Here is a 144,179-nt window from a genome sequence, read left to right as displayed (position 1 = left end):
TTTGTATATTGTGTGGGATTCTGTTATATATATACTCACCCCGCATTCCAGCAGCGCCAGATGACAGAACACGTTCGTGTCGGGCATCTCTATGGAGTGTTTTGTATATTATGTGGGACTCTGTTATAGATATACTCACCGCGTACTCCAGCAGCGCCAGATGACAGAACACGTACTTGTCGGGCATCTGTATGGAGTGTTTTGTATATTATGAGGGACCCTGTTATAGACATACTCACCGCGTACTCCAGCAGCGCCAGATGACACAAAACGTACTGGTCGGGCATCTGTATGGAGTGTTTTGTATATTATGTGGGACCCTGTTATAGATATACTCGCCTCGTACTCCAGCAGCGCCAAAAGACATAACACGAAATGGTCGAATATACTCACCGCGTACTCCAGCAGCGCCAGATGACAGAACACGTACTTGTCGGGCATCTGTATGGAGTGTTTTGTATATTATGTGGGACCCTGTTATAGATATACTCGCCTCGTACTCCAGCAGCGCCAGAAGACATAACACGTACTGGTCGGCCATCTGTATGGAGTGTTTTGTATATTATGTGGGACCCTGTTATAGATATACTCGCCTCGTACTCCAGCAGCGCCAGAAGACAGAACACGTACTGGTCGGGCATCTGTATGGAGTGTTTTGTATATTATGTGAGACCCTGTTATAGATATAGACACCGCGTACTCCAGCAGCGCCAGATGACAGAACACGTACTGGTCGGGCATCTGTATGGAGTGTTTTGTATATTATGTGGGACCCTGTTACAAATATACTCACCGGGTACTCAAGCAGCGCCAGATGACAGAACTCGTTCGTGTCGGGCATCGCTGCCCCTGCTATAGATATACTCACCGCGTACTCCAGCAGCGCCAGATGACAGATCACGTACTGGTCGGGCATCTGTATGGAGTGTTTTGTATATTATGAGGGACCCTGTTATATACATACTCACCGCGTACTCCAGCAGCGCCAGATGTCAGAACACGTACGTGTCGGGAATCTCTATGGAGTGTTTTGTATATTATTTGGGACCCTGTTTTAGATATACTCACCGCGTACCCCAGCAGCGCCAGATGACAGAACACGTACTGGTCAGGCATCTGTATGGAGTGTTTTGTATATTATGTGGGACCCTGTTATAGATATACTCGCCTCGTACTCCAGCAGCGCCAAAAGACATAACACGAACTGGTCGAATATACTCACCGCGTACTCCAGCAGCGCCAGATGACAGAACACGTACTGGTCGGGCATTTGTATGGAGTGTTTTGTATATTATGAGGGACTCTGTTATATACATACTCACCGCGTACTCCAGCAGTGCCAGATGACAGAACACGTTCGTGTCGGGCATCTCTATGGAGTGTTTTGTACATTATGTGGGACTCTGTTATAGATATACTCACCCCGTATTCCAGCAGCGCCAGATGACAGAACACGTACTGATCGGGCATCTGTATGGAGTGTTTTGTATATTATGTGGGACCCTGTTACAAATATACTCACCGCGTACTCCAGCAGCGCCAGATGACAGAACACGTTCGTGTCGGGCATCTCTATGGAGTGTTTTGTATATTATGTGGGACCCTGTTATACATATACTCACCGCGTACTCGCGCAGCGCCAGATGACAGAACACGTACTGTTCGGGCATCTGTATGGAGTGTTTTGTATATTATGTGGGACCCTGTTACAAATATACTCACCGCGTTCTCCAGCAGCGCCAGATGACAGAACACGTTCGTGTCGGGCATCTCTATGGAGTGTTTTGTATATTATGTGGGACTCTGTTATAGATATACTCACCTCGTACTCCAGCAGCGCCAGAAGACATAACACGTACTGGTCGGGCATCTGTATGGAGTGTTTTGTATATTATGTGGGACCCTGTTACAAATATACTCACCGGGTACTCAAGCAGCGCCAGATGACAGAACTCGTTCGTGTCGGGCATCGCTGCCCCTGCTATAGATATACTCACCGCGTACTCCAGCAGCGCCAGATGACAGATCACGTACTGGTCGGGCATCTGTATGGAGTGTTTTGTATATTATGAGGGACCCTGTTATATACATACTCACCGCGTACTCCAGCAGCGCCAGATGTCAGAACACGTACGTGTCGGGAATCTCTATGGAGTGTTTTGTATATTATTTGGGACCCTGTTTTAGATATACTCACCGCGTACCCCAGCAGCGCCAGATGACAGAACACGTACTGGTCAGGCATCTGTATGGAGTGTTTTGTATATTATGTGGGACCCTGTTATAGATATACTCGCCTCGTACTCTAGCAGCGCCAAAAGACATAACACGAACTGGTCGAATATACTCACCGCGTACTCCAGCAGCGCCAGATGACAGAACACGTACTGGTCGGGCATTTGTATGGAGTGTTTTGTATATTATGTGGGACCCTGTTATAGATATACTCGCCTCGTACTCCAGCAGCGCCAGAAGACATAACACGTACTGGTCGGCCATCTGTATGGAGTGTTTTGTATATTATGTGGGACCCTGTTATAGATATACTCGCCTCGTACTCCAGCAGCGCCAGAAGACAGAACACGTACTGGTCGGGCATCTGTATGGAGTGTTTTGTATATTATGTGAGACCCTGTTATAGATATAGACACCGCGTACTCCAGCAGCGCCAGATGACAGAACACGTACTGGTCAGGCATCGGTATGGAGTGTTTTGTATATTATGTGGGACCCTGTTATAGATATACTCGCCTCGTACTCCAGCAGCGCCAGATGACAGAACACGTTCGTGTCGGGCATCTCTATGGAGTGTTTTGTATATTGTGTGGGATTCTGTTATATATATACTCACCCCGCATTCCAGCAGCGCCAGATGACAGAACACGTTCGTGTCGGGCATCTCTATGGAGTGTTTTGTATATTATGTGGGACTCTGTTATAGATATACTCACCGCGTACTCCAGCAGCGCCAGATGACAGAACACGTACTTGTCGGGCATCTGTATGGAGTGTTTTGTATATTATGAGGGACCCTGTTATAGACATACTCACCGCGTACTCCAGCAGCGCCAGATGACACAAAACGTACTGGTCGGGCATCTGTATGGAGTGTTTTGTATATTATGTGGGACCCTGTTATAGATATACTCGCCTCGTACTCCAGCAGCGCCAAAAGACATAACACGAAATGGTCGAATATACTCACCGCGTACTCCAGCAGCGCCAGATGACAGAACACGTACTTGTCGGGCATCTGTATGGAGTGTTTTGTATATTATGTGGGACCCTGTTATAGATATACTCGCCTCGTACTCCAGCAGCGCCAGAAGACATAACACGTACTGGTCGGCCATCTGTATGGAGTGTTTTGTATATTATGTGGGACCCTGTTATAGATATACTCGCCTCGTACTCCAGCAGCGCCAGAAGACAGAACACGTACTGGTCGGGCATCTGTATGGAGTGTTTTGTATATTATGTGAGACCCTGTTATAGATATAGACACCGCGTACTCCAGCAGCGCCAGATGACAGAACACGTACTGGTCGGGCATCTGTATGGAGTGTTTTGTATATTATGTGGGACCCTGTTACAAATATACTCACCGGGTACTCAAGCAGCGCCAGATGACAGAACTCGTTCGTGTCGGGCATCGCTGCCCCTGCTATAGATATACTCACCGCGTACTCCAGCAGCGCCAGATGACAGATCACGTACTGGTCGGGCATCTGTATGGAGTGTTTTGTATATTATGAGGGACCCTGTTATATACATACTCACCGCGTACTCCAGCAGCGCCAGATGTCAGAACACGTACGTGTCGGGAATCTCTATGGAGTGTTTTGTATATTATGTGGGACTCTGTTATTTACATACTCACCGCGTACTCCAGCAGCGCCAGATTACAGAATACGTACGTGTCGGGCATCTCTATGGAGTGTTTTGTATATTATGTGGGACCCTGTTATAGATATACTCACCGCGTACTCCAGCAGCGCCAGAAGACAGAACACGTACTGGTCGGGCATCTGTATGGAGTGTTTTGTATATTATGTGGGACCCTGTTACAAATATACTCAGCGCCAGATGACAGAACACGTTCGTGTAGGGCATCTCTATGGAGTGTTTTGTATATTATGTGGGACTCTGTTATAGATATACTCGCCTCGTACTCCAGCAGCGCCAGAAGACATAACACGTACTGTTCGGGCATCTGTATGGAGTGTTTTGTATATTATGTGGGACCCTGTTACAAATATACTCACCGCGTACTCCAGCAGCGCCAGATGACAGAACTCGTTCGTGTCGGGCATCGCTGCCCCTGCTATAGATATACTCACCGCGTACTCCAGCAGCGCCAGAAGACAGAACACGTACTGGTCGGGCATCTGTATGGAGTGTTTTGTATATTATGTGGGACCCTGTTACAAATATACTCACCGCGTTCTCCAGCAGCGCCAGATGACAGAACACGTTCGTGTCGGGCATCTCTATGGAGTGTTTTGTATATTATGTGGGACTCTGTTATAGATATACTCGCCTCGTACTCCAGCAGCGCCAGAAGACATAACACGTACTGGTCGGGCATCTGTATGGAGTGTTTTGTATATTATGTGGGAACCTGTTACAAATATACTCACCGGGTACTCCAGCAGCGCCAGATGACAGAACTCGTTCGTGTCGGGCATCGCTGCCCCTGCTATAGATATACTCACCGCGTACTCCAGCAGCGCCAGAAGACAGAACACGTACTGGTCGGGCATTTGTATGGAGTGTTTTGTATATTATGAGGGACCCTGTTATATACATACTCACCGCGTACTCCAGCAACGCCAGATTACAGAACACGTACGTGTCGGGCATCTCTATTGAGTGTTTTGTATATTATATGGGACCCTGTTTTAGATATACTCGCCTCTTACTCCAGCAGCGCCAGATTACAGAACACGTACGTGTCGGGCATCTCTATGGAGTGTTTTGTATATTATGTGGGACCCTGTTACAAATATACTCACCGCGTTCTCCAGCAGCGACAGATGACAGAACACGTACTGGTCGGGCATCTGTATGGAGTGTTTTGTATATTATGTGAGACCCTGTTATAGATATACTCAACGCGTACTACAGCAGCGCCAGATGACAGAACACGTACTGGTCGGGCATCTGTATGGAGTGTTTTGTATATTATGTGAGACCCTGTTATAGATATAGTCACCGCGTACTCCAGCAGCGCCAGATGACAGAACACGTACTGGTCAGGCATCGGTATGGAGTGTTTTGTATATTATGTGGGACCCTGTTACAAATATACTCACCGCGTACTCCAGCAGCGCCAGATGACAGAACATGTTCTTGACGAGCATCTCTATGGAGTGTTTTGTATATTATGTGGGACTCTGTTATTTACATACTCACCGCGTACTCCAGCAGCGCCAGATTACAGAATACGTACGTGTCGGGCATCTCTATGGAGTGTTTTGTATATTATGTGGGACCCTGTTATAGATATACTCGCCTCGTACTCCAGCAGCGCCAGAAGACAGAACACGTACTGGTCGGGCATCTGTATGGAGTGTTTTGTATATTATGTGAGACCCTGTTCTAGATATAGACACCGCGTACTCCAGCAGCGCCAGATGACAGAACACGTACTGGTCAGGCATCGGTATGGAGTGTTTTGTATATTATGTGGGACCCTGTTATAGATATACTCACCGCGTACTACAGCAGCGCCAGATGACAGAACACGTACTGGTCAGGCATCGGTATGGAGTGTTTTGTATATTATGTGGGACTCTGTTATAGATATAGTCGCCGCGTACTACAGCAGCGCCAGAAGACAGAACACGTACTGGTCGGGCATCTGTATGGAGTGTTTTGTATATTATGTGGGACCCTGTTACAAATATACTCAGCGCCAGATGACAGAACATGTTCGTGTAGGGCATCTCTATGGAGTGTTTTGTATATTATGTGGGACTCTGTTATAGATATACTCGCCTCGTACTCCAGCAGCGCCAGAAGACATAACACGTACTGTTCGGGCATCTGTATGGAGTGTTTTGTATATTATGTGGGACCCTGTTACAAATATACTCACCGCGTACTCCAGCAGCGCCAGATGACAGAACTCGTTCGTGTCGGGCATCGCTGCCCCTGCTATAGATATACTCACCGCGTACTCCAGCAGCGCCAGAAGACAGAACACGTACTGGTCGGGCATCTGTATGGAGTGTTTTGTATATTATGTGGGACCCTGTTACAAATATACTCACCGCGTTCTCCAGCAGCGCCAGATGACAGAACACGTTCGTGTCGGGCATCTCTATGGAGTGTTTTGTATATTATGTGGGACTCTGTTATAGATATACTCGCCTCGTACTCCAGCAGCGCCAGAAGACATAACACGTACTGGTCGGGCATCTGTATGGAGTGTTTTGTATATTATGTGGGAACCTGTTACAAATATACTCACCGGGTACTCCAGCAGCGCCAGATGACAGAACTCGTTCGTGTCGGGCATCGCTGCCCCTGCTATAGATATACTCACCGCGTACTCCAGCAGCGCCAGAAGACAGAACACGTACTGGTCGGGCATCTGTATGGAGTGTTTTGTATATTATGTGGGACCCTTTTACAAATATACTCACCGCGTACTCCAGCAGCGCCAGATGACAGAACACGTTCGTGTCGGGCATCTCTATGGAGTGTTTTGTATATTATGTGGGACTCTGTTATAGATATACTCGCCTCGTACTCCAGCAGCGCCAGAAGACATAACACGTACTGGTCGGGCATCTGTATGGAGTGTTTTGTATATTATGTGGGAACCTGTTACAAATATACTCACCGCGTACTCCAGCAGCGCCAGATGACAGAACTCGTTCGTGTCGGGCATCGCTGCCCCTGCTATAGATATACTCACCGCGTACTCCAGCAGCGCCAGAAGACAGAACACGTACTGGTCGGGCATCTGTATGGAGTGTTTTGTATATTATGTGGGACCCTGTTACAAATATACTCACCGCGTACTCCAGCAGCGCCAGATTACAGAACACGTACGTGTCGGGCATCTCTATTGAGTGTTTTGTATATTATATGGGACCCTGTTTTAGATATACTCGCCTCGTACTCCAGCAGCGCCAGATTACAGAACACGTACGTGTCGGGCATCTCTATGGAGTGTTTTGTATATTATGTGGGACCCTGTTACAAATATACTCACCGCGTTCTCCAGCAGCGCCAGATGACAGAACACGTTCGTGTCGGGCATCTCTATGGAGTGTTTTGTATATTATGTGGGACTCTGTTATAGATATACTCGCCTCGTACTCCAGCAGCGCCAGATTACAGAACACGTACGTGTCGGGCATCTCTATGGAGTGTTTTGTATATTATGTGGGACCCTGTTACAAATATACTCACCGCGTTCTCCAGCAGCGTCAGATGACAGAACACGTACTGGTCGGGCATCTGTATGGAGTGTTTTGTATATTATGTGGGACTCTGTTATTTACATACTCACCGCGTACTCCAGCAGCGCCAGATTACAGAATACGTACGTGTCGGGCATCTCTATGGAGTGTTTTGTATATTATGTGGGACCCTGTTATAGATATACTCACCGCGTACTCCAGCAGCGCCAGAAGACAGAACACGTACTGGTCGGGCATCTGTATGGAGTGTTTTGTATATTATGTGGGACCCTGTTACAAATATACTCAGCGCCAGATGACAGAACACGTTCGTGTAGGGCATCTCTATGGAGTGTTTTGTATATTATGTGGGACTCTGTTATAGATATACTCGCCTCGTACTCCAGCAGCGCCAGAAGACATAACACGTACTGTTCGGGCATCTGTATGGAGTGTTTTGTATATTATGTGGGACCCTGTTACAAATATACTCACCGCGTACTCCAGCAGCGCCAGATGACAGAACTCGTTCGTGTCGGGCATCGCTGCCCCTGCTATAGATATACTCACCGCGTACTCCAGCAGCGCCAGAAGACAGAACACGTACTGGTCGGGCATCTGTATGGAGTGTTTTGTATATTATGTGGGACCCTGTTACAAATATACTCACCGCGTTCTCCAGCAGCGCCAGATGACAGAACACGTTCGTGTCGGGCATCTCTATGGAGTGTTTTGTATATTATGTGGGACTCTGTTATAGATATACTCGCCTCGTACTCCAGCAGCGCCAGAAGACATAACACGTACTGGTCGGGCATCTGTATGGAGTGTTTTGTATATTATGTGGGAACCTGTTACAAATATACTCACCGGGTACTCCAGCAGCGCCAGATGACAGAACTCGTTCGTGTCGGGCATCGCTGCCCCTGCTATAGATATACTCACCGCGTACTCCAGCAGCGCCAGAAGACAGAACACGTACTGGTCGGGCATTTGTATGGAGTGTTTTGTATATTATGAGGGACCCTGTTATATACATACTCACCGCGTACTCCAGCAGCGCCAGATTACAGAACACGTACGTGTCGGGCATCTCTATTGAGTGTTTTGTATATTATATGGGACCCTGTTTTAGATATACTCGCCTCGTACTCCAGCAGCGCCAGATTACAGAACACGTACGTGTCGGGCATCTCTATGGAGTGTTTTGTATATTATGTGGGACCCTGTTACAAATATACTCACCGCGTTCTCCAGCAGCGCCAGATGACAGAACACGTTCGTGTCGGGCATCTCTATGGAGTGTTTTGTATATTATGTGGGACTCTGTTATAGATATACTCGCCTCGTACTCCAGCAGCGCCAGATTACAGAACACGTACGTGTCGGGCATCTCTATGGAGTGTTTTGTATATTATGTGGGACCCTGTTACAAATATACTCACCGCGTTCTCCAGCAGCGACAGATGACAGAACACGTACTGGTCGGGCATCTGTATGGAGTGTTTTGTATATTATGTGAGACCCTGTTATAGATATTCTCAACGCGTACTACAGCAGCGCCAGATGACAGAACACGTACTGGTCGGGCATCTGTATGGAGTGTTTTGTATATTATGTGAGACCCTGTTATAGATATAGTCACCGCGTACTCCAGCAGCGCCAGATGACAGAACACGTACTGGTCAGGCATCGGTATGGAGTGTTTTGTATATTATGTGGGACCCTGTTACAAATATACTCACCGCGTACTCCAGCAGCGCCAGATGACAGAACATGTTCTTGACGGGCATCTCTATGGAGTGTTTTGTATATTATGTGGGACTCTGTTATTTACATACTCACTGCGTACTCCAGCAGCGCCAGATTACAGAATACGTACGTGTCGGGCATCTCTATGGAGTGTTTTGTATATTATGTGGGACCCTGTTATAGATATACTCACCGCGTACTCCAGCAGCGCCAGAAGACAGAACACGTACTGGTCGGGCATCTGTATGGAGTGTTTTGTATATTATGTGGGACCCTGTTACAAATATACTCAGCGCCAGATGACAGAACACGTTCGTGTAGGGCATCTCTATGGAGTGTTTTGTATATTATGTGGGACTCTGTTATAGATATACTCGCCTCGTACTCCAGCAGCGCCAGAAGACATAACACGTACTGTTCGGGCATCTGTATGGAGTGTTTTGTATATTATGTGGGACCCTGTTACAAATATACTCACCGCGTACTCCAGCAGCGCCAGATGACAGAACTCGTTCGTGTCGGGCATTGCTGCCCCTGCTATAGATATACTCACCGCGTACTCCAGCAGCGCCAGAAGACAGAACACGTACTGGTCGGGCATCTGTATGGAGTGTTTTGTATATTATGTGGGACCCTGTTACAAATATACTCACCGCGTTCTCCAGCAGCGCCAGATGACAGAACACGTTCGTGTCGGGCATCTCTATGGAGTGTTTTGTATATTATGTGGGACTCTGTTATAGATATACTCGCCTCGTACTCCAGCAGCGCCAGAAGACATAACACGTACTGGTCGGGCATCTGTATGGAGTGTTTTGTATATTATGTGGGAACCTGTTACAAATATACTCACCGGGTACTCCAGCAGCGCCAGATGACAGAACTCGTTCGTGTCGGGCATCGCTGCCCCTGCTATAGATATACTCACCGCGTACTCCAGCAGCGCCAGAAGACAGAACACGTACTGGTCGGGCATCTGTATGGAGTGTTTTGTATATTATGTGGGACCCTTTTACAAATATACTCACCGCATACTCCAGCAGCGCCAGATGTCAGAACACGTACTGGTCGGGCATTTGTATGGAGTGTTTTGTATATTATGAGGGACCCTGTTATATACATACTCACCGCGTACTCCAGCAGCGCCAGATTACAGAACACGTACGTGTCGGGCATCTGTATGGAGCGTTTTGTATATTATATCGGACCCTGTTATAGATATACTCGTCTCGTACTCCAGCAGCGCTAGAAGAAAGAACACGTACTGGTCTGGCATCTGTATGGAGTGTTTTGTATATTATGTGGGACCCTGTTACAAATATACTCATCGCGTACTCCAGCAGCGCCAGATGACAGAACACGTACTGATCGGGCATCTGTATGGAGCGTTTTGTATATTCTGTCGGACCCTGTTATAGATATACTCGTCTCGTACTCCAGCAGCGCCAGAAGACAGAACACGTACTGGTCTGGCATCTGTATGGAGTGTTTTGTATATTATGTGGGACCCTGTTACAAATATACTCATCGCGTACTCCAGCAGCGCCAGATGACAGAACACGTTCGTGTCGGGCATCTCTATGGAGTGTTTTGTATATTATGTGGGACCCTGTTATAGATATACTCACCGCGTACTCCAGCAGCGCCAGATGACACAACACGTACTGGTCGGGCATCTGTATGGAGTGTTTTGTATATTATGTGGGACCCTGTTATAGATATACTCGCCTCGTACTCCAGCAGCGCCAGAAGACATAACACGAACTGGTCGAATATACTCACCGCGTTCTCCAGGAGCGCCAGATGACAGAACACGTTCGTGTCGGGCATCTCTATGGAGTGTTTTGTATTTTATGTGGGACTCTGTTATAGATATACTCGCCTCGTACTCCAGCAGCGCCAGAAGACATAACACGTACTGGTCGGGCATCTGTATGGAGTGTTTTGTATATTATGTGGGACCCTGTTACAAATATACTCACCGCGTACTCCAGCAGCGCCAGATGACAGAACTCGTTCGTGTCGGGTATCGCTGCCCCTGCTATAGATATACTCACCGCGTACTCCAGCAGCGCCAGATGACAGAACACGTACTGGTCGGGCATCTGTATGGCGTGTTTTGTATATTATGTGGGACCCTGTTACAAATATACTCACCGCGTACTCCAGCAGCGCCAGATGACAGAACACGTACTGGTCGGTCATCTATGTGGAGTGTTTGAATATTATGTGGGACCCTGTTATAGATATACTCACCGCGTTCGCCAGCAGAGCCAGTTGACAGAACTCGTACTCTCGGGCATCTGTATGGAGTGTTTTATATATTATGAGGGACCCTATTACAAATATACTCACCGCGTACTCCAGCAGCGACAGATGTCAGAACACGTACTGGTCGGGCATTTGTATGGAGTGTTTTGTATATTATGAGGGACCCTGTTATATACATACTCACCGCGTACTCCAGCAGCGCCAGATTACAGAACACGTACGTGTCGGGCATCTCTATTGAGTGTTTTGTATATTATATGGGACCCTGTTTTAGATATACTCGCCTCGTACTCCAGCAGCGCCAGATTACAGAACACGTACGTGTTGGGCATCTCTATGGAGTATTTTGTATATTATGTGGGACCCTGTTACAAATATACTCACCGCGTACTCCAGCAGCGCCAGATGACAGAACACGTACTGATCGGGCATCTGTATGGAGTGTTATGTATATTATGTGGGACCCTGTTACAAATATACTCACCGCGTACACCAGCAGCGCCAGATGACAGAACACGTTCGTGTCGGGCATCTCTATGGAGTGTTTTGTATATTATGTGGGACTCTGTTATAGATATACTCGCCTCGTACTCCAGCAGCGCCAGAAGACAGAACACGTACTGGTCGGTCATCTGTATGGAGTGTTTTGTATATTATGTGGGACCCTGTTATAGATATACTCGCCTCGTACTCCAGCAGCGCCAGAAGACATACCACGTACTGGTCGGTCATCTGTATGGAGTGTTTTGTATATTATATGGGACCCTGTTATAGATATACTCGCCTCGTACTCCAGCAGCGCCAGAAGACAGAACACGTACTGGTCGGGCATCTGTATGGAGTGTTTTGTTTATTATGTGGAACCCTGTTACAAATATACTCACCGCGTACTCCAGCAGCGCCAGATAACAGAACACGTTCGTGTCGGGCATCTCTATGGAGTGTTTTGTATATTATGTGGGACCCTGTTATAGATATACTCACCGCGTACTCCAGCAGCGCCAGATGACACAACACGTACTGGTCGGGCATCTGTATGGAGTGTTTTGTATATTATGTCGGACCCTGTTCTAAATATACTCATCGCGTACTCCAGCAGCGCCAGATGACAGAACACGTACTGATCGGGCATCTGTATGGAGCGTTTTGTATATTATGTCGGACCCTGTTATAGAAATACTCGTCTCGTACTCCAGCAGCGCTAGAAGACAGAACACGTACTGGTCTGGCATCTGTATGGAGTGTTTTGTATATTATGTGGGACCCTGTTACAAATATACTCATCGCGTACTCCAGCAGCGCCAGATGACAGAACACGTACTGATCGGGCATCTGTATGGAGCGTTTTGTATATTATGTCGGACCCTGTTATAGATATACTCGTCTCGTACTCCAGCAGCGCCAGAAGACAGAACACGTACTGGTCTGGCATCTGTATGGAGTGTTTTGTATATTATGTGGGACCCTGTTACAAATATACTCGCCTCGTACTCCAGCAGCGCCAGAAGACATAACACGAACTGGTCGAATATACTCACCGCGTTCTCCAGGAGCGCCAGATGACAGAACACGTTCGTGTCGGGCATCTCTATGGAGTGTTTTGTATATTATGTGGGACCCTGTTATAGATATACTCACCGCGTACTCCAGCAGCGCCAGATGACACAACACGTACTGGTCGGGCATCTGTATGGAGTGTTTTGTATATTATGTGGGACCCTGTTATAGATATACTCGCCTCGTACTCCAGCAGCGCCAGAAGACATAACACGAACTGGTCGAATATACTCACCGCGTTCTCCAGCAGCGCCAGATGACAGAACACGTACGTGTCGGGCATCTCTATTGAGTGTTTTGTATATTATATGGGACCCTGTTTTAGATATACTCGCCTCGTACTCCAGCAGCGCCAGATTACAGAACACGTACGTGTTGGGCATCTCTATGGAGTATTTTGTATATTATGTGGGACCCTGTTACAAATATACTCACCGCGTACTCCAGCAGCGCCAGATGACAGAACTCGTTCGTGTCGGGCATCGCTGCCCCTGCTATAGATATACTCACCGCGTACTCCAGCAGCGCCAGATGACAGAACACGTACTGGTCGGGCATCTGTATGGAGTGTTTTGTATATTATGTGGGACCCTGTTACAAATATACTCACCGCGTACTCCAGCAGCGCCAGATGACAGAACACGTACTGATCGGGCATCTGTATGGAGTGTTATGTATATTATGTGGGACCCTGTTACAAATATACTCACCGCGTACACCAGCAGCGCCAGATGACAGAACACGTTCGTGTCGGGCATCTCTATGGAGTGTTTTGTATATTATGTGGGACTCTGTTATAGATATACTCGCCTCGTACTCCAGCAGCGCCAGAAGACAGAACACGTACTGGTCGGTCATCTGTATGGAGTGTTTTGTATATTATGTGGGACCCTGTTATAGATATACTCGCCTCGTACTCCAGCAGCGCCAGAAGACATAACACGTACTGGTCGGTCATCTGTATGGAGTGTTTTGTATATTATGTGGGACCCTGTTATAGATATACTCGCCTCGTACTCCAGCAGCGCCAGAAGACAGAACACGTACTGGTCTGGCATCTGTATGGAGTGTTTTGTATATTATGTGGGACCCTGTTTCAAATATACTCACCGCGTACTCCAGCAGCGCCAGATGACAGAACACGTTCGTGTCGGGCATCTCTATGGAGTGTTTTGTATATTATGTGGGACCCTGTTATAGATATACTCACCGCGTACTCCAGCAGCGCCAGATGACACAACACGTACTGGTCGGGCATCTGTATGGAGTGTTTTGTATATTATGTCGGACCCTGTTCTAAATATACTCATCGCGTACTCCAGCAGCGCCAGATGACAGAACACGTACTGATCGGGCATCTGTATGGAGCGTTTTGTATATTATGTCGGACCCTGTTATAGATATATTCGTCTCGTACTCCAGCAGCGCTAGAAGACAGAACACGTACTGGTCTGGCATCTCTATGGAGTGTTTTGTATATTATGTGGGATACTGTTACAAATATACTCATCGCGTACTCCAGCAGCGCCAGATGACAGAACACGTACTGATCGGGCATCTGTATGGAGCGTTTTGTATATTATGTCGGACCCTGTTATAGATATACTCGTCTCGTACTCCAGCAGCGCCAGAAGACAGAACACGTACTGGTCTGGCATCTGTATGGAGTGTTTTGTATATTATGTGGGACCCTGTTACAAATATACTCATCGCGTACTCCAGCAGCGCCAGATGACAGAACACGTTCGTGTCGGGCATCTCTATGGAGTGTTTTGTATATTATGTGGGACCCTGTTATAGATATACTCACCCCGTACTCCAGCAGCGCCAGATGACACAACACGTACTGGTCGGGCATCTGTATGGAGTGTTTTATATATTATGTGGGACCCTGTTATAGATATACTCGCCTCGTACTCCAGCAGCGCCAGAAGACATAACACGAACTGGTCGAATATACTCACCGCGTTCTCCAGCAGCGCCAGATGACAGAACACGTACTGGTCGGGCATCTCTATGGAGTGTTTTGTATTTTATGTGGGACTCTGTTATAGATATACTCGCCTCGTACTCCAGCAGCGCCAGAAGACATAACACGTACTGGTCGGGCATCTGTATGGAGTGTTTTGTATATTATGTGGGACCCTGTTACAAATATACTCACCGCGTACTCCAGCAGCGCCAGATGACAGAACTCGTTCGTGTCGGGTATCGCTGCCCCTGCTATAGATATACTGACCGCGTACTCCAGCAGCGCCAGATGACAGAACACGTACTGGTCGGGCATCTGTATGGAGTGTTTTGTATATTATGTGGGACCCTGTTACAAATATACTCACCGCGTACTCCAGCAGCGCCAGATGACAGAACACGTACTGGTCGGTCATCTATGTGGAGTGTTTGAATATTATGTGGGACCCTGTTATAGATATACTCACCGCGTTCGCCAGCAGAGCCAGTTGACAGAACTCGTACTCTCGGGCATCTGTATGGAGTGTTTTATATATTATGAGGGACCCTATTACAAATATACTCACCGCGTACTCCAGCAGCGCCAGATGTCAGAACACGTACTGGTCGGGCATTTGTATGGAGTGTTTTGTATATTATGAGGGACCCTGTTATATACATACTCACCGCGTACTCCAGCAGCGCCAGATTACAGAACACGTACGTGTCGGGCATCTCTATTGAGTGTTTTGTATATTATATGGGACCCTGTTTTAGATATACTCGCCTCGTACTCCAGCAGCGCCAGATTACAGAACACGTACGTGTCGGGCATCTCTATGGAGTATTTTGTATATTATGTGGGACCCTGTTACAAATATACTCACCGCGTACTCCAGCAGCGCCAGATGACAGAACTCGTTCGTGTCGGGCATCGCTGCCCCTGCTATAGATATACTCACCGCGTACTCCAGCAGCGCCAGATGACAGAACACGTACTGGTCGGGCATCTGTATGGAGTGTTTTGTATATTATGTGGGACCCTGTTACAAATATACTCACCGCGTACTCCAGCAGCGCCAGATGACAGAACACGTACTGGTCGGTCATCTATGTGGAGTGTTTGAATATTATGTGGGACCCTGTTATAGATATACTCACCGCGTTCGCCAGCAGAGCCAGTTGACAGAACTCGTAATCTCGGGCATCTGTATGGAGTGTTTTATATATTATGAGGGACCCTATTACAAATATACTCACCGCGTACTCCAGCAGCGCCAGATGTCAGAACACGTACTGGTCGGGCATTTGTATGGAGTGTTTTGTATATTATGAGGGACCCTGTTATATACATACTCACCGCGTACTCCAGCAGCGCCAGATTACAGAACACGTACGTGTCGGGCATCTCTATTGAGTGTTTTGTATATTATATGGGACCCTGTTTTAGATATACTCGCCTCGTACTCCAGCAGCGCCAGATTACAGAACACGTACGTGTCGGGCATCTCTATGGAGTATTTTGTATATTATGTGGGACCCTGTTACAAATATACTCACCGCGTACTCCAGCAGCGCCAGATGACAGAACTCGTTCGTGTCGGGCATCGCTGCCCCTGCTATAGATATACTCACCGCGTACTCCAGCAGCGCCAGATGACAGAACACGTACTGGTCGGGCATCTGTATGGAGTGTTTTGTATATTATGTGGGACCCTGTTACAAATATACTCACCGCGTACCCCAGCAGCGCCAGATGACAGAACACGTTCGTGTCGGGCATCTCTATGGAGTGTTTTGTATATTATGTGGGACCCTGTTATAGATATACTCACCCCGCATTCCAGCAGCGCCAGATGACAGAACACGTACTGGTCGGGCATCTGTATGGAGTGTTTTGTATATTATGTGAGACCCTGTTACAAATATACTCACCGCGTACTCCAGCAGCGCCAGATGACAGAACACGTTCGTGTCGGGCATCTCTATGGAGTGTTTTGTATATTATGTGGGACCCTGTTATAGATATACTCACCCCGCATTCCAGCAGCGCCAGATGACAGAACACGTTCGTGTCGGGCATCTCTATGGAGTGTTTTGTATATTATGTGGGACCCTGTTATAGATATACTCGCCTCGTTCTCCAGCAGCGCCAAAAGACATAACACGAACTGGTCGAATATACTCACCGCGTACTCAGGCAGCGCCAGATGACAGAACACGTACTGGTCGGGCATTTGTATGGAGTGTTTTGTATATTATGAGGGACTCTGTTATATACATACTCACCGCGTACTCCAGCAGCGCCAGATGACAGAACACGATCGTGTCGGGCATCTCTATGGATTGTTTTGTATATTATGTGGGACTCTGTTATAGATATACTAGCCTCGTACTCCAGCAGCGCCAGAAGACATAACACGTACTGGTCGGTCATCTGTATGGAGTGTTTTGTATATTATGTGGGACCCTGTTATAGATATACTCGCCTCGTACTCCAGCAGCGCCACAAGACAGAACACGTACTGGTCGGGCATCTGTATGGAGTGTGTTGTATATTATGAGGGACCCTGTTATACACATACTCACCGCGTACTCCAGCATCGCCAGATGACAGAACACGTACTGGTCGGTCATCTGTATGGAGTGTTGTGTATATTATGTGGGACCCTGTTATAGATATACTCGCCTCGTACTCTAGCAGCGCCAGAAGACAGAACACGTACTGGTCGGGCATCTGTATGGAGTGTTTTGTATATTATGTGGGACCCTGTTACAAATACACTCACCGCGTACTCCAGCAGCGCCAGATGACAGAACACGTTCGTTTCGGGCATCTCTATGGAGTATTTTGTATATAATGTGGGACCCTGTTATAGATATACTCACCCCGCATTCCAGCAGCGCCAGATGACAGAACACGTTCGCGTCGGGCATCTCTATGGAGTGTTTTGTATATTATGTGGGACTCTGTTATAGATATACTCACCGCGTACTCCAGCAGCGCTAGATGTCAGAACACGTACTGGTGGGGCATTTGTATGGAGTGTTTTGTATATTATGAGGGACCCTGTTATATACATACTCACCGCGTACTCCAGCAGCGCCAGATTACAGAACACGTACGTGTCGGGCATCTCTATTGAGTGTTTTGTATATTATATGGGACCATGTTTTAGATAATTCATTAACGCGCGCTCACACACGAAACATTGCGATCAACCAGTAAATTAAAAATAATTCAGTTAAAGTGATAACTACGAGTTTTTAGTGATAAAAACACAAGTGCAATCATTCACCTACAATTATTCTGTGAAATATCTATATATAAACAGTCTCTGTAAGTGTTTCTAATCATTTATTTTACTTTATAATTCGTATAAAGTGACAACACAAACAAAACGTATAAGCGACGACAAATCTTGCGTGGCGTTTTTATTTTAACTTACCCTCAAAGTTTATATTTGATATACTTGAACAATATTTCACGAAAAAGTATTTCGTGGCTTTTCTAAAAATAAGCAATCACCATAAATATTTGAACATGGATTGCTTTAAATGTTTAAAAAATCTTAACGACAAGGATACTATTAAATGCTCTTTATGTAGTATGAGTACACATTATTACTGCGTGGAACTTACTGAAACAGACTTCAAAAAGATATTACCCATGAACAAAATTAAATGGAAGTGTCCTACATGCAAGGGTAAAAAGAATACTAGTGCTGTAGGAACATCCATCTCACCTAAAGGAGGTATAATATCGTCATCGGTTTTGAATGTTGACACCGAGACCCTCACCCGATACATAGACACTAAATTGGCGAGCTTCAGGCAGCAACTGCGTGAAGACATCAGCTCGGCTGTTTTGGAAGTTTCTAAAGCACTTCGAGATGATATAAACAAGCTCGAGCAGCGTATGGACTCTTGGGATGAACGGTTATCGCAACTGGAGAGGGATCACTCATTTCATTCAAATGAAGCATTAGGTAGTGATATGAAGCAAGAAAATAACGCGCTTCGCACAGACCTACATTTACTGACGACAAAGTTTGATGAGCTCGACCAGGCTTCTCGTAGCTGTAATGTCGAGATACAAAACATACCAGAGCGGAAAGGCGAAAATCTAATACAATTGTCGTTAGAAATTAGTAAGCTCCTAGGCGTCGAGTTGAATCATAGTGATATTAGGAACGTGCACCGCGTGGCTCCAGGCCTACCCACGACCCGCCCCAAGAACATTATATTGCAACTGACAACTCGACGGCAACGTGACGACCTAATCGGTGCCGCGCGATCGCGAAGGTCACTTACGACGACTCAACTGTTTGGTACACCAACAAGTGCCGCCGCGGCCGTTTCCACCACCAATATCCGCTTCTTTATAAAGGAACACCTAACTCTTAAAAACAAAATTCTTTTTAGTAAGACTCGCACATTAGCTAAGGAAAAGGGTTATAAATATGTATGGGTAAGAAATAGTAATATATAAGTACGTAAGAAAGATGATTCAAGGATAATTCATGTGCGATGCGTTGATGATTTAGCCAAAATATCATGACTCCTACAAATTATTATCACATGTTTATTGGTAGACCTTTTATATCTCTTGTTTTTTGTCGTCACTGCAAACTATTACGTTTTGTTCTTTATATTACCTAAAATTATATACGTGCTATGGAAGGACTCAGGTGATGACGATACACGGTTACTTAAGCTTAAATATGATTTAATGTATTGCTTATGTACATCAGCTGAAAGAAAAATGTACAAATTTTATTTATTAGAATTCACTTTATGTCCCGGGATACTAATTTATGTACGCTTTTACAACTATACTTCCTTTTTTACGGTGTTTAATTTATGTTTTAATTTTATTATTATAAGGTTGTTATTGCCACAATATTTTAAAATCATCTACACATCATGTACTGTATTAGAAACACTTGATTCATATATTATAATAATTATTCACCACATGGAGGAACACGCACACTATCTACTGAAAAGAATTGTTAACGTATTATTATTAATTAAAAATATTTATGAAAATGATATACTTCTTAAAAAATGAACTCAAATAACCTTACTATATTTTACCAAAACTGTGGAGGGCTTAAAACCAAACTTTCTGAATTAAGACTCAATATGCTATCTTGCGACTATGACATAATTATACTGGTAGAAACCTGGTTAACTGGCTCAATTCGAGATGAGGAAATTCATAATGATAATAATTATGTACTATTTCGACGTGATAGAAATCTGGCACTATCTGGTAAAAAAGGGGGAGGGGGCGTATTAGTAATGGTAAGGAAATATCTAAAGGCTATCCGAATACCTGATATTGAAGCTGAGAACTTAGAAGAGATATATATATACTTTCCTTTACTCTCCGGACTGTTATTAAATGTGTTATATGTTCCACCGGCCGCTAGCAACAATTTATATAACCAATATTTTAATAAACTTCACGATGTATATTCTAGTGCACGTTACCAAAATTTTCTTATAATTGGAGACTTTAACTTACCTCATCTGAACTGGTCTTCCATTTGTCAAGACACTTTATTGTTCTCCACCGGGTGCGAGCCATCTAAACTACTAATAAACACTATGTCCTTTATGAATTTAAGACAAACCAATATTATTCAAAATGAAAATGGAAGACTCCTTGATTTAGTATTATCTACTTTAACAAACCGTATCGAGCGTTCGGATGATCCTTTGCTTAATACGGTACCTCATCACCCACCTTTGGACATATCGTGTAGTATAAATACTTTAAATAATAATATTATGCCCTGTATTGCTAACATTAAAAGGAATTATTATAAAGCAGACTATTATCTAATTAACAGCGCAATAGAAGAAGTGGACTGGATTTCTCTCCTATCTTCTCTTTCAGCCGAAGAAGCCGTGAATGTCTTTTACAAACAAATTCAAATAATCATCAACTCTCATGTTCCTTTTGCCAAAATTAGTTCATCTAAATTCCCCACCTGGTTCTCTAAACCTTTAATAAAATGTTTAAAACGCAAACTCAAAATATGGGCCCGTTGGAAATCTTACAAAAACCTGCGTGATTATCAGGAATTTTCACTATTACGTAAACGAGTTAAATTGCTTCTTACTACATGTCATAATAAGTACATTAACAACGTTGAAAACTCCTTGAAGAATAATATTAAATTTTTCTGGAAATATGCATCTTCTTTAAAAGAGTCTAACTCAGGTTATCCTCGCTTAATGTGGTATGACGGTGTCGAATCTGATGATCCTAAATTCATAGCTGATATGTTCTCTAAATATTTTCACTCAGTCTTTGAACCCGGTTTCGATGGAGCATATAGTATTGACCAATTTGAAAATATAAGTTGCGACGCCGATCATACTCCGCTAATTGACAATGTACTTCTCCACAGACCCAATATTTTAGCAGCACTCCAAAATATCGACCCCAATAAAGGCGCCGGTCCTGATAACATTCATCCGGTTTTTCTAAAGCGTACTTGCAAAACGCTATCTATTCCTTTGGAAATTATTTTTAATAAATGTTTATCCTCTGGTTACTTTCCTAGTATCTGGAAGATAGCTTATATTACGCCTATATTTAAAGCAGGAGCAAAAAATTAAGTCGCAAATTATCGTCCGATCTCTATACTGTCATGTATTCCAAAAATTTTTGAGAAATTGGTACACCAAGTCGTATACACTAAGCTAAAACACACAATCATAGAACAGCAACACGGTTTCGTGGCTGGCAGATCTACTTTGTCAAATCTTCTTGTTTTTACTGATTATTTATTTAAAGGCCTTGACAATAAAAACCAAATTGAAACAGTCTACACAGATTTCCAAAAGGCATTTGACAAGGTGGACCACCTACTGTTACTAAAAAAAATTATCATACAACGGTATAAAAGGTAACCTCTTGCGTTGGTTTGCTGCTTACCTAAGTGCCCGAGTACAATCGGTAGTTATTAATGGTTTCATCTCCCCTACAGTTAACGTAACGTCAGGCGTACCTCAAGGCTCTATACTTGGTCCATTGCTTTTCACACTTTTTATTAATGACATCTCTGATTGCTTTAAGTCTTGTAAGTTTTTATTATATGCAGATGATTTAAAATTGTATTCCCATATTGTTGACTTCAATGATGTCCTGCTTATGCAGGAAGACTTGAATAGGTTAGATGTCTATTGCAAAAGTAACAAACTATTTTTAAGTTACACTAAATGTAAGCATATCTCTTTTACGAAAAACAAAAATAAAATTGAAACGAGATTTACACTAGGCGATCAAGAACTTGAAACAGTTACCTGTATTCGTGATCTTGGGGTATACCTTGATGCCAAGTTGACACTTAATGACCACATTGATCACATAGCGAATAATGCATATCGTATGTTAGGCTTTATTACACGCGTCTCTAAGGCATTTAAAAATAAAGATACATATATGTGTCTTTTTCGAACACTTGTGCTGTCTCAGCTTGAATATGTCACCCCAATATGGAATCCGCTGTATAAGGTATATGACCATCAGGTCGAGATGATACAAAAGAAATTCTTGCGTATCCTAAACTTTCGCTTGGGTGGACGTCGAAACCACTACAAGAATCTCTTAAAACAATTTAATATTCTTTCATTAAGCCAGCGACGGAGTTTAATTGAATTAGTCACTCTGAGAAAAATATGTACGAGTGAAATCATATCCTCAGAATTGCTTCAGTTAATCGATTTTCATATACCAGCCCGTGCTACACGCTCTAATAATTTATTTCATCTCTCAAAAACCAGGACAAATACTGGTATACGTACGCCACTGCACAGAATGTTTGCTCTCCATAACTCTAGATTTAATGATGTAGATATGTTTTCGTGTTCCTCTAAAACTTACAAACTCAGAATAAAACAAATCCTGGCACAAACAGAGTAAGTTAGAAATCACGTAATTTCATCTAAATTGTAACAATGTCTACCATGCATTATGTTAGATTTATTTATCAACTGGTTGTCTGCAACTAAGTGTAATGTAAGTGTAAATTTAAATATTAAGTGTACTTAGTGAAACTGTTGAAGGAGACATCCTTGTGTCCATATTTCTATTTTTACTTTATCTACTTTATGTTTAAGGATGTATCTGTATTTGTTTCCAAATAAATAAATAAATATACTCGCCTCGTACTCCAGCAGCGCCAGATGACAGAACACGTACTGGTCGGGCATCTGGATGGAGTGTTTTGTATATTATGTGGGACCCTGTTACAAATATACTCACCGCGTACTCCAGCAGCGCCAGATGACAGAACACGTTCGTGTCGGGCATCTCTATGGAGTGTTTTGTATATTATGTGGGACCCTGTTATAGATATACTCACCCCGCATTCCAGCAGCGCCAGATGACAGAACACGTACTGGTCGGGCATCTGTATGGAGTGTTTTGTATATTATGTGGGACCCTGTTATAGATATACTCGCCTCGTACTCCAGCAGCGCCAGATGACAGAACACGTTTGTGTCGGGCATCTCTATGGAGTGTTTTGTATATTATGTGGGACCCTGTTATAGATATACTCACCCCGCATTCCAGCAGCGCCAGATGACACAAAACGTACTGGTCAGGCATCTGTATGGAGTGTTTTGTATATTATGTGGGACCCTGTTATAGATATACTCGCCTCGTACTCCAGCAGCGCCAAAAGACATAACACGAACTGGTCGAATATACTCACCGCGTACTCAGACAGCGCCAGATGACATAACACGTACTGGTCGGTCATCTGTATGGAGTGTTTTGTATATTATGTGAGACCCTGTTATAGATATAGTCGCCGCGTACTCCAGCAGCGCCAGATGACAGAACACGTACTGGTCGGGCATCTGTATGGAGTGTTTTGTATATTATGTGGGACTCTGTTAAAGATATACTAGCCTCGTACTCCAGCAGCGCCAGATGACAGAACACGTACTGGTCGGGCATCTGTATGGAGTGTTTTGTATATTATGTGGGACTCTGTTAAAGATATACTCGCCTCGTACTCCAGCAGCGCCAGAAGACAGAACACGTACTGGTCGGGCATCTGTATGGAGTGTGTTGTATATTATGAGGGACCCTGTTATACACATACTCACCGCGTACTCCAGCATCGCCAGATGACAGAACACGTACTGGTCGGTCATCTGTATGGAGTGTTGTGTATATTATGTGGGACCCTGTTATAGATATACTCGCCTCGTACTCCAGCAGCGCCAGAAGACAGAACACGTACTGATCAGGCATCTGTATGGAGCGTTTTGTATATTATGTCGGACCCTGTCATAGATATACTCACCGCGTACTCCAGCAGCGCCAGATGACACAAAACGTACTGGTCGGGCATCTGTATGGAGTGTTTTGTATATTATGTGGGACCCTGTCATAGATATACTCGCCTCGTACTCCAGCAGCGCCAAAAGACATAACACGAACTGGTCGAATATACTCACCGCGTACTCCAGCAGCGCCAGATGACAGAACACGTACTGGTCGGGAATCTGTATGGAGTGTTTTGTATATTATGTGGGACCCTGTTATAGATATACTCGCCTCGTACTCCAGCAGCGCCAGAAGACATAACACGTACTGGTCGGTCATCTGTATGGAGTGTTTTGTATATTATGTGGGACCCTGTTATAGATATACTCACCGCGTACTCCAGCAGCGCCAGATGACAGAACACGTACTGGTCGGGCATCTGTATGGAGTGTTTTGTATATTATGTGAGACCCTGTTATAGATATAGACACAGCGTACTCCAGCAGCGCCAGATGACAGAACACGTACTGGTCAGGCATCGGTATGGAGTGTTTTGTATATTATGTGGGACCCTGTTATAGATATACTCACCGCGTACTCCAGCAGCGCCAGATGACAGAACACGTACTGGTCGGGCATCTGTATGGAGTGTTTTGTATATTATGTGAGACCCTGTTATAGATATAGTCGCCGCGTACTCCAGCAGCGCCAGATGACAGAACACGTACTGGTCGGGCATCTGTATGGAGTGTTTTTTATATTATGTGAGACCCTGTTATAGATATACTCACCGCGTACTCCAGCAGCGCCAGATGACAGAACACGTACTGGTCGGGCATCTGTATGGAGTGTTTTGTATATTATGTGAGACCCTGTTATAGATATAGTCGCCGCGTACTCCAGCAGCGCCAGATGACAGAACACGTACTGGTCGGGCATCTGTATGGAGTGTTTTGTATATTATGTGAGACCCTGTTATAGATATACTCACCGCGTACTCCAGCAGCGCCAGATGACAGAACACGTACTGGTCGGGCATCTGTATGGAGTGTTTTGTATATTATGTGAGACCCTGTTATAGATATAGTCACCGCGTACTCCAGCAGCGCCAGATGACAGAACACGTACTGGTCAGGCATCGGTATGGAGTGTTTTGTATATTATGTGGGACCCTGTTATACATATACTCACCGCGTACTCGCGCAGCGCCAGATGACAGAACACGTACTGGTCGGGCATCTGTATGGAGTGTTTTGTATATTATGTGGGACCCTGTTACAATTATACTCACCGCGTACTCCAGCAGCGCCAGATGACAGAACACGTTCTTGACGGGCATCTCTATGGAGTGTTTTGTATATTATGTGGGACTCTGTTATTTACATACTCACCGCGTACTCCAGCAGCGCCAGATTACAGAACACGTACGTGTCGGGCATCTCTATGGAGTGTTTTGTATATTATGTGGGACCCTGTTATAGATATACTCACCGCGTACTCCAGCAGCGCCAGAAGACAGAACACGTACTGGTCGGGCATCTGTATGGAGTGTTTTGTATATTATGTGGGACCCTGTTACAAATATACTCACCGCGTTCTCCAGCAGCGCCAGATGACAGAACACGTTCGTGTCGGGCATCTCTATGGAGTGTTTTGTATATTATGTGGGACTCTGTTATAGATATACTCGCCTCGTACTCCAGCAGCGCCAGAAGACATAACACGTACTGGTCGGGCATCTGTATGGAGTGTTTTGTATATTATGTGGGACCCTGTTACAAATATACTCACCGCGTACTCCAGCAGCGCCAGATGACAGAACACGTTCGTGTCGGGCATCTCTATGGAGTGTTTTGTATATTATGTGGGACTCTGTTATAGATATACTCACCGCGTACTCCAGCAGCGCCAGATGACAGATCACGTACTGGTCGGGCATCTGTATGGAGTGTTTTGTATATTATGAGGGACCCTGTTATATACATACTCACCGCGTACTCCAGCAGCGCCAGATGACAGAACACGTATTTGTCGGACATCTCTATTGAGTGTTTTGTATATTATATGGGACCCTGTAATAGATATGCTCACCGCGTACTCCAGCAGCGCCAGATGACAGAACACGTACTGGTCGGGCATCTGTATGGAGTTTTTTGTATATTATGTGGGACCCTGTTATAGATATACTCACCGCGTACTACATCAGCGCCGGATGACAGAACACGTACTGGTCGGGCATCTGTTTGGAGTGTTTTGTATATTATGTGGGACCCTGTTATACATATACTCACCGCGTACTCGCGCAGCGCCAGATAACAGAACACGTACTGGTCGGGCATCTGTATGGATTGTTTTGTATATTATGTGGGACCCTGTTATAGATATACTCACCGCGTACTCCAGCAACGTCAGATGACAGAACAACGATATGTTGTGATCATTTACTAATTACGATAAGTTGTGATCATTTACTAATTAGGATATGTTGTGATCATTAACTATTTACGATAAGTTGTGATCATTTACTAATTACGATATGTTGTGATCATTAACTAATCGCGATAAGTTGTGATCATTAACTAATTACGATATGTTGTGATCATTAACTAATTACGATTAGTTGTGTTCATTAACTAATCACTATATTTTGTGATCATTACCTGCATAATTACGATATGTTGTGATCATTAACTAATAACGATAAGTTGTGATCATGAACTATTTACGATAAGTTGTGATCATTAACTTATTAGAATATGACGATTTTAACTCATGACGATATGTTGTGTTCATTAACTTATTAATTTATGTTGTGATCATTACCTGAATAATTACGATATGTTGTGATCATTAACTAATTACGATAAGTTCTGATCATTAACTTATTAGGATAAGTTGTGATTAATTAATTACTTTAGTATCTGTGGAGTCCCAAAAAAGATAAATAGCGACCCCGGCACCGAATTCAATAATAATCTAATTAAAGAATTACTAAACTTGTACAAAAATGAAATGCATGTAGGGACACCAAACAACCCCAATTCAATGGGTACTGTTGAACGTTTTCAATTTCAAAAAAGCGACCAAGATGCAGCATCAGTAATGACATATGCTATTATGGCATATAACAACACTATTCATAGCGTAACAAATTTCACACATTTTGAAATAGTATTTGGACAAACAGAATCAGAAAATGCGTTTGATATAGCTCGGTACGAAAAAGCCAAAGTTATAGGGAAAATTAATAGGAATATTGTACCGGTAAAATTAGAGAAAAGTAATACAAAAGTAGCAATAAAAAACGTTAAACGCCCTCCACAGGTGGAGGCAAGCAGTCTTGACGCTGCTGGTCCTAGTGGAATCAGCAAGCAGCGTAAACCTGCAAGATATGAATCAGAATCCGGGAATAGCGCCGTTACGGATAAGTGATTCAGAATAGCCAGTGGACTATTTTTAAGACGTTAGATTTAGAAACTTTAGCTCAATACTTAGAAACTAATATAAACCAGTATTTTATATTAAAAGATATGATTTACTCGCAAAATGAGTATCATAGGAATAATAATGAACTTGTAGGATTAGCTTCACAAATTGAATCTTTTATGCAACTTACAAAAGATAGATTGAAACAAATTATGCCTCGTAAAAGGCTAAAAAGAGGCTTAATAAGCCCGTTAGGTTCTATTGTTAAATTAATTTCAGAGAATGATCGAGTACTTTGTAAGGAAGATAACATCGTGCAATACGCCGACACTACGTGCATAGAACAAATAATGCTTCTTAAAAACTGTTCTTCATGCTAGAAGAATGTTGTACAAATAGAAGACCTTAGAAGTCACCTAGTAGCAAATAGAATATGGTTACTTTTCACAAAGAAAAACATAATTCTTACTGAGACCTACAAGGAAGAGGAAGCCAGGAAATGTAACCTAAAAGGAGCATTTTTGGTTATTTCCAATGGAAGCTATGAAACCCAAATCGGCGACAACATTATCAGTAAAGAAGCTGAAACAAGGACACCCGAGGTGAAATTGCTGCAACAAGAAATCAGAATAAAAGACAGCCAGGTCGACCTTCGCGGTGTAGACCTTAACGATATCAAAGATATTGATGCGTAGCAACCCTTCGAAGTATATGACGAGAGTTGTCAAACTTCAAGACATTATTAATTTCAACAGCTCCGTCAGCAATACTCGTAGCTCAGCGGAAAAGTGTTTACTTTAGACGCTGTAGACCCGGGTTCGATACACCTACCAGTGTATGGATTTTTTTGGGTTTTGTAAAGTTAAAGTAAATTTCTAGTAAGTTCAGGATCAAATCGAACAGAAAAAAAGGGATGGAAAATTTGTAAGCAGGATAAAAATTGTTAAAAGAATTTTCTAGTACAATTTAAATTTAAAGATGGAATGGGAGAATCATTTTGAAAATAGAACGGATCCGGGGGTATATAAGCCGACCTAAGCGTGGCCTACGGCAATTCTAGTTCTGACTCGAAAGTGAAAAGAAGAAGAAGAAGAAAAGAAGAAGTAGTGAAAAGTGGAAGTGTTCCAAGAAGAAGAAGATAGAAGAGACTTAGTGTTCGGTGCGGTGTGACGCGTTGAAGGTACCGCCGCCCACAAGAGGAACAGCGGCAGACCGGCAAGTTCAGAAAAAGTGAACGCAAATAAAGACTCGTTCCTATAAGCGGAGTATTATTTCCAATCCCTGACCTACTCCCGTGTCAATATTCTCAATAGTGCAAAATACAATAGTGAAAGTAGTGATAAAAATAAAGTTTCAGTGACCCAGGATATAAGTGTATGGACAATAAGTATCATAGTAATAATGTTTGTGTTTTTAATAGCTTTTGTAATTGTTAAATTAAAGTTGTTTAAGAAAATCCTTCGGATACGTCGAAATCACCTGGAACCAGAAGATTCGTCTCCAGCTGATTTCTCTCTTAAGGGGGGAGGAGTTAAGGGTGCGCACCCTATAGATTTATGCTTTGTCAGCCAAAGTAGAGCATAGCAACAAGTCGTAGGTACATTTACTTTACACGTGTAGAACCTTCTGGAAACAATATTGCTGATGTACCAAATTACTTTCCCACAGAAATATGACTCTCTTTGTTAGAATAAGCTATATAATGTAAGTTTCCGTAAAATTAAGTATTCTGTCTTTAGTCTTAGCTCCGTAAACATTGTAAATCAGGTTTATTGAATAAAGTTATTTTTTTTATATAGTAACAATTCAGTTATTCCTTGACTCACTCAACCTATATAAACAGCTTTCAACAGCAGCTAAAATTAGTTGGGTCCTAAAACCGGAGATAGTCAGGAAGATATACACGGCAGTAGTGGAGCCAGTAATAAGGTATGCTGCAAGAGCGTGGGCACCTGCAACAAACAAGTTAGGCATTCTAATACAATTAAATGCAGTACAACGCGGGTTTGCCCAAAAAATTGTTTAGGCATACAGGACCGTGTCACTTAACTCGGCCCTAGCACTTGCAGGGTTAGTAAGGTTAGTTAAGTGGACTGAAAAATGTAGAATTAAACTTAATAGAAGTAATCTGTTCATGTAAACTTTAGCAATAAGAAACCAGATTACGAGCCAGTTTACATTAAATTCAAATTCAAATTCAAATATTTTTATTCAAAATAGGATGTGAAATCACTTATTGAAAGTCAACTACCACCCATTCCAAAATGAATGCCTCAGGCCTGAGAAGAATGGGCGCAACAAACTCTGCAGGCTTTTTTTATCAAAAATATGTTTTACAATTAAAGTAACATTTACAAAGTAACATTGTACAATTAAACTTATTACTTAATAGCCTGAGGACGGTCGCTCTATTCCCAATCTGTGGTATCATTAAGAAAGTCATTAATGTTAAAGTAACCTTTACCACACAGACGTTTTTTAACATTTCTTTTGAATAACTTAAAACTTTTGCTTTGAACATTTTCATCGCCCCACAAAAGACTTGCTAACTCGACTAAGTCGAGTAGTAGGCATTATAAGCTTATGTCTGTTCCTGGTGTTAACATTATGGTTATGACAGTTTCTGGCAAATTCACTTATGTGCCTATGAACATACAATACATTATCAAGAATATATTGAGAAGCAACAGTCAAGATGTTAATTTCTTTGAATTTTGCTCTCAATGATTCCTTACGGCCTAGGTTATAAATAGCGCGAATAGACCTCTTCTGCAGCACAAATATTGTATTAATGTCGGCAGCGCTGCCCCACATTAATATACCATAGGACTCTATGGAAGTAACTAAAGTAAAGAAGTCGCGTCGTATCTATGTCAGTTAATTGTCTAATCTTTTTAACCGCGTATGCTGCAGAACTAAGTCTGTTCGGCAACCCTTGAATATGGGGGCCCCATTGCAATTTGGATTCCAGAGTAATGCCAAGAAATTTAGCAGATTCCACCATTTTATCACCTATCCGTTTAACAAAACACTTGCATCAACATTTTTTACATTTGGTACGGTAAATTTTATACATTTCGTTTTCTTGCTATTTAACAACAGGTTATTAGCGCTAAACCAGTACACGATGTCAGATAAAATATAGTTCACTTCGTCATACATAGCTTGGTTTCTTTTCACTTTGAAAATCAGTGAAGTGTCGTCCGCAAACAATACTACCTTATGTTTTTTCTCTATAAGATTAGGAAGATCATTTATAGGAGAGGAACGGTCCGAGAATAGACCCTTGTGGTACCCCCTTACTGAGAGGAGTACCAGGAGATCTCCTGCCATTCACGTCGACCTTCTGAATTCTATTTTTTAGGTATGAAATCAAAAGATCGAGCGCAGTTCCCTTTATGCCATAGTAACATAGCTTCCTGACCAGCGTTGAATGTTGAACACAATCAAAAGCCTTAGATAAATCACAGAAGATGCCAAGTGCATTCTGTGATTCCTCCAAGGCATCAAAAATATTCTTGATAAGCTCTACACCGGCATCCGTTGTTGAACGTCCCCTAGTAAAAACCAAATTGTTTCAAATGAAGTAACTTATGAGAGTTAAAGTAAATAAGCATTTGACTTACTTACATATTTTCAAAAATTTTACTAAGGGTCGGCAAAACCGACACAGGACGATAGTTATTCAGGTCAGAAGAGCATCCCGATTTAAATACTGGTGTAATTTTACTTTGTTTCAGAAGGTCAGGAAACACGCCATGATTAATATTAAAGACTATTGCAAGATATGGTGCTATGACATCAATTATTGATGCTATGCTTATTATTTTAACAGAAATGCCCCATATATCAGCAGTTTTTTTCATGTCTAGAGATTTAGGGCCGATTTTCAATCCTCAGATAAATCACCAGATAACTATCGAGAGAATAAAATTAACTTACTGTTTATCTAACGATTAAAAGTTTTGAATTTTTCAATCGCTTTTTATCCAAAGAATAGTTGTCTGTGGTATTGTCGAAGCAACTTCACACTTCATACGTGCAAGCGAGATGGACATATATATTATTTAACGCATAAGACAGAGAAAGGATGCTTGTTTGACATTAGACATTTATCACAACAATTAATAACAACAAACCTCTAATTCAGTCATTTATTTGTTCAGTTTATTTCAATTTAAATTTGGTTTCGTGGTACTTACTTTTATGATATTGAGGTATCATTAAAAAAATACTACAAACCTTTGCGTTTCCTATTTAATTTTATCCTCAATCAATGAGATTAAGTAGGTATCTTTTTTAGTCGAAATCTCCTCCATAACTCATTATCATTCCAGATAATGTTGTGATCTGGTCTCTCTCTCACAACACTGGTTTTTCTGTCCGGATAGTTCACAAAGTTGAGGAAATGAATTTCTTCTTCAATCACGAAGTCGTCAATTTTCTCAAAAATATCCATTATATTATAATTTCTACTATATTATATAGTAATAACATAAATCACGTCTGTAGTCGTCAAAAGATGATAGTTATTAGATCATTAGATCTTTTGACATGAGCATAGATAATACACTTATAACTAGAGAATGACGTATCTACAAATATTGCCTAAAAAACTTAAAAACACGTCCAAATTATCCCACCAATACTTAACCGACCGCTCTTAACCGGCTCCCAAAGGGGCCGATAAATATAATCACCCGATATAGTCTTAATTCGTTCGATAACTTCTATCTGCCTGTTGAAAAATTCGAGATTTGCGCTATTCGTCGAATTTCTCTTATCTAGTTGTTTAACTGAGGATTGAAAAATCGACCCTGAAAAGTTTTAATTATTTCTCCAGTTAGTGATATTCAAACGATTTTTGTGCTGCAGGAAAGAGCTGTTCGAGCAATCTACAATCTGTCCAGTAGACATTCGTTGAGAGATAAATTTAAGGAGATCAACATATTAAGAGTTCCATGTCAATTACATATTTGAAAACCTAATATTTGTGCATAAAAATATAGATCGTTTGAAAAAAAACCAGTGATATTCATAACTGCAACACTATAAATAAACATAATCTTGCTCTGATTCACACAAGGCTAACGAAAATAAACAAATCATCCAGGGGACAATGTGACCGTTTTTATAATAAAATTCCTGAATAAATTTGCAAACTACAACTAAAAAAGTTTAAAATATTTGTTAAACAGAAACTTTCAAAAAAAGCTTATTATACAATTAAAGGTTATATAACAGATAAAAGTGCATGGTACTAAAGCAATGTAAATAATTTTAAGGTCTGCATACTATTATAATTTATAAGCAGTAGGACTGTATTATTCTATTATTTGTACATTTTCGTGACTTCAAAAAGTGATGCGGTTATCCTATTTTGAGAAATAAACTATTTGAAAAAATTTAAATTTGATTTGAAGCCTGGGTCTCGTGATGCACTTGGCGTCTTTTGTGACTTATCCAAGGCGTTCGATTGTGTTGAACACGAAACATTGGTCAGAAAACTTCACCATTACGGTATTAAAAATAAAGCATTTGACTTAATGACGTCCTATTTAAATTGTAGACTTGAAAAGGTGGATGTCAATGGAAAGCGGTCCTCTGGATCAATAGTTAAAATGGGGGTTCCACAGGGCTCGAATTTAGGAAAATACGAGCCCTGTGGAACAGAAGAGGTCCTATATATATATAATATATAAATTAGGAATAGAAGAGGTCCTCCTCTTCTTTTCCTAATTTATATAAATGATCTTCCTTATATTGCAAATAATAAATATCAAATTGTGTTGTTTGCTGATGATACATCACTTATATTTAAAATACACCGTTGCATGCAAGTTGTACATTGGTTTGAAGCTAATAAGCTAGAAAACTTATCGAGTAGACTAAGTTCTGCTGCGTACGCAGTAAAAACGATTCGTTCCTTAACAGACATTGAAACTGCAAGATTGGTTTTTTTTAGTTACTTTCACGGGATTATGTCGTATAGTATATTATTATGGGGTAATGCTTCTGATATTGATTCTATATTTGTGCTGCAGAAAAGAGCTGTTTGGCCAATATGTTATGAGACCAACAGAGCCGCTTAGATTTAAATTTAAAGATTTTAAAATTATGACTGTTTCTAACCAATATATATATATATATATGAAAATTTTGTATATGTTCATAAAAATGGCAATAAATTTCAAAAGGTATATGAAAAACATAATATTAATACTAGTAAGTTAGTTAATGAACATAATGGAAATGTCCCTCAACAATTTCAAAGCCTATATTAAACATAAACTTATGGAAAAATCGTATTTTAAATTAAAGTATTATGAATAAGAAAAGTTCCCAAGACATATCCAAGCAATTCATACCCAAGAAAACTTGGGTATGAATTGCTCTAAAAGATTTGAGCTTTAATTACCCTTAATTAAATATAATAGTATTTATAATTATAATATAAGCATAATCGTCAAGTTGTAAGTAGAGGTGTTTAGTGAGTGTTGTTGAATATATTGTAGATGAAGATTCTTGGTTTTTGTTATTTGGTGGCCGCTTAACTGTCACTGCTTGTGGCGGCGACGTGGGACGGGTTGTTCCCTTCCCTAAAATATGGTCGAGGGAGGCGATGGCTGGCCCATGCGTCATGCTCGTGAACGGGCGCTACTTGCGGTGGCAGGATGATCCTGTTTCCGGAGACTCAGTTTCAGATTCTTATTATATATATAATCGCTTATAAAATGCTCACAGAATACCTTTATTTATTTAAGGTGTGTGTGGATGAGCTACTGTACTCAATAACTTTTGTATTAATTTACATTTACTTTTTTGACTTACTCGTGTAAGGCATTGACTATTTGACGTTTAAGTATGTTTGTTGCATCATTTTACATATTATATTGTAATTGAAATGATTTGTAAATTGATGGAAATGTAAATATTGATATAAAAGAGTGGCAATGAGTTTCGTGCTACTTCTCATTAGCTCAACCCTTTACGAAGTAGCGGTAGATTCAATAAGAAAAATATTTTTTGATATTCATAAGTGTCATTCCCGTGACCTACATGAATAAAGTTATTTTGATTTGATTTGGTCACCCGAAAGAAGAGAATCAGTCGTGCTGTACCGTGCCGCCGCACCAAGGTCATCGATGACTACCTAGAAATGAAAAAAGAATATGAGCTAGAAGTAAAAAAGGCGCAAATCAAAATCTGGAAGGAGTTCTGCGAAAAACAGGACAAGAAAAGGATGTGGGATGCCATTTATCGTGTACTTGGAAGAAGAAGAAAAAGAGAAGAAGACATACCATTCCAGTGGATGGGTAAAACTCTAGACGCCAAGGGATCAGCCCAACTGCTGGCGGAAACATTCTATCCTGAAGATAGAGTAGAGGAAGATATCCCAGATCACAGTAGGGTTAGAACTATGGCTAAAACAATAAACGAGACGATCCCCGATAGTGATGCCGTAGATACCCTGTTCACACTCACTGAACTGCGCTTTGCAACACACTCCTTCAGTGCAAAAAAGGCACCAGGATCTCATGGATTTACCGCTGACATCTGTAAAAGGGCCATTGTACATGATGCCCTGCTTTTCCTGGAGATCATGAACAAGTGCCTAGAGTTATATTACTTTTCGGAAATATGAAAAGAGGCAACTGTCATAATACTCCGAAAGCCCGGGAAGGAGTTACGATACTACCAAATCCTACAGACCAATCGGCCTCTTACCAATCCTGGGCAAAATATTAGATGTTAATGCCCGACCTCAAGTACCACCTACTTCCAAGGATAAGTACTCGCCAGTACGGGTTCATGCCACAAAGAAGCACCAAAGGCTCTCTCTATGACCTGATGCAAATTATTAATAACAACTTAAGCCAATAGAAAATAACACAAATGGTATCGTTAGACATAGAGAGAGCTTTCGATAGTGCGTGGTGGCCAAAAATAATAATTCGACTGGCTGAGGAAAAGTGTCCATGGAACCTGAGAAGGGTTATCGACAGCTACCTGACAAATCGGTACGTAAAGGTCAAATACGCAGGGGAGTAGTTCCGTAGGAAACCCGGAACAGGTTGTGTTCAGGGATCTATTAGTGGGCCTCTTCTCTGGAACCTTTTATTTGACCCTCTATTGAAGGGCCTCGAGGAGCGCCAACATTATGCACAGGCTTTCGCAGATGACGTGGTATTGGTATTCGTGGGCGATACGGCCTTCGAGATAGAGGCAATAGCCAACAAGACCCTCGAATTTGTTCGCGCGTGGGCACTGAAAATAAACTGAAATTCGCAAAATATAAGACTAATACTATGACAATTACAAACAAGTTGAAATTTAGCGTCCCCCGCCTCAACATGGGTGGAACGGAGATCACCATGACAAGTGAAATGAAGTTATTAGGCGTTACAATTGACAATAAGCTGACCTTCAATACACATGTAAAAAAAATGTGTGTCAGAGGACGATAGCCGCATACAAACAGTTGACAAGAGCTGCAAAAATCGACTGGGGCCTGCGCCCGAAGTAGTGCGCAAAATATATATTGCCACTATAGAGCCCATAATTTTGTATGCGGCTAGCGTCTGGGCACCAGCCACCAGAAAACAGTGTATCAGGCAGAAACTACAATCAATCCAGAGAGGTTTTCTCCAAAAAATGTGCCGCCGTCCGTGAAGCTGCCTCGCTTTGCGAGGCTAAGAGAGAGGTACCCCAGCAATTTCTTGGAGACAGAGAGGTCGAGCGGAGGGTTTTGCCAAGTGAGAGCCCACATCCATCGCAGTGCACCAGCCACGTGTTCCTCATCTTGGCTGACGAAGAACAACTAGAGGCAAATAGCAAATTTGACGTGCTATTCTTCACCGACGGCAGTAAGATTGAGGGACGGGTTGGAGCCTCACTATCAATTTGGAATTGAGATGCCGAAACCAAGTCCGTCAAGCTTACTTTGCCATCATACTGCACCGTCTACCAGGCGGAGCTCTTGGCTGCGCACAGAGCAACAGAAGAAATACTCAAACTGAAAGTCAAAGTCAAAGTTTTTATTTGCATAAACATGTTAGATTGATGTTACAGAAATATTATAAAGTACATGTTTGCCACATTTATGACGTGCAAATTTTATAAAATATATTTCTAAACAATAATATCAATTTAACAAAAGATTATTAGCAGTATTATTTTATAATATATAGTCAAGTTTTTAGTTGAAAATATTCGTCTAATGAATATAAGCAGTTTTTACTAAGGTATATTTTCAATTTAGATGAGAAATTCCTATTTGACGATACCTCTCTTATTATTTTTGGGATGTGATTATAGATTTTTATGCACATACAAAAACAGTTTCTCTGAAATAATGTAGTTCTACAGCAAGGTACTTGTAGTTTGGTGGGGTCCCTAGATGGGAAAAGAGAAGTGTTTTCCTGTTTACTGAATTCGCTAATTTTTTTTCGAACAAACATACAGCACTCAAATATGTATAATTCGACAATTGTTAATAAGTTATATTTTTTAAATACGGGTCTGCAGCTTTCAAGGGGTCCTTTTCCCGCTGCAATTCTCAAACATTTTTTTTGCGCTATTAAGACTCTATTTATTACTGTTGAGTTACCCCATATTATGATACCATACCTAATTAAAGATTCTACGTAAGCATGGTAAGCCGTTAAAGCCGCTTTTTCCGATATAGCTTTTTTTATTCTCCTTATTGCAAAAACAAACTTATTAAGAAATTGCATAATGATTCAACGTAAGCTTTCCAATTACAATTATTATCCATTATTATGCCTAAGAATTTGGTATTTTCAACCTCATCAATTTTAATTTCATTGTATGTTATGTTTCTAAGGGGTGGATAAATGGTATTATAATTTTTAAATTGTATAAGTTTTGTTTTTATTATATTAATATTTAAATTGTTATTTTCTAACCATTTGCCGATTTTCATGATTTCATCATTTATGACCGAGTCGTATGGTCTTTTTGAGTTTGTGTCAGGGATAATTATTGTAATGTCGTCAGCATATAACACACACTTTTTTCTGTAATATTTGGTAGGTCGTTGATATATAGTAGAAATAATAATGGTCCAAGTACACTGCCCTGAGGTACCCCGGCTTTAGTATGATTCCAATTTGATTCATATACTATATTTGATCTTCCGTCAATCTTTTCAATCTGGACACACTGTTGCCTATTTTTAATATAACTTTCCAGCCATTTTGAAGTGATACCTCTAAGCCCATATAAATTACATTTGTTTATTTATTGTATTTATTTCGAAGTCGACACAGTCGAAAACTTGGGTCATATCAAAGAATACTGCTGTTACTCTAATTTTTTGATCTATTTTTGTTATCAGATTTTTAACTAATGTATATGCGGCCATTGTGGTAGATTTATTTTGTTGAAATGCATATTGTTCCTCTGTAATGACGTTAAATTTCGTAAAAAAGTCGGTTAATCGTTTACACATTATTTTCTCAAAAACTTTTGATAGAATGGATATAAGAGTTATTGGTCTGTAATTAATAAGTCCGTATGAGTACCTTTTTTGTGAAGTGGTTTTATAATAGATGTCTTAAGAGTTGTGGGGAATTGTCCTTGTTCAAATGATAAATTGATTAAATATGTCAGTACTGCAACTATTACATTTTTGCATGTTTTTATAACATGGGTTGTTATGTTATCGTGACTAACAGCCTTGGTGTTATTTAAGTTGATTGCTATTATTACCTCGTTTTCCGTACAGGGCGCTAAGAATATGGAGGAATTTACCGTATTTATTAATTTGTAGTCTGGTTTTATTCCATTAACATTCTTACTCCTATTTATAAAATAATCATTAAATTCATTTGCAATATCATTTGGGTTTTGTATATTTTTGCCATTATGTATAATCTTGTCAAAATTTTTGGGTGTTATATTTACATCAACTTTATCTTTGATGAGATTCCAGACTGCTTTACCTTTATTTCTTGAATTCTTTATATATCGTTCGCTACTATTTGTTTTGGCATTGTATATGCATTTCTTAAGAATTTTACTATATTGCTTATAATTGTTTTTATATTTAATTTTTCTAGTATTGTTTTTGTTTATGTAATATTAATGTATAAGTTGACGTTTTGTGTTGCAGGATTTTCTTAATCCCTTAGTTATCCATTTTGGTTGTATATTGCTTATATTTACTTTTATAGTTTTGTAAGGAAAACACTGCTTAAAAAACAGAAGAAATGTGTTGTAAAAATATTAAATGCATCTTCGAAACTGTTCTGAACATATACCTCAGACCAAGATAAGCATGAGATATAATAATGAAATCTTTCCATATTTTCTTGAGAGAAATCTCTCCTAGTGAAATAGTAGTGTGATTGAGGTTTAAGGGAATATTTTAAGGGATATTTTAATATTTGGCATGTATTATGATCTGAGAGAAACGATGGTAATATTTTACCATATGCCTGTTTTATATTACCAATTATGTGGTCAATACATGATTTTTTTTTCGAGTAGGTTTATCAATGTATATTAATTGCAAGTTGAAGTTGTTTAGAATGTCAATATAAAGATTATTATTGTTAGATTTCTTCATAATGTCCATATTAAGGTCATATATCCATATATCCCATCTTGTGGATGGGCGATCCACAAGATGGGTCTGTGGCGCCACTCACCATTCAACCTGGCGTGCTGGAACACAGGACACGCCAGCCGTCTCGGGGGTCTCCTCCAACTGGGCGATGGTACCCCCCGTTTCCACTGCCTGGAGTCCCATATTAAGGGGGAGGCGAATTGGGTTCAACGGGGGATTGCTTGCCCTCACCCGCTCCGCCGCCTTTTTTTTGCGCCATGGTAATTTTTAGAGAAGTTTTCTTCCTCGCAGCCCCCACCGGAGTAGCGTCCCTCACCCCTGACGCCCACGGGTCAGGGAGCGAGTCGGCTGACGGTGGCCTAAGCCATGCTGCCTGTCTCGCGACGGAAAGCCCGTCGCACCCATCCTACATAACTCTTCCTTCCCACCCTAGTCCCACAGTGCCATCTGCTAAATCAGAGGGACACGCGGAAGACACCACCCCTGTGCCGCTCTTAGTCTGGCCCCTCTCTCCAAGCCTGCCCGTTATGGGTAACCCTGTACGGCATGAACACCCGGAATTATTTCTAGCCATACTAAATAAATGCTTAGAACTTACTCATTTCCCAAGCACTTGGAAGGACGCAGCGGTGGTGATTCTAAGGAAGCCTGGAAAACATAATTATAGAACACCAAAGTCTTACCGACCTATAGAACTGTTACCGGTGCTCGGAAAAATTTATGAGAAAATGCTTATGAAAAGGGTGAGACACCACACACTTTCTTATATGAGCAACCGTCAGTATGGGTTCATGCCCCAGAGGAGCACCGAGGACGCCCTTTATGATCTGATGAAACTCATACAAGAAGCTCCTAGAACAGAAGAAAATAAAAAACATCGTATCATTAGACATAGGGGTTACATAGCGCTTGGTGGCCAAAAATCAGAACCCGGCTAGCGGAGGAAAAATATCCCATAAATTTAAGGTGCATAATTGACAGCTATCTAAGTGATAGATATGTGTCAGTAAGATATGCAGATGAAGAGCACCGTAACCGGACACACAAAGGATGCGTCCAAGGCTCTATTGGAGGTCCATTACTATGGAACCTCCTGCTAGACCCGCTCCTTAAAGGCCTAGAGAGTAGAGGGGACTATGGTCAAGTTTTCGCAGACGATGTTGTTCTTGTTTTCTATGGAGACACAGCAAGCGATATCCAAAAGCAGGCCAATGCAACTCTAGAATACTTTCGAGCGTGGGGTGTTGCCAACTGGCCTTAATTCGCACCTCATAAAACCTACTCTATGGTAATAACCAGGAAGCTAAATACGATACTCCACGCTTGAGCATGGGAGGAACAACCATAGACGTTTTCAATGAAATAAAAATTCTCGGTGTCGTAAACAGCGCGTATAAGAAGGCTGTTGTTGTGTATAAACAGCTCACCAGGGCGGCAAAAATATCACGGGGGCTCCACCCCGATGTACTGAGAATAATTTACACGGCTACGGTGGAACCAATATTGTTATACGCCTCTAGTGCATCGGCAATGGCTGTGGCAAACAAGGGCTTTGTCCAAAAAAATTGCAAATCTTATCGTACTGTTTCCCTTAATTTCGCACTTGCTTTAACGGGAATCTTACCCCTGGATATAAGAATATGAGAAACAGCTGCCCTCTATGAGGCGATAAGGGGAATACCCGTGGAGGCAATTGGGGATAGGAAGGTAGAAATGAGAGTCTCAGCAACAAGTCACGCACCCTGTTCAACCAACAACAGGTAGACGCAAATAGCGACTACACAGTACGGATCTTCACAGATAGAAGCAAGATTGGTGGTAGGGTTGGAGCTTCCATATCCATATAGAACAGGGAGATTGAAATCAAAGCTATCAAACTCAGCTTGCCATTGTACTGTACAGTATACCAGGCGGAGCTCCTAGCCATGTGTAAAAAGTAAATAAAAATAGCCTTTACTTTTCTACTAAAACAATATCTTTTTACATCTTACTCCAGTTTGAACTATATATTATATAATTTTATTTTATTTAATATTTAATAATCTATAAAACACATATGTAATGTTTTCCTATATTCTTTTACTTTTTCTATTAGTTGTGTTATAGATTGTATGTGATCTATTGTAGAAAACCTTTTGCGGAAACCAGCTTGCTCGCGTGGTTGGTTTTCCTCTAAGCTGTTCGTAATTCTGTTCAATATTATTTTTGAAAATATTCTATATAAATTTGTCATAAGACTAATTGACCTATAATTACTTTGGTCGCTTCGATCTCCTTTTTTATGTAGCAGTATGATGGTGGACTTTGACCATTGTTCTGGGTTAACTTCTTCTGTAAGGATATTATTAAACAATTCTTGTAGAGGTTCTAAGAGCGGGGTAGATAGTGATCTTAGCACTTCATTAGTGATGTTGTCACTTCCGGGGGTCTTGTCGTTTTTTGGGATTTTATTACATGTTCGATTTCAGATTTAGGGTTATTTGGTCTCTGTTTATTAGTGTTATTGATATTGTAATTGTAATTAATTGGTATTAAACAACGACAAGAGCAGGCGTTACTTTCAATGCAATAAAGATTTTTGTAAAATTCTGTTGTTCATTTATGATCTCAGGACGTCTAGATTTCATGATTCCTTCTATATTTTTTAGCTCTCCCATGCATTCGGACTTAACTTTAAGTTCTTTATAAGCTTTCCGTATAGCCCCTGTTTTACTTATAAATTTTTCGAAAGTACTTTGTCGCTTTATTTTTTTTTTCTTGTGTAATATTTCTATTAATTTTTTTACTTATTCTTATTATTTCAGATTTTACTGTTCCTTTTTTGCATCCTACCCTTGGGGGAAGGTTTGTTTCCCTTCGGATAATCCTAGTGCCTGCGCCGTTGCAGTAGCCGATGTGATACTGCAGGGCATGGATATTTTTATACCAAGATCTGTAGTACCGATCGTTAGCAGATCACAGCCCTGGTTCGATGCGTCAGTTAAAGCAGCATCTGACTGCAAAAAACAGGCGTATCGAACTTGGGTTGCGGCGCTGGGCACAAAGGATCCGACCTGCAAAGTTCTTAAGAGGAAATATAACCGTGCCTCCAGATTCATTAAGCGGCAAATCGCCCGTGCGAAGTCTAAGCACGTCGTCAAAATCGGCGAGCAGCTTTCCAGTTACCCGACCGGAACACGCAAGTTCTGGTCGTTGTCGAAAGCTGCTCTTGAGAACGTCAACCAGCCGTCCATGCCGCCGTTGCACATGAGGAATGACACCCTGACCCATACGGCAAAAGAGAAAGCCGAGCTCCTGTGCGCTCTTTTCGCCTCCAACTCGACTCTTGACGACAACGGAAAAGCACCGCTGACCATCCCGCGGTGTCAGAGCTCTATGCCTGAAGTACAGTTCAGACAGAAAACTGTTAGGCGAGCTCTGTTTTCGTTGGACGTCAGGAAGTCGAACGGGCCTGATGGCATTTCTGCAATCGTGCTTAGAACGTGTGCCCCTGAGTTGACGCCGGTGCTAACGCGTTTATTCCGGCACTCTTATTCCAAAGGCGTAGTCCCTGACTTATGGATGTCAGCCTTTGTCCATCCGATCCAAAAAAAAAAGGAGATCTCCACAATCATGGAGAGCATAATTAGCCGCCAGCTTTTAGTATACCTAGAGGGTCACCAGTTGATCAACGACCGACAGTACGGCTTTCGCCATGGACGGTCGGCAGGTGATCTTCTGATATACCTAACACATAGGTGGGCGGCGGCTATTGAAAGCAAGGGGGAAGGCCTGGCAGTTAGCCTGAATATAGCGAAAGCCTTTGATCGTGTATGGCACAAGGCGCTCCTCTCAAAACTTCCATCATTTGGGCTTCCCGAGAGCTTGTGCAAGTGGACCTCCAGCTTCCTCACTGGGCGTAGCATACAGGTCGTTGTCGACGGATATTGCTCGAACCCGAAGCCCGTGAATGCTGGAGTGCCCCAAGGCTGTGTGCTATCTCCTACGCTGTTTCTTTTGCATATCAATGATGTGTGTGACACCTCAAACATGCATTACTATGCAGATGACAGCACTGGTGATGCCGTATATACGGGCCATGCAGGTCTCTCTCGGGAAATCGTCGACCAGTGCCGGGAGAGACTTGTGTCTTCTATCGAGTCCTCTCTTGAGAAGGTCGCGGAATGGGGTAAATTGAACCTTGTCCAATTTAACCCCCAGAAGACTCAAGTTTGCGCGTTTACCACTAAAAAAACCCCATTTATCGTACCACCGCTCTTCGAGGACACTTCTCTTAAAGCCGCGCCTATTATCGGAATACTGGGTCTCGAAATCTTGAGCGATTGCCAATTTCGTGGCCATCTGGAGGGCAAAGCCAAATTGGCTTCGAAGAAGCTGGGCGTCATCAATAGAGCACGGCAATACTTCAAGCCAGCCCACATACTAGCGCTCTACAAAGCGCAGGTCCGGCCACACATGGAGTATTGCTGTCATCTCTGGTCTGGCGTACCCCAGTATCTGCTCGATCCATTTGACCGCGTGCAACGTAGAGCAGCTGGAATTGTCGGGGACTCAGTGCTCTGTGAACGGCTGGATCACTTGGCGTTGCGTAGAGACGTCGCTTCATTGTGTGTCTTCTACCGCATTTATCACGGGGAGTGTTCCAAAGAGCTGTTTAACCTGATTCCTGCCGCCGAATTCCACCTTTGCACAACACGCCACAAGTTAGGATATCATCCCCACCATCTGGATGTGTGGCTGTCCTCCACAGTGCGGTTTTCAAGGAGCTTTCTCCCTCGTACTACAAAGCTGTAGAATGAGCTTCCTTGTGCGGTGTTTCTGGGACGATACGACATGGGTACCTTCAAAAAAAGCGCGTACACCTTCCTTAAAGGCCGGCAACGCTCTTGATGACAGATGACCCGTACGCTCGTTTGTCCTCCTATTTCATAAAAAAAAATGTCGTATTGGGTTTGTACTTCTGTAGATGTATGTACGGCTTCCATAAATTTCTTTTTCCAATAACTAGCAGCATCTTCTGAGAGATTCGTTAGTTGTCTAGTATAGTCAACGGATTTTATTTTTCTTCTTTTGGTTTTGACTCAAAGGATATTCGCATCGTATCATCCTGTGGTCAGTATTAAAGTTTAAGTTTTTAATTATATCAAATTTAGTAATACATGATGGTCGATTCGAAAGAATATAGTCTATCTCAGTACATTGTTGACCGTTTGGGGATCGCCATGTCCATTTTTTGTGTGGTTTGCATAGAAATATACTGTTTATAATATAATAATTGTTTTCGAGTGCAAATTCGATTAATCTCTGGCCGTGTGGACTTCTTTTTCCATGTGCGTATTTCCCTATGTTCTTTCCTTCATTGTTTTGAGCTTTTCCTATTCTTGCGTTAAAATCGCCGAGTAAAATGACATTTTTGTGGGGGTATAGTCTAGAGCAGATTGTACTGTTTGGTAGAATAGGTCAATGTCTACATTTGTATACATTTCTGTGGGAGCATATGCTTGGATAAATGACCAGGTACAATTGTCATCTGTTTGTATTTCTAGTTATGCGACACGATCTGAAAAGCTTTTTATAGTTAATATATTTTTCTTAAGATGTTTTTTTATTAAAAATCCCACTCCATTCCTTCCATTCGTTCCAGATGTATGATATAAGATAGAATCAGCAATATTCATCTATAGTTTCCTTTCCTCTTCTCGTTTCGCATAACCCATATAATGTCCCATTTTAATGTCTTTACAGCGTACTTTAGTTCCTCTATTCTACTATCTGCTAGTAAGGTTACTTGCAATATATAAATTTTGTTTCTGTTGTCGTTTGTTCTTGGTAATATTATTATTATTGATTTTTGTACCTTGATTTTGTTCCTGATTTAGGAGGTTTTGGTCTGACTCCTCCACGGTGACCGGCCGGCTTAGAGAAGGTAGAGAGATTGAAGAGGCACTTTTTAATTTTTTGGTATAGCTTCTAATTGTTCACTTAATGGCGTATGCTTGTTAAAAATTAATTTGTGACTGGCGAAAAAAACTAGTTATGTCTTGTGGTTTTTTTTTAGGTAGTTGATTCATCCCCCCATAGTTGCTTTGTTTTGTTGTTTCTTTCTCCGTCTACGCGGGTGAGATTGACAAAAATCGTTTGCTCGAGTTCCTTCCTGTGAGGGTACGGGATTCTGATTCTCGTGTTTTTAGCGTCACAATTTTATCATATCGTAGAACTACTCGCTTTCCTGATTCTCGTTCGCGCTTAAGTTCTTCCTGTAATTATTTCCGCTTTTGTAACACACTAGGTGAAAAATCCTCTTTCAAGTACATGTTTGAGTTAATAAGTGATTTTCTCTTTTTGCGTATATCCATTTTTCGGCTAGTTGTTGTAATATAAATAAATAAATATATATTTAGTATATTTTGACAAATTGTTAGTTGGTGTACTTCAGATTCACTAAAAATCATAAAATAAAAAAAAAAATAACAAAAAAAAGAACCGCCTTCAAAAACACTATTCCATAACAATAGATATAATGTGCACTAAATAGTATAAAAATAATTGCGTATTTTTATACAATCTAATTAATTAATCTAATTCTAGTTACGATTATTGTAATTTTTGGAGTCGGTATCATCCCAGATAGGTTTGTTACTACATACATAGTTATAGGTGAGATGTGCTTGAGCCGTGAGGAGGCGAAAGGCGAGAGCGGGTTGCGGCGCAAGGACACCGATTCCAAAAATAACAATAGTCGGAACTAGAATTAGATTAATTAATTAGATTGTATAAAAATACGCAATTATTTTTATACTTTTTAGTGCACATTATATCTATTGTTTTGGAATAGTGTTTTTGAAGGCGGTTGTTTTTTTGTTAATTTTTTTTTATAAACTTTAAATTGCTGTTTATTAAGACATAATCGTAAATCCAAGCTCTTAAGGCCAAGATTTATTGAAAACAGACAATCACAGTAGAAGTTACGTTCAAGGTAATTTTGATGCTGATTATTAGATGTTTGTTCTATATGTTTACATTAGCATCAATGTTATTTTAGATAACATTAAATCTGTGTTATATTCTGTCTTAATTAATCCCATTGCATCATCAAAAACCAACATTTCATCAAGCTGTGAGAAACACTGATAGAGGAATGAAAATTTTTTTGACACAAACTCTCAACGGTTTATGAAATGTACCAGTTTCAAGTAACGAACCTGGAAGAAGAATTTTGCCATTTCGCCAAAACTGGGAAATAGAAATTAACCCATACCGGGCTAGCAAAGCAATCAGAAACAGCAGTTTATTAGTACTTTATTAGTCCGGTATGGGTTCTTTGACTTAGCGAATGGATAAAATTAAATGTAATAGTCGTAAGTCTATCCCTATTTTCTGATCAAGATCTGTTCAGTTGGAGCTTTTTACGTTTTGATCAAAAATCACATTCGACTTATTCGGTTTGTATAATTCTTCACATCTCTCTCTTGCTGCCAACTGGGGCCAATTCTCTTTCATTATCTCGTGTACAGAAAAGCTGAAAAATATTAGCATTTACAGATTTGCGCTATAAATAAGTATCAATTATCACTAGGTAACGATACGTCTGTAATACCGTGTTACTAGCACTGGTTAGCTTGTAATTGTTCATGTTCTTGTAAGTCGTTCAAATTCATCGGCAATGACTTTCTGTGCACAAAATACAATATTGCTAATCATCGTTCTAAGGGGCTATAAAAAAAGCGACTCTAGCGGTCATGACTTTCCGTACACAAAATACAAACCTACTAATCATTGTCTACTGAGCCTTTAAAAAAAGAGCGACTCAATAGTTTTTATTTCTGACTATGTGCATGTCACCTCCTTTCATCTGTCTCATTCTGACAAGTGGAAGAGAAAGGGATGTGAATAATTGCCAATACTTGTACTATATTTAAGGAAAAAATACAGGAAAACATAATATTTTAAAAAACAAGAAGTACAGCCGTCCACCAGTAAAATTACAATTTTAGAACATAAAATAATCCGCTCGGCAGAAATAATGAATGGTGTAATGTTAATGAGGTTACTAAGAGCATTTATTCCTTAATAATCTACAAATTTATCAGAAGTAAAATATATTTGTAAATATGATGTTTTTAGTAATTAATAGTTTCTATTCATACATAATGATACAATTTCTATATACTTTTTGAGAATTAACCGACCTTACCCTACCCTGTATTGCCCTGAGCTACCTTTACAGGCAGTAAACTTTTTATTACAGAAAATACCGGAGCTATAAAAACCTATTGACACGTTCTTAAACGTGCACAGTGCTACCAAAAGCTAAGACTGACGTTGACTACCTCACAAGCAAAAATGAAAGTGAAGAAAATTAAAACAGTCTTAGTCAAGTGTAATCAGTCTCTTTGCATAACATGCTACAAAAAAAGGCACATATAATTGATTTTGTTTATACAGGATGTTGGTTCGATTAACAACGAGCGCTGCAAGGGTGACTTTATTACGCACGATACTGCTTCCAAAAAAAAAACATTTAAATTTATTTTTTCATATTTTTTTTAATAAGTATTAGGTCACCCCTGCAACGCTCGCTGTTCCTCAAATCCACAATCTGTATACATTTTTTTTTCATAACATTTAATTTTGTTTATTTTTTTATGTTTATATAATTTGTTTTACATAATTTTTTAACACATAACTGTACTTGTATTAAATAATGACTCGATATTTTCTTTTCTGTCACTATCACATCACTACAAAAATTACATTATAGTGCGGTATCGGTCCATATTGACCTGACATTTTCAATTGTTAATTACTCATTTTATGATTGGAGAATCCAGGGGCGGGGCCAGTGCAAACACAACTGATTCATGACAGTTTTAAAAAGTGTAAAAAAATTTATACAGTATTGTCTGTATACCTATGAAATAAATAAAAATATGAGTAATACTAGTCCACAGAACTATCGCAAAATTAATTATTTAATTAAAAACTTTAAATTGAAAAAGTGAAATTTTCAAACAAAATAAATATTCAAATAAATATACTAAGAATTAGCAGTACTGTACAGACGACGTACATTGACCTCTGGATTGTCGGCTTCACCTTTGAATTGTTTGATTATTTGCGGCGAAATAAAAATTCTCTAGGTTCATTCTTACGAACACTTTTTTATTTCGGTATAACTGAACTGAACTGTAAATTCAATATTGTGCATCTTGTTTTATATTCAAAATAACTAATCCGTGTTCGCAAACGTCAAAGAAAGACTAAATGTCAAATTTACCGCAAAAGCAATAACAATTAACAAACTTAAAAACACAATTTACACATATACACACATACACATACAGTAGTAGAAAGTGTCAATTTCAGCTTGATTCCTTCGAATGACAAACACATAATCTATTTGCCCAGAAGCCGCGCGATACACTGGTCACTGATTAGTGATGACTGAAGTGGTTAACATTAAAATAACGAAAAAAATAAGTCTTTAATAGGGAATACCTCACAATCGACTTTATCGATACTTTTTTACCATTAATTAGCATCCATTAAGAAATACCTACCCAAGGATAGGATACAATAGGATATAACTATTTTTGTGTTATTCGAACTTTTTTATAATTTTAACAAATTATAAATTTAATGAACTTCTAGCAAGTATTTTTTTACGATTTAACTTACGAAACTACTGTTTTGTGAGTTGTGGGTGACTAAAAGGGTTTTTTGATGTGACAAATTCATGCTATCGTCCTATGACTACAGTACGATCGGAACAGACTTGTTCGAATTAAGTTCCTCAATCGCACAGAATAATGAAAGAATAATAATATGTGTAGGTGTGTTTATTGGGGAGGATAACTGCTGTGAACGTTTCGGCAATTTCAAGGGTAGGGTGTACTCTCTGGCTGCGAGTAGATTATGAAGACCACGTCCGGTCATGTCTACAGGTCATCTGAAAGGTGTCAAGGAAGCCAAATTGGCTTCAATGAAGCTAGGAGTCATTAATAGATCACGATAATACTTCAAGCTGACCTAGATTCTAGCGCACTCCAAAAGCGCAGGAACAACAGATACTGCCTGTATTGTTATCACCTCTGGTCGGACGCATCCCCGTATCAGCTAGAACCTAATGCCCACGTGCAACGCATAGCTGCTCGAATTGACGGGGATCAGTGCTCTGTGAACATAACAGAACACAGACGTAGAATACATACTTTATAACATACTCCTTGACTAAGATATTGAGCTTTAAAACCACTCAGAGGTGTGGGGTCGAAAGGGCATGCCCCGCACAGTAAGAAAGTCAAGTGGGTGCATTTTGGACTGCCATCGCACCATCTGAAAGTCACTGATTTAGCTGTCGCAGTCAAGGTGTTAAATCATTTAAAATGTTAAAAACCAAAGTCGAAAATGGGTTATCATTACTACATTTATCTGTCTAGTAAATATTATCGTCAGTAATATCAATAATTCGTGTATACGTCATAATATCAATTATATTGTCAGCACGGCTTAGGGTGCCCAAAGTAATAAAACAACATTAGATTGAAAGACAAGATTAATAGATATTTGGACAGGTTGCAATGCAGTAGATTTTTTAAACTTTGAATTCATCAAATCCCAAATTATTTCCCACTAATGATTTTAAACAACAGGTCGTATGCGCTAAACAACTTGCTATTCGAGCATGTTCATGCACGATGGACTACCGGGCCCAGTTAGTAGGTACTTATTATTTGATTTAGAAATAAATAAAAACTCTTTGAAGAAAACGTGAACTCAACGGCCACGGCCAACTGTCAATATTTGTTATTGATTACAAATTCAAAATTATTAGTACGTGATATACATTTTTGGCAACAATAATTCCAAATTTCTGTTTATATAAATTCTAAATTTTAAGTTTTTAAGACAATTCATAATGCCGGACGAAAAAGAAAATAAGGGGGATGATAAGGATAAAAGGGTCAAGTTACAGGTAATTAACCTAATATAATAATAGGGTGGTGAAAAAGTCACTTCACATTAATTTATTTGAAAACTCAAGACCATTTTTTATCATTTAATTACAGTACCTAAATAGGTATGTGCCGTTTCTCCACAGGAACTCACTCCACGTACAACCAAGCTGTGGAATGAGCTTCATGGTGGGGTGTATCCAGGACGACACTTTTCTTTTCAAGGGCTGGCAACGCTCCTCTGGTATTGCATAAGAATATGGGAGGCGGTGATCACATAGCATCAGGTGACCAGTGCCCTCTATCTTCCATTTTGGGACTTTTGATTAAAACAAACACGACAGTTATTTTTGGTATAAAAGGCATAAAGGCATAAAAGGCATTTATTTTCTCAAAATTGATTCCTTTAGAATTCTTTTTGATGTCATTTCTAATAACTACTAGATACTACTACCACTTCGGAAACAAATGGCGCTCATGAGAGAGAAGAAGCGGCGCAAGAAACTCTCCCAGCATTCTTTATTTTGCGCTCTTTTCAATAAAAATATACAATATTGTACAATCATTTCTATCGCTATAAAATAATCACAATCTAGTCCCAGGCTGTCCGATAATTTAGATATTCAGCAGTGGATTTACGACAGAGCCATTTTTTTATAAAACATTCAAATTTATTTATAGATAATGCCTGAACAGTGTCTGGGATATTATTATAGAAGTGTATACATTTACTCTTAAAGCTATTATGTATCTTATGAAGCCTACTAGAATTAGTTACAAGCAATCCCTTATTTCTAGTGTTATAATAATGAAAATCACTATTAAAAGCAAAAAGGTGACGATTTTTGTGAACGTATATTAAATTTTCATAAATGTACTGACAATGAACAGTCATAATATTTATTTCTTTAAATTTTTCTTTGAAAGACTGTCTATAACCAAGCTGATATATAGCACGAACAGCTCTCTTTTGCAGAGCAAACACTATATCAATGTCAGCAGCATGACCCCATAGTAAAATACCGTACGTCATGATGCTGTGAAAATAACTGAAGTACACTAATCTAGCGGTCGCAACATTCGTGTACTCTCTAATCTTTCTAACTGCATATGCCGCAGAGCTGAGTCTATCTGGTAGAAGTTCAATATGTGGACCCCACTGAAGCTTTTTATCTAACGTGATACCCAAGAAGACCGTAGTGTCCACAAGTTCCAATCTCTGGTCATTTATAAGTACGTTGGTTTGTACCTCCGCTGTTTTTGGTGTAACGAACCGTAAACACTTTGTTTTCTTACTGTTTGAGTGCAGATTATTCGTCTCAAACCAACGCACTATCTTTGAGAGTGCATTGTTTACCTCGCCATCAATATCTAGCACGTCGCTTCACTTTAAAAATAAGTGAAGTATCATCAGCAAACAATACAATCTCATGGCTATCATCTACCACAAACGGCAGATCGTTATTATATATAAGTAACAAGAAAGGACCGAGAATAGAACCCTGTGGAACACCTATTCCCACAGGTTTACCCGAAGACCGTTTGCCATTTACATCGACTATCTGAACTCTTTCGCTTAAATATGATTTTAACAGATTTAGGGCTAGATTATATATATATAATTAAGATTTTTCACTCCATAATGCTTTAGATTTAGGAGTAAAGTTTCATGGTGGACGCAGTCAAATGCTTTGGACAAATCACAAAAAATGCCTAATGCATCCTGTGACTCTTTCCAGGCGTCAAAGATGTGCTCAATCAGTCTAGTACCCGCATTAATTGTTGATTAGCCCCTAGTGAAACCAAATTGATTTTTGTATCCATCTTTTTTGTATTGATCATAATTCAGAGAATAATATCTGCAAAAGGGCGATTAGGGTCATCTATATTCTGAATTCTAGAGAATCCCATAGAAAATGCTTGAAACCAATAGGTAATCTTACAAAAGCATGCCAATTTATACATCATAATATAGTTACTATGTATAGTTTATAATAGAAAGAATGAATACATTTAAAATAAAGATATACATGATATCAACACAAGAAATAAGAATTAAATAGTAATTTCAAATACGAGATTCGGTACAATACAAAACTCATTTTTGCAGCTCTTTAATAAAATTCCAAATAATATTACACTCGCCTTATTTAAAAAGCCTATTAGACGATTAAAGAATAGAGGATAAAGAAGTATGGAAAATAGATGCTCATGGTTCACCAAATAATAATTCTTCATAATAATGGTATTAAGATGTTTGTTGTTAAATATCATGAATGTAACATTATTACATAATACTAGTGCACCCGACAGACGTTGTCCTGTACACACGTCTTAAATTTGAAAAATCGGTCCAAACGTTAGGAGGAGTTCACTAACATACACATGAGCAGGAGACTGATATTATGTGGACGGAATTGAGAATTAGGTTCTGCCAATCTCAAATTCAGTGGAACACACAAAAATTTCATCAAAATCGGTCCAGCCGCTTAGGAGATATTATTTTTTTGGAAAAGTAGGACAAACGAGCGTACGGATCACCTGGTGTTAAGTGATCACCGCCGCCCACATTTCCTTGCAGCACCAGAGGAATCACAGGAGCGTTGCTGGCCTTTAAGGAAGTTGTACGCCCTTTTTTAAAGGTACCCATGTCGTATTGTCCCGCAAACACCGCACAAGTAAGTTCATTCCTCAGCTTTGTAGAACGTGGTAGGAAGCTCGTTGAAAACCGCACTGCGGAGGACAGCCACACATCTAGATGGTGGGGAACTTGTGACGTGTCGTGTGAAGGTGGAATTTGGCGGCAGGAATCAGGTGAAACAGCTCTTCGGAACACTCCCCATGATAAATGCGGTAAAGCACACACAATGAAGCGATGTCTCTACGCAACGCCAAGTGATCCAGCCGTTCACAGAGCACTGGGTCCCCGACAATTGGAGCTGCGTTGCACGCGGTCAAATAGATCGAGTTGATACTGGGGTGCGCCAGATCAGAGATGACAGCAATACTCCATGTGTGGCAGGACCTGCGCTTTGTAGAGCGCTAGAATGTGGGCTGGCTTGAAGTATTGCCGTGCTCTATTAATGACGTCCAGCTTCTTCGAAGCCAATTTGGCTTTGCTCTCCAGATGGCCGCGGAATTGGCAATCGCTCGAGATATCGAGACCCAGAATTCCGATACTAGGCGAGGTTGTAAGGGAAGTATTGTCGAAGAGCGGTGATACGACAAATGAGTTTTTTTTTGTGGTAAACGCGCAAACTTCAGTCTTCTGGGGGTTAAATTGGACAAGGTTCAATTTTCCCCATTCCGCGACCTTCTCAAGAGAGAACTCAATAGAAGAAGGAGAAAAGAAGACACAATTTTCTCCCGGCATTGGTCGACGATTTCCCTACAGAGACCTGCATGGCCCGTGTATACGGCATCGCCCGTGATGTCGTCTGCATAGCAATGTATGTTAGAGGTGCCTAACATATTATTAATATACAGAAGAAACAGTGTGTAATAACCGTCGACAACGACCTGTGTGCTGCGCCTGGAAGCTGGAGGTCCGCTTGCATAAACTCTCAGGAAGCCCAATTGATGGAAGTTTTGCGAGGAGCGTCTTGTCTTGTTGACGTCTTGTGCCATACACGATCAAAGGCCTTCGCTTTATCCAAGCTAACTGCCAGGCCTTCCCCCTTGCTTTCAATAGCTGCCGCCCATCTATGTGTTAGGTACACCAGAAGATCAGGTGCCGACCGACCATGGCGAAAGCCGTACTGCCGGTCGTTGATCAATTGGTGACCCTCTACGTATACCAAGAGCTGGCGGTTAATTATGCTTTCCATGATGATGAGATGATGAAAGCAGGGAGGTAATAGCTATAGGCCTGTAGTTTGCTGGATCCGAATTGTCTCCTTTTTTTTGGATCGGATGGACAAGGGCTGACTTCCATGAAACAGGGACTACGCTATTTGTACATGAGTGCCGGAATAGACGCGTTAGCACCGGCGTCAACTCAGGGACACACGTTCTAAGCAGGATTGGAGAAATGCCATCCGGCCCGCTCGACTTCCTGACGTCCAACGAAAACAGAGCTCGCCTAACAGTTTTCTGTCTGAACTTTACTTCAGACATAGAGCTCTGATACCGCGGGATGGTCGGCGGTGTTTTCCGTTGTCGTCAAGTGTCGAGTTGGAGGCAAAAAGAGCGCACAGGAGATCGGCTTTCTCTTTTGCCGTATGGGCCAGGGTGTCATTCCTCATATGCAACGGTGGGAGGGACGGCTGGTTGAAGTTACCAAGAGCAGCTTTCGACAACGACCAGAACTTGCGTGTTCCGGTCGAGTAACTGGAAAGATTTTGACGACGTGCTTCGATTTCGCACGGGCGATTTGCCGCTTAAAAAATCTGGAGGCACGGTTATATTTCCTCTTAAGAACTCTGCAGTTCGGATCCTTTGAGCCCAGCGCCGCAACCCAAGTTTGATACGCCTGTTTTTTGCAGTCAGATGCTGCTTTAACTGACGCATCGAACCAGGGCTGTGATCCACAAGCCACCGATCGGTACTACAGAGCTTGGTATAAAAATATCCATACCCTGTAGTATCACATAGGCTACTGCAACGGCGCAGGCACTAGGATCATCCGAAGGGAAACAAACCTTGTCCTAAGGACAGGATGCATCCTATCCCAATCTGCTGACTTGTAGTGCCAGAGATAGTTCAATTGTAAACCATTCTCGAATCCATTTGAAGACACACAGAAAGTTTCATTAAAATCGGTCCAGCCGTTTAGGAGGATTTCAGTTACAACAGACGCATAAAAGAAATATATATATTAAGATAATTATTGTATTCTTTTGGTTTATATAAAATCTACCGTTATTTGCATTTTATAGAATCACTTAGTAAGCTTGCTTTGTGAGCAGTATTATTTTTATAATTTTGTAGGTATCATGTGTATCCTTTAACTTGGTTGTTCATGGTCTCTAAAATGACGTTGGTTGTCGCGGCGTCGTGTGCCGGGTCGTCTCGTTCTCTCAAATATGTGCGAAGGGAACGATGGCTGGTTCATGCGTCAACTCGTGAATGGATACTGCTTGTAGAGCCCGGTCAACCTGTTATAGTTAAAAAAATCAGTGTATTTATGGGATGCGATTACTTATTATGACGGTAATCATTGACTTCCGCCCGAACCTCTTAACTGACAGTACATATACGGTATTTTATTTTGTTTGTTTTTCAAGAAAGTTGCAAATTAAGTATAATCTATTTAAATAACTAGCTATCTTCTTTAATATTCAGTTTGAAATTAGAAATAAGTTTTAATTGCCACCGATCAGTGAATAACCACTCACCAGTTACTCACAACTATAAAGACGACATTCACCGCAACGTTCTTCTACGACCAGCTTTGAAAAGTGTGGCACTAAACAGAAACACTTCAAAATATAGCACAAAACGTAGAATAACATTAAAGAATTACACAAATTGGAACTCAATACCGATATCAACAAACAACCAAGGTAAACTAAACCAAGTTTTTTCGTTGCAAATCAAATACTTCGTGCGACCACATAAACTTTGAACTCAAGTTACTTAGGTATATTGAAAAATGTCGAAATTAATCAGATCTCCTGTAAATCGAAATGTACAGCATACTTTGTCAGACTCTGACATAGCACAAACAAAAACTCATGAAACAGCGACACAGCGCAGCAGCAAGAGACGCAGAGGATCCCCTGATAAGTCATGCACAACGGAGGATATCAAGAATATACTGGCGGAATGGAAGAATAACGAAAATTATCTACTTAATAAACTGGTAAATGACGTAGCTGAAATCAAACATCAAAATACGCAAATAAAAGAATCTATCAAAGAAATTGAAAAAACATTAGAATTCTTGAATTGCCAGTTCATAGTGGCAATTCAAGATGGCATAATCAGCTTCATAGCTATGAGGAAGAAAATGGAATTATTAGAAAGTGAACGCAAAGAGCATATTTCACAAATCGAAATTCTTGAACAAAAAGTAGAAGAATTAAACCGTACACTGAAATCATCATCTATCGAAATAAGAAATATGCCTTCTATGAAAAACTATGAAAATAAGGATGAGCTATCCAGTATCGTAGTTAAAACCTGTAAGGCTCTAAATGTTGATATAGAGAAACGAGAACTAAAAGATTTATACGTAATACGTGGCAAAGGAGGTAACAATACCATTGTGGCTGAATTCACATCTAATATAGTAAAACATAATGTCATCAAAGGTGTAAAATTGTATAATAAACAACACCCTAACTCTCGCTTGAATACTTCTGTTATAGGACTAGACGGTGATAAAAAACCTATCTATATATCTGAGGCACTTACTTACAAAGCACGAAGACTATTCTATCTAGCGCGTGACTTAGCCAAGACAGAAGAATTTAAGTACTGTTGGGTAAGTAACGGTAAAATATTTTTGAGGAAAACCGATCAATCGCAACACATGGAAATCAAAAACGAATTTCAGTTAATCAGTCTCAGAAGCAAAAAGTGACTAGATTCGATTTTGTTGAATACAAATAATTTTCCATTATTTCTGTATAAGTTGTGCATATACTCATATTTATTGTATTTTTCTCAAAGTAAAAAACTGGTAGTAAAAACATCAAGTAATATAAACATAGAGCAGGAACTGGGTAACAATACACTTAGGGACATAATATATAATTTCAAACCCTTTCCGATAGGATTTCAAAAGTCATGTTTAATCAAATATAAAATTCAATGTCGCAAATAATATAACTCTAGCTAATGACCTGGATCAAATATCTGCCGGGGACGCATATGAATGTCGTCCTGAAACATGTAAAGAATTGCTAATATCCCCGAATGATACCTCAAACCTTAAAATCCTTACACAGAACATACGAAGTATCTCTCGTAATTTTTCAGAATTACTAGTATTACTAACAAGAGTTGACGTGAACTTTGATATTTACATATTAACAGAGTCCTGGAATTCTAAAACAATTTATTTTCCCTCTATGGTAGGATATAATACCTACTATACTGAGAACAATTCCAATCAAAACGATGGGATCGTTGTTTATGTTAAGCAAGGCTTAAATTATGTAGTAAAAGAACACATACTAAGTGATGCAACTTTCATATTAATTGAGGTCAATACAGATACAGTAGTTATTGGCCTCTACCGTTCTCCTTCTTTTAAAAACACAAGCAATTTTGTGAATTCACTTGACAAGTTACTTGATGCTATATTGGGAGATATAAACATTGATGTAAGAAATGACATTGATTCTAATTCTGCTGATTATCTAAACTTATTGGCAAGTCACGGGCTCATGGCTGGTCACAACTATCCTACCAGAGGAAAAAATTGTTTAGACCACGCTATGATAAAAGCGAAATTACCATCCACGACCCTTGTTATAACACCATCGATTACAGACCACTCAGCGGTCATTATTAAGATTAGTTTAAATTCTAAAAATACGCAAAATACCAAGATATTAAAAAACAAAATAAGATATGATTTGATCGCTAAAGAAATTGAGAAAATAGACTTTAAGCCTATCATCAACTCAAATGATCCCAATTGGTGTTCTAAAGAAATAGTTGATACTTTAACTAAAACAATCTCAAAATATACAACCACAACATTAATTCCCAAGAAGTATCACTGTATCAAGCCTTGGATTACTCCTGGTCTCATACGTTGTATCAAAACCCGTGACAAAATGCATACAAAGTCTGAAAAAGAACCTGACAATCAAATTCTCAGTATTACTTACAAGCGATACAAAAACCACTGTAACGATTTATTAAAAATATTAAAAAGAACATATGAACAAAATGAATTAAAAAAAACACGCTAAAAATCCTAAAAACACATGGACACTAATAAGAAAATTCACAAACACAACTAACAAAAAAGAATTACAACAGGATCTCCTGAGGATTGACACTAAGCCTGAAAACGCAGTTGAGAAAGTTAATAACTATTTTGCTGGTATTGGCAAGGACCTAGCAGACAAAATTCCTCACGTTCAATGTCCCGTAGATTTAAATTGTTCTAATAAAAAACCAATGACGCCATCAAACTCTATGGTGATGTTGAAAACAACAGAAAAAGAAATAGAAAACTTAATAACGAACCTTAAAAATGACTCAGCTGTTGGATGGGACAATATATCACCAAAAATAATAAAATTGAGCAGACACATCCTTGTTCCACTTTTAACACACATCTTTAATTTATGTATTGAAACGAGTACTTTTCCACAGGTTTTCAAACTCTCCATAATTCTACCCATATATAAATCAGGAGAAAAATCATGTGCGAATAGCTATCGCCCTATTTCAATTTTACCGACTATTTCCAAATTATTTGAAAAAATTATGAGTAAAAGACTTATGTCCTTTCTAGATAAAGAAAATATCTTATCTAAGCATCAGTATGGCTTTAGGGCAGAAAGATCAACAGGGGATGCAGTATCGGATCTATCAGAATTTGTGGCAGCCCGTCTAGATGCTAAAGAAAAATGCGTGGGCGTTTTTCTTGACCTTGCGAAAGCCTTTGACACCGTTTCTATACCACTTCTTTTAGACAAAATGGAGGCAATTGGAATAAGAGGAAAGGTGCATTCACTTTTTAAGGATTACCTGACAAACAGAAAGCAAAGTGTAAAAATAGGTGATTATGTAAGCTCTTTTCATCCAGTAACTCACGGTGTACCTCAGGGCAGTGTGCTCGGTCCTGCTTTGTTTCTGATTTATGTGAACGCCCTTTGTCATCTTAATCCAATTAACTGCAAAACATTTATGTATGCCGATGATACGGCCTTAATTTTTCATGCCGATTCTTGGGCAGATGTCAAAACCAAGGTTGAAATAGGACTTCGAAAAACTTTTCAATGGCTTCAACAGAATTTGTTAACTCTAAACATTCTTAAAACAAAATATATCACCTTTGGCATTACTACAAGACAAATTCCCTCAGACGAAAATTTTTCCGTACAAGTTCATAATTGTAAGAAAGTCTTGACTCAAAATAAAGGATGCTCTTGTGTTTACCTTAATAAAACGAAAATAATTAAATACCTAGGAGTTCTAATAGATGAGACCCTATCATGGAAACCGCAAATTGATCTACTGTCAGAAAAGACTAGAAAACTTATTTTCGTATTTAAAACCTTACGTCAGATTGCTGATTTCACTCTTTTGAGAAATGTTTACTTTGCATTAGCACAATCCTTATTAACTTATTAAATCGTGGGGTGGCGCTCGAAAATCATGTCTTTTGAAGCTTGAACGGGCCCAACGTGCTCTATTAAAGGTTATTATTTGCAAACCCTTTCGGTATCCTACTTGTGAACTATACACTAAATGCGATGTCTTGTCTGTAAGACAATTGTTTATTAGGGACACTATAATGGCACAGCACTCAAAACTTATATTTGTTCCAGAAGCAGTAACAAAACGACGTAAAGATAAAGTCTGTCCTACAAACACTTTTAAAACTTTTTTTATACGTAAATTTCAATGCTATCTTGGTCCCATGCTCTATAATAAATTAAACAAAATTATTAATATCTACTCTGAAAACAAATTTAACTGTAAAAAAAAGCTAACTGTTTGGTTAAAAAATAAAAAGCATGATGAAATTGAAAATTTGTTTATAGCTTTACGTTAAATTATTAATTATCCAGCCTTACTTACCTTACCGCTTATACGCACAACATACAGAAAAAAAAAACTTTAAATTTCATTGTTTATTTTATACCATTATCTTATAAAATTATAGTTTGCATAATAATAGCTTATATTTCACATCTACAATAAATTAAAATTTCTATTTATCTATATGTATACATGTACCCTTATATATTTATCTTTAAAATTTATTATCTTTAATACTTTATTATACATTATTACTTTAAAAGTTCAAAATAAACCCAATCAATAATACCTTACTATATTATTATATGAAAATAGCCCAAGTCAACAGTCTTTGTAGTCAACCCAAATGTTTTTAAGTATACCCTCAATTTTATTACTGACCGCTCAAGTACCAACCAGTAATATGTATGATAGACAAATGTTATTTATTTTCTCGTAGAACTGTTAAATTTTTTTTTCCATAAGTTAAATTCTTATATACGCTTTTATGTATTGAAGTTATCTGTAAAAAACAATGTATCTGGAAGTAACTAGTATTAAAATACAGGCCCGGCCTAGTTTAATGCTAGTGACAACTAAAATAATATAAAATATTTTAATTAACTATTAGAAACACTACTTATCCTACGGGATTAGTGGTGCGATTGTTTTCAAAAGCATTGTGAATATTTGAAAATTATTTTGATGTATTTGGTGTTGTTTGTCCAGAAAAATGTCGTGTATGTTCAAGATCTAAAGGTTGATGATTGGTCCAATATAGGATAATTTATATTTATACAGTTTACTATTTATTCCTTTTTATTAAATATTTGGTATTTAAAACTTTTTTAACAAACACAATTCATATATTGAATGCAACCTTACAAGCTTTTGAATATTAAAGCCATTGTCAAATATTCTATTGATTGAAACGAATGGTCGTTGAGTTTCTTGTAACTATGTTCTTCTCACGAAGTCCAAATTTTTCGAACATATTATGGTAGATTCAGTAATTTAAAAGAAATATTTAAACAGACGATTCAAAAGCGCTTAATTTATGCCTAATTGAATAAAGTTTAATTGACTCTCACTTTGACTTTGTGAATGTCATCCTGACACAACACTGGCTAAAGAATTCTCAAGGGACTGAAACAGGTTGAAATCTGAAAGTGCAACATGGTAGTTATATTAGGGATGACTTAACACTTTTCAGCCCAAACAGTAGAGATCCGAAACAAAGGTTCTGCCCGGCGATACAATCTCACCGAACACACTGCACAAAACTACTGCCAGTTAATCCGGGTGACATAAGCCTGACCGACCTTTGACAACTACTTGTTTCAGACGTTCTTGTCTTAAGCGGTCCACTGTTCATCACCAGTTATCAATGTCTTCAAAAACGATTCGGTTTTCAATATAGAATTGAGTAGAAAGTTCATGAGGTTCCTTCCAGTGAGCTCGCGTGCCACACAAATAGCAAGCTTTTTATTTATTTACTAGCTATGAATACCCGCTTCGCTGGGTCATTTTTAATTGTATACTTATTTGTTAATGTTAATAATCTATCACTACTTACTTCACAATTTTTTCACATAAAAGACACATTTTCTTTTTCTTATTAATTTATTGATCTTACTTATTTTTACATTAAAATCTTACGACTAAGTAGAAATTAATATCTTTTATCATCTAACATTAACTGATATCCTAAACATTTTTATTGAAATACATTCTTATATACTACATTTACAGTTTTGCATTCTGGTGCATAAACAAATAAATTTTCTTTCTGTCCTACGCGTGAAAAAGCTACATAGAGTTGACCATGTGAAAAACAGGATTCTTTTAAATTAACTCCACAAAATCGGAACGTCTGACCTTGCGCCTTATTGATAGTCATACTATAAGCTAATCGTACAGGAAATTGTAACCGTTTAAAATAGAATGGTAAATCATTCGAAATTATTGGAATTCTTGGTATAAAAACCAAGTTTCCTTTTTCTTTGCCAGTGAGAACTTCTGCCTCAATGATGTTGTTCAAAATTTGTTTTAAGCATAATCTTGTACCATTGCACAATTTTGGCGTATTAAGATTTCGCATTAATATGACTGGTGATCCAATTTTTAGCTTTAATTCATGAGAAGGCATACCAGGTGGGTTTAATGAATTTAAAAATTCCGTTGGAAAGTTTAAACTTTCATCTTGATTCATCATTGTATCTATTGATGTATAGATTTTTTCCTCTCCCGGTATCATTTCCTGTATTTTTTCATTTATTCGTTTTACTGCATCATTTTTTGTAACCAAAATTGTTCGCTCAGACAACCATGTTTTATTTAAATAATTTTGTTGTATGGATGGATAAATTTTGTCTATAAGGTGTTCTTCGGTGTCTACCACATGACATATCTCTTCAGTTAAAATTATTTTACCAGACTGTGGATCTAGTGGGTAGGTGCCATTCCCAATTTTCAAAAGATTGTCGGCAGACTCTTGTGCTTTTGGATCTCCAGTAATTAACGCTCGCATATTTTCTGTCAGTGATAACTTTTCAACATTGTTCCAAAAAATTGATCGCTTTAAACATGTATTTTTTTCGTCAGCTGGTGTTGATTTTGGAATAACTGGTAACGTTTGTCTAAAATCCCCTGATAGTAGCAATAAAGCATCTCCCATTAGTTTTGTATTTTTCCGAAGATCCTGTAATGTTCTATCCAGCGCTTCCAGTGATATTCGATGAGCCATCGTGCACTCATCCCATATTATAAGTTTGCATCTTATTAAAATTTGGCCACGTACAGAAAATTTTGTGATATTACAGACTGGGAATTCTTGTTCAGCTACATTTAATGGCAAATTTAGTGCAGAATGTGCCGTTTTTCCACCTTCCATTAATGTCGCGGCAATTCCAGAGGATGCCAATGCTAATGCTATTTCATTTTTCACCCGAATTGTAGCTAGGACCAAATTAATGAGGAAAGTTTTTCCAGTACCTCCGGGTGCATCTAAAAAGATTATTCCTCCTGCATTCGTCTCAATACGATTTATTATTGTGTTATATACTATTCGTTGTGTTCGTGTTAATTTTGGTTCATTTTCTTCAATGTAACGTTGCAATTCATCTTTGTTATAATTAAGTTCTTTTGATAATTCAGAATTAGTCACGCTTAATTCGTTTCTTTTAGGAGATTGCACTCCGAGAGTAACTAAAGTTTGATTACATATTGCGAAACATCGATCTTCTAAAATTATCAAAGCTTCATTATAAATATTATCGTTGAATGTAATATTCATATCTTGATTTTCTCTACGTAGTCTTGCTAGAATATCATCACTCATACTATCACGATATTTCAGCCATAGTCTATTCGGATTTGAAGGATTACACGATGTTAGAATTATAGCAAAGAGTTCTCGCAGTTGATTCGCTGTTGCTGTTTCTGCTGCCTCTTTCATTGCCTGCTCCCATTGATTATCATTTTCTAATAAACCACGACGCTGGCATGCTTCACGATACGTTTCGCAAATGTAACCATCTACTGTTCGAAGATCTTCAAAAGAAGTTGGTCCACGTACTTCATGAAGTAGTAGACGTAAATAGAAACATTCAGCATTCTTTGGATGTACCGTATATACTCGACCAATAGCTTTATCTTTAAAGACACCTTTAAATCCTTCAACCGAAACTCCTTTCTTTCGTCGATTAAATACTTTTCGCGATGAGTAATAATTGGGAACATCTCCATAAAGAAGAGTTCTAGCAAACAGATCACTTCGACACAATTCGAAAAATGCAGTTAACGTAGTATTAACAGGTTGGTTTGCAACTTTTTGTGCTGTTTGATTAGTAAAATATACCCGTTGCCCATTCTCAAGGTGAACTGCTAAGTGAAAAACAGCTGGATCCCTGCCATGAATCGGAAACCCCAATATACGCCAAGCTGCTTCATTACTATTTATATATCGTCCCATTTGATAACTTAAAATTTCATCATATCTATTTTCATTTGTAATTTCAAAGACAGCCATATCACTTCCTTTGTTAATATAGTTACACACATATTTAATTGACTGAACTGAACTGCAATATTCTACATTTATATGTGCATTAAACATTTTCGATAATAACGGATTATAAGGGACAACCCATCGATTATCAATTTCGATTTCTTCACCCCGTACTCTAATTTTTGCTGTAAATCCTCCTTCACTCGGTGGTCGACGTCGGTATTGCGGATATCCATCATCTCCCGTTTGCGTCTCACTCAAAAATGATCTTGGATATCGTTGTGAGCTTTTATTATTTTTTTTTACAGGGTGATTGCATATTAAGTGCCCCGCAAGGTCCATGTATCATTTGTTTCACGATTATTTCATATAGAACAGGATCTTCAACCGGATTTGGGAATTCTGCTTTAATAACGTCATCGATTTGATTTGAGTGAATTTTTTCTTTCAGCCAAATTAAATTGTGTGAGTGTGGCAACCCTCTCTTTTGCCACTCAATGGAGAACAACCAGCTATTAACATTTCCGAAAATACAACTCTTCACAATTGCATTAATGAATTTTACTTGTTTCTGTTTAAACACGCGCGGAATTAAATCATGTCTGTCATGTGACTTTTGTCCAAATTGTAACTCATCTTTAATTTCCTTCCATGACGAATTGCACGTAAACGTTATGAATAAGTCAGGACGACCATATTTTCTCACATACGCCATTGCGTCTTGTGCATATTGAAGCATATGCCTAGAGCTACCAATGAATGTAGAAGGCAAAATTACTAATCGTCCCAAATTTTCAACATCCCCATCATTGGCTACCGCATCTCGTAAGTGAATATATTCATCCGTTCGTAATTTATTTTGATTTAGACGAATAAATAACAATCTTTCTGCTTCTATTTATAATGTATTCTAATTATAATATATTTGCTTGCATATCAACAATAAACTGTAAAAACAATTTCCGACAATTGAGTATATGATTGTATTTATTCACTCTCTCCATTATCCGATATGCGTAAAATTCCTTGGAAGAAACTTTTTTATTTGTAGGGCTATTTGTTTGTGGATCAACATGCTGAATATTAAAATGGTAACCGTCTTCACCATGACAAAATATTAGTGGATACTGTAAGGCGTCATACATGTGATGAGTTTTAGCGTTGCGTTCCAACTTATTACTTCTTCGTTGTACCACAATATCCCTATAACTACTTTCATTGTCCACCATAACTACGGCTATTTCATTTACTTGAGGTGCATTAAATCGTCTTTCGTGTTCGCCAATTGGCTTTTATCTGCCCGAATTATTATTTTATAATTATCCGAAACCATTTTTTCCATCGCAGTCTTAAATATCTTTATCAACTCATTATTTTCATGTAGAAAGCGCTGTAAATGAAGAATTATATCTCGACGCAATTCTGTAAAATTTGAAGCCTTTGATCCAGTTCGTCTTCTTCATTTCCTACAAAATAAATTTGTAAAAACTTCGGAGTATTATTTGGGAGTGACAATAATGATCCAATTTTATGATATACTTGTCCCTGTATTTTAAATACTGGATTAAATCCTTTTTCTTCAATTACTGCAGTTGCTCCAAATGAAGTCATTTGAAAGCATGCATTGTAATTTCTAATTTGTTGTAAGAATTCTTTAGAATTTTGTGTTTCTCCTTTCATATATTCTAGAAATTCCGGTGGCAGTGATTTTAACTCTGGTAATTTAATTTTGCCATTTGAACAGCATATACTTTGCGTTTCTCCTTTGAATTTTTTAGCTTCACAAAATTTGCATACTTCATTCATTCTTCCGATCACTATACTTGAATGTTCAAAATAATTTCTAGTAGGATTATAATGAAACGCCTCTTGTTCAAGACTGTATTTTTCCCGACGTTTTTGACGAACAGAATATACAGTTGTTTTAGAAACTTGAGCCTCCATTTGTTCATTTAGTCGAAGATCACGCATTCTTATTGCATTTTGTATTCTTCTATCATCTGCCTGTTCATTTGTCTTTCTTTTTCTTTGCAATCTTTTTCTGATTCGGTCCGTTTCTTTAGAATCATTAATCTGCTCTTCAGTCTGATTATTTCGACTTTGATGATCATTTTCTCGAAGTAATGTGAGACGTTGTTCTCTTTCGTCTGTAGTTTCATTTCTCCGTGACATTTTTTGCCTTTTCGATACAATTCGAGAACGTGAGAATACGCATTTACGTTTCGGCATCGTTAGTAATATTTTAATTTTTTTTTTTCACCTTTTTCACACTGCACTAAAATAAAAAAACTAAAAAAAAAGAAACAATATTGTGTATTACACTGCACGATAAAACTTTTGATTCTTCACTTTAAAAAACACTATACGCTGTTATTTATGATTATTTAATTTTTAATATTTATTTTTTCGTTATACAATTCTTATAAAAAATCGAATGAAGCACGGGTTTGACATTTCGGCTTATATAGTCGCAAAAATTATCCCCACTACCGACCAAATTTTCCGGATTGTTCTAATAATTTCGACTTTTAAGTATCTCAAGAAATTTTAAAAGTTTCTAGAACGATCCAGCATATTTCTAATCTATCAAAAAGTTGAGATACATTTTGGAGCTTTCTAGATCATTGGAGGAATTTCCAGAATATTCTATATTGATCAGAAAATTAGCATACAATCTAGATCAATCTAGTAATATATAGAACATTCTTAATTCATTAAAATTTCTAGGTGATTCTAGAATTTTTTCGAACATTTCAAATTTATTTGATCAATCAGAGCCTTGGAATACATTCCAAAGATATCCAAATTATTCTTGGATGTTCTAGATTATTCGATAAATTTCTAGATCATTCTAGAATTTTCTAAATCATTTTTATTCAATCAGAATCTAAACGTAGATTTTAGAACTCTTTATATAATTCTAGAATTTTCCAGATCATTCTAGACATTTCTGGATCATTCTAGAATTTTCTAGAACATTCTCATTCGATTAGAATCTAAATGTAGATTTTAGAACTTCCCAGATCATTTTAGAATTTTCTAGAACATTCTTATTTAATCAGAATCTAAACGTAGATTTTAGAACTCCCTACATCATTCCAGAATTTCCCAGATCATTCTAAACATTTCTGGATCATTCTAGAATTTTCTAGAACATTCTCATTCGATCAGAATCTAAACGTCGATTTTAGAACTTCCCATATCATTTTAGAACTTCCAGATCATTTTGGAATTTTCTAGATCATTTTGGAATTTTCTAGATCATTCTAGAATTTTCTAGATCATTCTAGAATTTTCTAGAACATTTTCGATCGATCAGAACATTGGTATACATATTAAAGCTTTCTAGAACATTCCAGAAATTTCCTGAACAATGCAGACCATTTTAGATCAATAATAGTCACATTTTCAAAGTTAACATCTTTCAACCCCCGTATTTACACCCTTATAATTATCGACTTGCAACCACCATAGTGCACAATGGGAACCTTGTACCTATTGCCACATACAAACACTTTTGGTCTGCGATGCGTAGTTTTGGCTGCAAGGTGAAATATAGGGACACACACCTCCAATTTTATATATATAATAATAGATTTACAAGTAGGTACAATAACAGATAACAAGATAAAACTATCATCTAATAACAATTACAGCATATTTTTATGATCCTGAGACCCAATTAAAATTGTACACATCATTCACCAAATACAGTAAAACATAATAAATAACATCAGAAATTACATTATGACGAAGTTTAAGTTAAACATTAAATTATTTTACGTAAACTAGTAAGTTCTATAAAGAGTATTTTTAAACAAGTTTATATTTGTAAAGAATATATCAAAATCAGCACACACTTCATTAAATTCTCTACAAAATCTCATAATCGGGTTGCTATGCGATACATTATTATTTGAGGAATTGATCGAAAATAGACATGGAATACGCACAGATCGTGTTGGCACTTTAAAGTTTATCAAACTTAATAGAGGACTATCCATAACACCATTCGCAATGTTATGTAAGACGCACATATCAGATACCCATCTTCGCTTATCAAGACTATGCAAGTTAAATTTACGTAAGTGTTCAGAGTATTTGGGAATTTTACGTCTGACACCCAACCTGCTACAAAGAACTCTTACAAACCGCCGCTGAATTGACTCTATTCTATCACGGTGAACATTATAAATTGGAGACCAAATCACTGAGCAATACTCCAGGATACTTAATACTAAACTTAACTAAATATCCAGGAGTTTTCCTGTTTAAATGGTCTGACCATTCTGATAACAAAGCAATGGCTTTTGAAGGATAAATCCGAGTCAAAGATGACGCCCAAGTCCCTTATCACATTTACACGATCTAGAACATTACCGTTGATAACATAATCATGAATAAATGGATTTTTCTTGCGAGTAAATGAAATCAGTTGACACTTTTTTATATTCAGCATCATGCGATTACTTTTACACCACTGCCAAATAGTGTGGATGTCCCTTTCGAGCAATGAGCAGTCTTCTGGTCAGCTCGTCTATTTCATAATATGTATCACGGAGGGAGTTCAGGATCAGATTCACCCGAATCCTGTTGTAAAATGTTGCGACCGCACTACATAGCACAATCAATGTATTAACGGGTTTTTTTCGAGAGGACATTAACGTAATGATGCCCTGAAATATATGGAGCTGTTATGCCGCTTGTCACTTACGCGGACACCCCCTGGCGACTAGAACCCTCCTCTATGATGGTAGCACGAAAGCTTTTCCAGACAAACCGGGCGGGAGACGCGGTGGAGGCCAACTGACCTGATGGTTAGTGATACGCCCTGCCCATTACGATACAGTGTCGCCCAGGATTAAAAACAAAGTTCTGTATTCTCATTAGCCGAGTCACGACTCACTACCTGCGGCCTGCTTCTACATTTCTGCTTTTCTATAAAATTCTCATTACATTTGAAGGTTGAAGGTGAAGATGAAGTGGGGGAAGGCGAGACGGGCCGAAAGAAGATGAAAAGGTTTCAGCTTCCCCCCGTTCCAAGATGGTGGCAAGCCAAAATTATTCAATATGCGTAAGTTATTGAATATTTTCTCTTAAATTGCATGAGAACTTTCTTATACATACGTTGCTGAAAAGCAGTATTAAACACTTTGGTCAGTCTGTCTGTTCAGACTAATTTCTGGAACTGCCGTACCTATATTGAAAAGATTTTTAAGTGACCGATACAGCGTGATACAATATGTAAGTTAATACAATCCGCATTTTTAGTCATATTTGTAAGAGGGGGTTTTATTCAAAAATATAAAATTCTTGTAATAACTGTATTAGGCCAGAGTTTCCACTCAGAATTCACAATAAGTAATGAATACTCGAACCTAGCACTCCAGCTTGTACAGCAGGCACGACAGCCAACCGGGGTTATGGCTAACTAAGGGTGCGTCGGACCAGAGAATACAGGCAATATGTGGTGTTCCTGCGCTTTTGGATAGCGCTAGAATCTATGTCAGCTTGAAGTCTTACCGTGTTCTATTAATGACCCCCAGCTTCTTTGAAGCCAATTTGGCTCCCTTGACATCTTCCAGATGACCTGTAGATATGACCTGACGCGGTCCTCAAAATGTACTCGCAGCCAGAGAGTACACCCTAACCTCAAAATTGCCGAAATGTTAACAGCAGATATCCTCCCCAACGAACACACATACCCATATTATTATTCACTCCGGTTTTTTGTGCGAGTGAGGAACTTAATCACCTCAAAAAACCCTTGTAGTCACTCACAACCCACAAAACAGTAGTTTAGTAGGTTAAATCGTAAAAAAATACTTTTTAAAAGTTCATTAATATTTGGTAATGGTTGCTAAATAAGTGTAAAAAAGGATCGATAAACTATAATAGTGAGGTATTCCCAATTAAAGACTTATTTTTTTCGTTATTTGAATGTTCACCACTTCAGTCATCACTCATCACTCATCAGTGACCAGTGTATCGCGAGTCTTCTGGGCGTATAGATTATGTGTTTGCCTTTCGAAGGAATCAATCTGAAATAGGCACTTACTACTACTTTGTACACGTGTAAGTTGTCTTTTTCAGTTTATTAATTGTTTTTCCTTTTTACGGTGAATTTGACATATATTTTATTATTTCACGTTTGCGTATACGGGTGAGTTTTTTTTTTGAAGATAAAACAAGATGTTCGTAAGAATTAACATAGTGAATTTTTATTTCGTCGCAAATAATCAAACAAATCAAAGATCAAGCCAACGATCCAGAGGTCAATGTACGTTGTCTGTACAGTACTGTCTCAGTAGACACATGTATTAGTACGAAAACTACCTACAAACGTTCGAAATGACACGCTCACACAAACATGAGCATCGACGAGGCCCCTAAGCACAGTAGACATATGTATCAGTACGGAAACTAAGCCTTGTTTATAAAATACTTACCTATATGTGCGTACACTCGATTGAAGCAATAGGGTTGTCAGGCAATTTTTCTAACCGACTTTAAAAAAGGAGTTTTGGAACGAAGTTCCTTATGGGGCATTGGATGGGCGTGTAAATGGGAAGAAGAGTAGACGCCTTGGTTATAACATGACTTTAATAATTTGACAATATAATATGATGTCTTGATACGTGATGTATGAATGACCGTCGCTGAAGCATTGTTGGACACGGAGAGCTGCGCCCGCGCCTGCCCGCGCGCCCCGCGCCTCCCCGCGCTAACCGGTTCAAGACTTGAACAGTCTGCAGGAGCAAGGTTGATGTCTTCAAACTTGATTAAGAGAGAGGAAGGGGACAAATATTGTTGAAAGCCCTTTGCAAGATTCCTCGTTTAGTTTTGATATCGGCAACCCTGTTGACACCGTCTCTACCGGGATGCAGCTTCACAATTCTTCCGAGCTGCCACAAAAGCGGTGGTTGGTTCTTCTCCCTCACGAGCACCATGGCGCCTGGCTTGAGGCTTGATGTTGAAGCTCGCCATTTGGTTCTTTGCTGAAGGAGAGAGATATAATCTTGTGAGAAGCGTGACCAAAAATGTTGTCTGAGGCTCTCAATCCTTTCGTAGCGCTGCAAGCGGCTGATGTTGGCATCGCTAACGCAAGGACGAGGAACAGTCAAAAGTGAGCGCCCAATCAAGAAATGTGCTGGAGTGAGGCAACTGAGGTCCAAAGGATCAGAAGATAGAGGTGTCAAAGGTCGGGAATTTAGGATGGCTTCTATTTGGATAAGACACGTTGACATTTCTTCGTAAGTTAAATGGGTTAATGTAAGGACCCTACGAAGATGATGCTTTACTAATTTTACCATACTTTCCCATATTCCTCCAAAATGCGGGGAATAAGCTGGGATTGTTTTGAATTCTATGCCTTTATTATTTATGTTTGACATAATATCATTTAAAGAATTATTTAAAAATGTAGGAAGTTCGTTACTAGCTCCAAGAAATGTAGAAGCGTTGTCGGAGGTAATTGATGCTGGTTTACCGCGGCGTGAAACGAATCAATACAGTGCCGAGAGATAGGCATCGGTGGTTAAGTCCGTGACGAGCTCCAGATGTACCTCTTTGACTGCAAAACAAACAAAAATACATATATAAGATTTCGTCAGCTTAGCGCCTCTTCCCTTACGGTCGGCTATCAACACTGGCCCAGCATAATCCACGCCTGTATGTAAAAATGGAAATTCCAAATGTGTCCTATCATGAGGCAAATCGCCCATAATGGGTTGAACATATTTTGATTTAAATCTAAAGCATCTAACGCAGCTATGCACGACGCGTTTAGCCAAGTTCCTCCCCCCGAGTGGCCAATATTTTTGTCTTACACAAGACAAAAGTATAGGATGCTTAACATCATAAGTGTAAGAAGAGTTTTTGAGGCGACCACCACTATAACTCTTAAGAGATTATGTGGGTCCAAGAAAGGGGACAATGAATTTAATTTGCTGTTTGATGGAATGTTTTTACCTGACTTAATTAATTTGTATTCCTCAGGAAACATTTCTTGTTGAACGGATTGTAATAAAATTGTTTCTGAATTTGATATCTCAGATGGAGATAAAAAGTTTGTTAACTTACTTTTGGGATTCTTACAGTTGAAAATAAATCTTAATATATAGGCAAATGTTCTTATTAAATGTGTATAGTTGGATTTTTTGTGAATTAAATTATGAATGATGTTAGATTGAAAATTAATTGTATAATTTTTTTGTGTACTTGTAGTGTGTAGGACTAATTCTGTGTTTGAGTTTGTATGCGTATTTGGTATGGTTGGAAAATTAATATTTTTTGACTGCAAAAATAGAGGACCAGACCACCATAAAGTAGCAGAGCTAATACTGTCTGCGACCACTCCCCGTGAGACTAAATCAGCAGGGTTTTCTTTTGACGGTACGTAGCTCCATCGATGACCAGCTGTGCAGTCTTGTATCTCACCCACTCGAGTACGTACAAACATTTTTAATTGATTTGGTTGAGTCTTTAGCCATGCTAACACGATTGTAGAGTCAGTCCAAAAATAAGAATTATGTATTTTAAGTGTTAAAGAAGATATGACTTTAGTATGGAGTCTAGTGGCAAGAAGTGAACCACACAACTCTAACCGGGGTATTGTTGTTGGTTTCAAGGGCGCCACTTTATTCCTAGAGGTAAGAAGACGAACTTGTACTTTGCCATTCATGTTGACCGCTCTTACGTAAACACATGCGCCATATACACGTTCTGAAGCGTCTGAAAAGGTATGTAGTTCTAATAACAATACATTATTAGTACAAACCCAACGGGGAATGCGAAGCGAGTTAAGTGAAATAAGAGAAGCTACGAAATTTGAAAAACACTTCTGGGTTTCTTTAGAAACTTCGTCATCCCAACCGTATTTCTGAACCCAAAGTTTTTGCATAAGAATTTTAGATTGTACAGTACATGGTCCCAGAAGACCTAAAGGATCAAAAATTTGGCTTATAAGCGATAAAATAATTCGTTTTGTAATTTTTTTTGTATTTGTGTTTAAATTAATTTTGAATAATAAATTATCTTTACTGCAATCCCAATGAAGACCAAGTGTCTTGTGTGGTAATGAATTATCCAAATCAAGTGTTTTATCCCTATTATTAACATGCAAATTCTCATTTGGTAATGATTCTAATATCTCAGGGCTATTCGATTGCCACTTTCGTAACTTAATTTGTGCTGACTGTAAAGAATTGATCACCTGTTTACATAGATTTATTACTGACGGAATGGTTTCTCCGCCGCTCAAAAAATCGTCGACATAAAATTCTTTTGAAATAGCGAATTTTGCTTCTGGATCGGAACATTGGTCTGCCAGGAACACCAAGCACTTAGTGGCTAAGTAAGGTGCGGCTGCAGTGCCGTATGTAACTGTATTTAATGTATATGACTGTATAACATCACTACGGTTAAATCTAAATAAAATTTGCTGTAATGAACGTTGAGAGGGCTCTACAAGCACGGCTCTATACATTTTTTCAATATCTCCGGATACGACATACTTATGCTGTCGGAAACGTAATAAAATTGACACCAAATCATCTTGGACTACCGGTCCAACCATTTGAATATCATTAAATGATTTTTTATTTGACGTGGGGCTAGAACCATTGAAAACCACGCGTAGTTTTGTGGTTGACGAGGATTCGCGTATGACCCCATGATGAGGTAAATAATAAGAATATATCTGTGTATGAATGAGTTCAGAGAATTGTTTTGATGTATTTGTCATGTGACCTACCTCTTCATACTCAGTCATAAAATTTATATAACGCTCTTTTAAAATAGGATCGCGTTCGAACCTGCGTTCTAGCGCCAATAAGCGACATTTTGCTGTGTGATAAGACTCGCCAAGAACTTCGGGGGACTCTTCCAACGGTTTGGTTACAATGAAGCGGCCGTTGTTATCGCGCCGAGTGCTCTCTGCGAAGCTTTTCTCACAAGCTTGTTCTTCTAAAGATAAATTATATTTAGAATGTACCGATTCTAACTCCCAAAATCGTGTTAGTAAGGCCTCATCATTTTGAGTGAAAAAACAATTAGAAGACTGATTTAAGTTTTTTAAGGATAAATTTTTGTTTGTATTAAGAGTGCCCGAAACAAGCTAGCCAAGTTTTGTTTGCTGTAATTTAGGATATTGTTTACCTAAATCAATTGATTTTGAACATATGACGTCCCAGAATACATCAGCTCCCATCAATATGTCTATGGGTGCGGATATGTGAAAAGAAGGATCGGCTAGTTTGATATTAAGAGGCAATCGTATGGATTTTATATTAATGTTACTGGAAGGTACCGATTTTGTTATTTGAGGTAAAACATAACATTCGACACAAAACTTATAGTCACCCGAAGATGACTCGATGGATAAGTTACAAGACTCTGCACTGTAGGAACATTGATTATTGATTCCTGTTACCGTGGAGCTTACGCTACGCCGCGAGACGCCGAGCTTTTCACAGAATTTACGTGTGACATAGTGTGCTGTTGCACCGTTGTCTAGAAAAACGCGAGCAGGATGTAGTATCCCGTATGCGCCGACCACGTTCACCAAGGCTGTGGAAAGCAGTATATTGGATTTGTTAATATAATGTATGTCAGAAGATAAGGCAACTTCATTGAATTGTTCTGTGTGCTTCTGTGTATGTTTGTGAAGCAGGCTAGAGTGTTTAATATTGCAATATTTACAATGCGTCAGCTTGCAATATTTTTATTAAAGCTTTGCATTTTTATAATGCGAGAATCAATATCAAGATTTCTAAACTCAGGACAAGTAAATAAGAAATGATTTTGATTACACATTGGACATGAAATTACCTTTGTGTCTGAATTTTTTATTTTATTATAATTTGTGTTTTTTGATTTTATTTCGACTTTGTGTGTGTATTGTGAATGTTGTGTGTCTGAATGAATTTTGTATGTTGTAAGCTGTCTTTGCTTTTCATCTTGTTGTATTGCATCTAATAAGTCTGCTCTGTTTGTAAGAAAATCTAAGAATTGTTTGAGGCTAGGTGAAGTTGTAATTGAGTTTCGTTTTTCTTCCCATTCTCGAAATGTGACAGTATCTAATTTTTTGATCATTATATGTATAATTAATGTGTCCCAATGGTCAGTGGGTTGGCCAAGGGTATTTAAAGCAGCTAATTTTTTATTAATAGTGTCAATTAATTTTCTTATAGCTTGGCAAGACTCTTGTGCAATAGCAGTAAAATTTAAAATTGCATTAACATGGTTATTCACTAAAAGTCTCTCATTATCAAATCTACTAGACAAAAGCTGCCAGACAATCGCATAATTTTTAGAAGTAAATTCTAAATTTTGTATCATATTTAAGGCGCTGCCTTTCAAAGATGCTTTTAAATAATGAAATTTATTGATTTCACCTATTGTGATATTCGTGTGAATAAGAGAAATATACGTATCTCGAAATGTGAGCCAGTGCTGAAAGTCGCCGTCGAAGGTAGGAAGATTGATTTTAGGTAGCCTGACGAAATCACGCAGTGCATCCCGATTTCTGTGCTCGCTTCCCTCAATGGATTCGGAAACAGAAAGCACACGCCTGCTCTCTCGAGTCCACTTATTTAAAAGCGTACGCGCTGATCCCACAAGTGAGAAATATTTTGTATCGAACTCTTCACGTTCTTGAAATAATTGTGTTGAATCTTCGGATAATAACTCCAGCTCCGTCTGAAACTTATCGTATTCAGTGTTTAGCGAATCTAATTTATTTAACCGAAATTCAAGATCGTTATACTGGTTTTCAGTTAGACTATCGCTATCTATGCTATTAAGAAAATTTTGAAATATGGTAAGCTTTCCTTTAACGCTGCCGCGTAGTTTAATTAATTCTTTAATCTTCGTGTCAGACATTATTAACACGTAAATATGCAAGGCAAGTTAGCAATAGGTAAATAATATAAGCTAATAAGCGACCGGCACTCGGCAAGATGAGTTTATAACCGGTTTCGCGTTGTGGCTTGAGTAACAATTGCTCGCTATGTGCACTTATAATACGAAGTGAATTAGCAAAACAGGTAATGAAATGATTACTAGTAATGGCAATATAATATAATATTTATATAATTTGTATTTGTAAGGTTTGGCTAAGTAATATATATCGTATAGTATAAATTGATAAGCAAAGTAAAGCAAAGAAAACTAATTTTTAATTTACAATTGTCTTTTAAATTAAAATTAATTAATGATTTTAATACAAGATAATATAAGATATTGAAATTATTTTAATACAAGATCCAAATAGAAGACGGAACAAGTAGAAGACGGAATAGAAGAAAGGAATAATATGGAACAAACTCACAAATGACCGTGTCCTCAATCCTTTTGTTTCCGCGATGAATTCCGTTATTTTGGCTGGTTTCTTGATATTATACAAAGGCCGAAGGACGAAATTGGATGGGCGTGTAAATGGGAAGAAGAGTAGACGCCTTGGTTATAACATGACTTTAATAATTTGACAATATAATATGATGTCTTGATACGTGATGTATGAATGACCGTCGCTGAAGCATTGTTGGACACGGAGAGCTGCGCCCGCGCCTCCCCGCGCTAACCGGTTCAAGACTTGAACAGCATTGCAGAGCGTAAAAAAGTAAAAAACTTAAGATTTTTATGTATAGTGTATACAGTATGATAGCTGTACAGTGTATAATGTTTATAATACAATAGGGGACTCCTGTAGCAATATAAATACACAATGTACAAGTAATAGTAAACATAATAATTGTAAAGTTATAAACCTGATGCACCAAAATATGCAAGAATTGTTAGGTAAAGAACTGGAACTGGAGTTACTAATGAACCATGAAAATATTGATATCTTATGTCTTACTGAACACTGGCTTAGAAAAGGCAACACGTGGCGGCTCTCTTATACTTATAAGTAAATCATTTAAATTCAAAGACCGTAAAGATATTGTGGGCCTCTCTGTTGAACGTACCATTGAAATAGCCTGTGCAGAGCTTGAGTGTGCCATTGTTGTAAGTATATACAGACCCCCCGATGCATTATATGAGTTATTTGAGAGTGTATTGGAGGAGGTTCTATCAAAATTATCAGAATCTAAGAAATATATTATGATTTGTGGTGACTTTAATATTAACTTATTAGAAAAATCCACCACAAGTATTAGATTCAAATCTTTGTTTAAATCATATAATTTATCAAATATTTTCTTAGAACCTACTAGAGTAACCAGCACCTCTAAAAGCTGTATTGATAATATTTTTACTAATTATAAACCTATTTCTCAATCAATAATTAGTAAACTGAGCTCAGACCACTTTGGTCAATTAGCCTCTTTTAATATTGAAGGGAACAAATGTACTTCAACTAAAAAGTTTATGTTTGTTCCGGTAAACAATAGGCGAATGGAGAAATATAGAGGCAATGTTTCAGAAAAACTCTCAAACTTGTATTTGAATTATAACAGTACTCCAAATGAGATGTATGGTAAGTTATTTAAAATAATTAAAACAGAGTTTGCTTCATATTTACTTCAAAAACAGTCAACTCGGGTGGTCTCTTGTCATTTAACAACTGGGCAACAGCTGGTATTCATAGGAGCAGACAACGGTTACATGAACTATATAGTGAGAGATCATCATGTAATCATGATGCATCTTTCCTTGTATATGTGAAAAATTATTCAAAATTATTTAAGAAAGAATGTACTATTGCTAAGTCAATGCATATTAGAGAAATAATTAAAAATGCTTCAAATAAAATAAAAATGACTTGGAAAGTTATTAACTGGGAATCTGGAAGAGCGAAAGACTGCAAGTTTGAATATAATCTAATAATAAACAATACAAAAATCCACTCTGAGCAGGAAGTAGCTTCTGCTTAGAGAATTTTTTTTCTGACATTCCAGTTTCCATCTCAAGCACCCTTATCTCCTCCACCAGTGTTGCCGAGTCACTTCTTTTGGAAAATGTTAAGGAATGTAAACAAAATTTCAAATTCAGTGTTGTTAGCCCAGCAGAAATAATTAAAACTTTCAGATCCTTAGAAATGAAAAAAACTGCTGATATATGGGGCATATCTGTAAAAATTAAAAGTTCTGTTATTGACGTCATAGCACCATATCTAGCACTAGTTTTTAATAGCTCTATTGAACATGGCGTGTTTCCTGACCTTCTGAAGTATAGTAAAATTACACCAATATTTAAATTGGGACACACTTCTGACCCGAATAACTATCGCCCTGTTTCGGTGTTGCCGACCCTTAGTAAAATTTTTGAAAAAATTATTTTAAGCCTAATGCTTACCCATTTTAACACTTATAAGTTACTTCATATAAAACAATTTGGCTAATTAACTAGGGGACGCTCGACTACGGATGCAGGTGTTGAACTCATCAGGGATATTTTTGAGGCCTGGGAGGAATCACAGAATGCACTTGGTATATTCTGTGATTTATCTAAGGCTTTTGATTGTGTTCAACATACAACGCTGGTCATGAAGCTATGCCACTATGGTATAAGAGGATCTGCACTCGATCTTCTGATCTCATATTTAAATAATAGGATTCAGAGGGTCGAGGTGAATGGCAGGAGATCTCCTGGGACTCCTATCAGTATGGGGGTACCACAAGGGTCTATTCTTGGACCCTTCCTCTTCCTAATTTATATAAATGATCTACCTAACCTTGTAGAAAAAAAAACACAAGGTGGTATTGTTTGCGGATGACACTTCACTTATATTCAAAGTGAAACGAAGCCAAGTTTTATATGACGAAGTAAACAATGCTCTATCTGACATCGTGTACTGGTTTAGCGCCAATAACTTATTGTTAAATAATCATAAAACCAAATATATTAAATTCACCGCGCCAAATGTCAAAAATGTAGATGCGAATATTTTATTAAATGGAGAGGTGGTAAAACCAGTGGAATCTGCTATATTTCTTGGCATTACTCTTGATTCCAAATTGCAGTGGGGCCCCCATATTGAAGGACTGGCGAATAGGCTTAGTTCTGCAGCATATGCGGTTAAAAAAATCAGACGGTTAACTGACATAGATACGGCGAGATTAGTATACTTTAGTTATTTTCATTGTATTATGTACTATGGTATATTGTTATGGGGAGGTGCGGCCGATATTAATACTATCTTTGTGCTGCAGAAGAGGGCTATTCGCGCGATTTATAACCTAGGTCCTAAAGAATCATTAAGAGAAAAATTTAAAGAAATAAACATTTTGACTGTTGCTTCTCAATACATTTTTGATAATGTTTTGTATGTTCATAAGCACATTGAGGAATTTTCTAGAAACTGTAACATTCATAATGTTAACACGAGGAACAAACATAAACTTGTTATGCCTACTGCTCGGTTGGGTCGAGTTAGTAAGTCTTTTGTTGGGCGATGTATATGCTTCTACAATATGATCCCAGAAAATGTACAAAACAAATGTGTTACGAAATTTAAAAGAATTGTTAAAAAAGGTTTGTGTGGGAAAGGTTATTACAGCATAAACGATTTTCATAATGACACCACGGACTGGGATTAAAGCGAACACCCTCAGGCTCTTTAATTATAAATGTTTATTGTACGATATTACATTGTAATCCATATTTTATATAAAAAAAAAGCCCGCCGAGTTTCTTGCGCCCATTCTTCTCAGGTCTGAGGCAGTCTCTTTTGAATGGGTGGTAGATTTTGACGTTCAATAAGTGATTATAAATCCTATTTTGAATAAAAATATTTGAATTTGAATTTTTATTAAAATTATTATAATTATTTAATAATTATTAATAATGCTAATAATTTATTATTATTCAACCGAAAATCTTGAAAATGACACCCATTTTGATTTTATTAGAAAAGTCATATGGTGAATATATCTTGTATCTAGAAATAGATGTTAATTATTGTTCTTAATCGACACTCACGAAAACAATAATTGCCCCGTCTAGACATGTTCGTGGGATAACTGCATGGAAGAGTTTCTTAAGATTTTGATATTTCAAATAAAATATTACAACGAAAATTAAAAAAAAAATATTTCAGAAAAAAATATATCCAAGAGAACATTCAATAAAATGCTGTTTAATAATATTACATAACAGTCATCATATAGACTACAATATTGTAGTGTAGCCATCATACATACACTACACATAAAAAAAATTAACAAAAACACAACCGCCTTCAAAAACACTATTCCAAAACAATAGATATAATGTGCATTAAAAAGTATTAAAATAATTGCGTATTTTTATACAATCTAATTAATTAATCTAATTCTAGTTACCATTATTGTTATTTTTGGAATCGGTGTCCTCTCTCGCATCTCGCCTCCTCACGACTCAAGCACATCTCACCTATAACTATGTATGTAGTAACAAACCTATCTTGGATGACACCGACTCCTAAAATTTCAATAATCGTAAGTAGAATTAGATTAATTAATTTGATTGTATAAAAATACGCAATTATTTTTATACTTTTTAGTGCACATTATATCTATTGTTTTGGAATAGTGTTTTTGAAGGCGGTTGTTTTTTTGTTATTTTTTTTTTATTTTATTATGTGAATTTGAAGTACAATAACTAACAATTTGTCTAAATATGTGTAGATATACAAAAATTTTCAATGCAGCAATAAACGTAAGTGCTTTGCAATTCGATTACAGACAGTGTTCCGTTACTTTGTCATGGTTTACGTAATCAGAACCTTACCAAATTCTCATCAAACTAACTTTGAAGTATATCCTTTCCAATAAAAAAAGAATCATCGAAATCGGTTGGCGCGATATTGAGTTATTCGTAATTTTATCCTCCACATTGCTATACGTATGTATAGCAAATGTAAGACTTTTATGGTTTTCTCATGGAAGCCATAGTCAGATCTGGACTAGATTACAATAGGACCACTCGGGAAGCAACAGCTTTCAAATAAAAAAAGAATTATCAAAATCGGTTCACCTAGTCGAAAGTTTTGAGGTAATAAACATTAAAAAAAACGTACCAACGAATTGAGAACATGGCTTAGTTTCCATACTGGTAAATATTGTCTACTGTGGTACTGTTCACTGTTAGTACATTTATTTAAATATTTATTTCACTTTTTCAATTTAAAGTATTTAATGAAATAATTACTTTTGCGATAGTTCTGTGGACTAGTATTGCTTATATTTTTATTTATTTCATAGGTATGTAATTCATACTGTATATAACGTCCCCCGTGTTGGTAACAGGCAACCTATAGACATACGCAACACCAGGGCTCAAAATATGGGCTGTTATAAAGCCAATATAATTTAACAATCATCATCACTTGACAAATATACTATACTATATACTATGAATGAACAATAAACCGCACATTTATTTCATAAATGTATTTACATAATATTAACGCTATCAGCTAATAAAGTTACTTATTAAAAAATAATAACACAGATTTCGTCATTTAATATTGTTTATTAAATAATTTGTTTCGGTTATCGATGCTTGTAGATAAGGTTTCGAGAATTGTATTTCTCCGCAATCCGCAAGAAAGCTATTAATAACATACATATAATTCTAGGAAATATAAGTGATTTAAGTAACGATTAAGATATAGTCCTTTTTTATATAATATATAGTATAATTAAACAAACTAATAAATATTATATATTAAACAAAAATACTATCCTTAAAATGTTTCTGCATCACCCAGAGTGCATCTCCCATAATTGCTACCTTAATTCATTTTGTTTGTTCGTATAGCTGAGACCTGGGCGCGGGGTGCGGGGCACGGAATGCGAGGCAAATTGAGAGGCCCTTAGCACAGTAGACATACGAGTATGTACCAGTAGGAATCTACTTACAAGCGTTCGAAATGACACACTTACACAAACATGCGCATCTACGAGGCCCCTAAGCATTTTTCGCGGTCAATACGAGTCGAGTGTCACGCTGATATTTGTTTCCGCGGCTATTTGACCAGTTTCGTTTTTTAAATTATTAAGTAGTATAGTATATAAGAATGATTTATTGTTATATTATTAATTATTTATTGTTATATTTATTTATTTTGGACAAAAACACTTACCTGCATGTGTTTTGTCATGGTTTTCGTGAGTGTTGAAATCAATACCAGCTAGTGCTATTAAAATGAAAATTCAAGATGGCGGCAAAAAATATTATCAAGATTTTCGTCACGCGTGTCTATTTCATAGTTTTCGAGGGTGTTGAAATAGACTCACGACTCAAGCACATCTCACCTATAACTATGTATGTAGTAACAAACCTATCTTGGATGACACCGACTCCTAAAATTTCAATAATCGTAAGTAGAATTAGATTAATTAATTTGATTGTATAAAAATACGCAATTATTTTTATACTTTTTAGTGCACATTATATCTATTGTTTTGGAATAGTGTTTTTGAAGGCGGTTGTTTTTTTGTTATTTTTTTTTTATTTTATTATGTGAATTTGAAGTACAATAACTAACAATTTGTCTAAATATGTGTAGATATACAAAAATTTTCAATGCAGCAATAAACGTAAGTGCTTTGCAATTCGATTACAGACAGTGTTCCGTTACTTTGTCATGGTTTACGTAATCAGAACCTTACCAAATTCTCATCAAACTAACTTTGAAGTATATCCTTTCCAATAAAAAAAGAATCATCGAAATCGGTTGGCGCGATATTGAGTTATTCGTAATTTTATCCTCCACATTGCTATACGTATGTATAGCAAATGTAAGACTTTTATGGTTTTCTCATGGAAGCCATAGTCAGATCTGGACTAGATTACAATAGGACCACTCGGGAAGCAACAGCTTTCAAATAAAAAAAGAATTATCAAAATCGGTTCACCTAGTCGAAAGTTTTGAGGTAATAAACATTAAAAAAAACGTACCAACGAATTGAGAACATGGCTTAGTTTCCATACTGGTAAATATTGTCTACTGTGGTACTGTTCACTGTTAGTACATCTATTTAAATATTTATTTCACTTTTTCAATTTAAAGTATTTAATGAAATAATTACTTTTGCGATAGTTCTGTGGACTAGTATTGCTTATATTTTTATTTATTTCATAGGTATGTAATTCATACTGTATATAACGTCCCCCGTGTTGGTAACAGGCAACCTATAGACATACGCAACACCAGGGCTCAAAATATGGGCTGTTATAAAGCCAATATAATTTAACAATCATCATCACTTGACAAATATACTATACTATATACTATGGAATGAACAATAAACCGCACATTTATTTCATAAATGTATTTACATAATATTAACGCTATCAGCTAATAAAGTTACTTATTAAAAAATAATAACACAGATTTCGTCATTTAATATTGTTTATTAAATAATTTGTTTCGGTTATCGATGCTTGTAGATAAGGTTTCGAGAATTGTATTTCTCCGCAATCCGCAAGAAAGCTATTAATAACATACATATAATTCTAGGAAATATAAGTGATTTAAGTAACGATTAAGATATAGTCCTTTTTTATATAATATATAGTATAATTAAACAAACTAATAAATATTATATATTAAACAAAAATACTATCCTTAAAATGTTTCTGCATCACCCAGAGTGCATCTCCCATAATTGCTACCTTAATTCATTTTGTTTGTTCGTATAGCTGAGACCTGGGCGCGGGGTGCGGGGCACGGAATGCGAGGCAAATTGAGAGGCCCTTAGCACAGTAGACATACGAGTATGTACCAGTAGGAATCTACTTACAAGCGTTCGAAATGACACACTCACACAAACATGCGCATCTACGAGGCCCCTAAGCATTTTTCGCGGTCAATACGAGTCGAGTGTCACGCTGATATTTGTTTCCGCGGCTATTTGACCAGTTTCGTTTTTTAAATTATTAAGTAGTATAGTATATAAGAATGATTTATTGTTATATTATTAATTATTTATTGTTATATTTATTTATTTTGGACAAAAACACTTACCTGCATGTGTTTTGTCATGGTTTTCGTGAGTGTTGAAATCAATACCAGCTAGTGCTATTAAAATGAAAATTCAAGATGGCGGCAAAAAATATTATCAAGATTTTCGTCACGCGTGTCTATTTCATAGTTTTCGAGGGTGTTGAAATAGATATTGGTGTCAGAATGTAAATCCAAGATGGTGGCTGCATGAAATTGACAAATTTTTGCATCATGGGTGTAGTTTTCATGGTTTTTGAGGGTGCTCAAACTGATGGTGCTGAAATAGATTATAATAGCACAATAGTTTTTGCATTCAATTTAATTCGCCCCCGGGAAGCGGTCCAATTTTATGTTTTTTCATCGAGCGTGTCTCCATATTGACTGGGTTGTTGGGACCGTTGGTCGGAAAGGTGTGTCTAGGTGTTGGTGACTCTGTAAAGTATTTGTGCCTTCTACCTTAACGAGATAGGGTTTGGTCAAGATGTTAATGACAATTTGTTCAAGCCTTCCTTAAGCCCCCCCACCACGGCAGGGTGGTCCTTAGGGGGGGTTATTATTATAACCTGACAACCTTATTGCTGCAATGGGGTGTACGCAGGTGTGGGTAAGTATTTTACCAACAAGGCTTAGTTTTCATTCTCGTAAATATGTCTACTGTGGCGATAGACTGCAATCTTCTGATAAACCTGACACGTTTATAGGCAAAGACCTTTGTAAGTGGGGTAGCTTCTTTAGCTGGTCGGTTTTTTCATGTTTGGCGCTTCTCAAAAAACTTCTTTTCTATTGGCTCTCGGGGAGTTTTCGCAACATCACCTTCTTTCTTCTTACGGTTGTTGCTCGCAACCTTTGCCTCAGAATTTTAGATGTTTTCCAAGATTGTGCTTTATCTCTGACAGTATTACTTCTGCCCGCAACTCGACGGGATATGAGATATTTTACATAACCTTGGTCGTGGAAGTTTTACCAGCTTGCAAGAGAGCTTGGAGTCTATTTCAGGTAGAGCTGTGTACATTTCACGTACGTTGTATCATATTATGTCTTCAAATTATATTCTTATGCTGATGATGCGCAGGAACTATTCCACATAAATGGGTACTTCTCCTGCATGTTGTGACTCAGGTTGCAAGATAAATAGACCAGCCGTGCTTGCTTTTGTGTAAACCTAACGGAAGTTAACCCCTGACCCATAGTAGCAATCTCATGCGCCAGAGAGTCGATCGAACATAATATTGATTACTTACTGATTGTTTATCTAATAGTGTGCCACGTGCCCGCGATCTTAACGAACAATATCGATTGACGTACACATCTTGGCACCAAGTGGACGTAACCTTTGGCCACATTTTATCAATTTGGAACGTCACACAACTCTATTTATCAACCTCACCCAGCCTTCAGTATCCTATTTTTTCTCTTCACGTGACAAAGCTCTTATCAGAATCCGCTTAAATATTATCACTACCAGGAAGATTAGGCTGGTCGTTGAATTTTGACTAATTAAAATTCTACTTAACAATGACATAGCTTAAGTTAAATTTAAATCGTAACATTTTTACTTTTTATTAAATTGAGGTGTATAGTTACGAAGGTTGTCCTATCTGACCCGGTCGCGACCCGCGACGTTGGCGCCATCCGGGTCACCCCAGGCAAACTAGACTATTAAATATACACGCCTATCAACCACACTAACGAAAGTAACACCCTATCCAACTGATACACATATGAAAGACTCACACCTCAATCAAAACTGTATATAGTGCGGTGCCAACTCCATTAGCCGCGCGAAATTAAATTTTAACACCCTCTCTGTTTAAACACGCGGATTTAATTAAAGCGTTTGAACAAACTGTGCGTCGAAAAAATCGTGTATGAGGAAAATAATCCATGAAAGGTGTCAGGGCTTAAGATTAATGATCGCGTGATACAAGTTGGGTGTGAGGGAGGGCCGGGAGGATTGGAACTTTAATGGTCGCAACAGTCATTGCACTCTAAGCCGCTCGCGAAGAAACCTGCACTCGACTAACATGCAGCGTATGTCTTCAAACGTATCTGATGGTTCTTTTTGGACTACGATAGAGCTGCTCGCAGACCGAGGACGTAGAAGATCTACTGGTGATAATGATGCTGAACTTTATATTGAAACTGCCGCTAGAACAGCTTCAGCATTCAGGTTAATTTTAATATTATTTTTATTATTATCAATCCCTGAATATTGCACTTCCATTAATAGTCCGCGTGTTTTCAAATCCGCGCCCGATTAATCAAACTCAGAGTTTTAATATTGTTTACATCGTATCAAAGGCGTGTAGTTCATGTGTATGAGAATATAAACAGTATTTCTTCGCTGACTAAATGGATCATAAATCAATGATGAAACTTCTTCTTATCATAATATACTTTGAACAACGTGCAAATTGATAGTTTAGTTGTAGTTCTTTTAACATATGATAACAAGAATTATATTTTAGCATATTTATTTTGTGAGGAGAAAATATTCATATTTATTAGGATTTATAAATAAAAATAAAAAAAATCTTATTCATAAGGTCAAAAACTACCACCCATTTTATGCCTCAAACCTGAGAAGAAGAACGGGCGCAAGACACTGAGAGGGCTCCTTTTTTTATTAAATTTCGTTAGACTGGGCGGTTGTTGAATTCCCAATCCGTGGTGGCATTAAGTTTTTTTTATGGAAAAAAGAGGACAAACGAGCGTACGTACGTTGGGTCACCTGGTGTTAAGTGATCACCGTCGCCCACATTCTCTTGCAACACCAGAGGAATCACAGGTGCGTTGCCGGCCTTTAAGGAAGGTGTACGCGCTTTTTTTAAAGGAACCCATGTCGTATCGTCCCGTAAAAATGATATGAATTATTCGATTCAAATACCATTAAAACATTTAGAGATATAGTCCGATACAGATTTGTTCGAGATCGTTTACTACAATGAAATCGTTATAAATATATCCATGTGTAAACTTTTGAAGAGATGGATCACTAATGTGTTTTTTATGACGTTTAAAAATAAAATTCCTTTACATTTTAGTGCCAATAGTTTTATTTTGCGAGCATCGAATATCGAAACTCTATAAACGCTTTAAAGGTTTTGGTCTTGAACAGCTTCAAGTACTACAGACTTCGTTAATTTAAAATATTACACATTTTCTTATTTATTATTCTATTACTAATAAATAGAAAAGTAATGTCTATGCATTTCTAGAATTATCTAATACTGTAACATTTATGTCCCATTTAACATAAAGCAGTGGTATGGATTGGTTCCAATTGATTTTATATTGAAATTCAAATTAAAAATTGATATTAAAATATTTTAATTCAAAATAGGATATGAGGTCACTTGAAAGTCCAAAACTTGAAAAATAATGCAGACCTGAGTCTCAGATCCGAGAAGAATGAGCGCAACAAACACAGTGGGATTTTCACAAAAATATCGTTACAATGTAACATCGTACAATAAAATTTATTGTTCAACCTGAGAGCGGTCGCTCCATTACCAATCCGTGGTATCATTAAGAAACTCATTTATGTTAACCTTTACCACAGAAACGTTTTTTATAACAATTCTTTTGAATTTTATGGGATTTTGTGAAAGCATATACATCACCCAACGAAAGGCTAACTCGACTCGGCCGAGTAGTAGGCATGATAAGTTTGTTTGTTCCTCGTGTTAACATTATGGTTATGACAGTTTCTAGCAAATTCACTTAAAAATATGTGCCTATGTACAATCCTACTTAAGATTTTAAAGAATATCATATTGCGAGCAGTTAAAATGTTTATTTCTTTAAATTTTTCTCACAATGATTCTGTTGTAGTTATATAGCATTTGCCTGAACATAATAATGTTATAATTCCTTTCCATCTATCATCAAGTTATTGGGAGACTTTTATGCCATAAAATCTCAACATTGTTGTGGGCAACACGTAAACACTTGACCAACTGTCAGACAAATGTATTGTGAATGTCAAGAAGTGTCACCTGGGAGTTCAAATATCACAATAATTTATTACTTATTACAAGTTTAAAATATGTTTCAATACTATATTACTTACATACAGGTTACAAAGACTGCTAAACTAGTATGAACTATGATTCAGCTGTCAGCGACTTCTCAATCAGCGATACCAGACATAATTAAAATATTATAGTTAAATCAAATTCTTAAGTAATCAAACACTCTATGCTTGAGTAAGTAAGTCGTATCAGTTGGGGAACTCTGCAGCCGGTAATTGATCTTCTGTATGCATAGAGTAATAAAATTGACAATTATAAGTATAGTATATATTATTATAATTTGCTCTGCTCAATTATTTTACTCTGGCTGACCGCTCTCGCTAAATAAACTTGATTCTCGAACTTTGCCCAAACGAAGTTTCCATTTATTTGTATTGTAATGAACACAACGACATAGACTAGCTAATAATAGATGATACTAAATATGTTCTGTCAATCTGTCATAAAGACGATGTCTTGTCAGTTGTGAGTCATGACGCGTCATTGTCGTTATGCTCCATACAAATAGTATTTCATCTGCATGACTCGGGACTTACGTGGACTTCGATCGTTTAAGTCACGAATGCTTGTACTGAGCCTGTTATTATTGTATGGTTATAAGGTCCGGCGCGTACACCACGCTATACCGGCTAGAGACATATGGTGTGTTAGTGACCACGGCCGCCATCTTGGGTACTGCCGCTGAAGGATCACGCGTTACTTTGGGTAAATCCATAATAAAATAAATTATGCTAAGTGTTATCTGAAGTGTTAATCCCGCTAAGATTCAACCAATTCGTCACGTGTTTCGGCTCTTCACGAGGCATCCTCAGGACATGTTGACTCGCCCAACCGAATCAACCTCCTTTAGAATTAGACGGTCCCGTGCATGAGTGTACTGTAATGACCTCCAATAGAGAGAGAGAGAGAGAGAGAGAGATATGGCGTAAAATTGTAAAGTGCATAACATCTGTATCTATTAAAAGTAGACAACCACTGTAACTGTCCAGAAGTTATCGACTGAGAAGATGGAATATTATTAATTCAAAATCTTTTCGATATGTATTGACATACGTACATTGGTACGTTAGCTAATGGTTTAAATATTAAAAATACTGAGGAGCTAATTAATGTTATGAATGGCTGACTGTTTACGACTTGTCAATCAAAATCGGTTGCAGTAACATTATTCGCTTTCCTTCTATCTTGCTGTTCTTCCGTTAGAGTTGTTGTTCTCTGTGGCACGCATTGTTTGTAATAGTTTGGGCCAATTAATATTATGTCGTAATGACGATCTCCGGCCATAGCAACCGATATCATTAATAGTATTTCGTTTGATAACCAAAAGTACTTGAACGTCTGATCAATATGTTGTTATAATACCGCGGCACTTATCAGAAACATTTGAATACATAACATGTATTTTTCACAACAAGTCAACTCACAAAACACTTATTATCTTGAAAACGCATAAAATAATGTTAAGATCATATTTATTATTTAAATAACATTGTTTGCGGGTTGACCTTATGTTTTAGTGTACTTACGTATCTCAATAACTTTATTGACGAATCAACCTTGTGAATTAGTAATTATTAAGATTTATTGCAAATTAAATGAGCGTAAACATAACATTATGTCAAATATAATTATTGTTATCGAATATTATCGTTTATAAATTGGTTTATCCTCAGACCTCATTCACATTAACTTTGTTTTACCAAATATCTTAGAATTATTTTTGATGTATTTACACTATGAACTAAACTTACTTGAAAAAAAACGGGACCCTTGATATTTTATTCGAACAAAGAACAAGAACACAAAACGCAGCAAAATAAAATAGATATTTTTAATTGATGTAAAAACACTTTTAATCAGTTATTAAGTTGATCTTGATTGTTTTTTTTTTATATTTATAGGAAATTACCCATTTTGCCAAAAAATAAGGTAACTTCTATTAAGTTTCTCCTTTATATATAACAAATTATTATCGAGCGTGACCTCCACTGGCTCAAATAACTACTGCAATTCTTTGTAGCATGAGGACGAGGTTTATTATGACGATGAGTGACATGACGTGTTGAGGCGGGGTGTACAGCCCCAACACGTCATGTCACTTCGTGCTGGTCAATATAAACAGCGGATCCCGGCTTCACCCAAGTAGATGAGCGTGTACGTCGCCCGCTCGGTGTGTTCAACATTGTCGTCCTTCAACACAGCAGCACTTGCTGTAACACCTATCATTTGTTGTACATGAAAGGAGAATGCCCGATCGGAATCAATGATTTGAACAGAATTTTAATTTATGACCGTAAGGGATGAGACGAACAGAACGTTCACGTGATGGTAATTCATACGCCCTGCCCATTTCAGTGCAGTGTCGCGCAGGATTCTTAAAAACCCAAAAATTTTGAGTGGTACTACAAGCGCTCGTCACCTTGAGATATAAGACGTTAAGTCTCATTTGGCCAATAATTACACTAGCTACGGCGCCCTTCAGACCGATACACAGTAATGCTAAAACATTGCTGCTTCACGACAGAAAAATGCACCGTTGTGATATCCATAATCTAGCCGGCTTCCTGGGCAAAGAAATCTCCAACTAGATAATGCGAATAATCTAAATAATCCGCTGAGTGCTAATCTGATTGAAACTCTAAAAATTGACCCTCGATTATTTAGTGTCCGAGATTTTTTTATTTTATATTTTTAGTAGAATAAAAAAAAACATTTACCTATGATCAAAAATTGATTCTTCGATCGATTTCAGACCGCAATCTCTTCAACCTCGCAATATGACATGACTGACACACCGCCCGGCCGCCAGAGCCGTTACAGTTTGTTATTGTTTGTTGCGTCGATCAGGTTTTTACTGTCATCTCAAACTTCATAATTATTGTAAATATTACAGCATTTTAAGTAGTGATCACGTACCTTGTTTTTTGGTGAACTACTTACAGTTTAACGTATTTACTTACGAAAGGACTTATTTACATACTTTAGTTGTCATGTTTGATACAGTCTGATACATTGACAGCGTTCACGCTAACATAAAACATACATGTTTTGTTAAAAATTAAGTATTGTTAATTTTATTGTAGTTTATGTATAATACTTATTTAAAACAAGTTTTATACTCTTTCCATGCTTGGTGGATAAAGTTTTAAACATTAAATAGAAAAACCATAGCACAAATAAAAATATTAGAAATTGAAATTGAAATTGTAGATCGGGAATAAACATTCATATGGCATATATATAATATGATGTTTATAAAGTCTCTTAGTCACGAAACATAAGGGTTTGTATTCATGTATTATTTGGTTCATAATATTTTCATATTGTACATCTATTTGAGAAATTAATTTGTATCTAAATTAATGGACGATGCGGGCTTCGAACCCGCTTGTTGCTCGTCCTACGTCTCTAACGCTTTAAACCGGCATCTTACAGTGTTGTAAGAGTGTGGGTTACGATGATCTCTTATTATAATGTGAATCGAGTAACGCTGTCAAGTGTCAACTCTTTTAAGATTATCTTGAAGGCAAGTATCTTATATCGTCCTAAAAAAAACTGCATAACGAAGTTGGTTGGTCATCGGTTTGCTCATAGGTTTTCAGGGTCATGTCTGATTCGTTCAAACTGTACCTCACCTTCAAATAAGAGGCTATTTCTTAACTGCTGCATTTATTTCTCCTACAATTGTTGGAATGATTGAAAATCCCTCTGAGTTTCTTGTGGCATTTTTTCTCATGCCCGATGCGTTTAAATTCAAAGTCGATGGTAGATAATTTATTTCAATGAGTGATTTGAAACTTACATTTATTATCTTTATATGACTATTATATTAGCCTTTTCTTATTTGAAAACTACTTTTGAATAAAAATATTAATTGAAGGGTACGGGGGCAAAAGAAGGTCACTAAAACAGGTTTTTGTGTAATTAAGAATTTAATGTTTGCAAGTATAAGAATTTCTCTTACATTAGAATTGCTGAAACTTCTGATAAGAACTTTAGTTTATCTTACAAAAATCAGCTTTAGATATAAATAAACTTTTGGCCATAATGAACAAATAGATAGAAAAAAGAAAGTAACTCCCTTTTATGAAGTATTAAAACATGCAATGTATCGTCGAATATGTTGCACGAGAGCAGTGCAGGTTTGATCGTCGTTAAGATCTTTGGGGGAGGTCTTTGTCCAGCGGTGACTGTTGATGAGGGAGGTAAATTCGGTATTGCGACCATCTTATCACGTTTCCTCCCCTATTTTTTTCGCTTTTTCGTTTATTTAACCTAATTCTGATTAATATTTTCGCTTTCATCCATTTATTCCACAAATCAACTGAAATATACAAATCTATATTATGCCAACTCAAAGCAATCACAACAACAAAAGAACCATTATTGTTTGACTTAGTTAAAACAGGGACAATCCCAATTTTGTACCCGGTTTTGAAATGTTGAAGATTTGAACGACTATAATTGTTTTTTTACATTATGTTACATAAATAATAGGCCCGTAAAGCTAACTGTTGCTATTATTACTTCATTTGTATTCGTATTCTTTATGACATTCCTTGTTTTGCCCCTGTACCCTTCAATTCAAAAAATTATAATCACCATGTCAGAGTAAAAGTGATTGTTTCTATTAAATATTACCATTTCCTGATCACGCTCGTAAAATTTTACCTACATTGCTCTATCAATGAATTCGTGTATAAACTCTACCTTAGAGGTGATTTCGTATACGACGTGTTGACTTGGCTCGTGTCTGGTAGTACCAAGCCACTTGTATGGTACGACGAAGGCCTCAGGAGTGACACGAGGCGTCTAGCGGCAAAACTAACGAGAACCTTACGGTAGTCTGTTAAACAGAATATTTCGTAAAGTAATATTATTGTAAATCGCCAAAACGGGTCGGGATAGTACAAAACAGAGCTTGCGGTGAGTTGATCTTAGTAGCAGACAATAACAATTAAAGATTATTACGACTACAAAGTTACGTCACAAATATACTATATGTAATGTAATTTATATATCAAATTACATAAAAGTAGAAGGAATCGTTCAGTTTTTGTGCAGCTTGCTGATTTGGCAATAAAAATGTAGACGTGTGACTATTCGAAACTATTTTGGCATTGGAATTTTTGAAGAATTATTTTATTAACCGCACTTTAGTCAAAAGGAAAGTATAATTTTGCGCAAGTTTTAGTGCTGCAGGAAATTTGAGCTTACGTTTAGTAAATTTTTGATTTACTGATGTTTAACTTGTCTTAGATAAATCCGAAGGACGAAAAATAATAATACTTTTACAAATCATTTCTATGTAGGTAATTTAAGATTAATAGACTAAGCAGTTACAATATTACTGCTTATTATAACAAATGTGAATATTTAATTTTATTTTCAAATATTAAATAATAATTTAATATATTATTTATCATATTTCTTTTTTCTTCCTTTATTATTTTTGATAAAAATCTCTTTCCATGCGTGTAGACATGCGGGTTACAAGTTTCATACCTGCATTCATTCTTGATTCTTGATATGCGGATGTTTTGGCCTTGTCTGAGTTCTATAGAGAATAACAATACAATAGAGCGTACGTAGACTTCACTCAGACTTTACTTAGATAACATTAGCCAGGTTTAAGTTTAGCGTGATCTTTGATTAGGTTAATAATATAGTCAATTGACATTTAAAATTATGCTGAGCTTAAGTTAAGGCAGCCCAATGCAAAAGCTAAGTTCGCGTTAAATCACACTCGGCTAAGTTTTACTTATGTAAAGTCTGAGCAAAGTCTAAGATCACTTTATAGATGACAGTCACTCAGTGTTAGTTTTAAAAAGCACATGATCTTCAAAGATATTAATATAGTTTGGGTGCAGACTTGCCATCAAGAGAGATTCATGTTCGTCCTTTGATACATAGTAGATTATTGGCCATTGTTTTATGGCTTTTTTTATAACTAATCACCTTCTTTCAATATATATTCGAAACAGAGTGTCTTAAACATATTTGTCGGCTACAGCTTTGCGCACCCCCATGTTCGTGCTCGTTTGGAGAAGCACATGGGCTCGAATCTGGTGAGACTCACGGACAAGAGCTACATGAATGATCTGGAAGATAGAATACGAGCCGTCAACGAAGAGGGACTGAGTAAGAGAATCACAAACAGAGTGGTATGTATGATGGCTATAAACATTACATCATTCTTGTGTCGGGCACACACAATATCGGTGTCTCTCTTAAGATTTCCACTTCGTTAAAGCACGCCGTTTAACGGTTCGTTCTCTTATCCTCTTTTATTTCGTTGACATTTAGTTATTGTAGTATTTACTAGGATTGCGGCTATGATCCGAAGAACTATATCGGTTAAGCAGGTTAATGCGCTCCAGTCAAAAATAGGGTCTCATTTGTGGGAGGGTCCAGCAACGAGTGTCTCTTACAAATTTCCGTCTAGCGTCTGTCTTATCCGTGCTGAACGTCAGATTCTTGTTACTCGTTCCACGAGCTGCTGCCGCGCGCTCCGTACCTCAGCGTGCGTGGCCTTCTGTCTCCTTTTAACTCACGTCAGTTTACGAGGCTGGTGTTTCTATCTCATTCTCTACTATGCGTCAACGTCACTCACTTTTGAAATTTCAATATCCGTTGAGCTCAGCTGTTTAATATTTTATCCTTTCTATCGATTATAAATGAACCGTGTAAATTACCCCTCGTGTCTTTTTTTCTTTATTTTTTATGGCTAAGTTCCTGCGCTTTATATTATAAAACATCAATTCTTTTTGGCGTCACTAGATGGTACCTTTATTCTTTTGAGCTCCAGTTTGAATGATGATGGGGTAAATATTATGTTTTAGTTCTCACATTGAAAGGCACAGGCCGATGTGATTGGTACCAATTTGCTTCGCCTTGGATAGTTTTATGATGAATTATGACTCGAATCATTATATTATGGTCTTTTTATGGGCTGATGTATCATCAGCCCGTAAAAAGACCTTAGGCTTAAAGGCTTAACGGTAATAGAACCAACAGGGATTGAAATGTTTTTTAGGTATATTTGATTTAGAAATGTCCAAGTGCAAAATATGTGTCAATAATGTATTTAACTTATACCTTCATGGGTACCAGACCTTGCATGGTCTGGTCTACACATCACAAAAGCAGGGAGCCACGAGGGAAAGTGATATTAGTGTTATTTTTTCCTTACTACGTATAAAACCCAAAAATAGCATGATTTAAATGACGTTTTCCTATGTTTTCGTAGCTCGATGAAATGGAAAGGTTGAAACGTCTTATTCTCGTTGGCAAAACACCTCTGAAAGAATGTCCACCGGAGCTCTTCCATCACCCCGTGTTTGTGTTCTGGAGGATGGTCAACAAAGAGGTTGCAAGAGCATCTAAGAAACGGGCCGATGCGTACTACAGAAAATTGAAAACTTCACAAAAGTTGGAGCAGGTAAATATAATATTTGGAATCAATAGATTTATGGAAAAGTGGACCAGGACTGTCCACATATGGAATATCATATGTGGTTTGGTGAATCCCAGTGTCAGCTATGAAACATTTGACCGCTTATAATGCGCAGTGCTCGCAGAGAAGTCGATTCCTTGAACTGTGTCTTCTACCGCAATTATAACGGTGAGCGTTCTGAGGAGCTTTGTCTTGATCGTACCGTATCAAAACATCGCACGACAAACTCAAGTATCATCCCCGACATCTGCACGTGTAGCGATGATCAACAGATAGTTTTTCAAATAACTTTGTTTGCGTACTATCAAACTGTGTAACGCACAACATTCTTGCGCAGTATCTTCGTACGACATTTAAACGACCTTTCAAAAAGCATGTCCACACAGTCCAATTGAAGGTCCATTATAAATATTTAACATTTGACATCAGTGTTGCAGCTGGGAGTGGGAGCTTAGGCAGTGGTGATCACTTTCCAACAGGTGTAATAGATAATATATAAGCGGTTATTATTATTATTAGTAAAGAGCAAAGAATAAAAATACTCTCTTGCAATCCAACAGTCACAAGAAGAAGAAGTTGAGGCAGAAGGTGTGGAAGAAGAGTCTGAGCAGTTGACGGCCAGGCAGCTCCTCGCCAAGTGTCAAGAGGAACTGGAGGAGATCAAACAGGCTGATGTAGAGAAAGGGGTCCGCTTTACAGATGAACTGTTCACCCAACTCAAGTATGAAACCAATGATGTTAAGACCCTGAAAACTCTCAATGTAAGTTTTTATTAAATATCTTAATACATTTTAATAACTATTGAGAAGACAATGTTGAGGTGGTTTGGTCATGGAGTGATTGAATAAAAAAAATTAACAAAAAAACAACCGTCTTCAAAAACACTTTTCCAAAACAATAGATACATATGCACTAAAAAGTATAAAAATAATTGCGTATTTTTATACAATCTAATTAAATAATCTAATTCTAGTTACCATTATTGTAATTTTTAGAATCGGTGTCCTCCCTCCGCGGACCCGCTCTAGCCTCTCGACTCCTCATGACTCAAGCCCATCTCACCTATAACTATGTAGCTACAAACCTATCTTGACTGACACCGACTCCAAAAATTACAATAATCGTAACTAGAATTAGATTAAAATAATAATCCGAGTATCGCTAATTAGCTCCTAAGAATTGAAGAGTACTACCGTTACTTTCAATCGTTAATCACAATCCAACCAAACTCTCACCAAACTATCTTTAAAGTATATCCTTCCCAATAAAAAAAGAATCATCTAAATGGGTTGGCGCGATATTGAGTTATTATAGGTTCTCGTTCTCGGTTGATCAAGATCTCAATATGACTGAGTGATGTTCGAGTTTTCCGTTTGAAAATAAGATGGCGCTTAAAGGAGGCCGTCAATTACTGATGTTTTATTTGAGTAACATTTCAGTATCAGGGCATTATTGAACAAAACTGAGCTGGCCTTTGTGAAAAGATTCTTTTGAGATTCGTAACAATCTTGTTGTAATCATAATAATAATACACATATCATACACATACCCCAATAAAAACCTTACTAACATGGACAACTTTATGTTTGCTCCTACTATTAACATCATGATTAACACAGTTTCTAGAAAGTTCACGGTGCCAATATTTAATAAGTTGATTTCTTATATTTTTCTCTAAATGATTCTTAAGCTACACAATTTTTTGAGGCAAATGTGAAATTGCTTCCTCATTTCGCGTTAAAATTCGTGTTGGCTAAGCTTGACCTAAGCGTATGTATATATTGCACGCTCAGGTCGGGGGGTAGATATTATATTAAGAGTATGACGGTGCATGTAGGTATGACCGGTTTGATGCGAATTGAAGTAGATGGGCATGTATCAGTATGTCAGGAACATGGCATATGGAAATCTGTCATGTCTACCTCCCCCTGCGAAAGACAGGCGTTGTCATATATGTATGTAAGAGATATAGTTAACTATTATTACGAAAAAGTGTACCAAGTTTACTGGTAGCGTTATCGCGTTAGACAGCTAGGCTGAGCCGTCTGAAATACACAGACGCGTAGACAGTACACACCATCTCCGTGCCTCTGGGCCCCACAGGACAAGTTTCTCGACACGAAACGGTATGTGTGTATGTTTATGGATATATATTTTTGTATTAGTTGTGCTCGTATAGCATGACGAAAGACTGAAAGTAGTCGGTGCCTAGACAAATTCAAGGTGAGTTAAGGCTGCTATGGAAAGTTATTGTTAATAAACAAATATGTTAAATAGTCGCTATTATAATATGTTTATATTGCACTTAAACACTTTAATTTTAAACATTTTACTGTGTTAAGAACGCATACTTACTGAATTATTACTTATATCTATATAAATTAAATAGAGGTATTCATTTGTGCGTGCATCATAGAAAAACTACTGGATAAGTTTCAATTAAGTCGTCTAAGTTTTATTCCTTAGTATAAAAATCCTTAAAAATATTATCCCGATATATTCATATTGCCGGCCCTTTAAGAAAGTGTCCGCGCTTTTTTTTAAGGTACCCAAGTCGTATCGTCCTTGAAACACCACAAAAGGTATCTAATTGCACAGCTGAAGCTCTTTGAAAACTGCACTGTAGAGGAACGCAGGAATGCATCCAGATGGTAGGAATGATATACTAATTTGTGGCGTGTCTAGAGAAGGTAGAATTCGGCGGCTCAAACAAGTAAGTTGAAGTCAAACAGCTCGTCGGAACATTCCCCGTGATAAATGCGGATACAGAGCACTGGGTCTCCGTCAACTCAAGCTGCTCTGCGTTGCGTCAAATGGTTCGTGCTGATGCTGGCGCTCGCTAGACCAGAGATGACAGCAATATTCTATATTATTATGTGGCCTGACCTGCACTTTGTGAAGCGCTAGAATGTGGACTGATTCAAGTATTGCCGTGGACTATTAATGACGCCCAGCTCCTTCGAAGCCAGTTTGGCTTTGCCTTCCAAATGACCGCGGAATTGGCAATCAATTGCTCACATTTCGAGCCCCAGAGTTCCTAGGCGAGGCTTTAAGGGAACTGTTGTCGAAAAGGGTTAGAGGGAGACAGGAGAATGGGTTTTTGTTGTGGTAAACGCGCAAACTTGAGTCTTCTGGGGGTTAAATTCGACGACCCATATAGCCGAATGGTTAGTGATCCTGACTACTAAGGTAAAGGTCCCGGGTTCGAATCCCGGTAGGTGCAATCATTTATATGGTGAATATGGATGTTTGTTTCCGAGTCATGTTTATTTGTATTTATGTATGTTGTAAGTAAGTATATTGTATTAAAAATATCGTTTTCTTGTACCCATAGTATAGGTTATGCCTTATTTGGGGCAAGATAATTAGTGTAAAAAGTGTGTCAATATTATTATATAATTTCCCCGATCCACGACTTTCTCAAGAGTGGACTCGATAGAAGACATAAGTTCCTTCCGGCATTGGTCGACGTTATCCGAGAGAGACGGGAGCGGATTTTCCTGGTGTTGCAGCTACGTTTGTTCTCCGACATGCGCGGGTCTGTGTCCTCCGCACAGTACGATGGGCAGCTGGGAGGGGTTCTCCGGGGTAAACCTCATGGGGTAAAATCTCTTTTAAGACCGCTGACATATTATGTTGGAGGGATAGGGCTGGATCCGGTCCTTGACACTAACCTATGTGAAACATAGCGGTACTAGGCCGCTACGTCTTCAGGCTGGTGTTTCTGTGCCGAGCGTTGTACTTAATCCCGTCAAGTCTATCTGTTCGCGCCGACGTCATAAGACGGACACTTTTTTTTTTTTTTTTATGGAATAGGAGGACAAACGAGCGAACGGGTCACCTGGTGTTAAGTTAAGTGATCACCGCCGCCCACACTCTCCTGCAACACCAGAGTAATCACAAGAGCGTTGCCGGCCTTTAAGGAAGGTGTACACGCTTTTCTTGAAGGTACCCATGTCGTATCGTCCCGGAAACACCGCACAAGGAAGCTCATTCCACAGCTTCGTGGTACGAGGAAGAAAGCTCCTTGAAAACCGCACTGTGGAGGACCGCCATACATCCAGATGGTGGGGATGATATCGTAACTTGTGGCGTGTCGTGCGAAGGTGAAATTCGGCGGCAGGAATCAGGTTGAACAGCTCTTCGGAACACACCCCGTGATAAATGCGGTAGAAGACACACAATGAAGCGACGTCTCTACGCAACGCCAAGTGATCCAGCCGTTTACAGAGTACTGGGTCCCCGACAATTCCAGCTGCTCTGCGTTGCACGCGGTCAAATGGATCGAGCTGATACTGGGGTGCGCCAGACCAGAGATGACAGCAATACTCCATGTGAGGCCGGACCTGCGCTTTGTAGAGCGCTAGAATGTGGGCCGGCTTGAAGTATTGCCGTGCTCTATTTATGACGCCCAGTTTCTTTGAAGCCAGTTTGGCTTTGCCCTCCAGATGGCCACGGAATTGGCAATTGCTCGAGATTTCGAGACCCAATATTCCGATACTAGGCGAGGCTTTAAGGGAAGTGTCCTCGAAGAGCGGTGATACGGCAAATGGGGTTTTTTTAGTGGTAAACGCGCAAACTTGAGTCTTCTGGGGGTTAAATTGGACAAGGTTCAACTTACCCCATTCCGCGACCTTCTCGAGAGAGGACTCGATAGAAGACACAAGTTTCTCCCGGCACTGGTCGACGTTTTCCCGAGAGAGACCTGCATGGCCCGTGTATACGGCATCACCAGTGCTGTCGTCTGCATAGCAATGCATGTTGGCGGTGTCCAACATATCATTGATATGCAGAAGAAACAGCGTGGGAGATAGCACACAGCCTTGGGGCACTCCAGCGTTCACGGGCTTGGGATTCGAGCAATAACCGTCGATAACGACCTGTATGCTGCGCCCAGTGAGGAAGCTGGAGGTCCACTTGCATAAGCTCTCGGGAAACCCAAATGATGGAAGTTTTGCGAGGAGCGCCTTGTGCCATACACGATCAAAGGCCTTCCCTATATCCAGACCAACTGCCAGGCCTTCCCCCTTGGTTTCAATAGCCGCCGCCCATCTATGTGTTAGGTATACCAGAAGATCGCCAGTCAACCGACCATGGCGAAAGCCGTACTGCCGGTCGTTGATCAACTGGTGACCCTCAAGGTATACCAAGAGCTGGCGGTTAATTATGCTCTCCATGATTTTGGAGAGTAGGGAAGTAATAGCAATAGGCCTGTAGTTTGCCGGATCCGAACTGTCTCCTTTTTTTGGGATCGGATGGACAAGGGCTGACTTCCATGAATCAGGGACTATGCCTTTTGAATAAGAGTGCCGGAATAAACGCGTTAGCACCGGCGTTAACTCAGGGGCACACGTTCTAAGCACGATTGGAGAAATACCATCCGGCCCGCTCGACTTCCTGACGTCCAACGAAAACAGAGCTCGCCTAACAGTTTTCTGTCGGAACTGTACTTCAGGCATGGAGCTCTAACGGACGAACCCCGCGACGGACACCGCGGGATGGTCGGCGGTGTTTTTCCGTTGTCGTCAAGAGTCGAGTTGGAGGCAAAAAGAGTGCACAGGAGATCGGCTTTCTCTTTTGCAGTATGGGCCAGGGTGTCATTCCTCATGTGCAACGGCGGCATGGACGGCTGGTTGAAGTTACCAAGAGTAGCTTTCGACAACGACCAGAAATCGCGGGTATCAGTTAGTTATTAAATAATATTGCAAGCTGATATTGTTATGGACCACCGTTTATAACTCTGAAAGCCGTCAAGCCGGGTTGCGTCTTTTTGATTGTAAGCAACACACAAACACCTGTGCCAGAGTTTCCTGATTGTTTATAGAATACAGACATTACTAAATTATACCAATTATACAAATACTTATACCTTTAAACTAATATCTAAAAGGTTACTTGAAAATGCTAAACTTCAATTTAGTTGGAAATGAGGAAGATTACAATTCAGTACGTAAATGTCGCTGGAAATATTCGTGACCTAAACGTAGATTATCACGAAACATCAACAGATTGTGCTTATTTCTAGGAATATAGACAATTCGAACCGTATTTAAACTATCTTTCGATAAGATTATTTTAAGAAAACGCACGAATTATTATTTCTATGAGCTTGTCAGTTAAAACGTAATAAAATTTCAATAAGATTTCATGATGAAAAACGGCGATGAAAATGGTGATTGCATGAAGTCACGAATTTAGAGTTTTATTAACTGCTTATTATTGGTTACTGAATAACATTTCAATAAACTACTGTTGAAACTGATGTTTTCTTACCCATACATTTGTTTTTAAATAGTTGTTTATGAGTGTTCCAGTGATACTCAATATCGTTTGCTTCCCTTACTATTTAAGGCCCAGAGGAGTTATGGCTGGTCGATGCGTATCCGATGTACTCGTGAACGGGCGGGGGGTGGCTAGTCTGACTGGTCTGGTCATCCAGATAGGATTTTTCTTTTTCTTGAGAATTTTCTATTTTTATAATTTTTTTTCGATGGAAGAGTAGGACAAACGTACGGGTCAGGTCGGGGCATATGTGTATTCGGCTTCATTAAAGGTACATTAAAACTTTTTTCTCCGTTACCTTATTCGACAAAGCTTCGAACAAATATATGTTCATCTACGCAATACAAAGCATGTCCTCTTGAATTCAAAAAAAATTAAAATACAATTTTACTATCATAAAAAATTAAAAAAAAAAACAACCGAATTCAAAAACACTATACATAATTTCTAACTGTCTGTAATCAAATTGCAATCTGCTGATGCTCATTGCTGCATTGACATATTTAGTATATCTACACATATTTAGACAAATTCACTAAAATTCATAAAATAAAAAAAAAGTTAACAAAAAAGCAACCGACTTCAAAAACACCATTCCAAAACATAAATATAATAATAATTGCGTATTTTTATACAATCTAATCAGTAATTAATAAATCTAATTCTAGTTACGGTTATTGTTATTTTTGGAGTCGGTGTCAGCCAATGTAGGTTTGTAACTACATACATAGTTATAGGTGAGATGTCTTTGAGTCGCACACGCGACGTGAGGAGGCGAGAGGCGAGAGCGGGGCCGCGGCGAGAGGAGACCGCTTCCAAAAATAACAATAACCGTAACTAGAATTAGATTAATTAATTAGATTGTATAGAAATACACAATTATTTTTACTTTTTAGTCAATATTACATAATATATTATTTTGGAATAGTGTTTTTGAAATCGGTTGCCTTTTTGTTAATAATTTTTATTTAAAAAATGTGTATTCAAGAAGTGGTAGATTTTGAAGTCCGATGAGTGATTTCTTTGTTCTATTCTATTCTTTCTATTGTGGAAGGGACACCTTAATTTAGCCAATGTCGCGTAAGTTGAAAGTTTAATCTTTTTTTTCTAATATTCTATTCTCCTTTTTGTGATTTCAACAATATGGATATCCTATCCGAGGTCATCTAGGGTGCAGAGAAAGAATTTGGGATAATTTTTGAAATCCAAGATGGCCATCGCGCAATATTATTGAAATCCAAGATGGCCGTCGCGCAAAATTATTGAAATCCAAGATGGCCGTCGCGCAAAATTATGATTTCTACAATATGGATATCATAGGTTCTCGAGGTTGCAGAGAACGAATTTCGGCTCATTTATAAATCCAAGATGGTCGCCACACAAAATTATTTCAACTTGACAGATTAATAATCTACTACTATTACTTCAAAGAACAATCTAGTAGCACTGATCACCATAAATATATAATATAAATAAGGTCACTCAATGACTTAATCATCTAAATGTCACTTCGGTTGAAATCCGGATCGTTGTGTTGACACGGACTCCGTTAGGGCTCGCCTCGTACCAGTCATAACTGGTTTATCTTTAGGTAAAATTTGACCCTTGCCGCATAGGAATAATGGGTATAGATAAATGTAATGATTTATGTGGCAACGACTCGTGTATGTGCCGTGGCTTAATAAATCAATATTATTATGTTTTATCAAAATGTGTGTGCATGTATATATCTCGGGGCACTATACTACCCCTGACATGACGCCCGAGGGGAGAGTAGAAGGTTCCCTTTTCTGGAAGTGGTTTGTCGTATTTTCGAAACCTCATAACTTATATAGCTGTGATTTTCAGAATTATTTGTAACGTATCACACATTCCAAACGAGCTGTAAGAAAAAAAATTACATGTTTCAAGTGTAATGCAATTTACCTACGAAATAAAAATATTTTTGTTTTGTTTGTTTGTTTGAGATATTTTCTAGAAAACGCACTTTAAATACCTTTGTAGAAAATATTCGCATCTTAAGTGTAATTTCACACATTTATTAATAACAGAATCAATAGTTCTTTTTTAAATAAGCAGTTTGAAAGTCTGCCAATAGGTTACATACATAAAAAGATTATGTAACGAAATATTACCTTACGATTCCTACCACAGATGTTGTATTCCATAGATAGCCAATTTTACTCTTTTTATGAACACTAATATATATTTATTACCACGCTTCCCTACTTCAGTTTATTACCATTTACTACCACTTCCGTTTACTACCACTCATCTCTGAAATCAGATAATATTTTATTCAGCAGAATTTCTAATAATATGTGTTTAATTGGAACATATATGGAAGAGTATTTTTTTTATTTTTCCATTTCCTCATTTTTAATGAAAATAATAATTGATAGAGAGACAACTGAAATGACCTAATAACTAAATTGCCTAAGTCGTAGCGGTCATGTCGTAGTGTGTCCGTCATCAAAGACACAGAATTATGGTGTCATGTAATTAATGTATGTGATTAATTGTCCTTGAAAAAATGATAGTATTGTCGCGCGCCACTTTCTGGTCGATCACCGTTACACTAGATACTATCCAACAATTCAAGTCTGTGAGCTCATCAACTAACACACTTCCTATCTTGACACTAACTAACAATAAACATAATAAACATATTTGCTTCAATATAACCAATCCCTGCATTTAATTGTGCTTCAACTGGTTGGTTAATACTAGTTCAAACTTGGGTACTTATCAGCAACCAAACACACGTGACATTATTATAATAAAATTATAGAGAGCAGGAAAAAATTAGGTATTATATTATATTAAATTAATTATAATATATAAGTATAAATATAAATTAATATAAATATGCCCGTAACTGATTATGAACACAGATTGTCGTGTAAATAAATAAATAAATAAATAAACATTTGAAAATGATGAGTACTTCAGTAGATAACTCTAACAGACTTGCGATTTTGAGCAAACGAACAAACTTAACGTGAAATTAATATATTAAATTATAAGACTTAATAATGCCACGAGTTAGTGTTAATAACATACACAGAGTGATAAATAAAGTGCGACATTTAGTATATATTATATATTATACATTAAACCTATAACATACAAATACCATATGGGACACGTGATTGTTATCTATGAATAATATAATTACTTTATCAACTTTAGTTATGATTTTCTCAAAACAAACCCAGTATTTAGTACGTAGAACATTATGAGTCATATATTATAATTATGTGTCTGTATATCGGAGGGATATCGACACTAAAAAAGATAATTCATTAAATCTCACATAACAGTAAAAGTCCTACAGGGAAACGTTGCCGAATTCAAGTACATACCTATTTATAATATCGTAGAGGTGTGTGCCACTCAATACGAAACTTAAACCAAATGTAGTACTGTTGTTGTTAATGATAATGATCTTAGTTGTGTTTGAATGGCAGACAGAGCGACGGCAGACTGGCATTTATGTTGTAATAAAATGTCTTAGTATTTAACAAGTAATGACTCCGCTACGGATAGTGTGCCAACATTTATCACATCTCATTATTCTTACAAACACAATTCCTTTTTCCAATGCTCAAATATCCTCCTACGTTTATCGAATTCTGAGGCATGCATGATAATCTATATGTATATATAAAAGATATTTCCACCGGTAATTGACTCATCACGAAATCTCAAACTACAAAGCCTACAAACTTGGGATTTGGAAGGTAGATTCTTTCTAGGACGTAGGTGTCAACTAAGAAACGAATTTGAGAAACTCTTCCCCTAAGGGGGTGAAAGGGAGGATCGAAGGTTGTATGAAAGTCCTAAGTTTTTGAAGCTTTAAATAGTAAAAATCTGTGTAAGTCATTTTGGGAAATCCTCTTTAGGTAAAATAGGAAAGTTTGTATAGATAAGTTGTAACTATAGTTATTTCAACTTGAAATTTGAAATGCAGGTTCTTTATAGGGGGCAAGTGCAAGAAAAAAGGATGCTATGAAAATTCCCCACCAAAAAGAGGGTTAAAGGGGGGGTCGAAAGTTGCATGAAAGTCCTATATTTTTGAAGTTAGAGACGTGAAAATCGACATTTGGGTTATTAGCTTTAAATAATAAAAATCTGTGTAAGTTATTTTGGAAATCCCCTTTTAAAGGTGGCAAAATAGGGAGTTTGTATGGAAAAGTTGTCACAAAGGGGAAACAGTCTTTATCCCTAGGATTCCCTTGATACCATCGGATTACTAATTTGAATTGAAACGTCTGCAATTTCTGGTTAATGCTACGTGATGACAATTAATAAATCACAGGGCCAAACCTTGAAACTAGCCGGTATAGATCTCAGAAATGATTGTTTCTTGCATGGCCAGTTGTATGTGGCGTGCTTCAGAGTCACTTCACCAGATTTTTCTTCAACCCGAAAGATGAAAGAAATGTTGTTTACAGCGAAGTTTTAAAAAATAGGGCTATCAATTATTTTTTTTTCATACCAATTGCAATTTAAAAATAGCAACAATTTCTGGTTATGAAATTATGCTACTCGATAATCTCATTATAATAATAAAGCCAGAATCAAACTTTGAATAGTGTCTGTATCTATCTGAGAAATTGTTTCTTTCACGACCAGTTGTACCTACGTGGTAGCTTATAGCAATTTTAGGGAAGTTTGGAAAAATAGAACTGTCAGCTCTTTATTCCAAAAAAAAAAACTGTAAATTACGAACTCTTTAGGTATAAAATATGAAATGCGGTTTTTACTAGCGGTAGGACTATTGTCGATAAGTTAGATTGCCCTTCCAGCAGGAAAATAATTTCATAGAAACAGTTTTACTGTTGCTTCTCAATACATTTTTGATAATGTTCTGTATGTTCATAAGCACATTGAGGAATTTTCTAGAAACTGTGACATTCATAATGTTAACACGAGGAACAAACATAAACTTGTTATGCCTACTACTCGGTTGGGTCGAGTTAGTAAGTCTTTTGTTGGGCGATGTATATGCTTCTACGATATGATCCCAGAAAATGTACAAAACAAATGTGTTACGAAACTTAAAAGAATTGTTAAAAAACGTTATTAAACGTGTGGGAAAGGTTATTATAGCATAAACGATTTTCATAATGACACCACGGACTGGGAATAAAGCGAAAACCCTCAGGCTCTTTAATTATAGAAGTTTATTGTACGATATTACATTGTAATCGTTTTTTTAAATTAAAAAAAAAGCCCGCTTTCTTGTGCCCATTCTTCTCAGGTCTGAGGCAGTCTCTTTTGAATGGGTGGTAGTTTTTGACGTTCAATAAATTAATTTAAATCCTATTTTGAATAAAAATATTTGAATTTGAATTTGAAAAAATAGGAAATCAGATATAATGCGTGGACGAAGTCGCGGGCAACTGCTAGTAACACAGGTCCATACACAATGGTTGTCATAAAAGAAACATGGGATGGTCAGGTTATATTATAAATTTCATATTTTTATAGCACTTTATTATTAAGTGTACCTACCTATATACAGTAAGTTTTTTTTTATGAAAATACGGGACGAGACGAGCAGGACGTTCAGATGATGGTAATTGATACGCCCTGTCCATTACAATGCAGTGCCGCTCAGGATTCTTGAAAAGCCCAATAATTTTGAGCGGCACTACAATTGCGCTCGTCACCTTGAGACATAACATGTTAAGTCTCGTTTGCCCAGTAATTTCACTAGCTACGGCGCCCTTCAGACCGAAACACAGTTATGTTTACACAGATATAGTAAGTGTATATAGGTAACTATACAGGACACTTTATAGGCGCCGTATAAAGTGTCCTGTATAGTTACCTATATACACTTATATACATATACTATAACTTATTGTTATTGTTTCAAATTTTATAGTAGATACCTAAGTGTTTTGTTGGCCGATGTACCTACAAAATGATCCCACACAATTTACAAAACAAAATATGTGTTACAAAATTCAAAAGAATTGTTAAAAGCCTAGAAACAGAGTGACCAGCCACAGACATTTTTATTAATAAATTTTATTGTTATAAAATTATATTTAAAAAAAAATAATAAAACTCGAGCTCAACTTTATAATTTTTTAAACCGCTAATAATAAATAAACCGATTATCACGCAGTTTTCAGTCGATCGGTAAAGCCGTTTAAAAAATATTCTAGAAGTTGGAGCAAGGTCTGGCGAATGGCGGAGGGTGTTTAATGGTTTCTAATTGCAGTGCGTGTAGAGATAAAACTGTTTCTGTGTTCCCGTGCTGTATGAGGTCTCGCGTTATCATGGAGCAATAATAGTGAAGATCGATTCATGAGTCGGGGCCAGTTTTGCTTTCATTGTTAGGAGTTTGGCACAGTAGACATCTGCCGTTATTGCGTGACCAGATTGGAGAAAGCTATAGTGAATAACACCATGCTGAGACCACCAAACATTTACCATTACCTTTTTGATGGTGAGGTTTGCTTGTTGCGGAGTTTGACCTGAGGTCAGCCGTCGATACGATAACCGTAAGCATTTCGCTTACGGTTATTGTAAAGAATCCACTTTTCATCGAATGTCAAAATTCGATCCAATATTCTTTAATTTCTGTAATGATTCAGCAAGGCAACACAGGTTTCAACACGCGTTTCTTTCTGCAGATCAGTCAAATCATGAGGCACCCATTTTTCATATTTTTTTATTTTATAGATTTGACGCAAATGAGTCAACAGTGTTGGTAAGGTAACGTTAAACCATTTGGGTAGTTTGCCTCGGATTGGCTTTCACCATCTCTTTCAAGTCATTGGTATTATTCACCTGTGTTTCCAAGTTTCCATCACGAAAGTGTTTAAATCAAAATCTCACGGTGCATTCATTAGCAGTCGCCTCTCCAAACGCAACATTGATATTACGATCAGTTTGTGCTGCATTAGTTCGGCGTCGGAACTCTTATTCAAAAATGATTTTAATTTTTCAATTATCCATTTTTCTTGTCTAAGCTGAATAAAAAAACAATTGAAAGTAGATAATCAAATGTTGCACATTTTTTTGAAAGTTGAAAGATAGTAAGTACCATGTGAAAAAAGTTTCACTCAAAAATCTCAAACCATGAATATGTCGATATCTCACGAACGAATCAACCGATTTTGAAACGACGTGGTTTTTTGATGTTAAGAGCTGTTTAGTTTTTGGAATCGATCGGTAAAGCCGTTGAGAGTTATTCCAAAAATTTTATAAATTTTTAAGCCGCAATTACTTTTGTCGTTCGGTAAAAACTATTCCATAGTTTAAAAAGTATCCTAAAATACCACTAAGTAATAGATATATAGTAAATTTTTATTTCGTTTTTTAAATTTTTATACCTTCACTTCACTTTAACTATAATAAACCGATTTTCACACGGTTTTCAGTCGATCAGTGAAGCCGTTCAAAAGTTATTCCTATTCTAAAAGCTATTCATCTTCCTGTCAACGTCAGATATACCATATAACTCTCGATTTGCTCCGGAATATTTAATTAAATTAAATTGTTTTAAATTGCATAAAAGTTTTAACGTGCATAATAATATCATAAAAGACGAAATAATAAGTGTTAAAAAGTGTAAAGAGCAGTGTTAAAAGTATTAACAGTAAACTCCTAGATATTAATCGTTTATATCGCCCTGAACTTATTTACTTATATAAAGGTTGAATTGTTAATATTTGTACTCACAGATCAATCTATAGTAATCTTCACACTCAACATATTATCCAGAACTAAATAAGTAACTAGTTAATGCAACGGGTAACAAGTGAGTTTTTATTTATTATAATACACTGACATAATAAGTGTTAAAGTGGACATTGATTAAACTCAGTTGCATTCATTATATGGACACAATTTACAGTTACCTTCAAGTCATTTTTAATATTTTAATTGACACTAATTCAAGTTCATTATCAGATATTTCAACTTAATAACCAAACAGTTATTGGCCTTGTGGTTGCAGTGTTAATATTACGTTGACGAATATTTGAGAAGTCGGGTGATCCAATCTCAGGTTCATATAGCAATTTTTTTTTTGTTTTTCGGCTTTTTAAGTGTGAATTAATAATAATTGTATTATACTTACGATACGCTTCGCCCCGCTTTTGAGTCCAAGCGATTAAAGAGCACCAGTAAAAACACCACAACCACAGTAACAAAATTTTATACTTAGTAATATAATATAATAAATGAGATGAATATTTCCATGGAAAAATCCTCCTGTGAACCTGAACTGTCCGTGACTCCGACAAATTATGTTATTACGCGTACAAAAAGGAGAAGGGAAAATGATTTTATTAATATGGGTGATTTTACTTCTTTCAAAGACGAAATGATGAAGTCGATGGCATCGCTATTTGCTAAATCTGATAAAAAAATTAGCCAAATGGTATCGAGTCTAAAAGAGCTACAAGAGTCTAATCGTGACGTCATTGATTCCATCTCTCTTCTCACTGAGCAAAATAAGCAGTTGAAGGAGAAAATTGATTCTTTGGAATTAAAGCATGTCGAGGATAGGGAGTATATAATCCTGCTCGAAAATAAACTTGAAGACTTGTAAATATCAAATCGCAAACAAAACTTTGAGCTGAAAAACGTGCCAAAATATAACAATGAATCAAAAGAGAATTTAATTGAAATGATTGTGCGCCTTTCCGATACTGTGGGATATCTAATAAATAAAAAAGATATAAAAGACATATATAGAGTACGCGGAAAGACAACTGGCCCAAAAAATTCTCCAATTATTGTTGAAATGACATACACTGTAATAAAAAGTGATCTGATGAAAATGTGTAAAGCATTCAATATTAGACATAAATCCAAACTCACAGCTAAACATTTAGGCTTCCGAAAGGATGAAGATGTACCTATTTTTATCTCTGAAAACTTAACCGCTACAGGAGCTCGCTTGTATTTTTTGGCCCGAGATCTTGTGAAGAATAATAAGTTCAAGTTTTGCTGGACTGCTTATGGAAAAATTTATGTCAGGAGAGATGAAACCTCTCCAGTCATTTCTATAAAGTCAGAAGCTTATAATAATAAATAATAATAGAATAAACTTATGAGCGCCCAATGACTAGATATTTTTGTCAAATGTTTCTTACTCTATTCTTTCCAATTGTTAATTTTTGTAACTGTAATATTCCTAAAATTTGTATTTTTTGATTTAACTATAAGATATTTAAATGTAAGAAATTTACACATTTACTTACGAATACACAACATACTCACAATACACTTAATCAGTATACACTCGCACTTCCGATATTACACACAATTCAAAAGTTGTCTTTGTTTTCAACTGCAATTTATCAAGCATATTATAATGATTGATTCATATTCAGAACTTGTCGGCAACGATTATTAATTGAATTAATGAGACTGTTTATTTCATCTTGCGGTATTCGCTCCCAATGTCTTGTGTTTTGCTTGTCTGTCTTGTGGCTTGCTGTCATTCCGTCCAAGTCCTTCAAAACACGTCTCTGGAGCATGTCCCATGCGTGCTCGATGGGGTTGAGGTCTGGCGATTGTGCAGGCCAGGGCAATACCCGGACGTTCTCCCTTGCCAAGTATTGACTGGTTCGCCGAGCTGTATGTTAACGCGCATTGTCATGCATTAACGTAAAATCGGAGCCAAAGAATTGTGCAAATGGATGTACATAAGGTCTGAGAATATCCTCAACGTAATTTTCAGGGATCATGTTTTCATTTACAAAAACGAGCTCAGTTCGCCTGTTTTTCATAATACTCGCCCATACCATAACTGTTGAGCCGCTGTATGGTAGACTTCCTGAATGCACCTGAGCCTTTCAGTATTTCCGGGCCGACGGTACACTCACACCCTTCTTGTATCAGGCCTAAACCCGAATCGCGACTCATCGGAAAACATAATTTAATCCCATTGTTCCTGGGTCCATGTTCTGCGTTCTCTACACCATTCATTTCGACGAGCGCGATTCCCGTGACGTATCGGTGGGCACCTAATTGGGCGTCGAGCTCGTAGGCCGTACTCATCGATTTCGCACGGTTTGGGGACTTACATCAACACCACTTGAATTTTGTAGCCTCAAACTTATCTCTCGAGCGGTTAACATCGGCTGGCGTCTTGCAGTCAGTTGTATGCACCGGTCTAACCGGTTTTACGGCCTAAATGCTGTTCAGCGGGTTCCCTTGTATTATTGTAGCGCTGCCAAAGACGACAAATAACACTTCTATGAATGCCAAAATGCTGAGATACCTGAGATTGATTACTTTCCGATTGCAACATTCCTACAGCTCTTTGCATTTCATTTGCCGTCAAATGACGTCGCTCCATGACGTAAAGAATATCTAACAATTCAATTTCGTCGCTAACTTTATTTAAATGATTGGTAAAATTATAAAATCAAGACTAAACGTAGCAATAAAAACGCACTTAAATTCAAACAAATTGCCTTTCATTTAATTTTATGATAAAAACAAAACATAATCGAATTTTTTTTTACAACCAGCCAATATGTCATCAATAACAAAAAAGTTTACATACCTATGCACTTTGAGTGAATAAAGACTTAGAAATTAATTAATATAAATGGTAAAATTGTAATATCCTGCATGTTGCTTAGACTTTTTTGATGTGTGTATATTACCTGTCCGAGCCTCTTGAGTTAAAATGGTTGAAATACACAACTTACGAATATGACGCTGGCGCATGTCTTATATCTTACACATTTTTAAAATGTTTCCACTTCATAAAGTAAAACTTGCTTATTGTTTTTTTTAAACTTGACAAAACTAAAATAATATAGAACTCATATCTGTAAGTGTCACAAAAACAATTGAATTATCCGCACTTACCCTGATACAGTATAATATAATATGTATATATAAATTTAGATCGTAACCAGGTTAACATTGTTATAGTAATTACCGGTACACTAAACCGCTCCCAACTACTCCATTACCGATAAATGCTGCTGTAAATTGACAATAATTTAATTGGATATCATGTCAAGGTCTATAATTTATGATATACTTTTTACATATACCGCGCTAATGGACTAGTCAATAGGTGTAAAAATGTGTTAATTCTTGCATTATGCTCCTAAAAATATGAGTGATGGCTCATTCGATTCGGAATAACGTCTAGGAAAATATATCGAAAGTATGTATTAAAAGCACATAGAAAATTGCAATTACATATTGTTATTAACAAATTAAGATGAAAAGTAATAATAGCATTTGGTTTTTCATTCATAACTCAGAAACTATTCTTAAAGAATTTTGAAGGATCTCTAAAGAGGAGAAAACTGTATCTCATTTGATTTGAAACAATTCCCAGTTGGAAAAAATTTTTTTACAGTAGTCAAATGTTATGCTATTGTTAATTAACTATTTCTTTTTCGAAACGGAATCTTTAATGACAACATAAAAGTTTAAGTAAGTAATCTAATATATAAAATTCTCGTGTCATGGTGTTAAACTTTGAACTTCGGCTTGACCGATTCTTATGAAATTTTGAGTGCTATTGGGTAGGTCTGAGAATCGGACAACATCTATGTTTCATCCCCCTAAATATTAAGGGTGGTAATTTTTTTATTATTTTTTTGACATTTATTTTAAATTTGTTTGATTATGAGTCAGCATTAAAAAATACATACAACTTCAAATTTCACCCATCTACAATGAAGTTACTTTTGTATCGCGATTTTAATATCGGCAATACAACGTTTGCTGGGTCAGCTAGTATGTCTATAAATTGTTGGCTTCTTATACATATTATAATTAAATAAAGAACGCGATAAAAGTTAATTAATGTTTATTAAGTATTCGCGGCTACAGTTAGACCAAGTGTCCACGTGTCCCGCTATCCATTCCCCCCCTCTTGTTTCTTGTTTATGGACTTTGGCCTTATCTTTGTAGAGCCTGATGTAAACATACATCTATTTCGGGAATGTCCCGGCTGTCAGTCGCGATGGTACAATGATCGTTTTATTATTATTATTAATAATAGATAAACATATTTGAGCTGCGATGATAGGGCGAATATATCAGGCTTAGTTTCTTCTGACTTATGTATAACGAACAGGACTAAAACTTTGTACCGAGGGTGTGCTGGGTTGAAAGAATAATTTACTGAATCTTGTAAAGGTATGGATTATATATTTTTTTTTATGGAATAGAAGGACAAACGAGCGTACGGGTCACCTGTTGTTAAGTGATCACCGCCGCCCACAATCTCTTGCAACACCAGAGGAATCACAGGAGCGTTGCCGGCCTTTAAGGAAGGTGTACGCGCTTTTTTTGAAGGTACCCATGTCGTATCTTTTTTTTTTTTTGAGAGGAGGAAATACTGTTACGTATTTACGCCCCGGAACGGGGCGTAATATGTCGGACTCGAGTGTCACCCCATACCGACTAAAACCTCCTCTGTGCTGTTAGCAGCCCTGGCTTTCACAGCGAAGTAGGACGTGGGCCGTGGAGGCCGCAAAGACTACGCAACAACAGTCGTGGGGCGTCTCCTAAGGAGACTCGAACCTCAAACCGGCTGTGTGCTTGTGGGAAGGAGAGAGAATGAAAATGAAGATGAAATGAAGATGAAAGATGAAAAGGTGATAAGAACACACTCGCCGGCGAGTGTGGTGATGTTTTGTGTAATGTATGTAAGTGTGTATATATGTGTTTATGATTGTATGTATGTGTGTTTGTATGTATGTACGTAGTGTAAATGTTTGTGTGCATGTATGTTTGTGTTTGTGTCTGTTTGTGGAGTGTGTTTGTGATTGTGTAAGTGGTGTATGTCAGTCCGTCAGTCAGTCCGTGTGTGAGTGAGTGTAGTGAAGCGATTACAGGACGAGGACTAACGTCTCGTCGGGTATCAAAACAATGTGTGGTGTATCTAGGGTGCGGGCCGCAGGCCATCGTCAGAGTGACGAAAACGACGCTTGCGTATGACAGTATGGGCCGTACGATGGTTTTGTACAGCGTCACTTTGTGTTTGAGCGGAAGTTTGCTTCGCCCACACAAAAGTGGATAAAGGCGACTGAGGACACATCGGGCTCTATTGCATACCGTATCAATATGTTTCTTGAAGTTCATATTGCTGTTGAACGTGACTCCTAAGTATTTGTAATCCTTCACCCACGGTATGGGTGTTTCATACAATTTAATGACGTCGGTCGCTCGTTTTTTAGCGCGGATGCTATTCGCGTTACCAAAGACTACCGCTGCACTCTTGGTGGGGTTCACTTCAATGCGCCATTTTCTGAACCATCAAAACTTGCCTAGTTCATCGAAGGCGGCTTGAAGCATTTTAATGTTCCTGCTCAAGGTTGAGCGGTTCAATAGAGCGGAGCCAAAGTAGAGTGCCGTATCGTCAACGTACTGAGCGAGCTGGACACTCGGAAGCTTGGGAATGTCGCTCGTGAAGAGCGAGAAAAGAGTGGGAGAGAGGACTGAACCCTGTGGCACGCCAGACCTGATGGGTCTGGGTGAGGATAGGATGCCCTCTACTCGATATCGGAAGGAGCGATCAGTAAGGTAGGCTCGTATGATGCGCACGAGCCTGTCTGGCACTCCCAATTGATACAGCTTGAACACTAAGCCGTTGTGCCATACCTTGTCGAATGCCTTCGCGACATTGAAAAACACGGCTGCCGTGGTAGCGTGAAGTTGACGCCGTACGAGAATGTACTTTTGGCTTTGCCTTCCAGATGATCACGAAATTGGCAATCGCTCGAGATTTCGAGACCCAGTATTCCGATACTAGGCGAGGCTTTGAGGGAAGTGTTGTCGAAGAGCGGTGATACGACAAATGGGGTTTCTTTAGTGGTAAACGCGCAAACTTGAGTCTTCTGGGGGTTAAATTGGACAAGGTTCAATTTTCCCCATTCCGCGACCTTCTCAAGAGAGGACTCGATAGAAGACACAAGTTTCTCCCGGCACTGGTCGACGATTTCCCGAGAGAGACGTGCATGGCCCGTGTATACGGCATCACCAGTGCTGTCATCTGCATAGCATGAATGTTGGAGGTGTCCAACATATCATTGATATGCAGAAGAAACAGCGTAGGAGATAGCACATAGCCTTGGGGCACTCCAGCATTCACGGGCTTCGGGTTCGAGCAATGTCCGTCGACAACGACCTGTATGCTGCGCCCAGTGAGGAAGCTGGAGGTCAACTTGCACAAGCTCTCGGGAAGCCCAAATGATGGAAGTTTAGAGAGGAGCGCCTTGTGCCATACACGATCCAAGGCCTTCGCTATATCCAGGCTAACTGCCAGGCCTTCCCCCTTGCTTTCAATAGCCGCAGCCCATCTATGTGTCAGGTATACCAGAAGATCACCTGCCGACCGACCATGGCGAAACCCGTATTGTCGGTCGTTGGTCAACTGGTGACCCTCTAGGTATACCAAGAGCTGACGGCTAATTATGCTCTCCATGATTTTGGAGAGCAGGGAGGTAATAGCAATAGGCCTGTAGTTTGCCGGATCCGAACTGTCTCCTTTATTTTGGATCGGATGGACAAGGGTAGACTTCCATGAGTCAGGGACTACGCCTTTAGAATAAGAGTGCCGGAATAAACGCGTTAGCACCGGCGTCAACTCAGGGGCACACGTTCTAAGCGCGATTGGAGAAATGCCATCCGGCCCGCTCGACTTCCTGACGTCCAACGAAAACAGAGCTCGCCTAACAGTTTTCTGCCTGAACTGTAGTTCAGGTATAGAGCTCTGACACCGCGGGATGGTCGGCGGTGTTTTTCCGTTGCCGTCAAGAGTCGAGTTGGAGGCGAAAAGAGTGCACAAGAGATCGGCTTTCTCTTTTGCCGTATGGGCCAGGGTGTCATTCCTTATGTGCAACGGCGGCATGCACGGCTGGCTGAAGTTACCAAGAGCAGATTTCGACAACGACCAGAACTTGCGTGTTCCGGTCGGTTAACTGGAAAGCTGCTCGCCAATTTTGACGACGTGTTTTGACTTTGCACGGGCGATTTGCCGCTTAAAAATCTGGAGGAGGATTTCCTCTTAAGAACTGTGCAGTTCGGATCCTTTGTGCCCAGCGCCGCAATCCAAGTTCGATACGCCTGTTTTTTGCAGTCAGATGCTGCTTTAACTGACGCATCGAACCAGGGCTGTAATCTGCCACCGATCAGTACTACAGAGCTTGGTATAAAAATATCCATGCCCTGTAGCATCACATCGGCTACTGCAACGGCGCAGGCACTAGGATCATCCGAAGGGAAACAAACCCTGCCCCAAGGATAGGATGCAAAAAAGGAACGCATCCTATCCCAATCTGCTGACTTGTAGTGCCAAACGCGGCGGGTCGCTGGAGGTCTGCGACGTTGGCGTCGGATAGGCACTACACTCCTGACCAGGCAATGGTCGGACGTTCCTAGAGGGGCGTCGACAAATACCTGGTAACCATCGGGATGTGTAGTCAGCAGAAGATCCAATAAGGACGGCATGTGGCTATCCACATCTGGGAGCCGCGTTGGCGACTCAACCAATTGGGACAGACCATACGCCAATGCAAAATTATGCACAGATCGCCCTGCGTAGTCTTTGGAACGTGATCCAAGCCATTCGGCATTGTGCCCGTTGAAATCACCCAAGACTACGATTTCAGCGGAGGGGATCTGTGCAAGTACGTCGTCAATTGCCGCTTGAACGCAGCCCATGAGATGATCCGTTTCTGCGTTACCACTATGGGACCTGTAGACACACGCATAGATGCGGACGCGGTCCTCTAAATCTACGCGGAGCCAGAGAGTATGTTGTATGGTGATGGAACGAATGGTCTGAGAGCTGGCACCAATTTTTGGGTAGGTATTTGAGGCAAGCTGAAAACTTGGTGTATACCTCTCCTGATATACCCCAACTCGGAACTGCAGACCTGGCTGGTGAGTAGCGGGGCTAAATAAACCCCTTAATGTTTTTTTTTTTTTTTTTTTCAAAAAATATATTTGGCAACATGCAATTTATATATGTTGTAGTTTTATGTTTTCAAAATAAAAAAAATTAAGCCAGACAATTTAGTCGGGGTGTCTACATGCCAGGCGCGTGCAAAAATATGTAAAAAATGTATTTGAGGCAACTTGAAATTTTTACAGGGCATTATTTATGACAAAATAATAATATTCCCAAAGAGACAGGCCATTTTAGTGGGTCTTTCTACCTGCCAGGTGATCTAAAAAGTTATGTCTAGGTGCGAGTGAGTAGCGCTATGGGCAAGCCGTAGTGTGAGAGAGAGCGCTTATCGGCAGCTGTCTGCGTTCTTGCTTGCCGCGTTACTATTAGCTATAATAAGGTCACGTGACTTACAATAGCCACGAGGTGTCTAGTCGAAATTTCGGAGTAAAAAAAGATAATTTTGTGATTTGTTTTAAAAACGGTTTGTATAAAAATGATTGTATTGGTTTGTTTGTTTTGAATGGACATATTTGTGTGTTATTTTTTTATCATAAAAAAAATTGTCATTCAGTCAATTTCAATACAATTCTAAATGTTATGAATTACTTGAATATTTGTCATTACTGCAAGAATATTTTAATTTTTCAAGAAATCATAAGTGACATTTTTTAAATAAATTTTTCATCAACTTTCATTTAATTTTTTTTATACAATTCATATTTCTGCCGCTACATCGAAGATTTAAAAAAATACTTTTTTCGAGTTGGGGTATATCAGGTGAGGTATAGACCAATTTTTCACCTACTCAAAAATGAGTGCCAGCTCTCCTACTAGAAAGGATATGCCAAAATAAAGCTAGAAATATTTTGCAATATCATTGGGTATTTTCCATTTCTTCAAGTAGCCTAGACTTTAAAATTCGTTTGGTTTGAATTTTAATAATTAATCTAAATCAATCTCTTCAAACGCAATTTTAAAAAAATCTTATTCTCTCTTTCTAGTTAATCTGATTGTATTTCTCTCCGCCAAGGTTGAAAAAGATTGAATTGCTTAAATTTTTTATTCAATTGTAAATTTCTCTTGTTTCAGACGGTGGATGAATTGTACGCTTTGGCTGATAAAATCATTGGAACCAAAAGATTATAAGGCATTTAAAATTAAGCTTAACGTCATGTAGTTTGTTCTTTTTAGCATTTTTGTATTTTGTAAACGTATTAAAAACATTGTAAACGATTTATTTACACTATAGAATAAGAACAATGTCTGTATTTAATAAAAGTATTGAACTATCGGTTTTGTTTCATTTATATACGATTTTTTTATGGAAGAAGAGGTCAGTGAAGTGTGGTGAGATGGTGGAGGTCTGCGTGATTTAATAAAAAAAATATAAAATAGAAATTTGTAAAACCAATTTATTAACAACTAACATAGCGTTATCATTTTGGTTTAAAACAACAATGAATGTTATATTCCTTGACTAGATTACAATTAATTTCAGTTCTATTTCAAAATGCTCAGTATAACTAACTTGAAAATACATAAATATATTGGAAATATACAGACAAATTACGGTTAATATTTTCACGTCTAAAAAGCACATAATTTGAACAAGTTTTAATACAATATATCAACATAATAATAAATGAACTAATGCGAGGTGCAGGTAAACATTGTTATATTAACCCAACACAACTAACTAATAACTTAACTAAAATCAATTGAGAATCTATTATTTCTCACTATGTTGATTGCTAAATCTGATTTTTTGATGTTATTAGGTATAAATTTTTCCTTAATATTCAATATATTTATTGCACGAAATGACACCTTAAATAAACGTTATTAATTTAAAAGGATGAGTAGACATTGTATAAAAACTGCACAAATATTTTTAAAAATAAATTGTGTTTACGAAGACTGCTTCTGGAAATATTTCCGCATTTGCAATCTCCTTTGTTAAGGTTTCACCTAATTTTACTAAATGCTCCTAATGTAAAAAATTTAAATTTCCTTGTAAACGTATTGAAAAAATGACACTACGAAGATACTATTTAAATATGAAATACTATCATACATCTATCAAAATAGCAAATGTTACTCAGCAAACAATTAAAATGATCATAGATATTTCCACTAATTGGGATTATATAGGTTAATTGGCAACCCACTATGTAACACCAATGAGTATCTATAATTATTCATGGGTTAATTATTATACAAGTAAGTATGTATGTATTTACAAACTACCTACTCTAATTTGTGTCACAAGTGACTCTTTGGTCTACGGCGGAGCTGCGCGTAGATGAGACCGGCTGGTTTGTCTATGGGTTGGTAAATGTAATGGCGGGGATCGCCCTTCGTGACGTTGGCGGGAAACTTCGATACGTCGATATTGAGGTAGTGCTTGTTCGGCATCGTCATTCTGATCCATGTTACCTGGGGACAAACATAATTCATTAACAATATATCTGCTGATAGTATTGTTAGATTAACATTAAGGTTATTGATTTGCATTGATTATTGCTCAAACACGTGTTGATTATGAACATCACAGCTGTTATACAGTGTGTTTTATTTTAAGTGGGACAGTATGGGGAAATCCTAAAGTATAAGAGATACAGGGAAACTGTCTTAGGTAACATTAGGTACTTTAAACAATGAAATATCAAGTAAAATACTGTTTGTTTCAAGAAGTTCCAAATTTAAAATTTGTTTTTTTTTAATTATATTTGTAAGGTAAGGTGCTCGCGTAAAAATACCTTAAAGTATTTTAATCCTTTTTAAACCAAATAAAGTGTTCCAAATTCAAATGTAAAACTGGAATAGGCAATATTTTTTTAAATAAAAACCTTGCAGTGGGCAGTGGTAGGCAATTTACACGGGTTGTAATAATGTAAACGATTTTCTTAAATTTGACTAACTTCTGCTGTACCGATTTTTTTCTTCCCATACAATAAAATGATCCCCTCATGAAACTGAGTAGATGTGCGTAAAAAAAAAATCATCAAAATTAATCATTTTTAGGGACAACTCACACTTGACCAAAATTTTGACTATACCAATATTTTTTTCACAAAAATGTACCTAATGTTTCATAAGACAGTTTCCCTGTATCTCTTACACTTTAGGATTTCCCCATACTGTCCCACTTAAAAAAAACACACTGTATACAAATATAATATACCTAGGTACATCAACGATGAGCGTAATTTGATCCAGATTTATAAAATATTTTAAATCAAAAATTTACGATTGTAATGAGTAAAGTAAATAATAAAATAAAAATAAAACATTTTTGTTATTTTTTATAAGTACATACTCGCTTTTTTATGTAAGAGGAGGATAAACGAGCATACCTGTATAGGTATGTAGGTACTAGGTAGACCCATAGGTCCTATCATATCATATACCATACATCGGGTGACCCGATTGGGTCCGTATGTTATGTGATCATCGAGATACTACCTATATATTTATATACACGATATACATGCTCAATAATAAATTTTGTTCCCCAGTTAATACAATATGTACAGACCATAATAAAAATCCTAAAATCGTTGAGTTTAGGTTTCTAGGTTCATTTCCCATAGAGCTATTGAAAATGAGGTTTGTTCACTAGAATGGACATTGGTTGAGCGCAAGCGCCCACAGGTCCGTTGTCTACTTTCCCGCTTTCCACTTCCTCGCCCGCCATTAACACCTAAATCGTGTATCCACGCGGTGACTTTTTCACATAAATTTCGGTTAAGTTTACTAAGTAGCCAATTAGCATAAGACGTATAGTTTTATTGTTATTTTAATCTTCTCAAATGATCGCCAATTATCACTTCCTCAAGTATCAGTCTTACGAGTTATGTTTTATATATACAGTACAGTACTCTCTCAAAATGGTCACGTGATTACAAATAGGCCTGTCAATTAAGTATTATCATTAAATGAATGTTAGCAGCGATATGTTTGATTTACGTTAAAGTTTATCACAGCACGTGCCGCACTGTTTTAGTATAAATTAAGTAACGTTCGTATATTATATAAATAGGTATAACATATAAACAAACATAGATGCATTCAATAATTGACTCATTTTAATATCAATGTATAAAATAAATATAACTAAGAATTCAGAGAGATTTGTGAGACAAATTAAGTGAGATTTTGTTTTTGTCGTTCGTAAAATAACGTTTATGTCTATGTTTACCACCACGTGACAGTAACAGTATAATTATAATAAACTTAAAAAATAATAATATTGCGATTAAAAGCTTAAAAATGAGGCTTGAAAAACGGAGTCTAGAAGAGAATCCTTACTACCAAATAAAAAACACTAACGACAGAATAAATGTGGCTATAATATGTAAATGTGTTGTCTTAGATTGGACCGAAATAGAAATAATTTTGACGAAATAAAAGGTACACTCACACTAATAACCTAGTCCTTAATGCCAAGAAAACCAAATGTGTAAAATTCACCACGCCTAACGTAAGCAATCTACATAGTTATGAACAATGAGGTGTTAGAAACTGTCGATTCCACAGTGTTACTGGGCTTAACATTGGATAGGAAAATTCAATGGGGTAGGCATATATCTTGTCTAGCTAGGCTCTGCTGCATATGCCGTTAGGAAGATTAGGCAGCTCACAAATGTTAAAACTGCCCGAGTGGTGTACTTTAGCTATTTTCATAGTATCATGTCTTATGGTATTCTGCTTTGGAGACATGCGGCAGATATTAACGGCATCTTTGTTTTACAAAAACGGGCGTTACGATCAATTTATAATCTACATTCAAGATTTTCCCTGAAGGAGTTTTTTAAGGATCATCATTACATGCATCAGAATTTAAATTTGTTTGAAAAGAGCAGTGTATTCACACATTGAACACAAGACACAAACATAAATTGTGTTCTGATTATTCGTCTTCAATGAGTACATTCTTCTTTTCTGAGAATGGTTGGCAAATTGCCTACAAGAATTGCCTCTTGATAGATTTAAATCCGTAATCAAGAAAATTTTAATAAAAAACACTTATTACGCTGTGAATGCTTGCCTGAATGACAAAAGCGCGTGGTTGCTTGGCGAAGCGCACGCAGAGATGCATACTGTCACAATGACATTTTGAGATGAAAGTAATTTATTAATTTAAATTTGTTTATAATTTAAGGCAAGTACAAGTGCATGTAAATACCCAAATGATGAAATATCATTGTTTTATTGTTTCAAAGCGTAATATCACGAATTTTTGATGTAAAACTTCTTTATGCGCAACTACGAGGTAGTCAGACGACAATGCAACGGAACCGGAAGTCCGTTACGGCAAGATGGCGTCACGTTTCTGTACCATCTCCAAAAGAGAGCTGTTCGTGCTATATATCAGCTTAGTTATAGACAGTCTCTCAAAGAAAAATTTAAAGAAATAAATATTATGACTATTCATTGTAAGTTCATTTATGAAAAATATACGTTCACAAAAATCGTCACCCTTTTGCTTTTAATAGTGATTTTAATTACTATAACACTAGAAATAAGGGATTACTTGTAACTAATTCTAGTAGGCTTCATAAGATACATAATAGCCTTAAGGGTAAATGTATACACTTTTATAATAAAGTCCTAGCCACTGTTCAGGCATTACCTATAAATAAATTTAAATGTTTTATTAAAACATGGCTCTGTCGTAAACCCTACTTCTCCACAGCTGAATATCTAAGTGATCGGACAGCCTGCGTCTAGATTATGATTATTTTATAGCAATAGCAATGATAGTAAAATATTGTATATTTTTATGAAAAGAGCCATTTGTTTCCGAAGCGGTAGTAGTATCTAGTATATTAGAAATGACACGAAAAATAATTATAAAGGAATCATATTTGAGAAAATAAATGCGATTTATGCTTTTGTATGCCATCCGGTTTCTGGTTTCTAGGCAGAAACCGGATGCAAAGGACTATCCTAATAGTTGTCGAACTCTATGGGTCGAGTCCATACAGCCATATTCGTTATTATTCAATATCAACGACATATTGATTTGTGGTAATTAACAATAATAATTACTATAGATTTGAGCATCAATTGTTAAAATACCTTTATATTTTTCTAAATTAGAGCTAGCTAGCTAGCTAGTATATATATATATATATATATATATCTCTATATATATATATATCGTCTGTCGGGTCAGCTAGTATATATATATATATATATATATATATACTAGCTGACCCGACAGACGTTGTTCTGTAGATAATTAAAAAAAAACTGTTTTATAGGAATTTGCCAATAATATTTCAAAACATCAAGAATTATTTCGTAAAAATGCTCACTGTTGTTAGAATGAAATTGTTTCACAGCGGAACTGTCAAACCGTGCGTCACTAAACTCTCTCACAGAGATATGTCCATAAAAAACAAATATTGAAAGTATTAATAATTATGGGTCCCAAATCAAAATAAAAGTTATCCTATCTCTCAATTTGGACCAAACTGCACCCCACGAAGTAATCCCCATTAAAATCCGTTCATTACTTTAGGAGTCCATCGCGGACAAACAACGTGTCATGTAATTTATATATATTAAGATATATGGAAATATTATTGTGATGATGTTAAGAATAGTGATGAATAAATAATATATATAGCTCACAACACAGATACTAATTATAACTGCTGTACCAATTAACAATTACTGATAAAAATAAGAACATTAAACGAATTAATTGGCGTCTGCTTTATAAACGATATCGAGCTATCATTATTATTGTGAGAAGATCCAATACTTACGTGTTGACAATAAGGTTAATATGAATATCGTTCATTTGATGTCTTTGTTAATCCATTTTAAAGATTTAAATAATTATTATCGTATTTTGTGTAAGCTAGCTGACCCAAAACACATTGTATATAATATAATTGAATTCTTTATTTGTCTACTATGGCACACTCAAATGACATAATACGAGTACAGTCAGATATAATTGTAATGATATTGTCAAAAGATTTAGTAATTAAGTAGTAACTGCATTAACAACGAGATGAAATTAAATATTGGTTGTTGATGAAATTAAACTTCTGTAGATTTTATATAAACATGCACCAACAGTTACAACAGATCATAACAGATAAACGCGGAAAAATACCCAAAATTCCGTTTGATTTTCTTCAATGAAAACCTCATTAATAAATCCCTCCGTCTGTTATTGTATCCGTATGAAATCCAATTCAGTTGTTTTTTAGGATAGCACCTAGAGACGCGCGATGTATTTTGTTGCATTGTGTAGTATGACGTAAGTTACCTCTGAGACTTTTTCCAAAACAGTTTTTTCTGCTTGATACAAGGTATGTTGCACGGAAGGTGAATAGATGCCGGTGTCTGCTGGACCGGCGAACTTGTCCAAGATGGCGTCCTTCACCGTCAACCAAGCGTTATCAAAGTCAGCTGTTCTCATGCTGTCATATGTCCATTCTGCATCTACAACGGTGCTGTAGGGAGGAGACATCACATTATTATTCAAACCAGACACGGTAAAGGGAGTTTCAAGGAAATATTGAGTTAGTATGCAATATTTAAGACTAGGCTTTCAAACTAAGGAAGAATCCGGCGTCTGCTTCATGTTGTTACAATTTAATGTTATTTTATATATAATTTATTGTATCGAATATATTTTAATCGTTAATATAACACCTATAATTATTTATTGAGTATGTATATTGTTGCATCTGTACCCAATAACTCTTTTGGTTTTTTTATTAGTTTACTTGTGAATTAATTAAACCTTATTATGTTAATAGTGAAAATAATTTGAAAGACAATGAAGCTATAAATATTCATTCAAAAGATTGGTAATGAGTCTCATTTCTCTTCTTTTCATTAAGCAAAACCATTTCCGTAGTATGTATGTTTATAAATGTCTATACCTATCTGTACATAAACGTCATTGATATAATGATTTGGTTTCATATTCTTTGGAGGTTGATTGTATTGATCAGTATATGGCAAAAATGCTCGATTATTAAAAAATATTGATTTTTGAAATGCGTTTTGGCGTTTAATATTTATTTACATAAGTATACAACTATTTGAAAAAAGATAAAATAAATAAGTAAACATATACCTTATTTATGGATACTTGTTTGCAACACCCAAAGAATGATAAGAAGATCAGCGATCCCTAATGAGGATGGTACCACTTCTACTGAAGTGTCTGCGTCACATCGAATTCCAATTTCAGTAAATTAAATTTTGTTGCTGACATAATAATAATTAATTCCACATATTGTTACAAACCTGAAAATTCTCTCCGCAGCATCACTGAGTGTTGTATACTCATCTTGTACGAAGTCTACAAACGCGGACTGTGTTGTTTTCAAAACTCTAAGGCCACGTAAACCTGATTTCACCAAAACAGCCTCTGAAAATAAAATACAATTAGAGATCATCTGCTTTTATAGACAATACCTTAATGCATGTAATAATTATTAGATTCAATTGAATTACCGTGTCTGGTTTGAGACACCTCGCACCACCTCGTTGCAGTTGGTGAAAATATAAATGCGTGATTGTGTGGTCCGCCAGCTTGCAATCTTTCCCAAGGATATTCTATGATATGACACTTGGCTTCTTGCACTTGTCTATAAGTGTATAGAAAATGGTTTACAACGACGGCACCGAACTCCTCTGGCGTTTTGATCCCATGCTTCTTCGCGAGCACGTACACTGTATTCTTCTGTGAGTCCGTGGCCACAACTTCCTTATTGTCGCCGACGATGTACGCTGATTCAGATGATAATTTCAATTCTGTTGACACTTCGAACTCTCTGATTGAGTGAAACTCTCCGTCTCTGTGTACGTGTAATAATTTTACGGAGCTTTTTCCATATCCGTGATCGCTGAGTTCGAAGCGACCTCCGGAGTCAGCCGCCGCTGTGGTGGCAGCGCGGGCCTTTTGTGGGGCCACTGGGGTAGTGCCCTCGCCCGAACTCGATGGTTTCGCATAAATTCTAAAAAAAAGTATCAAAACATTTTTCATCAAATGACGTTGTTATTCACGGCTCCATTGCTACCTAATAATGAAGTTGATTTAAGCATTATTATATAGTATGGATGCAAATATGATAAAAAATAAATAAGTGGAAATAAGTTGGTCGTGATACTCGTGTGTATAAAAGAAATCACATTGACACCCACATTACGGAAAATGGAAACAATAAAGAAGAAGAGATGTGAGACTAAAACAGCCGTATGGAAACAGTACGGAATGCCTGTGCTGGAAAGAAAACTGTCAATTTAAACACAAGCAAGTTTGAATAAGTTTTATCTATGACGTCACACTATTTTTCACTCACAATTATTAATAATATAGTTGTTTACCTGTTAGTGCTAGTCCACGGCATTGTAACTCAATAACTACTTAATTTTAAGCGTGTGCAAGAAACGTCTTCTGATCATTTAACCAAGACGGAGTGTGATTGTGTTACTGACAGAGCAGAGCTCATTTATAACAGTAGCCTGTGACCTCTGTTATCAGCAGAGCACGCGACTAATACGCAAACTGGACCTTATTATATATATTATTATATATAGTAGTTAGGTATATGTTTATATTACTTGTACCTACGTCTGTTTACTAAATACTGCAATTGCTAGGAGATAAGGCAATTGCGAATATTACTATTTCATGGGAAGTTTTTGAAGTAATACTTCATTACTAACGTTTGACTTGGAGATTTAGATTAACGTGGAGTGAGTGCGTGACTAAACAGTTACGAACGAACGCTAGCGTTACTCGAACGGTGATATATTTATTCGTAATTTTATTAAATTTTATGAATTATTAATATTTATTATTCACATCTGCCATGTGGTCTAATGCACACTCGTTGTATGTGTATAGATCTCCTAATGTTGAGTGATCACCACAGCCCATATTTTCTTGCACCACCAGAGTTGTCACATGAGCGTTTCCGGCCCTTTGAAAGGTGTACGCGCTTTTTTGAAGGTGACCTGCCTTACCTACCATTTCGTATCTTACTAGAAGCACCGCACAAGGGACCTCATTCCACAGTTGTACGTGGAAAAAAGTTCCTTGAAAACTGACTTGCGAAGGTAGAAGCGAAGTTGAGAAGATTTAGTCCGTTATAGATGTGCTTCTTTTTCCCACGCTTTGTTCGTCTATAAGTCTATGGTAACGTACACCTTTTGCTTGTATTCCTGTACTATGTCGTAAACATTGGCTTCAAGTCGAGCCAATGCGATAGACACACTATAAAGATACCATTAAAAAACTAATTATAAATATTTAATTAGGTGCTTACTCATAATGAAATATTATTATCATTTGTGTTGATCATCAAGTAACATGGCAGTTTCATGTTAATCGATGGAATAAACGTGCTGTTTATGTATAGGAATTTATGAAGTGTTCTTGACCTTAACAATTGCGTCTTTGTCAAATTATTTTTAAATTAAGGTCAATAGAGCATCTGCAAAAGAATCATTAAAAGTGTTCTATCATCTTAACATAAGTATTATTTCCTGCAATAATAAGTACTATATGATTATTAGTATAGTAGTATAGATATAGTATTTATTAGTTACCTTAAAATAATTGTTAGTCTTGTTTATTTACAAATTTGTTCGAAGGCTTGAATTGACTTTGAATAATACATTAAACATTCAGTTATAACTGTTTGTTTAATTTCTCTAAATTAATATAACTAGTAATATAATACGTTGGATGGTTGTTATATTTTTTATTTTTCATATCACATGCTGTAAATAGAAAAAAACATAAATTGACGTCGGAATATTAAATTTCACCCAAACTACTAAATATCATATTTTTATTTTCAAAAATGCAGAAATGAAAATTACATCATGTGGCTTTCAGTTGTAAATTTTTTTTCATCAATTATTATGTTAATGAATAATTATTTTAACCTTTAAATACAACTCATATGCCCTGGTCACCCTCGCCTTATTAGCATAGTCACTGGCATGTATTACCGTACGTCCAGACGTTGCTACGTGACATGAAGTTTGACTACTCTCGTCATGTTCGTCCAGACGTTGCTACGTGACATGAAGTTTGACTGCTCTCGTCATGTTCGTCCAGACGTTGCTACGTGACATGAAGTTTGACTACTCTCGTCATGTTCGTCCAGACGTTGCTACGTGACATGAAGTTTGACTACTCTCATCATTTTCGTCCAGACGTTGCTACGTGACATGAAGTTTGACGACTCTCATCATGTTCGTCCAGACGTTGCTACGTGACATGAAGTTTGACGACTCTCGTCATGTTCGTCCAGACGTTGCTACGTGACATGAAGTTTGACTACTCTCGTCATGTTCGTCCAGACATTGGCAACCCTAAGGCATTCGAAATTGAACTCCTCCCAATTAATTTTAATAAATTAAATTTATTTTAATTAATTTATTTATGTATTATATCATAAATTTTTGTTCAATTTAAGTAAAATAAATTATTAAAACTCAGTGTATATAATTATAAACAAGTGTTATTGTGTGTTACTTTAAATAACTTTAGTTTTTGTGCGTCTCCCGTGATCTGTCAGCTGTTATAAAAATGATGACCCGTAGAATCAAAGCCCGTCAAACTGAGGAACAGCTCCAACTAACCCTCTTGGAGCTAAGAAAGTACAAGGGACAATACGAACAGCTGCTTAAAGAAAGGGACGACAGTGAAATTGAGGTTATAGACATTATAAATAAAAATAAAAATTTAAAATCAGATTTATGTCAATTGCACATTGAAAACTCAAAGTTATTAGAAGAAAATAAAAACCTGCGTGCAATGGTCAATGGGTTTGAGCAGTATAGAGTAGAATACGAGGAAACCTTAGATCTGGCAGTAAAATTAAAACCCCAGCTATATGAAGCTGAGGAAGTTATAAACTCTCTTAAAACATCAGATGAAGGTTCCAAGGCTTCTCAAACCCAGTGCCTATTTAATGAGTTGGCCCCAGATTTGGTCTCCCAAGACCAAATACCCAATTATAAATCACCTAATGTTAGTGTAGGCACTGTGGCTTTCCACCCAGCTCATTTAAGTAACACTAAATTTAAGAAGTATGTTAGATTACAAAAATTCATTAGAATAAACAATAACATTGTAAACAAAAGCAAAGTCTCATGTGCAAAATTTTCTAAACTATACCGGGAAAGAAATCAGCTGAAATTACAAACTGAAGAACTCTGTATAGAATTGGAAAATATTAGAAGAGATTATAAGGAAAGTGTGAGCTCTCTTCAGTCTGAGCTATTAACATTACAAAAAAATCTAGATCATTTGTCTCAACAATATGAGATTTCTCAAAGAGACATAGCAGAACACATAACGGCTATGGATGAATTGGTTGAGTTAAGCACCTTTAACACAGAGTGTTTTAATTCAATAAGTAAAATGTATAATTGCAACTGTCAGTTTTCTCCGGGCCCTTCGGGCAAAAAAGTGACATAAAATCAATTTCTCAGTCTGTCGGGGCTCTTACTTCTCCTGGTATTGAAAATGAACATGCAGAAATACTTTCTTCCCATAAGAAACATATAAAGATCTACAGCGATGATCTGGGAAGAAATATGGGGTTGATTTTTCATAAAATAAGTAACGGGCAGTCAGTAACAAATATTTGCATGCCAGGGGCAACTTATTATAAAATTATTAAACGAATTATTAGTGATACTCACTGCTCTAATACTTCTGTTATTGTAATGATTGGGAGAAGAGGTAATTTAGATAAAAAAAATTACAAAAACTGTACAGTGACTTAAATACCTTAAAAATAGAATATCTTATATTATTCACATTTCCATACATGCCTGATTTGCCGCAGGAAAACAAAATTAGATATAATTTGAACAATATGTTAACCCTACTGTCTCATTCTAATTATTTGACATGTAATGATAATAAATTATCTAGTAAAATGCAGATAATAGACTGCAGTAATATATTGACATCTGATAGGTTACACCTATCTAATTATTATAAAAGACAGATAGCAAAATCGCTATCATAATATTTATTTTATAACACAGCCGACTATTTGGCAATCCCGTCTCCTGCTTCTTTTGAGCAGGTTAGTTGTAAGTTGATAAGCACTGCTTCTATTGAGCAGTGTGATAACTTTTTGGACTCCGCTTCAATTGAGCGGAGTAATAATTTAATAACCACTGCTTTTATTGAGCAGAGTATTAATTTAATAACCACTGCTTCTATTGAGCAGTGTACTAATTTATGTAAAGATTTGGAATATTTTCCAGAAAATTAAACAATAAGACAATAGGGGACTCCTCTAGCAGTGTAAAAACAAGTAATTTATCATGTACTAGAATAAGTAATAATTGTAAAATTGCAAACCTGATGCACCAAAACATGCAAGGATTATTTGGTAAAGAACTTGAACTGGAGTTATTTATGGATCATAAAGATATACATATTTTATGTTTAACAGAGCACTGGCTCAGAAAATATGAGCGCATCTTTAACTTCAGTGGTCATCAGGTGGCAAGTGCGTTTTGCAGAGAAAAGGCTACACGTGGCGGTTCTCTTATACTTGTAAGTAAATTATTTAAATTCAAAGAACGTGAAGATATTGTAGGCCTCTCTGTTGAACGTACCATTGAAATAGCCTGTGCAGAGCTTGATCACGCCATTGTTGTCAGTATATACAGATCCCCACATACAGTATATGAATTATTTGAAAGTGTATTGGAGGAGGTTTTACTAAAATTATATAAGTCGAAGAAGTATATCATGATATCTGGTGATTTTAATATTAATTTATTAGAAAAATCCACCACCAGTATTAGATTCAGATCTTTTTTCAAATCATATGATTTAACCAATATTTTCTTAGAGCCCACTAGAGTAACCGGCACCTCCAAAAGCTGTATTGATAACATATTCTCAAATTATAAACCCATTTCTCAGGCAATAATAAACAAACTGAGTTCAGACCACTTTGGCCAGTTAGCCTCTTTTAATATTAAGGTCAATAAATGTAATAAAATTAAAAAGTTTACGTTTGTTCCTGTGAATAATAGGCGAATGGAGAAATATAGAGGTAATGTGTCAGTTAAACTCTCAAATTTAGATTAATTGAAATATAATATAAATCCTAATGAAATGTATGATATGCTATTTAAAATAATTAAAACAGAGTTTACTTCTATATTTACTTCAAAGACAGTCAAATCAGGTGGTCTCTTGTCATTTAATGTTTGGGCAACAGCTGGCAATAGGAGCAGACAAGGGCTATATGAACTATATAGTGAGAGATCATTATATAATCATGATACATCTTTTATCGAGTATGTTAAAAATTACTCTAAATTATTTAAAAGTGTTTGTTCTATTGCAAAGTCTATGCATATCAGACGGATAATTAAAAATGCACCGAATAAAATAAAGATGACTTGGAATGTGATTAACTGAGAATCTGGAAGAGTGAAAGACCGCAACATTGAATACAATTTATCAATAAACAATACTATAATTCAATCTCAGCAGGAAGTTGCTTCTGCTTTTGAAAAATTTTATTCTGACATTCCAGTTTCTATCACAAGCACTCTTGTCTCCTCCACCAGTGTTGCTGAGTCACTTCTTCTGGAAAATGTTAAAGAATGCCAACAAACTTTCAATTTTAGTTTTGTTAGCCCTTGAGAAATAATTAAAACTTTTAAGTCTCTCGACATGAAAAAAACCGCTGATATATGGGGCATTTCTGTTAAAATAATAAGTTCAATAATTGATGTCATAGCACCATATCTTGCAATAGTCTTTAATAATTGTATTAGTCGTGGCGTGTTTCCTGACCTTCTGAAACATAGTAAAATTACACCAATATTTAAGTCGGGTTGCTCTTCTGACCCGAATAACTATCGTCCTGTGTCGGTTTTGGCGACCCTTAGTAAAATTTTTGAAAAAATAATTTTAAGCCAAATGCTTACTTACTTTAACTCTCATAAGTGACTTCATTTGAAACAATTTGGCTTTACTAGGGGACGTTCAACAACGGATGCAGGTGTTGAGCTAATCAAGAATATTTTTGATGCCTGTGAGGAATCGCAGAATGCACTTGGCATCTTCTGTGATTTATCTAAGGCTTTTGATTGTGTTCAACATTCAACGCTGGTCAGGAAGCTATACCACTATGGCATAAAAGGAACTGCGCTCGATCTTCTGACTTTATATCTAAACTATAGAATTCAGAGGGTCGAGGTGAATGTCTGTGACTCTTCTCAGGATGGGGGTACCACAAGGGTCTATTCTTGGACCGTTACTCTTCCTTATCTATATAAATGATCTTCCTAATCTTATAGAGAAAAAACATAAGGTAGTATTGTTTGCGGACGACACTTCACTGATTTTCAAAGTGAAAAGAAACCAAGCTATGTATGACGAAGTGAACGATATTTTATCTGACATCGTGTATTGGTTTAGCGCTAATAACCTACAATGTTTATTGTTGTTCATGAGTATATTTGTATTTGTTATTTATCTATTTCGGGTAGCGCTGACTGGTATATGGAGTATATGGTTCGGTATACAAATGATTTATTCCAGTATATCATTGATCTATTTAGATATTGTCTTGTCGGTAACAGTGTTTAATCTTAGTATTTATCACCAAAATGTACGGGGGTTACGAACTAAAACAGAGGTATTCTCAAGAAATATGTCTTTGAGCGATCATGATGTGATAACACTCACTGAAACATGGCTGACTGAATCAATATCTGACAGTGAGCTATTTGATAGTAGGTATTTAGTCTTTCGGCGTGACCGTGATTACTTAGCACAAGGGCAATCACGTGGAGGTGGTGTCCTTGTAGCCATTAGACGTGATCTGTTGGCTACACCCAGAATTGAATGGCAGTCGTGTGCCGAGGATGTGTGGGTTACACTGTTGATAACTGCATCTAGTCCGAGAACAACATTTAAAATACACATATGTACTCTCTATCTTTGCGAACAGAACCTTGGGAATAATTTTGCTGCTCAGCTTAACAATTTTCTATGTAAACTAACATCTTTGATTAATAACAATCCGCTTGATAAGTTTATTATTATGGGAGATTTTAACATGAGCTCCATATCGTGGGTTCCATGCGAAACTTACTTAAATCCAATTGCACCAACCACGTCCCACATTTTGCACTTCGTAGATACACTCAGTCTGTGTGGACTTAGACAATTTAATAGTAATTATAATGCATTTGGCAAATTATTAGATTTAGTTTTAAGTAACAATGAGCTCACTGTGTCAGCATGCACTGATCCGTTAGTACCAGAAGATCCCTATCATAAGTCATTAATTGTGCACTTTAACTTTTCATATATACCACACTTGAAACCAGCTGAGCGGACAATTTTTAACTATAACAAAGGTAATTTTGAGGAGATGAGTGCGGAACTAAGTCAGATTGACTGGATTAATATTCTTACTCAAAACTCTGTGGATGATGCCGTTAATCATTTTTATTCAATAGTTTATGATATAAGAAACCGTCACGTGCCGAAACGGATCATTAAAAATAATAAATATCCAATTTGGTATAACGCGGCCTTAATTAAAATCCTCAAAGAGAAAAATAAATATCTTGTGAAATATAAAATATATCATAATCTCAATGACTTACATACTTTCCACCTACTTAGAGACAGGGCTAAAGTTATTGAGCGTAGTTGTTTTGATCACTACATTAGTAAAATTGAAAATGATATATCTAATAATCCCAAGGCATTTTGGTCCTTTATGAAAAGTAAACGTAATTGTTCAAATATACCATCTAATATGATCTATGGAGACACTGAAGGCAATAAAGGACAGGACATTTGTGAGCTTTTCTCAAGATATTTTTATTCGACTTTCCAAGAATCCACTACCACATCCAAATCCTATAATTGTTCAGATGAATCTATTATTAGTAATATAAGTTCTATCGAAATTGATAATAAACAAATAGAAAAGCTCTTAAAATCACTTGATCTAAATAAATCACCTGGGCCAGATAGTTTACCAGCACTGTTCCTCGTCAAATGTTCTGAAGTATTGGCATTACCTGTCACCTTGCTTTTTAAGAGATCAATTAATGAAGGTATCATGCCGATCAGGTGGAAGGCGGCATTCATATCACCTATACATAAAAAAGGTCAGAAAGACAAAGTGGAAAACTATCGACCGATTTCAAAATTATGTCTTCTTGCCAAAGTGTTTGAGCGCATCATCTATAATCAACTTTACCCTAGCCTTAAAAATGTGTTAAACCAACAACGGCATGGTTTTATAAAAGGAAGATCAACGGTTACTAATTTACTTGTTTTCACTGACATCTTAACTGATTGCATGGACGGTGGTCAACAAATTGACGTTGTGTATACAGATTACACCAAAGCTTTCGACCGCATAGATCATAGAATCCTTCTTCAGAAACTTGCTGGTCTTGGTATTAGGGGTAACTTATTTAGATGGTTAAGTTCGTACGTAAAAAACAGAACTCAGGCAGTTGTTTTAAATGGCTACACCTCCTCATGGATCACGATACCTTCTGGAGTTCCTCAGGGCTCACTCCTAGGTCCTTTATTATTTATCTGTTTCATAAATGACATCGATACATGCTTTCATCATTCCAATTATTTACTTTTCGCTGACGACATGAAGATATTTCGGCCTATCAACGATAACTATGACGTTGATCTCCTTCAGGAAGATCTCAATAGACTAGCAACATATTGTAGTAATAATAAGCTTTGGCTTAATATACCTAAATGTCTTTTTATAAGTTTTTCCCGTAAAAAGCTAATCATCAAATTTAATTATACTATAAATAATCAATTTCTATTGCGGGTCGATTGTGTCACAGATCTAGGTGTAGCTCTTGACTGCAAGCTAACTTACGAATGTCACATCGACAATATTGCAAATAAGGCATCACAAGCACTTGGGTTTATAATACGTTCAGCGAACTGCTTCAAGAGAATGAAAACATTAAAAATTATTTTTTGCGCTTATGTTCGTAGTCATTTAGAGTATGCTAGTCAAATCTGGAATCCGGTATATATGATACATAGTAAAAGAATTGAACAAATACAGAAAAAAATTACGAGATTTTTTAAATTATAAGTTCAGAATTCCCAAAACAGATTACAAGACTCGGTGTACTCGATTTCATCTCCTACCATTAACACTCCGTAGATCCATGGCTGATATTACGACTATTATGAAAATTGCTCAGGGTAAGATTGACAGTCCAACCTTGTTATCTAAAATAAACCTCAATATACCGTACCAACATTCTAGAAAAAAGAATCTCCTCCATATTCCACTCATGCGCACAAACTATAGATTATACTTCGTATAATTTTAACAAACTAAAATCATCCGAAATAGATCTTTTTTGTTCCAGTTTAGGTAGTGTTAAGAAACATATTATACAAGATTATTTGCAAGTCACAGAAAAGTAATACAATGACAACATAATATATGTATACTTTAAGTCAATTTAAATTGCAAAAAAGCGTAGTTAACTAGTACATAGTAATGCCTTTAATTAGTTTAAGCATTTGTAAAAACGTAAAAAAAAATACTATTTAATACCTATTTGTGGAGGCTTTTAATTGGCCTATATATAAACATATAGATATATGTATTTGTATTGACGGCTGTTAGCCACCCTATGAAAATAAAATAAAATAAAATAAAATAAAATAAAATAAAATAAAATAAAATAAAATAAAATAAAATAAAATAAAATAAAATAAAATAAAATAAAGTAAAGTAAAGTAAAGTAAAGTAAAGTAAAGTAAAGTAAAGTAAAGTAAAGTAAAGTAAAGTAAAGTAAAGTAAAGTAAAGTAAAGTAAAATGAAGTGAAGTGAAGTGAAGTGAAGTGAAGTGAAGTGAAGTGAAGTGAAGTGAAGTGAAGTGAAGTGTCGTGTCGTGTCGTGTCGTGTCGTGTCGTGTCGTGTCGTGTCGTGTCGTGTCGTGTCGTGTCGTGTCGTGTCGTGTCGTGTCGTGTCGTGTCGTGTCGTGTCGTTTCGTTTCGTTTCGTTTTTAAATGACGAAACGAAACGAAACGAAACGAAACGAAACGAAACGAAACGAAACGAAACGAAACGAAACGAAACGAAACGAAACGAAACGAAACGAAACGAAACGAAACGAAACGAAACGAAACGAAACGAAACGAAACGAAACGACACGACACGACACGACACGACACGACACGACACGACACGACACGACACGACACGACACGACACGACACGACACGACACGACACGACACGACACGACACGACACGAAACGAAACGAAACGAAACGAAACGAAACGAAACGAAACGAAACGAAACGAAACGAAACGAAACGAAACGAAACGAAACGAAACGAAACGAAACGAAACGAAACGAAACGAAACGAAACGAAACGAAACGAAACGAAACGAAACGAAATGAAATGAAATGAAATGTTCATAGGCACATAAGTGAATTTGCCAGAAACTGTCATAACCATAATGTTAACACCAGGAACAGACATAAACTTATGATGCCTACTACTCGGCTAAATCGAGTTAGTAAGTCTTTTGTGGGGCGATGTATATGCTTTTACAACAAGATCCCAGAAAATATTCAAAACAAAAGTATAACGTTATTCAAAAGAATTGTTAAAAAACGTTTGTGTGGTAAAGGTTACTATAACATAAATGACTTTCTTAATGATACCACAGATTGGGAATGGAGTGACTGCCCTCAGGCTATTAAATAATAAGTTTAATTGTACAATATTACTTTGTAAACATATTTATTCGAAGAAAAAAAAGCCCGCTGAGTTTGTTGCGCCCATTCTTCTCAGGTCTGAGGCATTCATTTTGGAATGGGTGGTAGTTTTTGACTTTCAATAAGTGATGTCACATCCTATTTTGAATAAAAATATTTGAATTTGAATTGCTACGTGACATGTAGCCAAGACTACTCTCGTCATGTTCGTCCAGACGTTGCTAAGTGACATGTAGCTTGACTACTCTCGTCATGTTCGTCCAGACGTTGCTACGCGACATGAAGTATGACAACTCTCGTCATGTATGTCCAGACGTTGCTACGTGACATGTAGCTTGACTACTCTCGTCATGTTCTTCCAGACGTTGCTACGCGACATGTAGCTTGACTACTCTCGTCATGTTCGTCCAGACGTTGCTACGCGACATGAAGTATGACAACTCTCGTCATGTTCGTCCAGACGTTGCTACGTGACATGTAGCTTGACTACTCACGTCATGTTCGTCCAGACGTTGCTACGCGACATGAAGTTTGCTACTCACGTCATGTTCGTCCAGACGTTGCTACATGACATGTAGCTTGACTACTCTCGTCATATACTAAGCGTAGTTTAAATTCTCTTTGTATGTACGTCGAAGCGTTACGCGACAATACCCATTCCTTAATACTCTTTTACTTCCTGAATCTTTCATACTTTCATTGTTTATACTTTATAAACCTTGACCGCAGCTTAAAATATTACCAACGGATAGATTATAGACATAAGGAAATGTTAGCATTCTTCACATCTGTGAAGTGAAATGAAATGAATGAAATAAAATATATCTTCATTGCACACCACAAAATAACTAAACATAACAAAAATCGCGACTACATAAAGCAATAGGTGGCCTTATCACTCAAGAGTGATTTCTACCAGTGATAATGTGCTCTTTTTAATTTAATAAAAATTATTTATCAGTGCTGACTGTTCTCATAGGTGCTCAAATTGACGAGCATATTGAAATTTTTCTGTTTATTTTAAGAATCCTGATCGGCATTGCATTGGGCCTTTGCCAAAAATATGGTCGAGGGAGGCAATGGCTGGTCGTTTCGTCATCGTCGTCGGTAGGATGAGGACGATTAAAGTACCGAACAATAATCGCGTTTTTATAAAGTCATGTACATACTAAAAAGAGATTCTAAGAAAAAAGCGATTCCCTCGATTGCACGAAACGTGCAGTCATTGACAGATTGACAGATGATGGATATAATCTTGTAAAATAAGAAGATCCAAATTCACTACATTGTAAGCAACTGTTCGCTTTCAAACTTAGCCGGATTGTACTTTGTGGCCAATCGCGATACAGTAATTACTAATATTTCAAACTTATGTCAAATGACTGCACGTTTCATACTAAACTAAATTTCAATTTTTACTTAGGCAATCCCGCTTCTTATTACGTAGTATTTACATCCTCTTTGCTAAATTGATTATTGAATGTTATAGTAAAATATTAAGTGAATATTTTGACACTTGGCAGATGGATGACTCGGCAGACTGTTTTGCCATTTAAATTATTTTTAGTGGTTGACCGTTTTTTCTTAGACTTTTTTAAGCACACACACGACAGCCACGACCACAAATAAGTCATTTTATTTTTACGGGTTAATTTAATATAGATAAGACACTCACAAAAGATGTGGCTTTCTATTGGTAATGAAAATTTTTAAAAATCATTTCGTCAACATTTCAATGTTTTTATATTTATATTTTGCTATTCGAAACGGAGACAAATCCAAGAAATTAAAAATCATGAAAATCAGTCCAGCTGTTCTCCAGATAATATAAGTGTTCGAACAACTGTGTAACGTATGTAAATTGGAACTCCACGCCTCTTCCGTATACGCTACGCATCATGCCAAGCTAAGCAGAAAATGCAGTTTCCACTTTGACAGTTGCACTCGGAGCCTGTGGTACACCCTAGGATCCATTAAACATGAAATATACAAAAATCATTTAAACTTATTTCATAAAATGCAATTAAACCGTAAATACTATGTAGCTTAGCATCGTGTCATGTTCCGTTATGTTCTCTTTCGGTCAAACCTGACCAAATGTCCCATCCCTGTCTAGTAAATGTAAAGATCCCACCAACTATGTCACCGATAGACAGATTCATACCCAAGAGACATTACCAGTAGTCTTCCATCGCTTGAGCCTGACTGTATCATGCGAATACTATGCAATGCATCACATGACATCACACGCTGTTCTGCACTACGCATTGCAGCACACTCGTTCCTGTACTTAAACATCATAATTAAAGTTTCTCTCATGCTCAGTATCATGTCAACTGTCAACATCATGACTTATAACTCGTCACTTTCGGAAAACTCAAACAAAAAGTTGTGTCTTAAGAAAATAGAATCACAAAAAAGCAACTCCCTTCACTAACGCAAATTACTGACGCAAAAGCTAAGTCTTAAATATTGACGGTAACCTGAACTTACTTTCACAAAAATTAATTTCATATAAATTGAAACACTCAATTTAGTACTTTACTTAGTTATTTGTAAGTAGTTTTAAAAGTACCTTCAAAAATAACATCGAATAATTGGTAATGAATTTACCAAAGTCTTACCAAATACTATATATAACTTGAATCCTCTATCCCACCTTCGAGGACGAACAAAAAGCCTCCGTATTGTTTTTAAAGGTGTGACGTCACAATTGTCAACTTGCTGGTGATCACTCATAATTGGATCATCGAAAGAAAACTGCAAGAGTATTTGACCACCTTCGTATATTCTACAGGAAAAGTTATGACGACCCAGAGAGGCCCATACCGTACGACAGCCAAATCACGAATGCCTCGAGTATTTTTAATATGTCGGACTCGAATGGCACCCCATACCGACTAAAACCTCCTCTGTGCTGTTAGCAGCCCTGGCTTTCACAGCGAAGTAGGACGTGGGCCGTGGAGGCCGCAAAGACTACGCAACAACAGTCGCGGGGCGTCTCCTAAGGAGACTCGAACCTCAGACCGGCTGTGTGCTTGTGGGAAGGAGAGAGTATTGACAATATGGCCGTATTTATAGGGCTCGGCGCACGTGCACGTGTTTTCGATTAATTCCTTTTAAAAATAATTTTACATGACAATGTAATCAAATGATGATTTATATGATTTAATTTTATTGTAAAATTATTAATATGATTATTTATTACTCTGATTACTCGTTTTTATAATTATAGGTGTGTTGCAGTATTTGCGCCGATATACATTATAATATTTATTTTAGTAACTCCTACGAGCTTTACACGGCAAACATTAATTGCTCGCATTTTACAGTAGTGTTTGCGTGAAGAAGTAATAAACACACACTAACAAACATTCCCGCTTATTATATAAGTAGGATTTTAGAGAAAAATTATTAATCTTATTTTATTAAGGTATATTATTGTAATATTTGATTAAAATCCATTCAGTAGTTCGTGCGTGAAGACGTAACAAACATAAACACACACTCACAAACTTTCGCATTCTCATTGAACTATTCACCATAAAGAAATTTATTATATAAATATCAAAAGTAAACCAAAGACTAACCTATGTAATTTATTATAAGAATATAAAAAAACAACTTCTAAATTATGTAATTAAAATAAAAACGAAGTAATCTCTTATTATTAACTATTCAACACAAACAAATTTCGCTTTCTTCGTCTTAATATAAGTAGTAATATCCAAAAAAACAAAATCCTAACTCGTTATAAGTAACAACCACAAACATGTATGATGTCGTGGAATTATTGTAAGTAACTGTTAAGTATAAAGTAAAGTAACCTACCGATGTAATCTTATAAAAATAAAGTATCTTTCTGTACGTGTCTCCTAACCACAAAAAAAACCTTTAAAACTATTGCAATACATACAATACATAAATTTGCATTAAGGACACAAATTCCAAATATTTTCAAAAATTTCCAAATATTTGTCCAAATAATGTAGTGTTAAAGATAAAAATCATCTACTTTAAATATCAGCAAACCAGCGATAAATTATGGTTTTGGATGGGGCTTCATCACCAAATACAGAAATCATCCGGTCAACACACTGTTTTTGTGTTAACAAAACTCACTTCGAAAGTCCGAAAAATTATGGTAGATTCAGTAGTTTAAAAGAAATATTTATAGTGACGATTCAAAAGCGCTTATTTTAAGCCTAATTGAAAAAAGTTTATTTGACTTTGAAATTTTATTTTATTTTCTCAACCGTTAATAGGTTCTTCTTCTGAACACACTAAAGAAATAATGACCTCGTCACTATCCCTCATCTTGTAATGATGCTCGCACGCGAAGTGCTATAGAAACGACGCGAGCTGCCGCTTACTGCAGTTGTAGTAGTACCTTTATAGTCGCAGGACAAAGCGTCGCGTCGTTAATTTTAATACTAGCTAATAATAATAATAATTCCTTTATTTCAGGCTACAAGGCCCATAAAATAAATACCTTATAGTCTAACATACATATGATATATAACTTAAATCTATGTCACATTTTCGCGGGATGTGTCGCGCGGGTTCGGTAGCTTCCGGCGGTCTGCGACGTCCGCGATACTTGCGAAACACGACCCCCTTCGGCCACAGCTTCACATCCAGGAAGGTCGATATATGTTCTGTCGGGACGCGAACAACAAAAGAGTTGAAGTCTACTGCATGATGCGTGACCAACTTTTCGACCCCCAACCGGAACCTTGTCTTCTCCACCAAGTACTGAACAATGTCTGCGGCCTTGGTGGTGTGGTGAAAGCGAGAGACGTAGATATATGTCGCTGAGATTACGGGACGCAGGAGCTGGTTCTGTCCTATAGGTGCTGTGCCACATTGGTTGTGACTAGGAGGCCTCCTCTTCTTCCGCTCCACCTTAATGAAGCCATCGTTGCCGGTCAGACACTTCGACACAGTTCTACAAGCGGGTTCGTTGCGGGCGTGCCCGCTCTCACTTTCTGTCTGTAACGTAAGTGCTGGGGTAACAGGTCTCAGAATGGCTCCAGCGGAAGAGCGGCGCTGGACATACATGATAATATTATGTGTGCCATCACATTATGATCAACTTGAGCCTATTTGCGGCTAATGTGTAGTTTTATTTTATTTTTATTTTGTACTTACCTTTTAAAAGATAAACCAATGTACGGGCTTCTCCACGTTCTTTTAAAATACACCCTGTATTGGAAGGAAGGATATAGGAATTTTGTCTTTCTTTCAAGATGGTGAAATTCTCTTCCTCTGCGCAACCTCAGCAGTAGTTGTAGTAGTAACCATACATTGGGCATTTTTTTCTCACTCTGCATTTTATGTTGTTGTTGTTGTTGCTTTTGTAATTCCCCTATTGTTACATATAATGTGGGCGGAGGTGATCACCATAAAAGTAAGTATATTATTACTGAAAATGAACATTGAAAGTTCTAAAATCTAAATATCTTATGTGTGTGTATATTTGGTATGGAATGAAATGAACCGATTTTGAAAAAGTTTTCAGACCATCTTCAGATTAACTGAATTGGAACTGAAGAAGCACTCGCAGGGATTGTTCCCGTTTGTTTATAATGGGAAAATTGGAAATACAAATAAGGTTTGAAATATAAAGTGTTGCCTGAAATTTCTTTAAAAAAAAAACTCATGTAGCAAGCTTAATAATTTACGATCAAAGGGCGGTCTCTAATAAGTATTTAAATATATGTTAATATTCCACTTAAAGAACCATTAAATTACTTTATTATATTGTGTTAGTGGGTTTGTGATTAAGGTAAGTAGTTGTTAAGATCTAATTCTAAAGTGTGTTGCAATAACAAATTGTTTTGATGGTTCAGATCATCAAAACAAAAGTATTAAAAATATAAAGTCATAAAATGTTACGACGCGGGTGTAATATTGCGCACCAATTTCTCTGAAAGCGCACATTCAACATCAGTTATTGTTTTACTAAAGCTCCCTGCGGGTTGCCGTAAGATCAGGGAACGGTTTTTTATGTATTGCTTTTGCAAAATAGATTAAATTTTTTATCGATCTGTTTGCTTTTTTAAACTAATAATCTAGAATACTAGATAGTAATAGGACCTAAAACCATCAATTAATCAAAAGGGTTGCCCCTTGCAAAGAAGTCTCCCACAAAATCATTGGAGCCCTAATCACATTTTAGTCTAAATAATAAAAAATTAATATTTATGAAGACTGCTCTCCTAATCTAAAGTCTAGTCTAAATACTGACATAAAAACTTATCACCTCAACTAATAAGCATCCGCTTCATAAAATACTATCTAATGATTGTAATGTTAATGACCGGAATTAATGTTAAATGTAATCTCTCACTTAATTAGGCTATTTTATCTTAGAAGTCATCGTCTTCTATACTATATATATATACTATACCAATCGTTAGAATCTATAAGAAACGCTGATGAACGAAACATTATTATATCATACAGGTTGGGCGGGCGGCGACCGGCGAATGCGGACCGTAAGCCCTTTGAGCTCGACCTAGTGATGGGCACAGCTATCGATAATTAATACAAACACGCTATTATGCCAATATACATTTTTCTTGCACCTCTACAATACAAAGTATTTTTTATATATTCTTTATTTAGTTGCGTATTTTTTTATTATTTAGGGGCTAAATAATAAAATAAAATTAATTTCAAGAATATTTAAATCAGAAAGTCCACTAACGGGAAAATTTACATTTGAATTTGGAATCTGTCATTTTTGTGTGATTGTTCATTGAGTTTTCTCATTTTTATATGATTTGATTTAATATTAAAATGGAGGGGTGATAAAGAGAATCGAATCGCTGTGATTACATTACACAAAGGAGGTATGGAGCCAAATGTAATTTTTAA

The 144,179-nt window shown here is 37.5% G+C and overlaps 2 protein-coding genes and 1 long non-coding RNA gene across 3 annotated transcripts; 2 read left to right on the top strand and 1 right to left on the bottom strand.

Moving 5' to 3' along the window:
- Window positions 1–50,072: 50,072 nt before the first annotated feature.
- LOC126972725 (uncharacterized) lies at window positions 50,073–118,792 on the top strand. Its single transcript, XM_050819641.1, has 6 exons — window positions 50,073–50,240; window positions 68,845–68,954; window positions 93,867–94,017; window positions 95,103–95,294; window positions 95,870–96,070; window positions 118,591–118,792. Exons 1-6 carry the CDS (start codon window positions 50,184–50,186, stop codon window positions 118,645–118,647), a joined length of 768 nt encoding a protein of 255 aa, XP_050675598.1. The 5' UTR covers window positions 50,073–50,183; the 3' UTR covers window positions 118,648–118,792.
- Window positions 118,793–118,893: 101 nt separating this feature from the next.
- LOC126972724 (uricase) lies at window positions 118,894–127,006 on the bottom strand. Its single transcript, XM_050819640.1, has 5 exons — window positions 126,868–127,006; window positions 125,995–126,497; window positions 125,785–125,908; window positions 124,793–124,979; window positions 118,894–119,937 (listed from the first exon to the last, which is right to left on the bottom strand). The coding sequence occupies exons 1-5, from the start codon at window positions 126,888–126,890 to the stop codon at window positions 119,764–119,766; spliced, it is 1,011 nt and encodes a 336-aa protein (XP_050675597.1). The 5' UTR covers window positions 126,891–127,006; the 3' UTR covers window positions 118,894–119,763.
- A 1,508-nt stretch (window positions 127,007–128,514) lies between these two features.
- Window positions 128,515–131,279, top strand: LOC126972728 (uncharacterized). The gene is made up of 2 exons (XR_007731193.1): window positions 128,515–129,211; window positions 130,974–131,279. It is a non-coding gene; the product is annotated as an uncharacterized LOC126972728 (long non-coding RNA).
- Window positions 131,280–144,179: the final 12,900 nt, after the last annotated feature.

Source organism: Leptidea sinapis, chromosome 27 (assembly GCF_905404315.1).
Source record: "Leptidea sinapis chromosome 27, ilLepSina1.1, whole genome shotgun sequence".
Lineage (NCBI taxonomy): Eukaryota > Metazoa > Arthropoda > Insecta > Lepidoptera > Pieridae > Leptidea > Leptidea sinapis.
Note: the sequence above shows the minus strand (reverse complement) of the source record. Positions and strands in the feature narration are given on the sequence as shown.

Excerpts from the sequence above, each read along its gene's own strand:
- LOC126972725 (XM_050819641.1), top strand. The coding sequence starts at position 50,184 with ATGCCGGACGAAAAAGAAAATAAGGGGGATGATAAGGATAAAAGGGTC. Across the intron at positions 68,955-93,866 it reads GCCAAAATTATTCAATATGC|CTTTGCGCACCCCCATGTTC; the intron begins GTAAGTTATTGA and ends TGTCGGCTACAG. Across the intron at positions 94,018-95,102 it reads AGAGAATCACAAACAGAGTG|CTCGATGAAATGGAAAGGTT; the intron begins GTATGTATGATG and ends ATGTTTTCGTAG.
- LOC126972724 (XM_050819640.1), bottom strand. The coding sequence starts at position 126,890 with ATGCCGTGGACTAGCACTAACAG. Across the intron at positions 125,909-125,994 it reads GGTGTCTCAAACCAGACACG|AGGCTGTTTTGGTGAAATCA; the intron begins GTAATTCAATTG and ends TTTTATTTTCAG. Across the intron at positions 119,938-124,792 it reads TTTTGGAAAAAGTCTCAGAG|GTAACATGGATCAGAATGAC; the intron begins GTAACTTACGTC and ends GTTTGTCCCCAG.